The 122,465-nt window shown below is 39.2% G+C and overlaps 6 protein-coding genes, 4 long non-coding RNA genes and 1 other non-coding gene across 14 annotated transcripts; 7 read left to right on the top strand and 4 right to left on the bottom strand.

Moving 5' to 3' along the window:
- The first annotated feature begins 1,182 nt into the window (after positions 1-1,182).
- On the top strand, positions 1,183-6,181 carry LOC122661335. Its single transcript, XM_043856699.1, has 2 exons — positions 1,183-1,194; positions 5,391-6,181. The coding sequence occupies exon 2, from the start codon at positions 5,398-5,400 to the stop codon at positions 5,881-5,883; it is 486 nt and encodes a 161-aa protein (XP_043712634.1). The 5' UTR covers positions 1,183-1,194; positions 5,391-5,397; the 3' UTR covers positions 5,884-6,181.
- A 3,006-nt stretch (positions 6,182-9,187) lies between these two features.
- Positions 9,188-12,237, bottom strand: LOC122661330 (pentatricopeptide repeat-containing protein At5g04780, mitochondrial-like). The gene has a single exon (XM_043856690.1). It carries the CDS (start codon positions 12,163-12,165, stop codon positions 9,247-9,249), a length of 2,919 nt encoding a protein of 972 aa, XP_043712625.1. The 5' UTR covers positions 12,166-12,237; the 3' UTR covers positions 9,188-9,246.
- A 139-nt stretch (positions 12,238-12,376) lies between these two features.
- On the top strand, positions 12,377-33,450 carry LOC122661334. 2 transcript variants are annotated; one of them, XM_043856698.1, is made up of 5 exons: positions 12,377-12,381; positions 29,902-30,134; positions 30,387-31,027; positions 32,130-32,330; positions 33,310-33,450. In XM_043856698.1, the coding sequence occupies exons 2-5, from the start codon at positions 29,909-29,911 to the stop codon at positions 33,352-33,354; spliced, it is 1,113 nt and encodes a 370-aa protein (XP_043712633.1). In that variant the 5' UTR covers positions 12,377-12,381; positions 29,902-29,908; the 3' UTR covers positions 33,355-33,450. The 2 variants fall into 2 exon arrangements, with proteins under 2 accessions (XP_043712633.1, XP_043712632.1); XM_043856697.1 differs by lacking the exon at positions 12,377-12,381 and adding an exon at positions 20,456-20,460.
- On the top strand, positions 22,464-23,934 carry LOC122661333 (protein CUP-SHAPED COTYLEDON 3-like). Its single transcript, XM_043856696.1, has 3 exons — positions 22,464-22,705; positions 22,799-23,073; positions 23,233-23,934. Exons 1-3 carry the CDS (start codon positions 22,504-22,506, stop codon positions 23,923-23,925), a joined length of 1,170 nt encoding a protein of 389 aa, XP_043712631.1. The 5' UTR covers positions 22,464-22,503; the 3' UTR covers positions 23,926-23,934.
- LOC122661336 lies at positions 26,192-29,678 on the bottom strand. Its single transcript, XR_006332865.1, has 2 exons — positions 29,459-29,678; positions 26,192-26,467 (listed from the first exon to the last, which is right to left on the bottom strand). It is a non-coding gene; the product is annotated as an uncharacterized LOC122661336 (long non-coding RNA).
- On the top strand, positions 26,728-42,720 carry LOC122661340. Its single transcript, XR_006332868.1, has 3 exons — positions 26,728-26,738; positions 27,569-27,573; positions 42,588-42,720. It is a non-coding gene; the product is annotated as an uncharacterized LOC122661340 (long non-coding RNA).
- LOC122661337 lies at positions 32,378-65,778 on the bottom strand. Its single transcript, XR_006332866.1, has 5 exons — positions 65,766-65,778; positions 54,847-55,035; positions 53,687-53,693; positions 41,240-41,245; positions 32,378-32,391 (listed from the first exon to the last, which is right to left on the bottom strand). It is a non-coding gene; the product is annotated as an uncharacterized LOC122661337 (long non-coding RNA).
- On the bottom strand, positions 35,613-47,877 carry LOC122661332 (calcium-dependent protein kinase 26-like). 3 transcript variants are annotated; one of them, XM_043856692.1, is made up of 8 exons: positions 46,994-47,877; positions 46,339-46,482; positions 46,099-46,251; positions 45,746-45,861; positions 44,592-44,759; positions 42,643-42,867; positions 41,608-41,756; positions 35,613-35,901 (listed from the first exon to the last, which is right to left on the bottom strand). In XM_043856692.1, the coding sequence occupies exons 1-7, from the start codon at positions 47,739-47,741 to the stop codon at positions 41,634-41,636; spliced, it is 1,677 nt and encodes a 558-aa protein (XP_043712627.1). In that variant the 5' UTR covers positions 47,742-47,877; the 3' UTR covers positions 35,613-35,901; positions 41,608-41,633. The 3 variants fall into 3 exon arrangements, with proteins under 3 accessions (XP_043712627.1, XP_043712629.1, XP_043712630.1); XM_043856694.1 differs by having other exon boundaries at positions 35,613-35,873; positions 46,994-47,743; XM_043856695.1 differs by lacking the exon at positions 35,613-35,901 and adding an exon at positions 40,772-41,134.
- LOC122663469 lies at positions 54,858-55,013 on the top strand. The gene has a single exon (XR_006333140.1). It is a non-coding gene; the product is annotated as a U4 spliceosomal RNA (small nuclear RNA).
- On the top strand, positions 62,582-64,560 carry LOC122661339. The gene is made up of 2 exons (XR_006332867.1): positions 62,582-62,670; positions 64,463-64,560. It is a non-coding gene; the product is annotated as an uncharacterized LOC122661339 (long non-coding RNA).
- Positions 65,779-104,502: 38,724 nt separating the features above from the next.
- Positions 104,503-120,225, top strand: LOC122661054 (elongator complex protein 6-like). Its single transcript, XM_043856365.1, has 3 exons — positions 104,503-105,358; positions 110,423-110,427; positions 120,214-120,225. Exon 1 carries the CDS (start codon positions 104,543-104,545, stop codon positions 105,326-105,328), a length of 786 nt encoding a protein of 261 aa, XP_043712300.1. The 5' UTR covers positions 104,503-104,542; the 3' UTR covers positions 105,329-105,358; positions 110,423-110,427; positions 120,214-120,225.
- Positions 120,226-122,465: the final 2,240 nt, after the last annotated feature.

Here is a 122,465-nt window from a genome sequence, read left to right as displayed (position 1 = left end):
GTGATTTTTTAAATATGGATTCCTCCAAATGGATATGAACGTGGATCGAATACGAATTTACGACTATTCGTTATCTTTACTGTTTTATTGATGTGGGTTAGGAACTTAGGGTTGAGACCTGAGAGTTCAAAAACTACCACTTCTTCTACTCTTCAGTCTTTCATTTTCTTACATTTTTTTACTTTTGATTTATCTTGTATTTATTTTAATAGATATGTGATTTCATGTATCAGAGTAAATAAAACAATAGAAAATCTAGAAAATGAATCACATTATCTTAACTTATAAAATTATAAAAATAAGAAAACAAAATCCAATAAGATAACTTAATCGGATTGATGGACACAAAGATATATTTCAGATATTTTATTACCATCGAATTGCTAAACGAATCGAATATTAATCGATCGAATAGGGGGATTAACATATTCGTATCTGATTGGATTCTCTTAAACGGATACGAACGTGGATTGAATATGAATTTTCAAATATCCGTTGATATCCTTAACTGAACTAGAGTAGTAGAATGGTTTTTCACCTTGGGGGTGGCATTTTTCTAAACCCAACCGAATCATGTATGTTGTGTCATCCTCTCTCTCTCTCTCTCTCTCTGTGTGTCTGGCCGTCCCTGTCGATTGCTTCCCCCTTGTAAGGCGATATACTTGCAATCAATTAATCAAACACCGGAAAAGTTGGTGAATAACATGGGCTAAGGTGGAGGGTATAAAATATGCAAAGTTTTCCGTATCTTTTGGGGATGCATTCATAGAAAATTACATTAAATTTTTTTTTCCGGTAATAGATAATTATTTTAATTCGCTAACTATCTTTCGATGGGAACCATATACTCTCCCATATTTTTACTTTAGCAAATATGAACCCTTATAACTATTAAATATTAAATAAGATTAAATATACATCTTAATCTCGTGCGAAGTAGGAGTAAGACTCTGTACATTTGCCCCTAGTAGGAGCTTCCTTGGGCGTTGCACTGTGATGCTCTTTTTAAATATGCATTTTAAAGAAGTCCTGGCGGTTCCAACTCTAATTGCCCCTTATTGGTCTTTCGATTCTAAAAGCATTGGAAAGCCTGTCCTATCCCATTTAAGGCTTAATTTTCCCATGACGCTCCCTTAAAACCAAAACTACATGCCCCCCCTCCCCACCCGAAACAGGATTCAGATCTTCTTCTGCATGGCAGTGTGGGTGCCTCTCCAGCGTGCATCTGACGACTGGGCTGGCATGATGTGCACCTTGGCACACATCCTGGTGTGCATCATACCAGCCCAACCCTCTACCTCTATTTGTTAAGTTTTCCTTAAATATCTCTTCCTTAAACAATGTAGCATCACTTAAAAAGTATTCTAAATACTTCTATTTGTTAAGTTTTCCTTAAATATCTCTTCCTTAAACAATGTAGCATCACTGAAAAAGTATTCTAAATACTTCTATTTGATAAGTTTCCTTAAATATCTCTTCCTTAAACAATGTAGCATCACTTTCCAGAAGGTTGTGCTTGACGCATTGGTCAAATGCTCACTTGCTGAATGTTTGATCACGGGTTCAAGTCTTGGAAACAGTCTCTCTGAAAATAGAGGTAAAGCTGCGTACATTTGACCTTCCCCTTGCTCGAAACTACACACAAGCATCGGAATGATCCCTTTTACTCTTGGTTCAGGCTTCCCGAATTAATCTGTGCTTCACCCTTTCAGCTTTTCTACTGTGTCGGCAGCTGTAGTGTACCAATGGGGGTGTGGGTGTAGGTATGGATGTGGTTGTGAAGGAGAGAGACAGAGACCCAGCAATTTGGAGAAGATAAGACAATAAGCAACCCTTTATAATTCAGATCTCTTGCCTGGTCAATCTTTTTGAACCACAAAAGCTCTGAGCTTGGATTGCAACAGGTTCTTTGTGTTTAAGGTGCTTATAATAACTTCCCAGATCCCGGCTCTTACCTGTCTTATGTCTCTTGATGACACTCTTATTAATTAAAGTCTCAATACAAGAAACATGGCAAGCTACATGGACCTTACACAACCTGTATACGTACACAACTACATATACCTCTTGTAACACACCAAGTTTAACGTCGGAGTGGGGATTCCTTCTCATGCCCTTCCACATAACAAGATGTGAGATCGATCACACTAAAACTCTCTCCTCAGACAAAATGTGAAACTCACCCAAGTTAATCGAATCCGTCTTCTGTCCTCTCATTATTGGTGTGATTTTTCACTCTGGCATCATAGGAAATCTCTGCCCTAAAATATATATAGAGATTCTGTTTAATTCATACATGCACATTATGGGTTCATTTGTTAAGGTTTTCATTAACACGAGGAATTAATCTAGGACAATGAAGGATTTAATCACTTCAATTTCAATAATTTAGATACCTGTTATATAATTAATTAGGGAGAGGGTTCTCTCAAGGAAGGTAGCTTATGCACTCTCACATAGATTTTTTTTTTTATTTTCTCTTTCTTAAAAAATTAATAAAAAATCATGTGAAGAGGCATAGGCTACACCATTTGTTCCGAGACTTTTTTTCAATTAATTATGTTGGAGAGAATAAATATTGTAAGGGTTCAAGAACGCTAACTGGTCACGCTCTAGGCATGGCTCTGATGCTTAGACATAGTAACTGCGTAACCACCTTGAAAATGACCGCCTTACCCCCATAAAAAAGAGGAAATCCCATGAGAGAAGGTGGTTATGTGTCTAGGCGTTGGAGCCACACCTAGAGCACGACTGATTAACGTTCTTTTTCTCATATTGTAATAAGAAATTAATATGCCAAAAAAGTTGTTGAAATGTCAATAAATATTGCAGTGGATGGTAGATAGAGGGTCACGGTTAGAGGAAAAAGAATCTTCCATGATTTGTGAAGTAATCAGATGGAATACAAAATTTCAACCTCATTGCATGTACCATTTTTTCTTTTATTGATGACCAATTAGTTTAGCTGTCATTCGATATTATTTATTTAATTTATTTAAATTAAATAAATTTATACGTCCATTTTCACAAAACTTAGTACAAAATTCATTTTTAATGACTCACACTATAGGAAATACCTTATATTTATTAGAAGATAAAGTTGAACAATATTTCTACGCTTTGTATCTACACATGACAGTTTAGTTGACACCCAAATTTTGTTATGGGAGTATTTCTCATCTAGTGATAAATTGAATCATATTAACCTTTTCTCATTACATGGTTTTTTTTTTTTTTTTTTTTAAATTCCTTTATTTAGGCATGTAAACATAAAACATGTATACACTTACATTTTTTATTTTTATATTTTTTTTAAAGGGGCATTGTTCTCTGTGCCGCAGTGCAGGCTGCGCCCAGGCACATGGGGGTGGGCGCAATGACCACCATAACCCCTTGAGTGACAGTCCCATGTGCCTGGCGCAACCTACGCTGCGGCACAGAGAACATTTTCCCTACTTTAAAATATACTCGAGTAGAGTAATTACTCTCCACATATGCGTTAATATTGTCATCTGTTATAACTTATAACCAACCATGGTTTTAGTGCACAATATCGAAATGGGTATCGGTCAACCAAGAAACCAATAAGGTATTGGATCGGTATTGATAAGGATCAACCGTAACAAACAAATTTGCCTATAATTCTCCTTTTAAAATGGATTTCTTGATCATTTTACTCCTTATCCATACCATGTCATCGATACAGTATCAACACTATATCTAGATCAGACACTTGCAAAACCAGTACATATTTCTTGACACGCACCTCAAACCATGTAACCAACATGACAAGAAAACTTTCTTCAATTATTTCTCAAAAAGATAAAAATAAAATAAAATAAAAACAGACAATAGAAAAAGGATCGAGTTTCTGTTCACCTTTGGTAAAAAGAGAAACTCTTAATCCGTGGGATTTGACACTTAGATTTAGAGTTTAAAAAATCAAAATTGAGATCCGCTTCTGTGCAGGCCGATTCAAATTCAGATCGGGTTGCAATTGGTGAGGATCAGTGGAATCGGTCAAAATATGTCTTAACCCAAGCTTTTTGGAATGGAACCAACCGAGTCAGATGAAAAAAAAATCCTCTCCAATTCCCCAATGGTGTACTGCGGTGCAGTTCAGGTAGGACTGTAAACGGATTGGATTCGGTTCGGATAGTGCTATATCCGCATCTGCATCCGATTAGCTATCGAACGGATTTGGATAGTGGTAAACGGATACGGACATGGATACGGATCGGATATTTTATCCGTTTACATGTAGATATAGCTTTTCGGATAGCTATAGCCTATCCGTATCCGCATCCGTTTAGCTTTCGGACGGATTCGGATAGTGCTAAACGAATACGGACACTGATACAGAAATGGATTTCGAATATTCATTTACACCTTAAGGTGGAGAGGTTGACACTTGACATTCGCAACATCTAATGGTGTCAAGCTCGAGAAAGAAAAAAAAAAAACTGGGTCAATAAGCTCGGACCATTAGATGTAGCACCTGCCAAGTGTCGACCTCTCCACCCCAAACTGCACCACACTGCACCATTGGGGAATTAGAGAGGATTTAAATCCAAGTCAGATCAGCTAGAATTATGATTGACCACGACGATTCCAATACCGATTTTGAAACCCTGTTCAAAATGAAATGTAAAAGGATATTTTAGATCCGCGATAAAAAATGACAGACATCTCTATTCTAAGAATCCAATCATAATGTAAAATCACCATGAAGAGATTCTCATTCACCCTGGGTCAAGAAAATACTTTCTCCAAGAAAAAATTTATACGTGAAATGTATAATTACTGTCTACCAGGGGGCATTATTCATGGCTGCCACCATGAGTTTGTGTTTGTGAGTTATGTGCATTCCATTATTAAATAAGAAGAAGATGAGATGAGGTTATGTTGCAACTACTACTAATACGTGACAGTTTTAACAAACAATATGAATTCTTTTCATATATTTTAATAGACATGAAAATGTGAGAAGCAAGAACTGAAAATGGCCATCATATCTGTAGTTCTGTAAAACAAAGCTGTCCAGAAATTCTTGTAAAGGTAGAAAGATTATGTTACAACCTCACACAGATACAAACCCAAATTATAAAATTGAAAATTAGGGAAAATAAAAAATTTGTTCTAAAATGCTTCACAGCACAATGGCCATGGGTCCCGCTAAGTCCCCACCTCAACCCAGAAATCGAATAAAACAGCCTGTATTAGAGCTGTGAACACTACATCTCACCTCTTACCTCCTTTCTCCATCTTTCTTTCTTCCCTCTACAACACCAACCCCATCACATTTCACAACCACAAGAGTTGCAGGAGACCCAATCACTCTATCTTTTCTTCTTCTTCTTCTTCTGTGGAGTTCACAGAGGCATTTTAACAAACACCATGAGCTCAATTCTTGAGAGCTTTCAGAAGCGAAGCTTCTTTCCATCCAGACCCGTAAATGAAGACCTCCCTGTCTGTCAAAAGAGCCCAAAAGATCAAGGATTGCGTCGAAGGCTCTCGTCAATTTCCCTGAGAATCAACTCCATTCCATCCTCTGCTTCATCATTCAAGTTTCTTCCCAGATCCAAATCAATGTCAGCTATCGGTGAATCAGCTGGAGGATCTATAAGAAAATGGTGGGATTGGGGATGGGCTTGGATCCAATCAAGAAAACCTGTATTTGCTAAAGATCTAGAGATGAACGAAGAGGAAATCGCCATGCTTGGTAACCATAACAAGGGTAGCTGGAAACATGTGTTCTACAAGGTAAGATCTGAGTTCAGAAAGCTTATGGGTTCTGATAACGTTGGTTTACCTCAGACCCTCAGGTACGACTCTTACAGTTACTCTCAGAATTTCGATGATGGCAAGAAGACTCGAGGATAGTTAAAGCCACTCAAATCTGCACATTGGTGTCTTCTTTTTGACAAATTAAGATCAAGAAATAGGAGTTCTTCTGGTTTTGTTGAATTAGTATTTTTTGTGGGTGGGTTTAATTATTTGTTCAATCCATGGAGATTATTAATTTTTTTGGTTGGAACTTGGAAGTCAGTGAATTGGGTTTGGTGGCCATGAAAATGTAATATTGAGGAAGGTGAAGGTGGCGTGAAAGTTGGATCGTATGGGTCATAGGCTTCGAATTGCTCGGTTGTAAATTATCTATATTTTTGCATTTCTACATAATCAATCATTTGTGTAGTAAATAATAAATGTTGTGGTTCTTTAGTCTATTTTGAGATATTTTATCTTTAGTCTATGAACCACATTAAGGTGTTTTACAAGCCTTCCCCATTGTATTTGTGTTGGGTATTGGCTGGTTACCTCCTTTTTTTCTTTTGTTTATTTATTTATTTATCGGTAAGAGATCGCTCTCTGGTCGTGTAGCGCCTGCTTATGCGCGGGGTCAATTAGAGTATTTGTAAGAGTATTTGATTCAATGGGATTTTTTAGTTGATTGGGAGTTGATCGATAATTTTGCGTAGTAATATGTTTGGGGCGTAAGAATCATGCGACTGATTAATGTTCACGATACAATTTTTTTGAGCTTTCGATGATTTCCAAATTTTTTTAAGTGATGAAAACATAAAATGCTAAGGGGGAGCTTAATAGTTAAATTAAATTTTAGGAAGAAAGATCTACGTGCGTCGCTTCTATTGAAATCTTCTTCCACATGGTATTATATAACAAAAAATATATATTTATTAAGGAGAGAAAAAGGCTCTCGTATATAATGAGAGAGGGGAGGGAAAAAAACATATTATGAAAGAAAGTGCACACCGACCCATGTAGTTCATTTTCCTAAATTTTAATTGAAGGAAAAGGTCATTAAGGTGGTGGCGTAGGCTACGCCAGCACTCTCTCTCTACAAGTATATGAAATGCAAAAGGTGTAGGAAATCATTTCTTACAATAGCATAAGAATCCATTTTTCAAAAAAAAATAGGAAAAAATATAAGGACCCCCCCTCAACTATGGCCTGTTTTCATATACACTCCCTCATCTTTAAAACCTTTCAAATACACTCCCTCATCTATTGAAAGTAAGTAAATTAGTCTATCAAACTAACTGCAGTTAGTTTTAAACGTTAATACTCACCCAACCATTTTTTTAAGACCAAATTACCCAAATTAAAAATTTGATGATGAAAATACCCTTTAGGAGTAAATACTAAATACAAATCATGCCTTTTATTTCCCCTAGTCTGCCTTTAGGAGTCTCTATATTTCCCCCCCCCCCTTTTTTTTTCCATTCTTGTGATAGTAGTAGTAGTACAAGGAAAAAATTCTCCCGACTCCGAAGTCCCATGTCCGACTCTGAGCTGGATAAATGATTGAGTGTCACGCCCATGGTCATTGCACCACCGTTAGATTATAGTGAAATAGCCCGAGTTCTATTCGAGACTCGGATAAATGATCGAGTGCCGCACTCATTACACTGCACCATTGACGGATTACGATGAAATTGTTGTGCCAAGCTCGATCGACATCTGTCCCATCATCTGAAAGGTATCCAACAATCACGTGACGCTGACAAATCGGTCAGTGGGCTCAGCTTATCAGGCAAGTAAAGATCAGAAACAGACGGTTGTGTATAGCACTCTCGTTCTAGTATTTATCCCTAAAGGGTATTTTCAACTTCAAACTTTTAAATTGGGCAATTTGGTCCTAAAAAAAATGGTTGGGTGAGTATTAACGTTTAAAAACTAATGACAGTTAGTTTGATAGACTAATTTACTTACTTTCAATAGATGAGGGGGTGTGTTTGAAAGGTTTTAAAGATGAGGAGGTGTACATGAAAACAGGCCATAATTGAGGGGGTGTCCCTATATTTTTCCCATTAAAATAAATGGGAGAAAGAATGCTATTCGACCTATGTGTTGCAACATGTACCTGTGCTTAGACACAACATGACGCAAAATAACTGCCCCATCCCCATGGAAAGGCAGGGATGTGCAGTCACTTTGCATCCAATTGTGTTTGGGCGTAGGTACACGTCACAACATACAACCAAACGGCGTTCCTATTCCCAAAATAAATAAGGAGAAAAGATTTTCTGTCAGGCTGCAATGTTGCATTGCTCCTCTGCCAGTGTAGGGCCAATGAGAGTACACATTGTGACACGGGTACACAAAAGGAGAGATAGAATGGTCATTTTACTATCCATGTGAGAGGGCGTAGGGTCAGTGCGAGCAACATATAGTAATTATCTTGAGTGCGAGGCCTCACCGACCGAAGCTTAGGGGCTGAACGGTCCCTCTTCCTTATGGGTCCTAATCATTTAAAAAAGACAAAAAGAAAAATTAAAAAGCGCATCCTAATCATTAAAAATATGTCCGATCGTAATGCACCGACACCGTCATCGTCACCGTCACCGTCACCGACACTTACACCTCAAAATATGAGAAATTACAACCCACATGCAGCTAAACATTTGAGGTCGTCAAAGACTCAAAATTTCTTTCTTATGTTATAAAATTAAAAAGTAAATTACGTTGTAAGCCCATGACATTTTGAGTAATCGCGTTTGTAGTCCAACATTTCTTTCCACCACTGCTGTATTGACTATTGACTTTTTTCTATTGTGGCCAAAGGGACTGTAACAAAAATCAGACTAATCGGTTGATTTAGATCGGAATCGGTTTGGTATATTTCATCCAATTTTGGCCGATTCCGATCCCGGATTCCATTTTCTTAACCTTGTCTGTAGCTCCCACGATACGCATTCTGGTCAATTTGGATCGGAATCAGAATCGGTGGTCTATTTCGGTGTGAATTTCCGCAGTTGAAGTAGTACCTTAGAAGGAAGCCTAACTACCCTTTTCCATCATGAATCATGAATCATGAGTCATGACTGACCAACAAAGTAGCATTCCTTGACACTTTATCTATGACCTGCAACGTGCAGGATCCGAGGCAAAAATATTGTATGAGTTTTATGTGAAGAAGAAAGATATACAATTGCAAGCAAATGAGAAATTAAGTCACTAGTTAAGGATTTTTTTAAAACAATATGTGATTGGAGTTTATTTTTGTTGGTAAAGAGAAGTATATGGATATTGCAACTGAGGAAAAAATATTGAATCGTCTCAGCATTAACATTGTAAAGGATGCGCCCAGTGCATGAAGTTCCCGCCATTATGGGGTCTAGGGAGGGTCATAATGTACTCAGCCTTACCCCTGCTTCACAGAGAGGCTGTTTCCACACATAAATAGCCATTATATACAGATATGCCTCTTGCGAGTTACATAAACTACCACATATCTTTGCAGCTGCATTTCCCGTCTTTGAAGTGGTGGAAGTTGCAGGGATCCCTGATGACCAAGTTACGGCCAATAAAGGTTGACATGAACTTGCAAGCAGAATGACAATCTCCGCACATCCGGACACTCTTAACTACCCGTATCGACATTCCATGGGGTAATGAAATTAAGCCAAAAGCTAATGCTTTGATTTCAGAGTGATAAATTCCTGCTCCACATTCTCCCTCTTCTGAATTGTGCAGCAAGTGGTTTCTATCAGCTACATAACCCAATGTTTCCATCTTTTCTTCCAAATCTGCCAATTCGGTGCAGACTTCTTTCATTGGAATCTGATCTGAAGCAAACCCATAGATGGTGTTTCTAACTTCAATCCAACTAGAATTATCTCTAATGAAATTATTTTTGGTTTTAGCCTTCAAAGCATCTTTCCACTTTCCCAATGTTAGGAGAACTTGTTCTAGCAATAGATTGGCTGCAAAGTCACCAGGTTCAACTTCTAAAAGCTTTTCAATTGCATATTTTGCAACCTTCATATTTCCATTTATCCGGCAGGAAGAAAGAAGGGTCCTCCAAACTAAGGGCCTTGGTTTGAATGGAATGACCCCATCAATAAATTCCAAAGCTTCTTCATACATTCCAGCCCTCCCCAGAACTTCAACCATGCAGCAATAATGCTCCACTGATGGTTCAATCCCATAAATCTCATCCATCAAGATGAAGAAATGGAATGCTTTATCAACTAGACCCTTTTGGGCACAAGCTTTCAAGACACAGATAAATGTGGTTGAATCCGGTGACTTGTTCTTCCATCGCATCTGGGTAAACAGATCCAAAGCTTCCAATGGATGACCATGATCGACTTTTGCAGAGATGATGGATGTCCATGAGACAGAATTCTTCTCATGCATCTGGCTGAAAGCTGTGACTGAAGCAGCAATCTCACCACATCCAGAGTACATTGTGATGAGAGAATTGCTTGTTCTGGTGTCAGAATCAGAGATGAGGCCCCTTTTCATCAAATATGCTTGTGCCTGTGTTCCTACATTCAAGAGGACTGGGTTTGCACAAGAGCTCAGAACCTGACATGCATAAGTGGGGTCAAGATCCCCTTGAGTTCTTTGGATACTGAGTAGTATTTTGTGGATTGATTCATGGTCCTTGGCCCTAAAGCAGGCTTGAATCAAGAAACCCCAAGAGACATCCACAGGAATTAAAGTACAGAGCTTGAGCGCTTGTTGATGATGCCATACCTCTGAGTAAAGCTTAATGAGAGTATTCACTACTGACACATTAGATCCATAACCAGTTCTTAGTATCTTGCAGTGCAACTCTTTCCCTATTTTCACATCCATCAGATCTAAGCAAGCTAGAAGAACAGATGTATATGTGTATTCATTGGCTTTAGCTCCAGTAAGCTGCATTTCCCTGAAGAGTTTAAGAGCTTCTTGAAAATATCCATTCCAACGATACCCTGCGATAATTGCTGACCATGTAACTGTGCCAGGATCTTTTAGTCTCACAAACACCCTTTGAGCTGCCAGTATCATCCCACACTTAGAGTACATGTCAATTAACGAGCTGATGACATATGGGTCAGCTTTTAAATCAAGTTTTATGATATGGGAGTGGAACATTTGTCCAATTCGGTGGTCCGACTGTAAAGAACACCATTTCAAGATGCTTGCAATGATAAACTCGTCTAATCCCCCTTGTTTTATGTGTACTTTAAAGATCCTAGGAACAATTCCATCCATGTCATCTAAACCATTTAGATCAAAGCACTCAGTGTACATATTCAGAAGAGAACTGATCAAATAAAGGTCTGATTCAAAACCAGCTCTGAGTATATATCCATGAATCTCTCTGCCAAAATTCGAAGATTCTAAGCCAGTGATAGCTTGAAGCATGCTTGCCAATGTGAACTCATCACAGTTGGAAAGTTCATGCATCAAAGTTTGGAAAAGATTCAACACTTCATGGTTATGGGTATTATGAACATAGCCCGAGATTATTGTGTTCCAAGAAACCAAGTCTCTTGTTGGCATATTGTCAAATACTTGCCTTGACAAGTCCATATTCCCACAGCTTGCATAAAAATCTATTAGACTGTTATGCATAAACAGGGAAGAAGCAAAATCAATCTTAATGATAAAGCAATGGACCTGCATTCCAAAATCCAAGCAGCTCAACTTTGCACAAGCCCCAATAGCCATCGATAAAGCAAATGCATCCGGCTGGATTCCAGCCCGTATCATATCACAGAAGAGACTTAACCCTTCTTCATCAAGCCCATTCTGTGTATATCCACTTAGCATCGAGCTCCAAGACACCAAGTTAGGCCACAAAATACAGGAAAAGGCAAGTGAAGAATCTTGAAGAGATCCACAGCTAGCATACATGGTCACAAGTGCATTCTCCACAAATGAGTCCATAATGCCATCTGTTTTTAAAATCCGGCAATGGACTTGACGGCCGTAAATGAGATTTTTGGCTGCAGCACATGCACGCAAAACAGTGGCAAAAACAAAAGAATCTGGTTTTAACAACGTGTAACTTGCGTCTTGAATCATATTCTGGAAAATCATCAAAGTTTCGACTGCAGGCCCATGACGGGTATATCCTGAAATGAGGATGGTCCACGAGATCAGCGTTCTCTCGGGCATTTCATCGAACAGAGACTGTGCTTCGTTCATGAGGCCTGCGCCCACGTACAATTGGAGGCACATATTGAACAGGAGGAGGGTTGGCCTACCTGCAAGGTTTGCTTTCAGTCTCTTAACATGGTGGATTGTAACGCCGTATCTATTGTTTTGACGAAGAAGGCGAACGCGGTTGATTTGGTTGGTGGATGGGGGGAGGGAAGAGGATGAAAGTGAGGGCGGAGCTGCACAGGTTAATGTTGTTAACATTGGCGTAGCTGCTGAGCTTGAGCTTGACTTCCTTCTGAGTGCGGAACGACCAAGCCCAGAAGAACAACTGGAGATGGATGAGAAGAAGAGGAGCAAGTACTGCAAAGCACATTCAGGAACCTCTTTTTTTACTTCATTAGAGGTTCTCAATTTCAGAGATATGAAGGTGAAATGGAGATGATAAGGGAATCAGAGGCGATAGTAGGAGCAAGAATGGTCTCGTCCTTCCATCATGGATCATGGTGTTTCAAACGCTATCTGAAAGTTGTAAACACGGCCAAGCTTGCAGTCCTGAACCAGACTGGGTAAGCTCATGGGTCATGGCCAAAAAATGATTTAGGCCCAGCTTGAGCCGGGTCTGAAGTTCACAAAGTAAAACCAGCCCAATGAAGCACACATGGCCTCTGCTGTGCCGCAGGATGTGCATCGCTCATCCTACAGTACGACAAAGGATTTATATTATTGGTAATGTGGCTTGAACATGGGCCGAATGTAATAGTCGATTCTGGTTCCATTTGCAGCCTATTCGAATTAATCGATTTGTAATTGAGTTCTACGGTTCAGGCCAATGAGACCAATTCCAACCATGGAATTATATATTGATAATAAGGGTGTCAATCGGTTTGATTATTTGGTTTTGTTTTTGTTCGGTCAAAGTTATAAAATTTAGAAGGGGAATCAAAATCGAACTGATTTGAGAATAGGATGAATACATTTTCAAAACCAAAATTTGAATCGGTTTGATTTTATTTTTATTCGATTTCATATTAAGTTTACGTTTTATTTAGCATTCATAAATGGGAGAAAAATAACAATAAATTTATTATTATATTTTTCTCAAACCTGAGCAGAGAAAAAATTACAATAAATAGATGAAGATCGAATTTAGCTTAATTCCACTATTGACAAGAAAACTTCTCTCCTCGTTGAAATACAGTATCATTATTATGGATCAGAGATTTTAACGTCGTGATCTTCATCAACAATGGATTGCTCCCTTCAAGTGGAAGGATCTTGTAATAAGGGAAGGTCTTTCAAGGGAAACAAGGAGCTCATCTTGATCTTAGGATCATGGTTTTAGGAATTGGTATTGGATCGAGCCCTAACAAAAATCAGGGTCGGGCTAGGCTGGGCTGAGCCAGATAGAGTTGGACTTCGATTGAACTAAGAAGACTTAAGATTAGGATTTTAAAAAACCCGACCCAACCCAATCCTGTTTCACCCTTAATAGAAACCGAGATGCTACTGATACTAATAACCATGATTCCAAGTTTCCAACCGTCGGAATCCATGGAGATTGGAGACCAATTATGGTCTTAACCCACTAAAACCCTGGAATAATAGAAGCATCGATTTTTTAGGTAGGTGAGGTTTGAGTAGGAAAGAATATTTGGGTAGTCCGTTACAGTTGGCCATGGATCAAAATTATTGGCTTGCTTGCTTGCACTGGGGAAGCCTTTGATTTGATTTTGGAGAGAAAGAGAGATCAGAGAAGAGAAACTGGAACCCGGTACACGTTGGGATGCGTTTCGGAAACCAGACTACAAAGCCCAAAAGCCCCACCGGTACGTCCCTGCGCTTCATTAGCACAGTACGAGCTCCTGCCTCCTCCTATTCCTTCTAATGCCCTGTGGAGGGCTTAGGCTCCCTACACATCACCACCTAAGTTCAGAAGCAGATTGCGAAGGACCCTCGTCAGCAATTGCAGACCAGTCCCACCGTATACACAGAGAAAGAGAGACCCTTCAGCCAAGCGAGGTCTCTGTAGCGTGTGCTCGAGTGTGTCAGAGCCGTCTCGTCACCTCGAAGCGTAACCTTCACACGTGCGCCTCATCTTTTTCTTAACAATCCAACCCAACTACAATCACCCCCTCCCACACTAAGTAGGGTGTGTCAATTGGTTTTGATGTGGGAATGATGAACCCAAGACCAAACTAATAAGGAAAGTTCAGTTTTGAATCAATTTGGTATTAGATTCATATCGATTTGTTATTAGATCGGTTTTGGTTTTGGTTCGATTTGGATTCAGTTTAACATACATACATATACAAAATGAGGGAAATTTTTGGTTTTTTAAATAAATTTGTGTTGTTGTCAGTTTCATATCAGGGTATATTGGTTTGGTTTCAGTTTCGGTCTGAGTTTTGAGCTGTTTTCCAAAGCTAGTCCAATAAGGCCTTGTTTGGTTTGGTTCAAACCATTTGGTTCGGCTCAAGTCAATTTATGTAGTTCGATCCCAACTTTGATACACTACCCAACTGAATTCCTTCCACCAATATTGGAAAGACCATGATGAGGCAGAAGACCTAGATATATTTTGGATTGGGTTTGAAGCCCAAAGTTGTTGTGGCGTTGGGCCAATAGACACGTATCTGTATCTGCGTCTGTAGTTTGAATGGGCTTGATGCATACAAGGTGGGCCAAACATGAAGCCCTAAGCCCCTATAACAGAGTCAGCCCTGGTTTTCAAATAAGAGAACAACAGATGACCGGTTAAGCCAGGGATCAAAATTGGACAGTTTTGATTTTGACTTCCGGGAACAAACCGTAGAGGGTAGAATAAATTCCCCAAACTTTGGAAAACGTTTGGGCATACCTATCCTCAAATCAAATATTTGAATGCAACTCTTAAGGCTCAACATGTATTGTATTGGAAGGAAACATTAATTTTTCTACAAAACAGAGCAGCTGGATCAAGCATAAAAATGTTACACATGCATAGACCATAGAGCAGACAATCAATGGTCTAAATAATTGATTGCAGTTCGGTCCGATCCGGTCCAGTCCGGCCCGACCAATCATTTTCTAGTTTAGAGAAGGAGAGATAGAGGAGTGGAGACTGTTACATAATACAGAAGTTGTAAGACTAATTAGAGAATCAGTGATTGATGAATACCTGTAGTAGCACTACACTGTAGAGATATACGAACCAGGAACTGAGAACTCCAAGTAACAGAAACAAGCGCGAACAGAGTTGAGTCGTATCTGACAGATACTCTCCTTAAGGTTTTAGATGCCCCCACTTCTGCAATAGGGTTGACCTTGCACCTAGCCCGTAGTGAAGGATACCAAACGGCTTGGAATACCATTTTAGGAAGATGTATACCCAAACGAATACAGGTGACCTACATATAGGGAGCAAAAGGTTTTGCCCACACTCGGCTTGCGATTCAAAAGGACCGGTGAGTATTTTGGAACTCGAAAAGGGTGAGAGGGACCAGATCATGGTTTTTAGTGCATGGTATCGGATTGGGTATCGGTATACGATACCGATGTGGTATTGACACAGATAGATTGTATTAGACAAATTTACCCCTGTTTTATTCTTAAAAAAATGGGATGTTTTACTATTTTACCCATTGTCCATAGTGTTTCATAGATCTGGTATCGACCAGGTATTAGTATCCATCACTTTCAAAACCATTAAATATCGGCTGTACTAAGCGATCCGATACTGATAACTCAAATCATGGACCAGATGCCGAAACTGGACCATCCGGTACTCTCTCTCTCTCTCTGTCTCAGTCTCTCTCTCTCACTCTCAGATTATCACAACTAACTGACTAAGTAGCGAGAGGGCAGGTTGGAGTTATGGGGGAGTGTACGAATGGAAAAGGTGTTAATTAATTAATGGGATTTGGAGCAGCACGGCAATTGCAGTTCTATGATTGAATATCGAAATTTCCATTATTAATTAATGTAAGAATAATAGAATATAACACGTAACAACAGATCAGGAATGAATGAATGAATGAATGAATGAATGAATAGAGTGTGTAGGGCATGAATGGTACAGTACAGACGTACTGCCTGGCCCTGGCCTGAATATATAGTATAGGGGGGAGGGAAGGAGAGAGAAAGAAGCGATAATAACCGCAAGTGATGAGTGAAGAAGAGAGAAAGAATGAAATGAATGAGAGTTGGATAGAGAGAGAAAGAAGTTAGCTTTAGTGGAGGTGATCAGGTCCGTCTCTATCACTAGGTCTGACGACGTTGCTTCCACACACGTACCTGACGTATCTCTCTCTCTCTCTCTCTCTCTCTCGGGCGTACCCCCAACGAAGATCGAATTTTTTTCGTGTACGTTCCATGACCGGTGCGGTTCCCTAATTCCTCTCACAAGAGGAGGGTGGACCCCACCTGGGCAGACTGTTCGACCAGGTGTCCCGGTGGGCCTCCCTCCCCTCTTGCGAGAGAAGCTAGGGAATCGCACCGGTCAGGAACCGTAGATGATAATTGTCCACGAAGATGATGGAGGATTTCCATTGCTGAAAATGGATCAGGTGAGCGGCCGTGTGTGCCAGGTCGTCCTTCAGAGCTCTGGATCCAAATCGTCTCCAATCTCTAATGAGGAGACAGAGCCAAATCTCATGGTTTGAGGTATCTGCATGGTATCTATACGTACCGGTTTTGCAAGTAATCGATCTTGATACTGTGTTGATATCATTTCATATCGGTGATATGATATGGACAAGGGTAAATTGGTCAAAAAAACCCATTTCTACAGGAGATTCAGGGGTAAATCTGTTTGATCGATTTGTTCCGATATCGTAGCGATATCATATCGATTTTGCAAGTGACTGATATCCAATCCAATAACATGCACTAAATCCATGCGCCCCAATGAGGCATCCAACGATTGGACTGGTCGCCTAACACACATCCAAGTGCACGCCCAACCAGTCCAGCCGTTGGATGCTCATTGAGCACTCATTGGGCGAGCTCCTCATTGGAGAGTATTCAGATCCTTCCACTCCTCTTCTCATTCTAATTTCCTTCCATTACCGCTCTTAATTTACTTGTGGGCAAGAATTCTCTATGGAGACTGTGGCCCCAGCATGTGCACAAGGTCTATGGGAGAATGCATGAAGGCATAAACAGGGCGGTCATTACCTCCATTCATGGGTTGGGACGATCATTTCGCCCCCTTCTATGTCTAACTCTAGCACACACTCTCCCACAAAAAACTTTCTTCATTTTTCTTAATCATAGTTGACGGTGATTGCTGTCACCATACCGTAGCTTTGAACCAATGGTTTTATCTGTCACCTGTTACCTAATCCAAATTTTAGTAACCCACTAGTAAATGAAACATTTCACAAAAAAAAAGGGGGTTTTCAATCTGGCAGCATAGCTTATGTGCCACTATGAATAATTATCACCTCCAATTTGTGGGCACCCCAATTCCTCCAATTCCTCTAATAGGGGGGAGTGGACCCCACCTTGGACAGTGTTTTTAGGCAAGGGATAGGGTGGTCATTTCCACCCCCATGTGAGGAATTGAAGGGGGTAGTGAATTGGAGGGGATAATAATTCATGCCAGTATGGGGGTCAATAGCACATGCACGCATTCATAGAGGCGGAGTGGTCATTTTGTCTCTCTTTGTGTCTGCATGTAGACACCATGCTGCCATTAGGGTTCTTTCCCCTAAAAAATTAAAAGAAAAATCCCCATGCCAATAGTGTGGGGGTGCTTTCCTACGTCTCGTCACAGTCTGATGATGTGAAGCTTGCGCTGACATTGTCTTTCCTTCCTTACTATGTGAGTCTCTTATTAAAGAAAACATTCTCGCAACATGATTGATGTGGCATGGGAGATCCCCACGCCCCAAACAATCTCAACATGGGGAACACTCTTAAATTACAAAAACAAGTAAACAATGAGTCTTAGTTACACCTTCCTAATGGTAGAAATCGAGACAAAACCTTGAGTTGATACTGACTCATACTAAGTTTCGACCTGGTTTTAACCATATTTTGCACACTTCAGTAGTTTCAACCAATTTCGATCAAAAAATACTGAGTTTCGAATACCCAATTTCAACCAGTTTTGACCTGCCAATATAACATATGGTGTTTATTAGCCTAGAAAATACTGAAAGTTTTGATCGAATTTCATTCGAAACCTGAGAAATCTCAGTTTCGAGCAGAATCAAAACTGAAACTTGAAACCAAAATTTAGAACCTTACTTGAAGGTACTAGTAAAACAAAGCATGGGCTGTAGGACTAGCTGGATTCCTACATCTCCCACTCACTGTTTTGTTTCATCGATACTTTCAGGTGACTAGAGAGAACCGCACCACTCCCTACTTGGATTCATTAGTTTTTGGGTCCAATCTGATTGTACAATGCCCATGTGTCCAAATCATTTGACAAAACGATCAAAAGTTGGGTTGCAAATGGATAGGGTACAGTTAAGGACCCCTATGTGGTAACCCTACAGGAAACAATTATCTAGTGTATAAACGGGTAAGGAAATGAGATCTTAATGGGTATTTTAGAAAATACTAAAACCTAGGAAGGTATTATGAACCCAAAAGGGAAGTGAATTATTCCATTTCTTTGGCTGGTAGCCTTGTAGCGAAGGAACATTCCTCCTACAAGTGTAACAGCAAAATTTTTTTAGGGTTTTCGTTCAACAATGAAGGAAAACTTTCACTAACATTTTAGGGGCGCTGGTCTCTGTGCCGCAGTGCACGCTGCGCCTAGGCACAGTGACCACCCTGCCCCCTTGAGTGGCAGGAACATGTGCCTGGGTGCAGCCTACGTTGCGGCACAGAGAACATTCTCCCAATATTTTATTAGGAGTTCTCTTTGGGGGAGTGTACTGTCCACGTTCAGACACAAAAATGGCAAAATGACCGCCCGGGCCCATAAAAGGTGAAAACCTTGCCTAGCTAGCTCCCTAGCTTGATGCCAACGCACGTGCTCTCAATTGCTCCTGTACACGCACAGGGACCACACTCCCACATAGAGAACTTCGACCCCTTTTGTAAAACAAATAGGAGAACACACACACACGCACACATGGATAAAATAAATCTTAGAAAATATCCAACTACCAACACAATAACTCACTAGTTCGATTCCTCTACACGTACATGTGAGAGGCAATCACCTGTCCTATTTTTATCATTTACAAGGAGAAGAGAGGTATTTATGAAAACAAAATAAACATATGATTGACTCTGAGATGTACGTTCACCTACACGAAGATGATCCATGTACATAACCTATGTGGTGAAATAATCATGAATTGTAAATAAAACCCTTAAATAAGAGGAATTGAGTATTTCCATTCTTACTTTGCTGATTTCAGACAAAAGACTTTATTTCATTGCAAGAAACTTTTTGCAAATGAGATCTTGCAGCAGAACCAGTAGAACTAGGAAGAAAGTGGAAATATTGATCTCTGAAACATAGGCCATGCATGGAAAGATCCTTTAATGGTGATTTTGTTTTTCTTTCTTGTCTTCCTTCCCACTTTTACCTTCATGAATACTCAGATTTCTCAACTAAATCCAAACTGCAAAAATCTCATACAAAATTAAGTATTGGCAAAAGGGTCATGATGACCCAAAGTAGGGACAGACTGTCACCATATATATCTATAACTATCACAATTGCTAGATTACACCAGTACGACAGATCCACAGCTGAAATTGGCAAATTTTTTTCTTTTTCTTTTTGATGAAAATAAAAGATTACTAGAACACTTAAGGAGTTTGTCCACTTTGCCAAATCAAATGACTCCAAGTGTGTGCAAATTCCATCATGTCAAGAGGACAATATAAGCCTATAATTCAGGATATTATTAGTAGGGAAGAGGGTAGCTGAATGCCTATTCAGTAGCAATAGGTTACACGGGCATGGCAGATTTTTTCTCTATTTTTTTTTGTTTTTTGGGTAGAAAATCAAATCATTCATATGCAGGTGTCACGAAAGAATTAGGCCAGACTGTCGTGCACGTCTTTTATATATGACAACATATTTGGTGATTAAATTTTAAACTCAAATAAGATCAACCAATTCCCTCATCCATATGTATCATTTATATTTAAATGGACTCTTAAGATAGTGGAAAAAACCACGGTCGATGCTTGATTAAAAATTAAAATAGAAAGAAAAATAAGCATAATGTTTGACAGTTGAAAATACATGAGAAAAATCTTACAAAAGGTGGATCATGTGTACGGTTTTAGATATTAGTATCGGATTGACTATATCGGTTGATTCATATTAGTATCAATCGTGACCTGTATCAATACATGACCGATATGCACATCCATTTTATTTCTATTTTTTTTCCTGAAAATATAATGTTTTGACCCTGTATCAGCCCAATATGGCCTGATAGGGCTGATACATATCAGTATTGATATCCTGTTGATCGATACCATTGTCGATTACATGAACTACTATTCGTACTAGTCACATCTAACCCAAAAGTTTTATCTTGATGGTGGAGAGACCCTTCTAGGGTTCTAAGCACATCACATGTGACCTATTAAATTGTTGGGATTGGTCACAGTGACAATATCCAACCCAAAAGCTTAAGCATCATGGTGGATGGATCCGACTACAGGTCATAAGTCCAGCAGTTCTATCTTGATGGTGGAGAAGCCCTTCTAGGGTTATAAGCACATCACATGTGACCTATCAAACCGTTTGGATTGGTCACAGTGACGATATCCAACCCAAAAACTTAAGCTTCATGGTGGATGGATCCGACTACGGGTCATAAGTCCAGCAGTTCTATCTTGATGGTGGAGAAGCCCTTCTAGGGTTATAAGCACATCACATGTGCCCTATCAAACCGTGTGGATTGGTCACAATGACGATATCCGACCCAAAAGCTTAAGCTTCATGGTAGATGGATCCGACTACGGGTCATAAGTCCAGCAGGTCTATCTTGATGGTGGAGAAGCCCTTCTAGGGTTATAAGCACATCACATGTGACCTATCAAACCATTTTGGATTGGTAATAGTGACGATATCCAACCCAAAAGCTTAAGCCTCATGGTGGAAAGACTCGACTAGGGGTCATAAGTCTAGTTGTCGCACACTACTCTCATTACATTATCTCTTCGATCAGTCGTTTTAATATCATTTGATTTAGTCCAACCCACAAGTTCGAGCTTCAAGAGAATACAAGTTTTCCAGAGAACATAAGTCAACACACTATCTAATCGATATAAGATTATGTTACGTGCAAGATAATCTAACAAAGAAGAGAAACAAATAATAGGGAGAGAGAGAGGTGAGAGAGATACTAGAGAAAGATCATAGTGGAAGATAAGAGAGAGAGGTTTTGGAGCTTTACAACTAGATGTCTTGGCACAATTTTAAGGCCGCTGGTCGTCTTCTCAAGATAAACTTAAGAGATAACTTAAGATTTCAACCATTATTTTCTATTACGTTGGCTTTCTTTAAATAAGTAGTACAATCTAATTGAACAACATTTACTCGACAACTCCTAATAACTTCTTCCATCACCACCTTAACTATCTTGACTCCTAATAACTCCTTAACTACTTACATAATCCTACCTACAACTTCAAATATCTCATGCACATAACAGATTAGATCTCCTGTTCTTGGCCATGAAATTGTACAAACTCTATCATGACAGTTTGACACATGATCCTCCATGTATCTAAATTAAAACTGGTGTCTTGTGTAACCTACCTGTAACTGAACTAACAAAACAAGAAAAATTGGGGTCCAGAGTCTCCAGACCCACCATGGTACACTTGTTTATTCTGAATTCTGAAAAAGTTCATCCCAACATGCTCACACACGCACGCATAAATCTCTGCAACCGACTTCCCATTTTCTCCCACCTTTTTTTCTCTTTCCCAATTTTCACCTCTTTCTTGTTTCCCTGTTTTGGACACATTTCCCAGCTATGCATTTTTGTAGGCCCCCTTTGTAGCATTTAATGAACCCAGATCTCCCTACTCCTACCCTTCTTTTGTCTTTCCTTCAATCCCCCTTACCCATCTTCGGTTTCAGTGTTTCATAGTTTTTCCTAAGGGCGTTAGATGGCCCGATTTTGCTTAAATGGTTCGATTCGATTTAAAGTCTTTAAATTTGAAATCATAATTGAAACATTTATTAAATGATTTCATGATTTTGGTTCTAATCAGTTTGGTTTGACTACGATGAAAGGTTTATGTTTGATTTTAGCACATTTATATACATTTAAGAGTGTTAAACAGTCTATAGTCTGGATGGATTTAAACTATTAGATTAAACGGCCTTAATTTTAAAAATAATTGAACCATTTATAAAACAATTTCACAGTTTCGATTTAAACAGTTCCATTCGATTTCGAAAAAGGATTCGGTTTGATTTTGACACCCTTGCCCATTTATTAAACAATTTTACAATTCCTTAGCTTCTCCTCCTACACTCATCGTATATTTATAGAGCTGCAATACCCAGCCATTCCCCCCCCCCTCCACACACACCCAAACTTCTTATTCATTACTGATCATTCTCTCTTTGTCTCTGTCTCTCTCTCTCTTTATCTCTCATGTAATATCACTGTTGTGATGTTGGCCATGGAAGAGATTCTGTGCGAAGTGCATGCAGAGGATACAAATGAACAAGGTTTGCCTCCTGGTTTTAGGTTTCATCCAACAGATGAGGAGCTTATAACATTCTATCTAGCTTCAAAGGTCTTCAATGGGAGCTTTTGTGGTGTAGAGATAGCAGAGGTAGATCTTAACAGATGTGAGCCCTGGGAGCTTCCAGGTATGAATTAAATGACTCAAGTGATCATCATAATGAAATGGAAATCAAACTCTTTCTTCTTTTCCTTTTCTTCATTATCTGTCTTTCTCTCAGATGTGGCTAAGATGGGGGAAAGGGAATGGTACTTCTTCAGCCTTAGAGACAGAAAGTACCCAACTGGGTTGAGAACTAACAGAGCAACTGAGGCTGGTTATTGGAAGGCTACAGGCAAAGACAAGGAGGTTTACAGTGCTTCCACTGGAGCCCTTCTGGGTATGAAGAAAACTCTTGTTTTCTACAAGGGCAGAGCTCCCCGGGGTGAAAAGACCAAGTGGGTCATGCACGAATATCGCCTCGATGGTGACTTCTCTTGTCGTCACACTTCTAAGGTAAATCCTATACCCCATACCCACTCTCTCTCTCTCTCTGTCTGTCTGAAGGATGAGTTGACTTGTTTTGTTATTTTTCTTGATGGGTTATTTAATTTTCAATTTTTTGGATGATTCTCTTGTCTCTTCTTCTGCTTCTTCAATGCTAAGTTGTTGCAGGAAGAATGGGTGATTTGCAGAATATTTAACAAAACAGGACAGAAGAAGAACCCATTTCTTCAGGCTCACAGATACCTTTTAGAAGCTGCTGCTGCTGCTGCTGCTGCTTCTACTTCATCTCACTCAACTGCATTGCCTCAGCTGGTAGAATATCAATCTCAATCCCAAATGAAAATTCTCCAAAACCCATGTGAAGTTAGTAACCTCAAACACTTAAAAAACCCAATTGGGTCTTATCCACAACTTTTAGCCATGAATGGCATGGAGTCATCTTTTTCACCCACCACCACCACCACCACCACCATAAACTCTATCAACAACAACAACCCATCACATCCAGAGTCAAATATCATCAAATCACTGATCTCACACTCACATCAACAAGAGTGGACAGTGAAGGAAACTACTGTTCCCAAACAGTGCAAAACAGAGTCTTACCATTCCCATTTTCAACCACTGAGTACTGGTCCCAACTTTCACTCTGGGCAAGGGTGGTGGGATGGTGGTAAGATTCATCAAGTTGAAGGGAAGTTGAGTAGTTCATCAACCTCATCATCTTGTCAAAACCAAAACCCTCTGTTTTTGGAGATGATGGGGAGTGGGGTTTTGGGGTTCACAGAAACTGTTCATGAGATGTCTACTTCATCAGTTGCTTTCAACAGGGCTAGCTTTCAGATGATGCTAGATCATTAGATGTCATTGGATCATTGATGCAATGCCTTTCCTTCTTTCCACTGATCTATCTGGCCAATAGGAATAGAATATTTATATGTATTTGGTTTCCATGTATTATTATCTTCTAGTGTCAATGTATGTAAATGTGGAACTATGGTTATCCATCAATGTAATGCAATTTGGGAGATTTCCTGAAGTTATTGTGGAAAGATTGCTTTGGATTTTGGTCTCAGAATGGGTTTTGGAGGATATGGACTTGGATATTCGAAACTGAGGGGGGAGGGGGTGAGAGTGATGGGAGGGAGGGAGAGAGAGGGAAAGGATGGGACATTGAAGGATGGGATTTGGGAGTATTATCATTTGACGTCACCTCATTTATGATTGATGATACGCGTCTCTACATGCCTATGCTCTGAGCTGCTGTGCATGTGCGTGCGAAAAGTACCGCCTTGCCCCCGCTTGGGTAGGACGCTCGGGCAGGGGCAAGGCGGTACTTTCCACCGCCTTATGTGTGGGACACACGGAAGTACAACCCGCTTTGAAAGTAGACGAGTAGGATCTATGCTCCCAGTCCCAGGCGGCCAAGGCCATTTATGATTTGGTTATGTGAAATATAAGAAGAAAACTAATGCGGCTATTACATCATTCATCATCTTCATCCGGCATACATGATACATGTAATATAATAGTACATGAAGGAGTTCAAGTTTGGCGAGATGCCTTAGTCTTGAAGGGCGGGTCAAGGTTGGAAGTTTTTTATCCTAAGTCAGAGTCGGTTTGGTCCAAGGTTGAGTCTTTGGGTTGAGACCGACCTTGTCTTCTTCTTCTTCTTCTTCTTGGTGTGGCCCAATCCCTGCATCTTCCTTCGTCCTTCCTTGAAAGAGTTGGACCAAAAATTTATATTTCCTCCTCCATCTATGCCATACATAATGTTGGAGGCTGAGATGGATAAGGAACTAAATCTTGGGTGTGCACTATCTAGCGGCATTTAATTTCAATTTCAAATATTCCTATTGAATTCTAATATGATATTTCATAGCCTATGATTATACATATTTCTATTCCCAAGGGTGGGCATGAGGTGCGTAGATCTTTTAGCAGAAGGTTGAGTGTCAATATTTTTTTATATATAATTGGTGAATATTTTATTTAAGTTAGCAAATTTTAATCAACCAACCAATCTGGCAGCTTAGCTAATTTAAAAGGCCTAGATCAGTACTCTCATGCCTAAGGTTGTTCACTATCAAGGCCTATAAGGTATAGTCTACCCCGGCCTTGAGGGCGGGTCAGGGTTGGCTATTTCTGTCCCCAAGTCAAGGCTAGAGACCAACTAAGGGAACTTAAGGTTACATTGAGGTTTTAAAAAGTCCGGCCCAACCAATGATCAGAGGTGTCAAATTCCAGCCCGGATCATCGAAGCCCATAGAAAAACCAAACCAAACACACAACTAAAACCGAAGACTGACTATGGTGATTTAGAGATTCCATTGGTGAGAGATGATTCTCTGGGTTGGGTCATGGTGAAATTTATACGCTGTATTTGGGACAAAAAGGCCAGTTGTCCATCAAATAACCCCTGAAGGATGTTCGCATCATAAGTGCACTTTAAACTCTCAAAATCAACCACACCAATGATAAAAACTGAGCTCTTAAAATTTGAAAGCTGGATTGCTAGTTTTGAGATATTGCTTTAAGATCCACCAACAACACTACAAGAGAGATGATCAACAATTAACACTATAAAAAACTGTTGAACACTTCTGCAACGACGGACTTCAAAACCGACAATGGAAACCAGAACTCTGGCCACCAATCCTGATCCAATCAAGCCCGATCAATATCCATTGGCATTGGCATTGGCAAGGAGCCAAGGATCGATGACTGGCAATACTGAACCTTGAAACCATGTTCATGAGAAATAAGGACAGTTTTAGAGCAAACTGCTCCTAAACAGAAAACAGAGGTCGCAATGGACTAAAATTACTGTTTCATTCGAACCCGATCCTGACCAGCCTTAACCTGCAAATCATTAAAGAATCCACAATATCAATACATCCTCGTGTACCATTTACCATATCCTCAGGTGATTAGTGAGGAGCTCCAAGCCCCAACTCGGGTAACACATTTTCCATCACCATAGATTGCATAAGACACAAGAATTTGAGTAACACAAGAAATGACTTTTTTGGCAACACAATTCCAACACTGAGATTGAAGATACACTGCACAAGATTTCACTAGATCGTTAATAAAAAGCAAAGAACTCTAATGTGATTCCATATTCTGAATGGCAGCAAGATTCACATTTCTTGTCTATCTCAAATTCTTGATGGGTTAGATCTAGACCATCTTGCACTTGTTCATGATGCAGTAACAGAACAAACTATCCATTTATTCAATGAAAAATTCAAGTCCAGGTATTAAAGACTATACTGGAATCTATCCATGAACATTTGGGTTAAACAAAAAAATGTATTTAAGGAGAAGAATTATTGCAAGCCCCAGCAATCTTGTAGACCTCCACATGTTCAGCACACACATCATGATGGTTGAATTTTTTCTGTATTAGAAAAGTGTTCATTAGGTGCAACAGTAATAACTATATGGGATGCAGAGACATTAGTTATGGAAAAGAAAATTTACAAAAAGAAGGGGGGGGGGGGGGGCTGCAACTTGAATTTGCAATATCACCACTACAAACTGACAACCATCAGAACAAAATAACAATGGCAGCTGTCTAATGTAGATAGAAAAGGAATGCCACAAAGATGATATGATATCATTCCCCAGAAGAAAAAGATGTTTGACCAACAGGATTGTATTTTCAAGGGGTTCAATTTTTTACAATGACCCACCCATTGTTTTAAAACCAGGAAACTCAACTACCTCGGTGGCCAGCTGATTTGAGTAACTCAGTGATCCGGCCTAGTTAACCAGTGAGTCCGTACGAAAATAATTTTAATTATAAAATAGAAAAAATAGAAAAGAAAAAAATGCAGAAAATAAGGGGGGAAAAAAAAAAGAGAAAATCCAAGAAAAATGGATAGACAAAGAATAATCGTAAATCACCTCTGGAAAACAATTTTGCACAATATTAACAATATTCTAAAGCATACAAATTGAAACATATTTAACAAATAAACCATACACACTTTAAATATCAAACCACAAACACAAACAACGTCCATAGTTTCATACATAACCTGATAGAAATAAAAATAGCAAGTTTTTGATGGAGATTAAAGAGGCTAAAGTCCCTCAACTACTTAAGTAGGCTGCAACTGTGATTTCAGAGAACTGAGATGAGAGGATCCACAGAGGCAGAGTTCCAGAGATGAGAGGACAAAAGAAAGAATGGGTTGGGCTGTTTGGCTTTAAGACTAAATGATTAATCAGGATAGATATTTAAGTATATGACAGATTTAACCTTGAATTGAGTTGACTCGGGCAATCCCAAAGTAAATTGACCAATACCTTTCCTATACAGAAAGCTTGGTCACCGAGTTGGAAAATCTAGTGTTAAAGTGACCTTGTTAGAGGAGTGATACCACCAGGAAATTGGCCGATCCAGAGTTACTCAGCAGATTCCCTGGCGTTGAAACACATAAGAAAAGAACTCTTGAATGGAAATGGAAAGGATATGTAACTACAGTTCCTTCAGAAATGGTTAAGATCTTTAGTGCAGGATGAAGGGGTTGATCCATATCATCTTGACTTGGTTCTACTTCCTCTTTTTTTTTTAACAATGCCATATCGGGTTCTCTTATCCGTATTGATAGAACATACTGAGCAAAATGAATTGGATAGCCAAGTTTTAAATAGTGGACCCACCGAGCAAAGGACGTGTCAATTACGTTATTATTTACAAAATAATTAAGCAGAGCATCACCAGCACATTTCTGCCTGCTCAATATGTCCACAGACAGGAAAATACTAATCATGGCAAAGTTGAAATACGAAATTCAGGTAGTCTGTAGAGCAATTCCTTCACTTGAATCAAAGAAAGAGCTAGGTACATGACAAGGTTCTGAACAGGCAAGCACATAATTAATTATAATCAAGTTCCTAAATTCAGGACTTACAAATCATAAGTACTAACAAATTAACTTCAAAGATATGCAATAATTACAGTCTATAGATTGGCAGTTTCACCAATTGGTATGCAAGGCCAAATGATGGTCCAATGAACGATTCAACCCTAAATTCATAGCCATAATCCATTTCCAAAACCCCAGTCCAAGTCTCTTGCTAATTCCACAGCCAACATCCCACATGTCATCCAACAGTGTCACAAAACCTGCAGAGGATGCGCACCCTCCCATAGAGGCAGACGACACCTTTTACATGGTTTCAACCAAATGACCAGCTCCAATGACAATGATTATAAGTGTGAATGAAAACCCATCTGTATATAAGGAGATGGGACTGCGTAAAACAGATTTTACTATTATGAACAAAATTTATTGCAGATGAAGCCGCAGCATTTTTCATGGGCCTTGAATGGATTATTCCATATCAAGCCAATCAAAGGACTTAGAGATCCGATCCATTTTCAAACAAGAAGTCTTGTTTCCCAAATTCCCCCCCCCCCCCTCTCCCACCAAATGAACCGACTGCAATGGCAAGGTATCATTAGAAGTCCAAAAAAAATAAGAGTTTTCTACACATAAGAAGGGGATGAGAGTCTGTAATACAGGTTTTGAGATTTCAAACAAAGTGTATTTCGGAAGAATGTGTGGCTTCTTTTATGGGATAAGTGATTCTTAGACCTCGAAAGGTGGATTCCATCTCAAGTCCATCATAAGATTGAAAAGATCAAATCTAAATTAAGGGAGGCCTTGTACCAAAATTGTTCTCCCCTTGGAGATGAAAGAAACAAAACATGTGTTCTAGCTTCACATCCTCATGCATCTACATCCCCTAGCTCCTTCAGCCTCATCCACATCCACAGAGTGAAGATATCTCAAGCATGTACAAAATTATAGATGTTAGTAAAGCTATCAGCACCTCGGTCAACTTCTCTAATCTATAATTTGTGTCTGATCACTTTTCATTTCGGTCTTATGATCATCAAACGATCGCACCCAAAAGTTTGACTCACCAAAAGTTTATCTACAGCCAGAAAAATTCATCTAGTCAGACAAATTCTAACTAGGTTGTAATAAACCAAATATCTAGAATTTCTGGAGTATCAAATTCATGGAGGAATCTAGCTACCCTAAGTTTCTTAATTGTGTGTCACAAGGAAATGTGCATCGGATCAGTCTTCGAGTTCTACAACAGTTAAAACTTTGTCAGCAGCTACTTCCGGAATCTATTCTGCTCAGGTAAGAATCTAATCAACCTAGAGATCCATTACATGTTTCGTTTCGACAACCCAAAATATGATAAATTTCCAGTCGTTTTGCAATCCAACATCCAGAATTCCAGATTAATATCAACAAAAATTGAAATTACAAAACTCATTGGAAGAATTGCGAATACCTAAAATAGCAATAAACGACCCACCAGCGCTACCCGATCCAAAATCAAGAAAAGCAAAGGATCTAACCTTTGAAAGAGAAGAAGTTCTATTTGGAAGCAGAATCGTTCTTCTTGTTAGGGTCCTGCGGCGGGGAGAAGATCAAAGCAGCCGCCATGGCCCCTGGAAGAATTCCATATCTTGCCAGCAATGCTAGCTTCGCCACCAATGGCTCTCCTCTCATAAACGCCATTAGAAAAAAGCTTGGCAATCCCTCTCGCGAGTCTCGAGTTTCAGACAATGGATATTCTTCTCGCAGAAGCTCCGCCAGGTGCTCGAGCTCGTCTTCGTATTTAAAGGTAGAACATTTTTAGTGGACCGATATACCCCCAATTCCTTGCTGAATTGACCAACAAATCCATAACTGTGCAAGTGTGAGTTAAAACTCTTTTAACTCTTAAGAGCCACAAACCTCACGAGCTTGACTTGCTTTCTGCAACACTAGCCATTGGTAAATTTGGAAAACAAGGGAGGAAATTAATGGCGTTTTCTGCAAATATTCTCCTTCAGAACAAAACCCTAATTCCTCTGGATTTCCAAGTTTTGAAGCTTCGCAACCCTAAATTCATCATCAATTCTGCAATTTTCTCTCCGCAGCTTCATCTTCGTCTTCAGACCAAGAAACGAATTTTGGCCTCTGCATCCACGTCAAACGTTGCCAGTGACTTCCAAGTTCAGGAAAATAAATCGGCTACAATCAGCAGTAGTAAATTTCTCTCCCGACATATCAATTGCTCCTTTAGAACATAATTTCTTCATTTCAGTTGGGTAGCTCCTGAATTTAATCGAATTAAGTATCTCTGTTTTCACATATATCTGAGAACGATAAGGGAGATTATCTTGGAGTTTGAGGTAAAAAAATGTGCAATTTCTTACAAAACTCGTTCTTGGCTTAAGTTCAGGTTTTTCTGATTTTCCTGTTCTTTCTTTTTTTTCTTCCTTCTCTGTTATTTTATAGACTGGGAAGTTTTTGCTGGAAATGTATCTGGTGAATGGGATGGTCACGGGGCAGACTTCACTAGTGAAGGAAAACCAATAGAACTTCCTGAATCTGTGGTACCTGAAGCTTTTAGGGAATGGGAAGTTCAGGTGTTTGATTGGCAGACACAGTGTCCTACACTCGCAAACTCAGAAGAACGCATTCTTGCGTACAATTTGATTAAGCTACTTCCAACTGTAGGCTGTGAAGCTGATGCAGCAACTCGGTATAGCATTGATGAGAGGAATATAGGGGGCACAGATAACCAGGTTTCTGGTTTTGCCTATCACCCAAGTGGATGTTATGTAGCTCTATGGCCCTTGGAAGATCATGGTTCTTACAGATTGTTGGAATTGGAGCATTGCTTGGTTGATCCTCGAAATAGGGAATCACGTGTGAGGATAATTCAGGTTGTACGTACAGACAATACAGGGTCATCGTTGCAAAACATCAGGGTCTTCAGTGAACAATGGTATGGACCTTTCAGAAATGGGGAACAACTCGGTGGATGTGCTCTTCGTGATTCTGGGTTTGCTTCTACAGAAGCACTGAAAATCTCGGAAGTTGGTGGTGTATGGGAGGGTTCTGTTGCTGTCGCCAGCTTCCTAGCAGCTCAGATGGTAAGTTTCCAGCTTCTTTCTGGTTCTCCATTTTGAGTCTTCCTGATATATTATCCTGAATCCTGGATATTTTGAAAACCCTTGGTGTTACAATGACTTTCCATAATTACTTCTTGCTTATGATCTACTATGTACAGAAATTCAATAGTGATCTCCTTAGCATTTCAATGTTTTCAGTTATGTTTACACTTCTTGCTTTGTCTGCGTTTCGCTGAATGCCATTCCAATTTTTATAATTTTCCAACTCAACTCTTCTAGACTTCTGTACTGCATAGGCTACATATGAAGCTAAGGGATATTTTATTTTTGTTAAACCTTAAATTTTTTGATTTATTCTACTGATGCATGGGAAATCTGATCTGCGACTGTTAGAAACTAAGAGGGGTGTTGTCTTTTGAGCCCTGGTCTGCTGGACAAACCCCCAGCTAATTCCAACTTATCAATTTCATTCCATACCCTTTATGAATTTTATTACTTAGAAATTATCAATTTAGATAAGGATGGAATAATTTTGCGAAATAGCACTCTCTCTCTTATGATGTAACTGAAGATATGGCCTTAGATGGAGTATTATGGTTGAAACAATCAGTCATGTGGTTGATTAGGGTTAGTTCAATTGAGTCAGAGAGAGATGCTTTTCACGTAACTGAAGATATGGCCCTATATAGAGTATATTGGTGGAATAGTAGGCATCCGGCTGGCATAACTTTGTTGAGTTGAGCCAGAGACATAGAGAGAGCTCGTAGAGATCATCTAGTCCAAGTTTTTCAAATAGTGCCTGATGTGAATGTTTCTAGTCCAAGTTTTTCATATAGTGCATGATGTGAATATTTCTACCTTCTTTCATTTGTAGCTCTCAGCAGCCAGCAAATTGGTGCGAGTGTAAACCTTTTGGGGTGCCTTCTCTGCATGTCTTGGTCCCTTAATGAGATTTTTCCTCTGTTGCTTGATTTTTACATCTAGTTTCTTCTCTTTAATAATGATTGAGGAACTCAGTATAAAGTGCTCCTTCCCCACCCCTTTTTACCCACTAAGAATAATCTGATGATTTTCAATGAATTTTGATGTTAGACTGTAATTGTAACTGGATTTGATCCTCCAGAATATTTTCCAAGAACTTGTAGCTGACAAGCCACAAAAGTCGGTAAGAGATCCACAAGGTCTAATATTGCTTCCAAAGCAATTGTGGTGTTCACTTAAAGAAAGAGAAAATGGTGATATTTATGGAGAAGTGGGATGGTTGTTAGATACTGGGATCTCTATCACATCGAAATGTGTTGTCTCAAACGACAGGAAGTTGAAGGCAAGTTCTTATCCATGCATCTTACACTGCTCTTGATTAGCCTATTGTGGATTACAAATTTCTGATTCTGGCTTCTTAAGCACTATTTTAAGAGTTTGACAGTATCTTAAAGGACTAACATCCTTACATTAGTACATGTGGGCCACTCGGCCAACGTCACCAACCATTTAATGAGTTCCATGTTAGTGATTTTCAACCTAATACAGAGTTCATGAGGTTGGTCAGGTCCACATGGTACAATCCCTTTCCAATAAACCTTTCTTTTCTGCACTTTAAATCTCAGCTGAAACATGAACTACAAAAAGACATGTTAAAGTCATTGTAGCATAAGATCCTTAAATGTGAACCATACACACCATGGTCTTCTTTCCAATATTCTTTGTGCTGCTGGATTCATCATTTGCTTTCTAATTTCCTGCGGTAGCAGTGTTATGTGGATGTTAGTCTGTCCATATGAGTTGAATTCCTCCTTTGATGTGTTTTTCTTTTAAACTTCCCAAAAACTTTGACCTGATAGATAATTCAAGAACTCCCATAGCTTTATAGAACTCGTTTCTTTGTCCACCTACCAATATTATGCCTAAGTGATTCTCTTGGTCATTTCTATATCACCATATGCAAATTATATGTAAACCTTAGAAGTTAGTTGAATATGATACAGTGCTGCATCTGCATTGTTTCAACTTTCAACAGTGTTCTGCTCTAATAAAGAATAGGCACAACAAACCACCATTTCACATTTGTGAAGTGACAAAAGGAACACAATTATCACAGAGATCTTTAACTGTTTTGGTAACTAGAGAACTTGGTGTCAAGACTAATTGATTTACTCAAAAAGAACTGTCAATTAGGTATTTTTAACTCCTTGCTTTGTAAGATAAATAGTTTTTAAGTTTTATCCATGAAAAAACTGCATGTATCTACTACGTTTCAGATGATAGCTGACTTCTCTTGACACTATTGTGTTTCACTTCCGCAGGAGATAGCAATAGCAAATGAAACCACAGTTTCGGAGAAGAAATAGCTGTTAGCTTCAAATTCATTTCAGTACACTCCCACTTGAAGCCTTCAACTCTCTGTTAATAATTTATCAGTTTAAAGAAAAGATAATTTGTTGATGGTTCATTTTATCATGCTCAATGGAAAATATTAACATGTATGTATTAACATAAAATTGTATCCCACTGACAGGGCTTTGAGTTAGAAAGGTAGCCATGGTGGTATGTTGTTGTATGGTTTCTGATGTTAGTTTTCCTCCATCCTAACATATATTATACATCTCATACTGGATAATCTGCTGCAGTTTGATCATTTGCATCCAAGTCTTTATAACAAGTATCAAACATTTGCTTCAGATGGATTAAGTGAAGCTACCTTGAACTTACAGTGCAAGAATTCTATGTATATCCCACCCATTAAACTGTTCAGGATGGTAATAACAAGTAAATGGTGTCACCACCCACCATCTTTCTTTTTTGTTAGTTGCATGGACTAGTCCTATGCCTAGTCAGTTTGGATCTAGATTTGGTTTAGGTTGGCATTTTCATACTTGAACTTTGGTGGATTGAAGGTGTCAGCTAGCTCAGCCAGTAAAGTTCCTGGTATATTGTCACTAGGACCTGCGATCAGAATCATCAGATACCACCTTCACCTCCCTCTTTGCTCACAATACTGTGTTTGTGCTAACTCACATTGTAGTGCTTATACCTTGTAGAATAGGAAACAATCTCTGCTCATGCGCCGATACGGGCGAACCACATTAAGCCAAGCATGGTTTGATGATGATCGAGTTGGGTCAAGGATAAATTGCCAAACGACCGGAGGGAATGGAGAGAGTTTAGCTGGGAAAAATTGATGTTCAATAGGCAGTTGACAGTCTGTGTATTAGCATGCATCCCTTTGTATGTCCATGCACGTCTACGGTGATCTGATCACTACTGTGTACTCCAATGGATTTAGATTTTAAAGATTTATTTTTTCACCCCCTTTTTTTCTAGTGTAGGATGTGAAAATTTGCAAATTTTATTTGGGCTCAAACTCGACATGTGAGCATGGACCTATGGATTTACTAATCCACCAATTCTCTTTTCTTTTTTGGGGTAATAAAAATGGTAAAAGTACATCACTTAGGGTGAAGAGAGAATTTCGTCATCTATCATGATTTGATGCTATAATAGTGATTCTCTATCAACAACTCTCACCTCCTATTGTGGAAGGCCCAAAATACCCTTCCTCAGAGGGTCAAATCCCATGGATTAAGAGATTCTTTTTTCACCATAAGTGAAGAAAACTTGATCCATAAAAAATAAAATTAAAATCCAAAATGGGTGTTTATAAAATGGGTCAAGGGAACCATATTATATCTTCCGCTGTGAAGGCAGATGAGTATAGATGCTTATTAAGTAGTAGCTCAAAACAGAACAAGGTATTTCTCTGACTCAAAATTGTGAGAGCTGGGTTATCTTTCTTGTCTCAAGAGGGATTAATACCGTAGGGATTGGTTAAAACCCCATATATTAACAACTACTATCTGGGTTATCTTTCTTGTCTCAGCCGGCAGGATGTTTGATCGCAGGTCCTAGTGACAACACACCGGATTGGGCAAACCGATTCTGGCCCAATTCATCCTATTCCTCTACCAATTTGTCAAACCATTTTCCCATCATTCTGGTGGCAATGCTGTTCATCCGGAAGTATCAAAAGCCATACTGAAAAGGAACAAGCTGAGAACCTGAGAAGGAAGAAAAACAAAGGAGAGACGTGTTCATATGGTAATGTCAGAACAGTAAAATGTCATCAAACAACAGAAATCAGAGGGATTTTCTGCTGGAGATTTTAGTTGAGACGGCCTCAATGTTTTGTCAGGGTTCACATTGCAAACAAGGTTTGAATGATGAGGAAATCAGTTCTGCTTTGACCATCTTCAACCTGGTCTAAGCCCCTTTTCTGAAGAAAATGTTTTCAAGGATTAATCAAACAAAGAATGGAACTGGAGAACTTGGCTCTTCGACTCGTTCCACATCTATATAGTGTTTAAACTTTATGGCCATGATTGTACTGCTGGAAGGAAATTATAGACGGGTTAACCACTAGTAATCAGGGTTGAGCTTGATATATCCAGGCTGAACCTTTTGTTCAGTTTCCTATCCATGGCCTAGTGCTGCAAGCCTGCATCAGATATCTCTGCCCATCCTTCCATGAGCATTTCCGAAATTTCTGAGCAGGCGATTCATATTGCAGGTATCCAACTAGCCGCAAGGTTCTGTGCAAAAACAGGAAGTTGGCGAACAAAACTAGTGATCTTCAATAACAGAGCCACTTAACATTCAATAAAATTATTAGAACATCCCCTTCACCCAACCTGGAATTTAAAAGGAAAAAAAATAATTTACGTGGCCACAAACAGGCATAGCTAGCTAACCACCGAACCTTCATTGCCGGTAGTTTTTCTTACATGCCCAAAGGTTTCAGAGCAGTGGAAGAACCGAAATTGCATTACAAAAACATCATATATATTCATCTCTTCTGGCCTTGCTGTACAACCTGCCAACAATTCCCAGCTTTAGCATCCCTGCCAACAAGTCCCAGCTTTAGAACATATGAAAGCAATAGTAGAATTTAAAGTTTGATGACAAAATAAGATGTGAAAGGCAGATCTTGCAAAAAAGAAAGTAACTAACTAAAGGGAAATCTTTCAAAATAACAATATTGGAAAAAGAACAAAAATCGGAAGCTTCACAAGGACTGTGAACAGGCAAAATCTTTTTTACATCTTAGCACAAGATACAGTCTGATTCACAGGCAAGAACCACGGGACGACAAATTTTCTTATACAAGTAAGAATGGCTACAAAACAGAGTATGGTGTTATAAACTCTATATACCAGCTGAAAAGGTCCTACAAGATAATAGCAAACAAGTTCAATTCAGCAACAAGAAAACCATCATCTCTGCTTGTAAGGGTATCCATCCCACCTAAAGCGGCTAAGTCAGATAAGATAGAAGATACTATGTCCACCTGCCTTCAGAAGTGGCATTAAAGGATGACCTTATGTTCACTGGCCCTCACGAAGAGCACTAACATACATCTGATGGTGGGAGAGAAATGGGAGAATTATCAATTCTTTTTTACTTTCAAGGGATCTCCATGCCTACAACCATGTCTACCGGCTAAAGTCTAAAGTTGATTTTACAAAGACTAATTGTGGGAATAGATCAACAGTGGCAGCTTCAATAAAAATAAAATACTGTTAGTACCGCTTATGACAACAGACTCTCAGAGGCCCACCACCACATTTTGCTTTTTCCGCGCAACCAAAACATCAATAAAGGGAAAACCAAAAGAAGAGAACAAGAGGGGAGGAGAAAACTATAGTTCATACATAATTATAGGCATCCTGATTCCTCATCTTGTGGTCGGCTGAAGAATGCAAGAAAAGAATGGAGAGATATCCAAGAGTTCTTATCATCACAACTCCTTTTTCTTTTTTGGTGAAAATCATAACTCCTTCCCAGACTAGGAATCCGAGCATCTGTCCTCTCCCTCCCCCAAAATTCTTTCACTACAAACTTGACCAGCTGTGAGACTGAAAAACGAACTAGCCAAGAGGTCTTTTCTCACACCACCAGTCAGTCCAAAACCCAATTCCCATGGTGACTTTGAATGTCCACCAAGCCATTAAACCCAACTGTAAGTTTCCAAGGTAGCCTTCAGCAGTTCTCACACCACAGCTGCCTTGAGCATCACAGCACTCAACCAAATGGCCTACAGCAATGAACCATCCTTTGGAAAACACCAACCCCACTTCCCTACAGTTCAATTTAGCCTTCCAGTGCACAAAACAGTAGTACTTTGTGTCTTTGAGAATTCCTTTCAAGTAACTCCCAGCTGGTCAGGCATCAATTCTGCAATGCGGAGAGGTACATGAAATAGATCGGGCCAATTTAGAGATAAGGGTCCTCCTTCCACCTTTGCAAAAATATTTACCCTTCCAAGCAGCAACATCTTTACCATCCTATCAAGACTTCTCCCAACAGTGATTCAATGATAACCCAACAGGAGCGCCAATACGTAGAAACAAAATGCAGCCTACATCCCAACATCCAGGCAAGCCTGTCCAAATTCAGCCTTGCTCTAATACCATGTTACAACTACTTATCCTAAAATCTAGAACTGTTAGGAAGGGCACACAACAATGTATATCAACATCCACCTTCACATGAAGACCCACACACGTGGCTCTACAGATGACACTAACACATGGCACCAAGGTTACATGGTGCAGGGGCAAAACACCACCCCCGGCACCTACCAGGGATCGAACACCGGACCTAGCTCTGATACCATGTTATAACTTGTAACCGCTTACCCCAAAATCTAAAGCTATTAGGAAAGGCACACAGCAATGCATATAACACCCTCCCTGGCACGTGCAGGCCCACACACACACAAAGCTCTGCACATGACAGCAACACGTGGCACCGAGAGTACAGGGTGTTGGGTCACGACATGCTCCCTTGCACCTACTTAGGATCTAACACCCAATCTCATAGCTCTGATACCATTTTATAACCGCTTTCAAAAGCTTGAGCTCTTAGAAAGGGCACACAACAATATATATCAAAAACAAACACCCAGGCCTGATACCTCAAGAATTCCAAAAGATGTAATAGAATGCGCTTCCAACTGAAACCACAAGAGAATCCATTAAAGTGCAAACCTTAATCCAATTCATTTTATTTGATTCCAAAGTCCATTCTCCAAAATAATTAAACAAGAAAATCCCAATTTACATAATCGAATGCCTACTCTATGTCTAGCTTCAACCTTAGTTGCGGTTCTGAATTCCTAAACTCACCAATTGATTACTGCATTTTTTATCCAGTCAATACAATTCCTTATTGCTATTGTATTGTTCTAAATCTCACAATCCAGGAATCAGAATCCGGTGAAACTTTGCAGACTTGTTTTGCCAGTTAAACTAGCCGATCTGATGAATTTTTATGCTGTTCTACCCTGATCTGCTGAAGCTAACTAATTGTCTCTGTTTCTATCTTATAGTTCCTCAACTGAATTTCCCTGGATCAAGTTTAGTCTTCATTAATGGTTTCTGGTCAAGGGTTGTTATTAACCTACGATTTTCTGTTTCTCCAAAAGATGGTTCTCATGGGAGGGGAAGGCTTCTAGAACTCCATAGGTTTGTCAAGTATAGACATGGCTCAAACCACATATTTTGGCTACCCAGTCACAGTATTGCATACACCTCCAAAAAAAAAAATGGTGTTTCCATGTCTTATACACATCCAAATCAACACTGGATTTGGTGAAAAGTTTCTCGCTTGTTTGACTTAAATGAAAATCCAGCAGACATTAAATGTTTCATACTATTTCTTCATGGCAAACAATTATTTATGCTCTTCCGTAGACAGATATGAATGGTAGAACACACAAAATATCTCAGAGTTTAACAATTAGAATTATGTCAGTGAGTCTCCAAATCCACATGTTCGCAACTTTGCATAATACCAGGCAAGGTTCTAAATCTCATTTTCGAGGCCAGTTTCGACCCTGGCCAAAACCAAGATTTCCCAGGTTTCGACCAAAACCTGGTATTTTCTGGGCAAAACTCGACATATCATGGGCTGGTTGAAACCGGTCGAAACTTGGTATTTTTTTGGTTGAAACTACTGATATGTGCAAAATATGGTCGAAACCATGTTAAAACTGGTTGAAACTTGGTAATATCGATTCAAGGCTTCGTCTCGGTCTCTGTCGAAACTGCAACCGAGTTTAAGAACTATGTTACCAGGACTGACTCTCCACCACGTCAAATCCCTGTTCCTGTTTCATAATCCATACGACACAGTGGATCCAATACTTGTTCTTTAAATTTGAAGAACTGACCATACTTTAATATGGTTATAGATAAGTGATAAAATAAATATACGTGTGCTGCAACTGAAATTTTCTCTAACTGAAAACGTAGTCTTTGTTTGACATTCTAATTTTAAAATATATTTGTCATATATAATAGTATTTAAGAGTTGTCTCAAACTCATGAAGTAGAAGGGTTGAGCTTCTTACACAATATTGTGAAAAGTAAGAGCCTATTATAAACATTCTAGAAAGACAATGCTGAGAGGTCCCATCCGCTTATCATTAATCATGAATCAATTAAGGAATTTGGTTTTTGCAAACCAGCAAGCAATTTGGCTAGGTCCCAAGAAAATAAGGTATATAAAGGCTCAATCACCAAATTTCTTTTCGATTTTATTTTCCATTGGCGGAAGTTTTCCTTCACTGTAGAAAAAGAAGAATTCCTTCTTCACTGATGAAGTGACCCCATGATTGGACTCCTGAACCATCATTACACTCCCCCAACCTATTGACGAAGTCGAAACTACCCTCCCCTTTGGCAATCTGATGGTACTGATGCCCATGGTTAAGGGAAACTCGGTCCTTTTAAGTTTTGGGCTCACAATCCTATTGAATAGATTTCTTGTAACATCATGTTCCTTCTACAAGCTTTGCTTATATTATTTCTGTTTTAATCGGATTTACCAATTATTTTTCATATAATTATATGGCTGTGACCTCTGCCATTACTTATGGAGGTTGACATGCTGAAACTTAGGAACCTCGTCCCAACTTGTGGAAGGCAAGCCTCTTACCCGGGCAACACTCCTAACCACCCATTATGGATCTTTTCTGGGCTATCCTCTTTCCTCTTACTTTTATTTTCCATTTCTCACTTCTCTCATCTCTTTTCTTCATTTTTATTCTCCATTCCTCAAACTTTGATTTCCCTTCGTGAGGACCTCAGTTTTTCCCTACTTTGTTTTCGAAGGATCCTTGTAGCCAACCCCAATTAGCTGGGATAAGGCTGAGTTGTTGTTGTTGTTGTAATCACACTATTCTAATGTTTCAACATGATGAAAATTTCTGTCCATAATTCCAATTTCACGTCTATACAAATTCAAAAAAAAAAATAAAAGAATTGGTTTCTTCTGAATAAAAATAATTGTTTATTCCAATAAAAATATGCTTCTTTAGTCGTATTCCAATAAAAATATGCTTCTTAGTCTTGTCATAAAACTATTAGTTTTTATACTGAATGACAAGAAGGCTGATATACACTCTGAGGCAGCAGCTAATTCAGGTAGCTCTTCACCCTCCTCCCAAGAACTATTTGTACACGTATTTGTATCTGAAAGTAAATTTTCTTGACCTTCACCCATTATGTGAATTCCGTAGACACACACCACCCTCAATCCAAGATATCTACTGGCCTTTGACCATTTACACTGGGTTTCATACCCTAAATTTCTAGATTTATTTCCTGAAGAAAATGGTAAAATAAAAAATTTCCAACTTATTTTATATCTTTCACATTAATGCATGGCTACTTCCGCAGTACCCTATGTTATAAGATTCTCATATGATACTTATACTTTCATAATATGTTTATTATTCCAGATGATCTCCTCATTATATTATGAGCTATCAGTATACAATAAAGATTTTCCATCATTTCATGAAATGCCATTCTTGTGAGTATGTTACGTAGGTTCACAGAATTCAAAAAAAAAAAAAGAAAAAGAAATTTGACCCCTCTTTAAATACATTTTCAGAGATACACTATTTTTCAATCTCCCAAAATATCAAAACATAACTAAAGACAAAATCCTTTCTAACTCTCTGCAAGGAGCCAAGGACATGGGACCTCCACTCGAAAAACAGTCCACAGTATCTCTTAAGGAAAAAATCAAACCAACCAGCAATATAAACGCCTTAATATCATATAACTGCAAAAAAACCAAGAAAGTAAGATTGGTGAACTTGGAAAAAAAAAATCCAAACTCCAAAGAGTAGGGAAAGGTTGCTAGCACCACAATCAATTTGTTATGCACATAGATCTCCTAAGTGAAACTGACAGACCACCTCAAATGTTTATCACGTGTACAAGTATGCTATAACTAGACCTCCCCTTCTGTTGTACTTGTTGGATACTTTACAGTTTACACCTCTATAGGCACAAATTATCTTCCATAACCAAAATTATTTGTTCTCTTATGCAAAACTAAGTACAAGTTTATGCCTCATACTTCTGTTCACAGTCTAAATTATGTAAGCCAACAAGGAAGTTTACAATTTGGTGCTTCAGCCCCATGTATATTACCCACTTTTGTCCTTTGAAGTTGAGAACAACAGTTCAGCATCTTTAAAAGAGGAGAACAGGGAGAAATAGACATTAAAAGGTACTGTATTCGAAAGATACCTGTACATGATGTGTATGGTTAGAAGTCAATGAGCTCCTGGTGCATCTCTGATGCTCATATTCAAACTGTTCCGCATGGTTCTTCTTCCGATTCCAGCATTACCTTTTTGCATCATAGCAACAAACTCACCATAGTCTATCCTACCATCCTGAAACATATATAAGCAACAATAGAATGATTGATCACAGGTTGACCCAAGCTAAAAGGAAACAATAACAGTACAAGGGGAAAAAAGAAGATAATGTCAAATAACAATTGCATATTTTAAGTTTAAATCACGAATAACCTATTATTTGACCTGACATCAGCACCTACAACCACCCACATAACATAACTACAACACATGGTGGACTTGCAAATACAGTCCAGAACACACATCATTCAAAAGTGGTTTGGAAATCCTGTGTGGATCCCAAATTCCCCAAAGAGACTCTTAACACAACCCCAATATACTGTGGGTTTGCTTAAGAATGTACAAACTACAAACTATAGTGTATTTTTCAGTTCAGATTTTCTCCTCCCCCTGTCCCTATTTGGAGATCCATTAAAGAGAGAGAAGAAAATTATCCCTTTTCATGGCCAAGAAGACTAGCAAAGAAAGCATGCTTTAGCAATATGTAAATAAGAACTGATTACAAGGTTCTGTTACAATCTGACATGGAGTAACTGCATTAGTCTAGTGTCTAGTCATGAATTAAGCAATAGCAACAAGTGAACCATCAGGTTGCATTAGCGAGCCTTGGTGCAACAGTTAAGTTGCGCTATTGCAACCATCTGGTTGCGAGTTCGAAACATGGAAACAGCCTCTCTGCAAAGCGGGGGACGGGGGTAAGGCTGCCTACCCTTGCCCCTCCCAGACCCTGCAGTAGCAGGAGTCTTGTGCATTGGGATGCTCTTTAACAAGTGAACCACTTGTTGGTCAGTGTTGATGATTGAGATACTTACAATCTTCTATAAACCATCCAGTGAAAACAAAAAGTAAACCGATTTCCTGAATAGAGACATTACTAGCTTTCAAAGTTCTCATCACTTACATTGTCTTGATCAACTTCTTTGATAATATCCTCAAGAAGAACATCAGTCATGCCATGTTCTGAGCAAGCTTGCTGGAGTTCATCAACTGTAATGTAACCACTTCCATCCTTGTCAAAGTATGAAAATGCCGCAATGAGATGTTCCTCACGTTCCAGTTTGTTAAGATGTACAGTTGCAGCAATGAATTCCCCATAGTCAATAGTCCCATTGTTGTCCACATCAGCCTGAGATAATCAAACTCTGTTATCTCAACAGAATCCAGTACAACAATCACATCCTAAGAACTATAACCTCATGAATCCAGAAATTTTATAGTGAAAAGAGGTAGAAACTCCCCAGGAATGTTACAGTGAAAAAAGGCAGAAACTCTCTCTCTCATAGAGAGAAAAGATGGCTAAACTCATCCTACTATTTAACCCTTTGCAAATATTTTATAATTTAATTCTCTATTCACATAATCATTCATCAAAAAACAATTAAAAGTTATAACAAGAAAAGTGGCTTAAAAGGATTAATATAGAAATTTAAGATTCAAAGAGACATACTGAAGTGGGGGAAGCAGAAGTGGCAAGAGACACAATCTGAAGCCACCATAGTATAAATTATAGAAACAAAGGGCCTGAATGACAACACTTCTGTTTCTGGGCTAAATTTCTATTCCAGAAATAGTTTTTTGTATTTCTGTTTCTGGGCCAAATTCTGGACAAAAAACATGTTTGGTAACACATAGTAATTTCTATTTCTGGCCAGAAAAGAAACAGAAACGCATATATTATGTGCAATAATTTCTGTTTCTAACTTTCTGGAACTTCTATAAATTTCAAAAATTTCATTGAATACCCAAAAATTTGGTGGTGGTGGCAGTGCTGGTAGTGGTCATGGTGACAATGGTGATGATGGTGGAGGCGGTGGAGGTGGTGGTGGTGACGGTGGTGCCGTGGTGGCGGAGATGGTGGAGGTGGTGGTGATGGTGGAGGTTGAAGTTGCATTGGAGGTGGTGTTTTAGTTTGAACTGGAAATTACTGCTTTGCCCATCAAATTATCCATGTGCTCATTAAAGAGCAACTCCCCCCTTATTTCTTCATTTTATTTCTGGGACAGAGAAGCTTCAAATTGGAGCTTCATTTTTTGTATTTCTCAGCAATTTTTTTTGTCCCAGTTCATTCCTAGGAACAAAAAAATGAACCGGTGTTAACGAACAAAAAAATGAACCAGTGTTAACAAGCGGTGAGCAGAAGCTGTTTAAAGACTCAACAAGAAGTCATTTAAAAGGCATTTTAGCAACAATACTAGCCCGCAGGAAATATTGGGTTCAAAGAATCTAAGTTTTTTACTCTGCCTTAACCTCATCAATGGTGCATACAAGGGTCCAAGATCAGCTGGACTCTTCCTAATCACCCAACTCATTGCATTATTTTGAATGGCCTCCTTATCTCAAAATTCATCAGACAGTAAATTCTTCACTTCCTTCATCCAATAGATGTATTCAATTATAAAATTTCCCTCATACAACTTATTCAGATTAGACTGTTTTAGTACACATATTTTCAAGTAACGAACAACATTGTCAGGAATAGACAAAGCAAGCCAAGGATAGTCAGGACTCAGGAGTGGTAGAAACACAAACAATTGCCCAAAACAATATCAGCATATGGGACGAACCAACAAAATTTATATATTTTTCAACTACATATAGTCCCCAAATTAAAATATTCTGATGCAAGTATGCAACAGGATTCATGTGTTATTTCATGGTTTTCAAAGACTACCTACTTCTGTTTCCTGTGAAGGAGAAGACTATCTACTTTTGCAAGCCTATCTCTCAATTCATGGAAACACACTAATGTCACCACAATAGAAAACAACAAAAAGTATTTCTCAACAATATTGAATCATAAACAACCTATACATTTTTTTTTCTTTTCCCAAGGGAAACAAATAATCTTACTGCATCCATAAGTTGACGGATCTCTGACTCCTTCATGGTAGAGCCATATCTTTTCAAACCAGCCTTTAGTTCATCAAATGTGATTGCACCACTGTTGTCAGTATCCATTGCCTTAAACATCTCTTTCAAGCCGGCAATTTCCTCCTCAGATAAGCTTTCAGCTATAACCTGAGAGAACAAAAAACAAAGCCATCAGAAAACCCAAGAGTAAGATTTAGTCCTCAAGACCCTGATTGTTTCGTTGAACAATTTTCCGTGCAATTGATAATTTTACATCCTACTATCTTTTTTCAATGTTAAAACAAAAAGTAAAAATCCTATTTTCCTTTTCCACCATTTTACATGGACACAAAAAGAGCCTAAAGAAAAACAACATAGTTTTGCGAGCAAAAATGAACAGTTAGGAAATGCACAGCGAACACCAAATGTGAAACAGAACCTCTCCGGTCTTCACTGACTCATCCAACAACCATAAAATAATAAAGGAAAGAAGAAATGCAAGCAGAATCAGTTCAAAAGAATTTTTTATGTGTCACTGCTTCAATTCATGAGAATGTTAAAACATAATCCTCTCTTTTGCTCCTCCTGTCATGCACACCCCCCCCCCCCAAACCTCCCTCCAAGCTCCTTGAGTTGTCATCACAAAGAAATGCACAGGCAAAAACCACCCCCACCCCCTCCAAAAAAAAAAAGAAGGAAAGAGGGTGGTTGGGAGGAAGCCATTCATTGAATAAGACTTGGAAATGATAATCTCGAAAATAATATTGAATGCAAAAATTTTCCTGTCTTAATGGTACTAAAATAGGAAAATTATGACAAATGATAATAATTTAGATTCAACAATGGCACTTCTCATTATTTCAGATGCAGGGAATGTTTAAGGCTTGTTGAGGTGCTCAAGAGGATGGCTTTCCTTATTTCCCAATCATGAATCCGGTATTCCATTTTCATATTAGTTCCTTAGAACCATCAAATCAGGTTTGAACATATCACCCAGACAACTAGAAAACATGATAAACAAAGTATTAGATGATAGTTGTCTCAACTCTCAACTAGGACCTCCAACATTGGTTAAAGCATTACAAGAGTGCATAAGTTGATCTACCTCAGTATGCATTCATGTTTTTGAATAGATAGTGTAGTATATTACTCACCCGTAAAGCCATCTTCTTTAACTTATTCATTGCAGAGAACTGTTTTAGGCGAGAAAGGACAGCAGCATCCAATGCTCTGTCAGGAGCAACTCCATTTTCGCATATCCAGGGATGACCTAAATATAGCATGAAAAAGAAAGTATATCAAAATGGTTTCCCACTTGAGCAAAATGAGGGGGTTTTTGTTCTTATTTTTTATTGTATTCTATTTTTTTCATATTATTATTGTGTCATTATTGTGTTATTATTATGTTATGAAAAGTTAATTGAATTGATGGGGGAAATAACAATCCCCATGGAAACACCAGAAAGTCTTCAAATGGACTAACAAAAGATGCTGTCTTATGTCTTACAAAGCACTTCATGAGCGGTCAAGCGATCACAAGGCCGAGAACAGAGCATCTTTTGGATGAGATCCTTAGCGCTGTCAGAGATTAGAGGCCATGGGTCTGATTCAAAGTCAATTTGCCCCTTCAACACTGCATCAAATATACCCTGCTGTGTTTCTGAATTCCAAACAAATAAAGTTTTCAGTATAAGATGCAGAATGAATCAGTAGCTCGTGCAGCATGAGTATATCAAATCCGATATACCTGCCCAAAAAGGTGGTACACCACTCAGCAATATATACAGTATCACTCCTGCCGTCCATACATCTGCTTCCGGCCCATAATGCTTGCAAAGTACCTCAGGAGCAACATAATATGGACTTCCAACCACATCAGTAAAGATTTGACCTATAGGATCATAATGCCATACAGTTAGAAAAGTGTCAACAATCCAAAACGTGGAAACTTCAGAATTAATTTTACGTGATCATAAAAACTAAGAAGGATTATATACTGATGAAAAGAATCAGACCTCGTCTGCGGTTGTTGTATCAAGTTTAGCATAAAAGTCAGGCTATTTAGCTCTAGAATACGTTCAGAGCCTCTCTTTTTTTCAACTGTCAAAAGGCTTGTGAGACAGAGCTCACAGCCTCAGTTAACATCATGATCACGGATTATACATTAAATATCTGTTGGTCATATGTTGTACAATCTATGCGATCCAACATATTTTTAGAAAGGCCATCATTTCTGAGGGAAGCTTTTCACGAAATTTCTTATGATTAGCTAAGTGGGCACCATCGACAATTTTCTTATCACAAGGTAAAATTTTTCGGGAGAATTTTCAGAGAAAATTAATAATTCTTTCTCAATAACGTATTGAACAAAAAGACAAACGACCCTCAGAAGATAGGTATACCTGGTTTGAAGAATACAGAGAGCCCAAAATCAATGGCTTTGAGTGAGAAATCATCGTCTTTGTTGACCAGCAAAAAGTTCTCTGGTTTCAAATCCCTGTGCATAACACCAAGGGAATGACATGCCTCGACAACACCCACGATGATCTTTGTCAACTCAGCTGCCTTCCTTTCACTGTAATGCCCTCTCTGAATGATGCGATCAAATAATTCACCCCCAGCACAGAGCTCCATCACGATATGCACATAGAGTTGATCTTCATAAGCTCCTTTAATGGTCACAATGTTCTTGTGACCAGAGAGATGATGCATTATCTGAATTTCTCTCCTGACATCTTCCACGTCTTCCCTTGAAATGAGCTTCCTCTTGGTGATAGATTTACAAGCGTATTCGTTACCGGTTGCAATCTCAGTGCACAAGTAAGTGGTACCGAATTGTCCTTGACCCAATTTACGACCCAACGTGTAAAGATCACGGATGTTAGCAGTCTGATGACCCAATACGTAATAAGCCTGGTTATCGATCCCTCGCCTCATGGCGTTGTCCTTTCCGGTTGGGCTGTTATTGTCTTTCTTGTGATTTTCTTTGGCGAATTCGTCAGTAATCACCTGCTGCGCGTTCAAACTGGTTGGTGAATGATCAGAGTTCGAATGCTCGGAAGTGTTTCGCCTAGAGATCGAGGTATCCACAGGCTGACTGTAGCCCTGAAAATATTTGCTCCCAAAAGATCCTCGGCATGTGTTTCCCATGAAACAACGACAAATCCCTTGGCTTCAAAGCCTTTCCCTCATTCAACCAAAACTCATTAACCAAAACTGACAAGTGGAAGATCGAAAGAAAACCCTAATATCAGAATTATATATGTTTATCTTTTCAAAACAATAGTAAAAAGAAAAATTAACAGAAATCCTCAAACTTACACAAAAGGTTCTGAAAATGATAATTGTAATCTCAGGTCGAACACAATTAAATGAATCAATTACAACTCGAAGAGCAATTAGCCCTTAGCTAACAATTTTCAAAAAAGTGAAAAAAAAAAAGTCGAATACTATTCAATGATGCAATGAACAGGAAAACAAGAATAAGAGAAAAAGAGAAAAATGAGGAAGATAGTTCTTCTTACCAGCTGAAATGAAGAAAGGGAATCGAATATACGATTTAAAGGTGGCGATTGCTGGAAAGGATCTTTCATGGCTGCTTCTTTATCACATTTGAAGAGAAGTTAAGTTTCCAAGAACTGATAGTTTTTTTCGTGTTATATTTTCTGGTATTTTTTTTTTTCAGTCTCTCAATCTCTCTCTCTGACGCGGTTTCGAAAGTTTTATTTTCACAGCGTTAAAAAAAGACCGTAAGAATCAAAAGTTACAGTTTCGGACACGCGGTCGCAGTGTCTCTTCGGAGGTTTGACCGTCTGAGAGGGGGAGAGATGATTTCGGTGGGGAAGGAAGGAGATGAAGGGATTTGACCGTTTTACGTTATGGCTAAGATTGAAAATTAAGATTTGCTTAAATTAAGTACTTTTTCTTTTAATTAAAGTTTAATCCATCGATTTTTGCGCGACACAGATCTAAATTTAGATAAATGTTTTCAGGTTCTATCCGGATCAGGTCAAGCCACCTCAGCATAGTTTCCGGGTTTCCGCTAAATTGAAAGATAATCTTAATTAAGGTTTTAATAAGTCTGTGGAGACCAGAGGAATTAATAGTGAAGGAAGTGTACTTTTAGGTCATTTAACACTTATTAATAACAATAGAGGAAGCTCGATATGAGCTGTGCATGTGATCTGTTCTGACACGCTTTGTGGATTTTTATTTTTTTTTACCGTAGGGATACGAAACAAACAAAACCATACCTTTTGGCCTTTTTAGGATCCCCACAATGGTGGGACCAATGCAATTTAATGCTCTGTGTCAGATGATTCGCAACTCACCTTGGACAGGGGTTGTTGGCTAATTTGGATTACAGGTGTTAATCGGAGTGGTTTTTGGTTTAAATTGTTTGATTCGATTCAATATATGTTGTCGATAGAAATTGAAACTAAATCGATTATTAATTGGTTTCCAAGTTCCCATTAATTGGCTTCATGGGGACAAGATCACTGCCATGTTACGTGGCCACTGTACAATAGCGAGGTCCAATGAGAATGCATATAGGGGTATCAACAGGGATGGGATTTTTTCATTTCAAGGGGCAAGGTAGTCATTTTGTGCAATCCTGTGTTTGGGTGCAGGCAACACATAACTTGGCATAGATTTTTTCCCTTAGTTTCAGTTTGTAAGAGGTTATGTCATATTGTTTGTTATCGAGTTGTTTGGTCACGTAACCCTTCACCTGCGTGCGGCCAATGACAATGCATGTAAGGGCATCAATATTGATGGAATTTTTTCTATTTCACAGGAGGCGGCAATTATAATTTCATGCACTCTTGTGTCTAAGTGCTAGGACCATACGATCGAGTAGTGTTCTTTCACATTTTGTTATTTAGTTCATAATCTATTTGATAATTTAGTTTACTTGATTTATTTGAATTATCATTTATTTGTTCTATTCAATTTTTTTGATAGGTATTATTTTGTAGGGAGAATGTTCTCTATGCCGCAACGCAGGCTGCACCCAATCACATAGGCCTGCCACTTAGGGGGCAGGGTGATCATTACGCTCACCCTCATGTGCCTGAGCGCAACCTGCACTGCAGCACAGAGAACAACACCCTATTTTGTATAGTGACTATGAATTTGTTAGTCGGTCTATCAATTCCGGTTTAAATGATTCAATTCGATGTCAATTAAACGGTTTGGATATGAAATAAACACCCTTAAGTTGGTTGTTGACCATGGATCCTTGACTGGTTCGATATGGGGACCGCATAGAGATCGAACGAGGATAATGCTCCACATGATCTGATTCTTATGGACCCCACGTTATGAGAACTACCAATTAGAATTGAGATGCGGAAAGACAGAAATGTGTCAACGTGGAGAGGTGATTCTTCCTTTATGCTTAAAATAACTTGGTGGGCCCCAATTTTCTTGCGAGAGCATAGGAATCGAATCTAAAGCCCATTATAGTGTTGACTTGTGTCATTTGCGACGCATCTTATGATCAAGGGAAGGGACCATGTCTACCACAAAAAAAAAAAAAAAAAAAAAAAAGAGGGAAGGGACTATACTTCTACCAAATTTTTTTATTTATAGCGCGTGGCAAGGAAAAGTCTCCCTTGGCATACTACAATTTTTTAATTGTTTCTAGTATCCCAATGTCTAATTGGATATTCCAAGATCTGCCCTATATTTTGAATGTGCAGTCATGAGACTAGACTTGTTGCTTGTTTTGAAGTTGACGATTCATAATTTGGTAGTGGAATCAGATAGTGCAGATTTAAAGGATTTAATTAAATATGTCGGATATCTTTCTAATCTACCGTTGGAAATTTTACCACTTATGCAAGACATTTGGAGCTTTCTTTCACATTTTCATTCTGTTATTGTTATATATGTTGTGCGATCTACAAACTTTTCAACGCATTTGTTACCTGCTTTTGAAATTTCTTTATATGATTCATCTCTTTGTAAATGGGTGGGTATGCCCCCTACTTTCTTTGGGATGTACTTGAATTTGATTGTTGGTATATTTCTAATGCATAACTTTCCTTTTGACCCAAAAAAAAAAAATGATTGATTGGATATAATTTAGATTTAGATTTAGATTTAGATACCGATTTCAGAATGATTTTATGAAATGACTAATAAATAAATTTTTAGTTAAAATTTTGAAATTGTTTTGATGGTATCACTATGAAATATTTCAAGAATAAGAAATATATTTAGTGGTTTAATTTTTTAAAATAAATTCTTTATATTTCTTTGAGATAGGGTGGTGGTGGCAGTGGCAAAGATGGCAGACAGACAGCAGTGGGGTTGGGAGGATAGCAATGACAATGGTGGCAATGGCGGTGGTGATGGCGGCAAAATAGAGTGATTTTGTTATCATTTCTTTTTAAATATGTCCAATGACACATTTGCCCATGTTATTAACAAAAGCTCATTAAAGTAGAGTGCATGATAGACATGAATTTGATTTCAATCTCAATATTGAAACATGTCTTCATTATTTTCAGATGAAATTGTTTTCAATTTCTCAAAACGGTGTTGCTAACTCCCTGACTCGGAAGGCCTTGTCTTGTGCGTGCGAGACTACTTGGCCACATTTCACCCCTTGGTTATCTAAAGCTTGTATTTTGAATACCTTGCGTTGGTCACGCTTCAATAAATAAATTTGTTCCTTATCAAAAAAACCAAAAAATATATTACCCCAATTTCATAGTTCTAAGTATCGGTATCGTATCAGGCGATACGTACCGGTGTGGCTAGTCACTGTTACCAATATCGTATCGGTAGCACGGTACGGACAAGGGGTAAAATGGTAAAAAAAAAACTCATTTTTTAAGGAAATTCAAGGGTAATTTTAACCGATCCAAGCCGATACCGTATCGATTTTACGTGTTGCTGGTACCCATTCCGATACCGTACACCAAAACCATGCCCAATTTGGATCCTCTACTGCCCATCCTGTGTCGTGCTGCACAAACACGATGAGGAGCGCAATGACCGCCTTACCCCCACTTAGGTAGGAGTAAGGCAGACATTGCGCGCCTCGCCATGTCTGCGCAGCATGACAGGATGGGCAGCTCGGCAGTAGAGGATCTGGATCCTGCCTTACCTATCCGTAAACTGTTGGATGCACAGTAATTAGGCTTGATTTGGTATGACTTCTATTTCAATTCATGGAGTGATTTCTATTTCAAAAATTATTTGGTTTGATTTTTGTACCTTATTTTAGTGAAATAGAAATCAAATGAATGAGCTATTTTAGAATTTCACTATTGTGTTTTTAATGAGCACATGATTAATTTGATAGGCCCAAAATAGTAATTTCATGTAAAAACCACCCTTCTTCTCCTAATGGTCTCACCACCACTACCATACCACTAGCACTCCGCCACCACTTCCACCCCGCTGCTGCCACCACCACCACCACCACTTCCATGCCACCGCTCCACAACTACCCCGCTACCACCACCCCCACAGCAGGAAAGATGCAAGAAGGGGGTTGTGGGAGATCATAGTGGGGGTGGCATGAGGATTTTTGAGAGGTACCAATGGTTAATTTTAAAATTTTAAAATTTTAAAATAATAAATAAATTAAAAACAGAGGACTGAAAGTTTGTACATTTAGGGGAAGCAAAAAAACGTTCTGCACAAAGAGTAATTAAACTGAGGCCTGCAAGATAACATTTCTATTTCGAGTCATGTTTGTATTTCAGAAATAACTTTTGATGTTTTTGTTTTTTGATAATTATATATATAAATATATTCTTTTGTTTTTAGGAACAAAAAAATATATAGAAACACAAAAAACAAGAAGTATTGTCTTGCCAGGCCTGAGTAGTTACAATTTGGCTTTATATTTCTCATGACGTCAGCTTAAAATCGAAATTGAATACCCCTTTATAAAATATCTTAAATATCCATTTTATTTGACGGTTTTTCTTAAATAAGATAAGAAAAATAGTTTTCTGTCCGAAAGTGTGACCTACACTAGCACTCTCCTGTGTGTATTTCTTTCCTCCTCAAAACGAGGGGGCAGAGGTGTTTTTTAAGGGTGAAATGTTGTTGCTACACTTGTAGCGGGAATAAGGCTGGCAACCAAGGTAATGTGATCTTAAAAGGTAATTTAAAAAATACTTAAACTCAGGAGGGTATTTGTGAACCCAAAGGGGAAGTGAATTATTCTATTCCGTTGGCTGCCAACCTTGTAACAGGAATATTCCCACTACAAGTGTAACAACAAAATTTTTTTCGTTTCTTTATATGGGAACGAGAAAGATAGACTACTGAGAATACTAACATAGACCACACTCTTGGATAGAGTTCTTGTTCTCAGAAGATAAATATCCCAAAACACGAGGTATTTCTCTCCCTATATGAAAATGACATATTAATTTTTTTTTTTCGGTAAGTTCAGTGACACTAATTAACTCTTGAAATTATGGTGGATCTTGTGTATAACCTCGCCAGTCATTTCTAATTTTCTATCGTGGCTTTTTTTTTTGTGGTTTTACTTTTACCTTTATTTAATAGAACAAAATACCGTCGCTGTTTGATGAACCCATCATCTTACTTGGAGTTGGAGAGGCATGACGCGGTATGTCTTGTGGATTTAATAGCCTCTGGCTCACATCATCATCTAACGTCACGATAGGACATCAGTCTCTCATCATAGTGGTCTCTCCATCTTGTAATGTAATGGTAGAAACGTCTACCTCAAAATTGGTAATGGCAATAAGGCCCACTTCTAAAAAGAGATGATCCTGGATTGTTATCCTTTCACGTGTGTTGGACCACACTTGAGAATTCAACCGTAAAAACATGGGTAATAGTGTCTTTTTATTCTCTTAATTTTTAAGTGTTGGGTGAACGATTGGATTCTCAAGTGTAGTTCATTGGGCAGTGCACCGCACTTGAGAGGATAAATTTTCGACGATCTACCTCAAAATTGGTAATGGTAATAAGGCGCACTTCTGGTTTGATCATTGGATCCCATCGATCCCTGGTTAGTTTATCCCCTTTAATTTTGTTCGTGCCCAATCCATCTCTTGTGTTAGTGACTCTGTCTCTCGTCTATCTTGGAATACCAGTAGCCTTCTGACCTTGTTACTGCCTTCATTTGTTGATGCAATTTAAAAAATTTCTATCTCTAGTCAAGAGGATCAATGGATATGCTCCATATATAAGAATGATTTGTTCTCCACTCAAGTTGCTGTTAAATTCATTCGGTCTCCATCTCCGTCATGCCCATCTTTTCTATATGGTGGTGATTTTTTTGGAAGTTAAATATCCACTCGAAATTTAAAATATTATTTTGGTGTGTTTTAAATGCAAGACTACCAAACAAAGCTACTCTCTCTAAATGGATCCCGATCGACCCTACTTGTCTTTTGTGTGGTTCTAATGACGAAGCCATTTGACATCTTCTAAGACATACGGTCTACCTCAAAATTGGAAATGGTAATTAATAAGGTACTAACCCTGACCATGATATTACGCATACTCTTACAAACTTAGCGTCTAAGGCTATTTTGAACAAATGTAATTTTGTGCAATATGGATAATATATGGTCGTTTGAGGGGGCAGAATTGTTTAATCAAACTTGATATGAACATTTTGTATTGGTATCAGTCAATATCAATATGCATACTAATATAATGAACTAAATCTTTCTCTAAGCTCCAATTCTTTTTTTTTTTTGGGGAGGGGGGGGGGGGTGTAAAGCTCTAAGCTCCAATTCATAAAATCATACAAAAAGATTTCCTCAATTATATATAAAGGGTTTTTACACAAAAATGTCTCACTCGCCTGCACTTAGGCTGCGTTTGGAATGCATTCTATTCTAAGTTGATTTTGCGTTCGCAAGTGATAAAAATAATTAATTTTATTATTCAAGAATGTATACCAAACACAGCCTTAATCTATATTTAATAATACTCCCTTACCTTAAAATTGTGTTTTTATGAAGTGTAATTGAAATTCCATGGAATAGATCCGGGCGTGCACCTTCACTCGAGTCTTTAGGAGCTACATTCACCTTTCCTTAATTTAGTAACACAATGTTGGTGTCTAAAAACCACAAGGAGAAGACAGAAGAGAGGGTTTCACTTTAGTGAAAGTATTAATATCCTGTTGGCCAAAAGAGTTAATTAGTTGAACATTTAAGGAACATTAGCTTAGTCCCACATCGAATGCAGAGCAGATGAGATGGAAGGAAGGTGGGCTACAAAAGGATTGAGTGGTGACAGTGTAAAGGCATCTTTGCGCTTGGGGCAATGACGCAGCTAGTGAGGTAATAACCGAGGCGCGTCAATTGCTGGTTGAAAACTATTTCCAAACCCCCTCCTCGGCCTGGGTTTCGCCCACGGCCGTCGAGAATTTCTGGAAAGGCTCCCTTTAACTAGGGCAAGGCCTTACAATTCTTTAGTTTGAAATCTTAAAAAACTGGATTCAAGTTATATTAGGGGTAGCCTTCCCTTCATATTGGAGTCAAGAGTCCCAACTTAGGGGATTGCTCTCAATATTAGTTGTCAGAATCATCTGGTTGATATTTTTACTGTTTTGTTGATTAGGATTAGACTGTTTTGTTGATTAGGATTAGACCAATGCACTTATGCTACCTTCACTCAAAGGAAAGCACTTCCAAAGAAGCAAGGGATGAAGAGAAGGCGAGAAGGCAGGCTTTAGCCCGAAATCGGTTCACTAAGCTAGCTTAACTCTTGAACTGCTTGAACTAGAGGAGTTGGAAGTGGGATGAGCGAATAAAACCCCTAACTACAAAAGAAAGGTTATTTGAGTTGAGACTTAAAGTTCAGCAACTACCTTTTCTTCTACGGTTCTTAGTCTTTGATTTTCTTATCTTTTGTACTTTTAATTTATCTTGTATTTATTTCAAGAGATATGTGATTCCATGTATCTCAATGCATAAAACAATATATAAAAACCAATAGAAAATCTAGAAAAAGAATCACATTATCTTAACTTAAAAAATTATAAAAATAAAAAAACTTATCTAATAAACAGACACAAAGATATATTTCAGACATTTTATTACCGTCGGATTGCTAAATGAATCGAATAATAATCAGTCGGATAGGGAGATTATCATATTCGTATCCGATTAATTTTCGTACAGATTCAAATCTCCTAAACAGATACAAACGCGGATCGAATACGGATTTTCGAATATCCGTTGACATCCTTAAGTAAGGATCTTAGTTTTTTACCGTTTTAAACATGTTTTGCCAAGTGAAAAAAACATTTCTATTTTAAACACGTTTAAAATATGTTCCTGTTTTTTAGACCCTGGACTTGTTAAACAATGGTTTACTTAACCGATCATATCTCTCTTCCGAACTTTCATTGACTTGATTCATTCACCGACGTAAAGATGCCTCGAAGGGCTACGTTTCTCATGATATCACCTTCAACTCAAGGTCAATGCACGGACCTCGAAATTGAGCTACAAATTGATGCATTTACTCAAAAGAGTTCAAAAGTTAATTTTGGATGTTACAGTTGTTTTGAATATTAGAAGCATGTATTTCAAATATAAATTCCTCAAATTTTAATAGAATAGTGCCATTTTTTGGTTTTGTTTCTTTGAAATATAAATATTTAAAACCTGTATCGTCTATTTTCCATTTTTTATCGTTCTTTGACCGTCCAATTGTAATTTTTTACCATTTAAAACCCAAACCGTTAGACTCCATTTTTTGCCGTTCCTATTTTTACTAACTATGGTAAGGATTGTCTTAAAAAAAGTGTGAAAGGCTTTTCTCCATCCGGGTGGCAGGCATTTATGCTCTTTCGACGCCTTGCATTAAACTTTTGCCAAAAAAAATTCAATATAATTTTACAATGATTTACTAAAAGTTTAATTTCGTTGAAAGGATTTGTGTTATCTTAGGATAGCAAAAAGAATAAAATTATAAATTATTTGAAATTTGGGCTGGTATCAGTTCTTATGAGGTTATATTGGTTTAGGTTCAATATTGGTTTATTATCAGGTTATATCAATTTGGGTTCGATTTTCTAAGGTCGGATCGGTGTCTATCCATTTTGGTGCGGTCCAATTTGGGTTTGGTTTCACAAAACACAATACGAAGCCGATTTAATAAGCGTTATTTTGGTTTCGTTTCGTGTTGGTTCAAGCTAGGGTTTGACACTCCTAAAGAGAAAGAATCTTATCTAAAACAGTATAGAACCAGATCTACACATGGGTTCGGCTTAGCAACGACCATGATTCTAGGTATTGGTATTGTATCGGTTGTACAACTAATAGCAATATCGATGGAGTCCGATACCAATATGGATCGGGTGAATCAAGCAAGTGGTTGGGTTTTGAAATTACACTTGCTTCCAATCAATCTTATCAATACCGTATAAATATGGGCCAAAACTAATACAAACATCAATTCCAATACCTATAACCTTGGTAGCAGCTAAGTGCTACATCCAATAGCGTGTGGGGTGCTCTAGACCACAAGAAAAACCCTGATCCAAAGATTTAGTTCATGGCATTGGCAACGGTATCGATTATTGGTGAGATCGTAATCGATACCAATACGTATCGATCGTATCCTGCCAATAAAGAATCAAAACAGTATTTTTGAAACAAAAAAAAATGAATGTCCATATTGTATTGGCGGATGTGTGTCGAGATCATGTATCATTATTGATCATGGTTGATACCTTAAAACCTTGATTTTTTTTTTTTTGGAAATCACTCAAACCACATGTTAGTCCTAAAAGGTTAATTGTTATGTGCCTAATGGAGTCCACTCTAGTGTATGGGCACTAGATTGGATCAGTCTAGTATGAGATAGGTTAAAAGGTTTGATTTAACACATTCTATCAGCTTTGGAGTTTTTGGCATATCGGTCAAGTATCTAACATTTGGTATCAGAGCTGGACACCACGTCACAGATTCGAATCACGGAAATGACTACCTGGAGTAGAGTGAAGCCGTCAAGAAAAGGCTACTTACCGCTAGGCAAAAACCCTGGAGTAGAGTGGAGTCACTTGGAAAGGGCTACCTACTGCCAGAGAAAACTGTCTACTACCAAAGTGAAAGCTGTCTAGAGTAGGGTTGCAACAGGGTTGGATTGGGTCGGGCTTTATAGAACCCTAGCCCAACCTTGAGTCCCCGTAGTTGGGCCCAAGCCTGACCCGACCCTATCTCAGGGCCTTAAAAATCCAACCTGACCCACCCTTAGGGTCGGGCCGAGCTGACCTTGATTGGCCTTGATCATGGGGAGGGGGAAGGAAATGCATGGACTGAAATGGGCTGGGGAAAAATGATCAATTTTAAGTAAAATAACACTATAATAAAATGTATTATATCACTTATTATCTTCATATATTATATATTATATAACAAAATGTGGGTGATGTTTAAAGTTTATATAATATATATAAAACAGGGTCGGGCCAAGCTGGGTTTAGCCTGAGGCCTCAACCCTGGCCCAACCCGACCCTGACTCAGGGCCATAAATTTTCAGCCCTGACCCGCCCTAATGGCCAAATATTTCAGCCCAAACCCTGTTCGGGCTCAGGGCGGGCCAAGGTGGGTTCGGGTCGACAGGACCAAACTTGCACTCCTAGTGTCGTGTGAGAGTCGCCAAGGACGATGGTTGTGGAAGCGTGGTGGTCTGTTATGTTCTTAATAGGGCCCACTCTAGTGTATGGGTATTAGGTTGGGTCAGCCTAGTATGGAATAGGTTAAATGGCTTAATTTAACGCATTCCATCAGCTTCAGAGCTTTTGATGTATCGATGAAGTACCTAACATTTAACCAATTTTTGGAATCGCAAATGACGAATATACAACCTAAAACGGTGATTTGATTTGTTTTTTTTTAGGGGAAATTACATGATTAGCTATTTTTGGGTTTTCATTTACAAAACTTTCCACCCTATGTTTGAGTTAACAAAAATAGACAAAAACAAGTTAAGATGTACAAAACTAGACAAAATAGTGGCCCTCCCTCCCACACTTACTTTTTTAGCCATTTTTACCCCTGTCAGTGCCTTCTCGCCTAGGCATCCTTCGTTCCCTGCAACCCCACCCTGGTCCCAACCACCGCCATTCTCTGCTACCCCAAGTAGTAGAGGGGAAAAAAAGAGATTTTTTCAGAGGGGAACTGCAGAGGAAGGAAGGAGAGTCACTCTTTTATTTAGTTTTGTAAAACTAAACTTATTTTTGCCTATTTTTATTAACTCAAACATAGGATGGACAGTTTTGTAAATGAAAACCCAAAAGTAGCTAATCATGTAATTTTTTTTTTTTTTTTTTTTATGACTATAACAGAATAAAAACGAATTAACAAAATTTTGAATATGAAAACAACACTACAAACAAATGTCATGGCCAGTGAAACTCCTTCTTGTTCAATCAATTCACCATTTGTACTACCAAAAAAATAAAAATCAATTCACCATTTGCTTCTGACATCTAAAGTCCAAGAAATCATTCTGAAGGTCAACAAATGCCACCCTAATCAGTTACACATCAGATGGTTTAGATTATTTGATGAAGAACACTTGGGCAAATCAGCATTGGCAAATCAGCAATTGCTATCTATCCAATTGTAGTCTTGTAGGTCCAATATGAAGCTAAGCAATGGTCTACTGTCTACGGAAATAAGTTGGACTTGTTTTATAATTATAGGGTAATTTACACATACCACCCCTGAGGTTTGACGAAAGAATGATTTTACCCTCCAGTTTTGGAAAATTCTGCGTACCCCCTGAGGTTTGCAAACGGTAACAAATAAACCCATTCCGTTAGTTCATGACTAACTGCGTTAAAATTTAGATTTGAATTGACGGAATTGTCCTTGCAAAAAAAGAAAAAAAAAACCCCGCAACTCATTTTGGGGAAGATTGGGGAAGATGAGTTGCAGGTTTTATGCAGAAACCAATTCCAATCTCTTCGATCACTTCTCCTCGAAATCGAATTTGTAGAAGAAGATGGATTATTAGGGATTGTAGCCATTTGATCAAGCTGATCGGCTTTCCGACAACAAGCAATAAACAAAGACATCAACGAAATTCCATCCCCCAAAGCGTGATGGATTCTCAATACACAACACTTTCGTTCCCTTACCAAGAGTTGCTCTTGAATACCAAGAGTGCGAAGGTGAGATAGGAAGCAGCAGATATCAAATCAAGGATCGCCATTGTCATTAAGCTGTTTCAAGAGTAGCAATTGATCATGATCCTTGATGTAGATCTGAAGAGCTTCCCGCGGGAGATTGAAGAGAAGAAGACGCCAGCCTAAAAAAGAATTCTAGCGTTCCCTACAAAACCTGCAACTCATCTTCTCCAACTCTTTTTCTCTGTCTCTCTGCAATACAATCGTTTTTTTCTCTTTTAGGGTTTACTTCCTTTCTTCTCCATTTGTAATCTGTTTCTTTCGATGACTGTGCCGTAAGTCACGCAGCCTAATAATCCATGACAAATGTGTGTATAATCCACTCCTTATTAATTAATCTAAACATATAAGTATTTTTGGGGAAGGAATCACCGACATCTCATGGAAATGGAAAAAAATTGATATCCTAATATGTTATTTCTTCATTACCATTCGGTAATTGATATCCTAATCTGATGACTCTTCCATTGAATCCGCTGTTCCTGTGGGAGCAAGTGAAGATTTAGGGTTTTTTGACGATTTGAAATCCTTATCCTAGGGTTTTGTAACCTTTGTTTTTTTGTGAGAATGATTTTGAGAAGGAAACATGGCATCAATAGATGAGGAAGAGAGGGAGAAGATAGAGCAACACCTCGCGTCCCTCACGAAGCAGTGTATGAACACATAACTAGACGCTGATTACATTCGTATTATGATTTTGCCTGACTTCTTTCCTAATTTCTGGGTTAGATGGATGGCACTGGATCCTAGAAACTATAGGCAACTGGTAGATACAATTGTGGAGATTGCAAACAAAGTTGGTGCTGGTGATATAATAGGAAGATTATTTGAGGATCTTAAAGATGAGAGTGAACCATATAGGCGGATGGTGATGGAGACAATTGGGAAAGTCCTTACGAATTTGGGTGCTTCTGATATTAATGATGGTTTGGAAGAGGAACTTATGGATGCATGGAAGCTTATATGCTTTACAAGAGCAGACCAATGATGACGATAACGTTATGCTCAATGGGTTTGAGGCAGTGGTCAAGGCTCTTGGGATTAGAGTGAAACCCATCTTCCCAAATCGATTCGGTGGAGATGAGTTGCAGGTATTTTTTTTTCTTTTTTTGTAAGGACAATTTCGTCAGTTCAAATCTAAATTTTAACGCAGTTAGTCATGAACTGACGGAATAGGCTTATTTGTTACCGTTTGCAAACCTCAGGGGTGGTATATGTAAATTACCCTATAATTTTTTGATTTGTTATTATTTTGATATGAGGATAATTTGGTAATTCGAGTATAAACTGCAAAAAGAAAAGGAAAGAGTTCCCCATCCACGCCAGCGATCTGTGTGAACCCCTTGCAGTTAAATATTGACACTCCGATTGTAAGCCATTTTGGTGATCCTCAGCCGTCGATGTTGCTCCCTTAGGCAGTTCTCCTTCTTGTTCCGAAACCCCCCTTTTTAAATCCATTCTGACTTTCGACGTCTTCTCCACCAGAACTGTTCTCTCTGTCGTCTCTGTTTCTGCCTCCCTCCCTCTCAGTCCCTCTATCTTCTGTCTATGTAATTATAGTTGTAGAGTTGTAGTTTGTTGTTTGGTGAGTCTTGTTTGTAACTCCCATGGTTACAGAAGAAGTGAATAAGCCTTCTCCACTCCACTGTTGCTGCTGCTAGTTCTATTTGTGTTGGAGCTATTCTTTTGCTGTTAATGAGACTTGGATAGAAATTTTCGGTCTTTGATCTAGTCCTGCTGGTTTTTGATTTGGAGGCAACGCCGGTTATCATGGTGATGATATAATGGAACCGAGTTTCCTGCTGCGGAGGATTTGTTTTTTGCTTGGTTAACCGAGATATTGAAGCTCCAATTAAGCAAATGAGAGTTAAGTTGTGAGACTGTAACGTTGTATAATGTTTGGAATAGTAGCCAAACCAGCTTGGGTGGTGTCGGGAATGGGTGTAGTAGTTCAAGGGAAGGGTGTAGTGGTAAGAAGTCTTGGATTTTTATCTCTTGGTTCTCATCCCCAGTTGGCAGCGCCTCATTCCCTCTCACTCATCACCTCACAGCTGCTATTGCTTCAGCTCTTGCTACGGCGATGACGATGAAGGAGACAACCAAAATGTTGTTGACAACGGTTAAGGTTCTCTTCTTGCTTCCGTTCTCAAACCATGCAAACGGTGATCAAACGGCATCAATTCACATAAAATTATTAGTTCAAAACCAACAAATGATTACAATGGAGAAAATCCTTTGAATCATTTGTGAATCAAATCCACTTGAATGCACAACAAGTGAACTGATGGGCTATATTGATCTATCTATATTTCAGTCTATAGGTTTATGCATGAGAACGAAGAGCAGCAGTTTTTAAAACTCTTCATTTCTGCTATTTTTAATTGGTTTTTTGGGTGGTGAAATCTTTCTCTTTTGGACAGAAGAAATCTTTCAGCCTAACCCCAAGGGGCAGCGCAGTTGGCAAGGGAGGAAGCCTAAGGAAGCTGAAGATCCTGAGTTCAACTCCGCCTCCCCCCTTGGGGCCACCTACCTGAGAGAAAACTCCCTGGTGAACATGGAGGCCCCAATATCTCTCAGTTCCTATGTGTTGCGGGGTCGAAAAAACTTTCAGCCTGGCTCTATTTATGTTGTTCCAATCCTTGCCTGTCTCTGCATTGGAATGTTGTCATTGGTAGACTGCCACAATATTCTACTAGTTAAATGCCTAAATATGTTCTTATAGCACCTATGGTGTTGTTGGTCATGGTGGACTAATGGAAATTGCACCTGTACAGCTTTCACCTGTGGTGCCTTTTTTTTTCCTTATAGACTTGGAGGCAGGATTTACGTTAAGAGAAAGAAGAAGGTAGGCCCAGCCATCAAAAAGCCATCTCCAGCTTATATATCCTGTGGTGCAGAGACAAATGGAACGAGGTAAACAGGGGGAAGAAATAGCTTAACATATTTAGCAATTTCCTGCTTGATTTCTCTTGAATTTGTTCTAACGGAGATGTTGATATTGTTGGCCAAACAACGGTCCAGGGATCAAACCATGGTTCCCTAGGGAGACCAAGATATTTATCTTTAGGGTTTTGCACGCCCTGGGTTAGCCCATGGTGTCTCATGGGTGCCCCATTTTAATTTTAGAGTTTCCCATGGTCGCCCATGGGAACCCTGGTGCATCCCTATTAGGGTTTCTCCTTCCCTATTGCATTCCATAAAATTAATTATCACAATAGGGACGGAGAAATTCGTCTCTAGTCCATCACATGGCAAGAGGGATCTATCCCATACTCGAATGCGCAGCGAAAATTAATCGATCGAGTTTCTTTCGCATCCCATAAATATTAATAATCAATGAACAGAAGGAATTAATAAAGAACTGCTAACCTGGTGAGCCTCAAGTGTTGCTCCTCCAATAGACAGTGGTTCTTCCTCCAATGAGCGCTCCAAGCAAACAATCTGAACCTCCAATGGTGCTACCAAGGTTCTACACGTCAATCCCAGATGCCCTCAAACTCCTCAGCACAGATCTAGGGTTTCACAAACCCTAACTCTCAAACACAGGTGAGAGAAGCAAGAAGAAGAAGAGAGATCACAAGAGGGAGAGAGAGAAACCAAAAACACAGGAGAGAGAGTGTCTGATCCAAAAACGTGGAGAGCTTCTCTTCTGTGTTTTTTTTGGTCTCCTATTTATAATAATAGGGTTTAATTAAATCCTAGATAGATTTAATAGAGCCCTAGTGAGAGTCGACTCTCTCTCTCTCTCGATCTGGCGATTCTGTTTAAACTCAAAGTGCTATACAGGTGAAGAAGCAGAATCTAATAGGAAAGTATTAATTAGATTATTTATTTAATGGATAATTACAATTAGCACCAAATCCATTAATTAAATAAAGAGCCAATTAAATTAGCAAATTCCAAATAACTCCCTATATGATAACAATTTATCATATACAACCCCCCTACTAATCAACACCATCATTATGGAATCTAGGGCATGTACACATGTCTTGCCAAACCCCAATCCATAGTACATGTCCATATAAGAGCGATGTGCATCCGATCGGGTCCCGAAAACTCGATATAACACTTTATTTGAAATAACTATAAATAATGTATCATTTTATGTAAAATAAATTTTGCAAAACCATTTCCAAAACGATGCTGGATCCAGTTCGATCCGACCATGCCACGCAGACAGTCTCTATCTTGGTGTTTCCCAATCGGGCAGTGGTGACCGTGTTGGATAACTCCTTCACTCACAAAGTGTTCACGCATTCCCAGAACACCGACTTTGACTTGCTTGAGTCTCGCATTGATGAACCAAAGAATGCGATCACACTTTGCGTGCAGTGAGGTTCCCTCAGTGCAGGTGTCGGTGACACATGTCTATCCCTTCCTACATCGGCGATAATACATGAGGGAATTGACAAAGTAGATTCTTCGCGAATGCACACATCAAACATGTGAGCACTCGCATTCGTACCCTGACATCACATGTCTAGGTATACCCAATGCGACGACCATATGATAAGGGTGCCCAGCCCAAACCCTAGTCGTGACTACCATTGTAAGTATAACTTACAGACACATAATGCTCAAAAAGTTTATATCGCATGTGACAATATTAAACTAAAATGTATAAATGTTCAATACAAAGGTGAACCGGACTGAACCGAACCAAACCGGGTTTGATGGACACACACTTGTCCAACAGATATAGGTAAAGAAAGAGAACCCACAAGCAGAGTTCAAAGAAACCTCAAATATATTGGGATTGAAATGGAAGAACCTCAGCCCAGAAGAGAAGACGCCATATGAAGCTTCTTGATGAAGAACAGAAGCCGAAGACAGCAATGGAGTTGCTTGAACAGACGTGCTGCCCTGCTTCAAGATAATATTAATGTTTTGGAGGTCTTTGACTAGCCCATCTTGTGAGATTCATTTTTTCTGGATCACTTCCATTCCTTCACTGACCTCATTACCATCGTTAATGTTTGGCAGATTGCCAAGCTTGCAGGAGAGGAATGGAAGAACATGACAGAAGAACAGCATGGACCATAATGAAGAGGTTCATTTCATCCTTGAAATCGATTTGCCATGATTTGTTTTAACCACTTTCTTATCCTTGATAGATGGTTTATTTAAAAGGGTAAATTACACGTCACCGCTTGGTTCAAATCACCCCCTGGTTTTTTAAAATACTCATCCTTCTCCCTCTATAGTAATAGTGTTACTCTGTTGTTAGTTATTGGTGTGAAAGGACTATTTTACCCTTGTACTAAAACATTAGAATGAAATTTATAATACTAACCTTCCTTCATCTTCAAGGGTAGTTTAGGGATTTAAATTCATTTAACTGGCTGACATCATCACTCAACATCATAAAATTAATGGTAGGGACTAATTTGTTATATTGGGGTCTAATATAGGGAGTGATTTAAGTATTTTCAAAAACTAGGGGGTGATTAGAGTTTCGTTTGAAAGCAAAAGGGTGACGTGTAATTTATCCTATTTAAAATTTATGAATCGACAAATAGCCAAAAAGCAGAAGGAAGGGTATCCGAGGGAAATGGAGATATACAAACTAAAAAAGGATGAGGAAGCTGCAAGCCTTCATAAGGAAGAGGAGGAGCAGATGAAAATTCAGAAACAGCAGGCCTTGCAATTGCACAAACAAGAAAGAGAATGCAGAAAATATAATCAAGGTTTATTTTATCAGTCTATTCATGTATGAGAAAATTTGTTCATGAAGAATCACCGCTGACCAATTTTTTGGTCTTTATTAACAGAAAACAAAAGAGAACTGCTTGAAGAAGAAGAAGAAGAAGAAGAAGAAGCAGAAGGAAGAGCAGATTTCAGACCGCAAAAGGCCATAGAAGCCAGCATCTTCATTCTTTCTTTTCAGGTACTTTTCTTTTTTAATTACTTTGACAGAGGTCAATTTAATCTTTAAGTATATGACTTGTTACTTTCATTTGAGGTGTTCTTGTTTTGTGGCCACAACAAAGAAATGAGGAAGGAACTTCTGCTGGAAAGACCAAGCATCAGCTACTCCACTCTTAATGTTCTGATTTCAGTAAAATGGAAGGTATAGAGTCAGGATACAGATATGATTGGATATGGTTTCTTTCCAAGCTATACATTCTGCATTTTTCATTGATTAATGTGGATTGTGTAACACAAGAGCTGAATGAAACGGATAAACAGCTTTGGAATGTTAAAATGCAAGCGTCAGCTTGAACAAACAAGCATTGGTGATACAACCCTTTTCCATTCTATTTGAAAGTGCCACATAGAGATTTAGTGAGTTTGATTTTTCCTTTTCGTCGAGATGGATGGTAATTTTTGAAGAAAGATTAACATTGAGGATGAGTAACTTAAATTATTCCCTGCTTGGTGGAGAAGAAGCGAACAAAGGTACGCTTGCTTGTTGTCTTGTTCTCTGCCGCGAATTGGGATCGCTCGCCAGCAAGGTCAAATTGGAGCAACATTGTATGAGAACATATTACCCATCTTTAGGGGCATGGGGCGGAACAACCTCTCCATCTACTTACTGCAGCCCAGGCTTATTTAACGTTGTTAATCAAATCATTTAACCTTGAATGATCCACATTGGCAATCATTGACCACAAACTTGCAAAATGTATAGTACCTCTAATAGACTAGTATACTATAAATTATATTTTTCTACCTTGCAATGCGCATGTTGAGGTTGAAGCTATCAATTGAAGATATCCAGCAAATTCACAATTTTATTTACTCTAATCTCCTACTCCCGTTAACTATCATAATTAAGTTTTGCATTGAACCACAACTTTATTCACCGCCTTAAATTTGATTGCATTCTACAAAGATAAATTGTTGGGGTGTTCTTTTCCATCTCTCTCTCTCTCTCTCTCTCTCTCTCTTGTTAAGAAAACAACTCCCAGAAGTGAAGATTTGTAGAAGAAAACGAGAAACAGAGAAAGCACACAACACTAGAGATTTATGTGGTCCACCCCCAAGATGGGAAGCTACATCCACGGTCGAGCAATAGAACAGATTTCACTATCTTTTGGAAATGTTACAAAACGTCTCATACAACATTCTCAAAGATAAGAACATTATATATAGAAGCCCTAACCCGAAGAAGTACAAAAATACCCTTGGACCTAGAAATTGCCAAACCAGACAGGGTCGGACCAAAACTTAATATATATCCCAAAATATACCGTTTCGAAAATCTCGACGAGCCCAACACAACACCCAGCCCTTGGCAGGGATGTACGTCATTTTTCGGCAATCCGAGATTGTTTCAAGGCCGAAATGGTCCTCCGAAGATCTCAATCGCATATTCTGGACCAAAATCAGGCTTCACCAATAACATCTCCCTCTCTCTCTCTCTCTCTCACACACACACACACACACACACATATTCTTGTCCAAACTATACTTTTAGGTCAACAGACAATTGATGGGAAAATGTGTGGTCTGGTGGTTCAAACCAAGAAAATTGAATTAAACTCTCCTTATTGTACGAAGTGTCCAAAATAACCACCGAATGTTGATTTCTATTCCTCTAATGTACTTAAACTATTGTCATCTATCACACGAGCAAAATTATTTCCCAATGTTTATGGAAATAAAACGTCATAGCAACGAATCAGAGATATGTTGGAGGAATAAAGCTTGATCTCATTTTCTTCCCCTACGAAATTAATCTCCCTATTTCTTCCTTATTTTGCTATTACTCTTTTTTCATAAAAAATTGCACATTGCTTCTATTGTAGATTCAAGTTTGGTAAGAGGTCTGTTGGTCATGCCACAGTTTTAATTGCTTGTTGTAGATCCTAGTTCTCAATGCTCTTTTGTATGAAGTAAATATTCCATTTTCCGGTATCCCTTTTGTTACAAAGCAAAGACTCCAATTTTCTAAGGCTAATAATGGAGGATTTGCATTACTTGATTTCTTCTACCCAAAAAAAAAAAAAAAAACATTACTTGATTTCTTAGTCGGCCATTGGGAAGCCATTGGTAACTAAATGTTTTGGGTCAATCATTAAACTATTCCACTTAATGGAAACATCTTTGTGTCTGTATTTTTTAAATCCCATCATAATACCCCCCATGAAATCAATATGGAGTAGTTTTTTCTTTTCAATTAAGTATATGTAGTCTATGAATGTTGGTTGTTGATGTAAATTCTCAGTTTAGGGCATACCTAGTACACGAGCCTCCCACTAGAGTAGGTTATAGGAGGGTCATAATGTAAACAGCCTTATCTCTGTTTTGTGAAAATATTTTTTTCTGACTCGAATTTACAACCACTGGATCGTAATGTAGCAACCTTATCATTGCACCAAGGTCTCCACCAAAAGAAGGTGGGGATTTGAGGAGCTAGAGATCCAACTTTGATTGGGTCCTTAAATCCGCTCTTAAATTCTGTGGCATTGCATCAAATATGATAACTCCAGGACAAAAAATTTGTTCTTCACAGCCAGGGGGAACTGAAATCAAGATTTGAAGAGCTTCACCGGTCATTTTATTAATTGCCCTGTGTTAATTTGTTCCCCAATTTTTAAGTAAGGAGTAAAAAGAAAAGGTTTTCAAAATAATTAGATATCTTAAAAAGTTGTCATTATCTTAGGCACTTTTTGATTAAACACATGAATTAATTGTTGACTAATGTGGTCTAATATGTCACATCAGTTACGAGTTGCTTTCGTGGTAGTTAGTGATGGTGGTTATCCAACTTCAGGATAACTCCTCTTGATGGTAGAGAAGTTTAAGTAAAATACCAACAAAGGGAGTTCTAGTCTCATTAGGTAAAACACTCAAACCATCTATTTGTGTGAATAATGAGAGATTGATACAGATTAGAAGATAATTCTCTTGAATGGACATTGCCTAATCAATAAGACCATCACCGAAAGAAGACGTCACCAAAATTGGACAGCAACATCTGAAGATATGATGTTAGGACCCAAGGTAGACCATTCTCCTTTATTTATTTCCATTGCCATAATGGAGAAACTACGTTTAGGTCCACATTATTTTTTTTTTGGGTAGAAAAGGTCCACATTATCGACGTCAAAAGATTTCTCACTTTTAGCTTTATTGGCTAGTTGGTGAGCAATCTCTACATTTGATCCAAAGATTTAGTTCATGGCACCAGCACTGGTAGATGATATTGGTACCAGACCAATATAGAATCAAAGCAATATTTTTTAACTAAAATATTGATGTCCCTCAAGTATCCATGTCAGTCATGACTGATACCACTATAAATTGACTGATACGATTGATATAATATTGATAATCGATACCGATATCGTTACCAATACCAATACTAATACTAATACTTAAAACCGTGATCTGTCTTTTATAAATGTCACGACGAGTGAAACTCCTCCTTGTTAGTTAAGTCAGTTCACCACTTGCTTGTGGTATTTAAAACCCAAGAAATCAATCTGAAGGTCAACAATTGTCACTTAATCAGTGGCAAATCAGACGGTTTAAATAATCTGATGAAGAAAACTTGGAGCAAGACTGGTTCTTTCCTAAATAGGACTGACTATTGGGTCCTGCAGTATCAGAGGGGGGGCAGTGCACATCCGGCGGCACAGCAGAGGCCATGTATGTCATGTGTGCCACCTGACCTCTGTTGTGCCGTCGGATGTGCACGGCTGCCCCGCCGGTACTACTGAGGATCCTGGTCCGTCTGCAATCTTACTGCCTACGGAAATAAGTTCGACTTTGTTTTTCAAATTTTTTTTGATTTGTTTATTTTGAAAATGAGGGATAATTTTGGTAATTCGTGTATAAGAGGAAGTTATAAGAAGAGGTTTCCAATCCACGTCAGCGATCCGTGTGAACCTCCTACGGTTAAATATGGACAATTCGATTGTAAGCCATTTTGGCGATCCCCATTTCCCCAGCCGTCGATGTTATCCCCAAACTCCCTTTGTTTATATCAGACCATCCCCATCTTCCGCAGAAGGCCAGAACTGTTCTCTCTCATAGTCTCTGGTCTCGGTCTCCTCTCTCTCTATCCTTCTACTTTTGTTGTATACTTGTAGTTAGTTGTCTCGGGATTCTTATTTCTCACTTCCATGGCTACAGAAGAGAAGAGGTGAATAAGCCTCATTCACTAAACCTAGTTTTGTTGTTGATGTGATTTGGGGCGAGAAATTTCCCTTGGTTCTGTCACTGGTGGGCTGTATGCAGAAGTCTTTCGTTATCACACCGATAATATATTGCAACTTCTCTTGAAATGGTGTACTGTTTGGAAGAGAAGAGCACTAAACCTAATTTTGTTGTTAGATGTGATTTGGGGCGAGAAATTTCCCTTGGTTTTATTACTGGTGGGTCTGTATGCAGAAGTCTTTGGTTATCACACCGATAATATTGTGCAACTTCTCTTGAAATGGTGTACTGTTTGGAATTGTTTGGCTTGGGTGATGTCGGGAATTTTAGGCTATTGGGAATTGAAATACAATAAAATTGTCTTTCTGAGAATTTGGGGAGGAAGGAGGCAGAAGGATGAACAAAAAGGGGTTTGGAATCTTTTTGGAACCTATGACTTTGAGATCTCCTTCAAACAAAAAACAAAATGTAGTTGAGAGTATGATTTGGTTTTTCTGAAGTAAAAACTTGAGAAAAAACTCCTATATTTTTCATAATGGATTTGTGTAAGATTTGACCCTTGGGGTTTTCTGCTTAAAAATTCTTGGTATTTATTGAGTGATTGATTTATTGTATTTTATTTCTCTTATTTGTTTGGTAATTTAATATTGAATTATTAATATTTTTCAATTCACACTAGACAAGTGGATTGGATAATCCCTATAGATTCAGTTGTGACCAGAGATTCAAGCCCATTAATGACTTTGTTTAACATCTTGTTTGAACCACAACTACAATGTAACACAGAAGAAGATTTACATGGCGGTTAGATCAGATACTTACACGGCAAAGAACAAAAGATTGGAGATTATAACATTGTACAACAGAGGCTTTGAGGGATAAGGGCATATCAGAATGATAGTGAAACGAATTCATTCACTATCCATAGTGCTGTGAAAAAAAAAAACACATTTCTTAAGTGTATATAAAATGAAATGGAAAAAAAAAAAGCCAATCAAACCTTATATTATATGCAGCAATTTTTAATTTTGAATATCTCAGAGATGTTAACCTCTTTATTAGATAGGTATATCAATAGGTTGCAATGAAGTGAAAATAGTAGTATATGCTTTTCAACCCCTTGGTTTTTCTCCTTTTATGTGCAAGCTACTAATGGTTTCTCTCTCTAAATAAGAATGGTATTATAATGATGTGTGATGTGCAATGTAGTTTCTTTTATTACTAGTATAGCATGTGTGGCCATTGTGCAACCACAAACAGGTAGGGGTGAAATGATCGCCCCACCCGCTAACTGAGCACCTTGCCCGGCCGTGGAGGATCCAAATTGATTGTGAGGAGAGAGAGAGATCCTGAGAATTGAGGTGGGATCAAAGCACCAAAGAGGATGCGAATTTGTTTATACTTTTAAAGAGTATGTGAGATTGTTGGGGAGAGAACAAATTAGGACTTCAATTTCAAATGGTAATCCAAAATTGATTTTGGGAATGGACATAGAACACTCATATCTGATGGTTTTCCCTTGGGTTTCACCTGAGATAAGTTCTGATTCCAATGGACAGATCTCAAATTGTGTAGTTTTCGTACTGGGGTTAGAAAACTTGAAATCTTTTCTGGAAATAAAAATTGATAGCAAGGATTTTTAAGGGCATAAATAGTGAGCTAATAGTTATTTGATTTAGTTAGAAAGCAGGGATATGGGAACAAAAACAGATATCAGATTCTTAAAATCTGATCCAGAAAAGCCAGAATTGAAGAAGTAGCGTCGAAATAGGCTCTTGGAAAAGGGAGAATGTTCTCTGTGCCGCAGCACAGTCTATGCCTAGGCACATGAGCAGGCTGTGCAGGGGGCAAGATGGTCATTGCGCCAACCCCCATGTGTCTAGGCGTAGGCTGCGCTGCGGCACAGAGAGCAGTGCCCCCCTGGAAAATTAACTTTAGGAAACAGGACTTAAATCAGAAACTGTTAAACAGATTCAGCAAACAATTTGATATAGAAATAAAGCAGATTATTTGGGAGTTGAAGCATTAAACAGGATTCAAATTAAAACTGAAACTAAAAATTTAAGTAAGATATTGGAATTGCGGGATTTGAATTAGAAGTTCTGACCTGAAATAAGACTAGAAGAGGGAAAATTATGGACAATGGAAAACGATTACTCAATAACTTAGGCTTATCCCAGCTAAATAGGGTCTGCTAAATGGATCCTTGCTCTTCAATCGGTTTTACAGCAACCGATCTCAGATCCGATACCTTGAACTTATTAAACCATGACCATATGAATGATACCATTATCCAAACCCTTATTAGTGTAGAGTGCAGAGTCCTTCACTGGCATCGTCAAAAACCTTTCCCCTTAAAAGTAATTTTACAATGATTTACCATTTCTCTTACAAACTTTTCAAGTACACAAATGACAAGATTTTACCTTCCATGAAAGAAAGAGAAAAAAAACGTCTTATACTAAGAAGGTTCTTGATGCAACGGTAAATGTTGCTCTATTGTGACCAAGTAGTGGTCATGGGTTCGAGTCTGGAAACAGTCTCTCTACGAAAAAACAAGGGTAAGGCTGTAAAATAAAACTACAAATTATTTAACACAATATCAATAAGGAATTCCTATGAATGAGATTAAAAATTCCCAATCCGAACATTAGGATTTCACCCCATGGATGTCTCTGTTGTAAAGATTCCAATTCGAGCGTTAAGATTTACCAATATGGATCAGGCGAATCTAGCAAAAAATGGTTCAGTTTTGAAATCAGGCCTATCACCAAATACAAACTGATAAAAGACAATTCAAGCAATTGGTTTGGTCACTAAGTTGTTTGGATTTGGACCTTGTTGACATCATCAGATGGGATACGGAGACCTTTGTCCCATGGACCCGCTAGCAACTTCCACATTTGCCCTGATCAAAATTTTGTTTGAAAGGAGGATTTTCTAGAAGGGTTAGTGTAGGAAGGGATGTGGACGACTGCATCAATGAGGGTTCACTTGGTTAGAATACGAGAGTGTAAGTGTGTGGATCTCACTTCTTCTTATGTGAGAAGGGTATATTGAAATATGCACAAGGGCAACATATTAGAAAAGTTTTTCTGATTGATGGACTACAGATGGGAAATCATGGTCTGGTGCTCCAAGTCACGGAAATAGAAAACTCCCTCTATTAGAAGAATTGTTTGAAATACCCTTTTATGTTGATTTCTATTCCTCCTGTGTCCCTAAACTACAATGGTCTGTCAAACAAGCAAAACCTTTCCCTATATGTATTTTAGAAAATAGATGAAGGGTTTGATGCCCGATCGCATGGCCCTTGCACCAATGCCAGGCCATGAGGGGGCGTGCAAGGGGATCCAACAAGAGGGGCACAATGGCCATTGCAACCCATTGTGTGTGGGTGCAAGGGAACGCGACCAAGCAGCATTCTTGTCCCCTAGGAATTAAAATTCCATAACACAAAGTTTAACTCCACATAGTGACACCATAAGATTTCTCCTTTTTACCCTTATTGGCTAGTCGGTGAGCAATCTCTGCATCTTATCCAAGGATTTAGTTCATAATATCGGCATCGGTATTGATCATTCAGTGAGGCATCCAATGGCGGGGCTGCTCACAGTGTGCCAAGATGCATGCCGAGGTAGGGGCTAGGCATGCATCCCGGTGTGTTGTGAGCAACCCCGTCGATGGATGCCTCACTGGCACTCCCCAGATGGGGTCCAGATGGGGTGCGTTAAAAAGTTTTCAATATCTAACAACAGTGAAGATAATTGACTCCGTATCCCATCTCTTGTTGGTCAATTAATTCACCATTTGCTTCATTGCTTGTGATATCTAAAGCCCACGAAATTTTACAAAAAAAAAAAAGCCCATGAAATTAATCTCCATGTCAACAGCTAGCCAGTTAGGGGTATAAATTTGGCGTTGTTAGCCCGAACCGGCCCAAGCCCATCTTGAGTCCGAACAGGGCTGAGTTGGATTTTTCAACCCTAAGGGCGGGTTAGGGTTGAGATTTTCAGGCCCTGGGTCAAGGTTGGATTGGGCTAGGATTGAGGCCTAGGGCTAAGCCCAGCCCGGCCAGACCCTAGGTTAGGTTATGGTTTACAAATTATTGTTTACATTTTACAATTTTTATTTAGTATCTAATTATCTATTGGTTTACCAAAAAAAGGTTAATTATCTACTGAACAAAAATATTTATAATTTTAAGATTAGACTATGTTTTTTTTTAACCCAAAGATAAGTGTAATAGAAAGACAAACCAATACTCAATCACATGTATCAATCACATGTATCATATAGAATGACGTAAATGGCAAAAAGCAGGGCAAGTCAAGGCCAACTAGGCCGAGCAAAATAAGGGTCAATCAGGGCCAATCTAGCCCAGCTCGGCTGAGCCCGACAAGGGTGGGTCTAGGTTGAGATATCTCAGCCCGACGTAGGGTTGGGTTAGACTTGGGTTGAGCTAAGAGGACTCAGGGTTGGCCTAAGGTTTAAAAAACCCACTCAACCCGACCCTATTTCTCCTATCAATAACTATCACCCTGATGAGTGGCTGAAGAGACGGTTTAGATCATTTGATGAAGAACACTTGGCAAATGCATTTATCTATGCAATTGACAATAGTAGACATGGTTTGAGGAATCAGTACCGTATCGTCCGTATTGAGCGATATGTATCAATTTTGCAAGTGATCGATCCCAATATCGTACCAGTACCGTATCAATGACATTGTATAATAAACAAGGAATAAAATGGTCAAAAAAACCCATTTTAAAGAAGAATTAAGGACAAATTTCGCCGATACAACCAATACCAATTCAATATCGTATTGATTTCCAAACTGATCGATACCCGTTGGATACCTTGCACTAAAACCATGTTTGAAGGTCCAATGTTTTTTTTTGATAAAATTGAAGGTCCAATGTGAAGCAAGACGGCTCTAGTGCTCTAGTCTTCTGCGGACGGAAACAAGTTGATTTTGTTTTTCAGTTTTTTTGCCTTGTGTATTGATTACTTGGAAAACGACAGATAATTTGGTAATTCAAGTTTAAAAAGATATTAGAAGAAGAGAGTTTCCCATCCACGTCAGCGATCTGTGTGACCCCTTACCATTAAATATAGACGCTCCATCGTATGCCAATTTGGCGATCCCAGCCGTCGATGTTTCTCTTATGCACCATTCTGCTCTCTATGATTTCCCAAAACCTCCCTTTTTAAATCCCATGAGAGTGACTGAGACTCTCCTCAAGCCTATTCTTTCTCTCTCTAGTCTCCGTTACGATCTTCGTCTCTTTTTCTCTTTATCTCTGTTTATCGATCTTTTGTTAACGTAGTTATAATTGTGGATTTGAAGTTAGGTTTTGCGGGTTTTATTTGTAACTTTGAAGTAAGCCGCCTCCAATCTTTTTGTTGCTACCGAAATTCTCGTGTACTTTGAAGAGGAATCATCCGAGTTTTCGTCTACTTTTTTTAGGAGGGCAAATGCGAGCTTTAAATTACTGAGACAATAGGGTCGCGACATTATCCATACCGTATTGACTGAAACTTTGCCTGGATCTGGCGAAAAATCAGCATCACATCCATCTGGACAACTTTAATGGGTGTTCTGGGCTCTTACAAGTCTGGCTTCTCGAATGATCCATTATACAGAGCGGCAAGCACTTGAAGATTATCAATGTATTTTGAACTGGATGCAACGCTTGCAGGGCACTACTAGCAACAGAATCAGTTAGAAGGTTCATTGGTGCCCAGTAGAGCGTCTGATCCTAAAAAGTCCAGGCTACAAGTATGTAGATGACTGACGCACACCAACTTTTACATGCCTACACGTTTCCTTCGACAATTTGGTTTACCCTATCACAACGCAGAAGATATCGTGATCATCTATCTTGAGACGCTGACGAAACAGTTGGTGCAAACTTTTACTACTTTATGGAACATTACCAGCCTCTAAAAGAGCTGGGGCAATGTTTAGACTTCACTCCTTGTAATCCAGTATTCATTTGTTTTTGAACTGTAATTAGATTCATTGAATGAAGATGTTTTTCAAATTTCCCAAAAAATGTGTATTGGGAAATTGAAACAGAAGTTCTTTGAATTAAAAAAATCCAGATTCTTACCAATGACCAGGGTTAAGAATTCCTAAACAATCCCATAGAAAAAACAAAAGTAGGGAATAAATAACAGAGGCTATACTTGCAACCATAGAAAATGAGAGCTGTGTTGCCAATGAAGATTGAAATTTAGAATTGTAGGGTTTGGGTGATGTCGGGAATTTTTTATTGTTTCAACTATAAAGAATTTTTTGTTTCTAGAGTTTGTTTGTTTTGCTAGAAGTACGAAGTTGAGTTCCACCTCTTGATATGGAAGTTCAACTAGGAATATCCTAATTGATGAAGATAGTAGTAGTCTGTTTTTCTTTTTCTTTTTTTTAATGTTTTGTTTTGATTTTTTTTCTGTCGTTATTTTCAGATCTGAATGCGTATATTATCGCACGAGTTTTTTATGGTATTCTAGACTTCTAGTGATCTATCATTGAAACAAATCCACCGTTACACTCAAGTCAGTCTCCACAACCGACGAGACCAGCCAACAGATGAATCAATTGTCTATGATGCTTTCTAGAAATCTGAAATATAAATTCTTTGACAAAATTTAATTATGTGAAGTAGAGAAGCCAACTATCTATATATGGTTTTCAACTATTAGATAAAGATCTTAAAGATCAGAATTGGGCCTTTATAAAATAGGAAGTCATGATTTGAAACATTCTAAAATTCTGGGAGTTTATGAACTCTAAGATGGTGGAGAACCGTCTTCTATGGGTGGAGGGAAACTTAGTTTTATAATTATTGAAAATAAAGTTTTCTGTGAAGGGAATGTATAGCCCATATTCAAACACAAAGGGGGGCGTGAAATGACCGCCTTACGTATTTTATTTTTTTACCTCTATCTGTCCCTAAACCTTTCTCTCAGAATCAGGAAGAAAAAAAAATGTAAATAAAAAAATAATAATAAATATATATATATATATATAGAAGAAGAAGAAGAAGAAGAGAGAAAAAGAGAGAGAGAGAGAGATGTGTACCTAATGGCAGAGTGATTCTTTTAAAATGAATCTACAAAACTATCACTCTACTTCAACTCAATAAAAATATTTACAAGAGTAAATAAAATGATAGTGAATTGAGTTCATTCACAATCCATAGTGCTGTGGGAAACAAAAAACACTTAGCTGTGAGGTTAATCATCAAATATATATAAATTGGAACAGAAAATATTAATCAAGTCTTAATAATTTTATATACAGAAGTTTTTAATTTAGAATGTCTTAGTGAAAATAGTAGTATATATATGTCTTCAATCCATTACTTGTATTGGGTATAATACTTGATCTTGGAGATGTTAACCTCTTTATTCGATGAGTATATCAATAGTTGCAGTGAAGTGAAAATAATAGTATATGCTTTGAATCCCTTTAGTTTTCCTTTTTATTAAGGCAGTGTTTGATATGCATTCTTGAAATGTATTTTGAATCGTTATCCCTTCCAATTCCTCCAAATCCTCACATGGGGACGAAAATGATCACCCTACCCCTTGCCTGAAAACACTGCCTAAGGTGGGGTCCTCTCTCCCCTATTAGAGGAACTAGAGAAATTGAAGGTGCCCGCGAATTGGGGCTAATAATTATTAAATATATTCTAGGTGGATTTCACATTCTCTTAGGCAATAAAAACAACTATTTTTATTAGAGTCAAGAATCAAACATTACTCATCCAATCCACCCTATGTTCCAAAAGTGGAACAAAAATCCATAAAAATTGAAGACATATCCGAATCGTTTGAGTTAAAGAATAGATCAGGATTTTCATCTCTTATTTACTGAGATCCAGAACAAAACCAATTGGGACATATTTATTACCATTTTGAAACAATTTATTGAAAAATTCAAGTTTCAATCCGAGCGTTAGGATCTATCATCCGATCAGTGGCTGAAGAGACGGTTTAGATGATTTGATGGAGAACACTTGGCAAATGTATTTATCTATGCAATTGGCAATTGTAGGCATGGTTTGAGGTATCAGTATTGTGTATCATCCGTATTGGGTGATACATAGGAATGTAAACGGATCGGATTCGACTCGGATAGTGCTATATCCACATCTGCATCCGATTAACTTTCGAACGAATTCGAAGAGTGCTAAATGGATACAGATCGGATATTTTATCTGTTTACATGTAAATATAGCTTTTCGGATAGCTATAGCCTATCCGTATCCGCATCCGTTTAGCTTTCGGATGGATGCAGATAATGCTAAATGGATACAAAAACGGATTTCGGCTATTCTTTTACACCCCTAGTGATACGTATTGATTTGTAAGTGATCGATCCCAATATCATGTCAATATCGAATGAATGACATGATATAGACAAGGGATAAAATGGTCAAAAAATCCATTTTAACGAAGAATTAAGGGCAAATTTGGCTGATATGACCGATACCAATTCAATATGGTATTGGTTTCCGGATTGATCGATACCTGTTCCTGTTTGGACTTCGGATACCGTGCACTAAAACTGATGAGTCATAGATCTCCCAACCAACCAGAGGTCACCACGTGGATGTGCCGAGACCGAGGCCCTGGGCCGAGCCGAGCCCGTCTAAGGCCGGGCCGAACCGTTCACCCGAAAGGAAGCAGCTCTTCATTTCTGACCTGGCCAAGCACATAGGCCGAACACTCAATCCACCTAGGACCGGGCCGAGCACGCGGTGCCACGCCTAGTTCAAAGCAAGGAAATGATCTCCCCAACACGACCAAGTTCCATGGCCGAGGCTCAGGCTTGCCGGGCCCTGAGCCGAGCCCGTACGGGTCGGCCCAAGACCAAGCGCTGAGGTGCCAAGCGCCGAGCACTAAAGCCACGACCATCCGAGGCTGAGCACCCAGGCCACGGCCGCCCGTGGCCGAGCACCCGGGCCATGACAGTCCGAGGCCGAGCACCTAGTCACGGCCGTCCCAGGCTGAGCACCTAGGTCACGGCCGTCCCAGGCCGAGCACCCAGGCCGAGCCCTCCTCCACAGAAGCTACCACAACGCCCCACCGGAGATCACGGTGCCACGTCAGTACCACTCGAGAATCACGGGATAAGAATCCAGCCACGATCTCATCGCGATACCAAATCGCACTTCCACTAGGACTCTTACCTTAACGAGAGTCCAACTCCGAAAATAACTCCTCACTGAGCTCCGCGCGGAAGAGCCTTACCAAAGAAGGACTCTTACCATATGAGGACTCCTCCAGACCACCTCATCTCATCCTATAAATACCCAGGTATGGAGCTCACATGCTCATTTCACTTTTTACTAACTGTTACACTGTTGCACTGGAGACCTGACTTGAGCGTCGGAGAGTCCTAGGCCGGAGCCACACCGACTCTCTTGCGCTTACTCGATTTTTGTAGGCTCATCCGTGGGCGAACCGGACAGCAGAGATTTTCACATGCAACAAAAACCATGTTTGTAGGTCCAATGTGAAGCTAGACGGCTCTTTCTCAAATGGTTCTTCGTCAAATGGAATACTGGCTCTACTGCTCTACTCTTCTGCAAGTACGTCGATTTTGTTTTTCAATTTTTTTGACTGTGTGTATTGTTTACTTTGAAAATGAGGGATAATTTTTTTGGTAATTCATGTATAAAAAGATAGGGAAAAAGATATTAGAAGAGGTGAGTCCATCCACGCCAGCGAACTGTGTGAATCCTTACCGTTAAATGTAGACGCTCCGATTTTATGCCAATTTGGCGATCTCAGCCGTCGATGTTTCTCTCATACACCATTCTCCTCTCGATGTTTTCCCAAAACCTCCCTTTTTAAATCCCTTGAGAGTGACTGAGACTCTCGTCAAGCGTATTCTTTCTCTAGTCTCCGTCTGGATCTTCGTCTCTTATCTCTTTTATCTGTTCATGTAGTTAAAGTTGTGGTTTTGTAGTTAGGTTTCTGCGGAGCCTCCTCCAATCTTTTTGTTGTTGGCCCTAACGAGATTTGGGCGAGAAATTCTCGTATCTGTGCAACCTCTTCACATAATTCCTCTTTTTAAGTGTTTTTTTCGTGTTATTTTGGTTTAGTGAACCAAGAAAATAAGAACTGTTTTCAGGCACTATGTTTGTAATTACAGTGAAAAAGGGGCTTGGGTGGTGTCCTGAAATGGTGGTGTTTTTACAGTATATCTGGAATCTTTATGGTTTTTTTATCTATAAATAGAATTGGGTAATGAAAGAACTTATTAGAAAAAAGAGACAATTATTATCACTACCTACACTTGGTCTATATTTACTTACTAAAATTGCTTTTAAATTTTTACATGTCCTTCTACCCTCATGTAGTAAACTGGCGACTGGGATTCAAAGTAAAGAACTGCTAGAAGGGAACCTGTGATCTTCATTCTTCCTACCGGTATGAATGAACCCTACTGGTTCTACCTTCTCTACGTTTATTTTCTGAATCTGCCATAGTCTTGAGAATTTTACTAGGTGGCCATGTTTATCCAGCTTCCTCTTCCTTAGGTTCTTCAAAGCTAGTTTCAAGGCTGGGGTTCAAAGACCCACTTGTTGTCCAGTCGAAGGGCAAAGCCTTCTTTTAATTTCTCATTCGAATTCCTTCCAAGGCTAAGTGAAAATCTTGTTCTTCCATTTCTTGATTGGTAAGAACTGTATCTGCATATTTCTTGGTTTCTTTTTGTTGAACCATGTTTGTGAGATGCATCTGCAAAGATTGGTATTCTTTCATAATTTGTGGGTATTAATCCCTCTTCAGATTTTCGCTGAAGAACTACTTGTGACCTTGAGAATGAGAAAAAAGAAAGGTTTATCAGTGATTTAAATCTCTTTCGACCAATATATTTGGAACCCATTACATAATTTTTGGTTTGCTGAATGGGTTACTTTCATTTTATTGTTTTGGTTGCAGATTTGTGATGGGTTGGATAGATCTCCTTCTCTGTTAAAAGCTAGATTAGAGCAATAAGCCGACAAACTTCATTGGTTGAGGAAGTCATCTTCTTCGCTGAAGAGAAATTTTGATCAGCTGGACTGATTGACTGATCGCTCAACTGCGTAACCAATCACCAATCACCAATCAACACTCAATCTTTGTCTCATCTCTGTTATTAACCCTTCCCTTCTGTATTTTTTTCACCCCCAAACATTTTCAAACAACTATTATCCCCTCTAATGCATACTAGCCACTAAATAACCCATCATTACATTTCTGTACTAGTGGGGGTTAGTTGTGACAGTATGTCGTTGTCATAAATTTTTTAAGATTAAAATACCCTTTTGGATAGTAATTGTTAAAAAAAAAAAAAACCTCATCAGTGTCTTTCTCTTCCTCCTTCTCCTTCTTCTTTTTCCTTTGCAACCCTAAATTATGGCTACCATCAAACCAAAATAAAAAACCTTGGATGGAATGAAACCACACTACGAGGAGGAACTGAAGAGAATTCAAGAGAATAAAACCTAACATGAGTACCACTAACATAATTATTACTCCCACCAACAACACCAGCACCACCTGCAACACAGATGATCGACCTGCAAAGCCAGCAATGGGAGCAAAGCTACCGGCGACTGCTCAGGAACAAAGGGAAGAACAAATCGAACAAAGGGGATGGGGGATTTAATTACAAACCATTACATGAAGAATAAATGAAAAGATTAATAAAATAAAAATAAAACCAGATACAAGTTCTCCAACGTAATCTGTAGCAACACCAACGTTGATTTTTCTGACTGTGCTAGGTGTGATCGAAGATGGAGCATTTGCAGAATCCTTCACCAAAAATCACAATCGAACGTGATGAACCAAGACTAGAATTCGGTTATAGACGATGGGAGCTGGGATTTCGGTTGAGGAAAAGAAGAAAAGAAATAGAAGAGGAATAAGGAAATAGGTTATTCCAAAGAAGAAGTTTACAAATGGGGTAGGAACGGTGGTTTCAGACGTGACAACGGCACTGTCACGACTAACTCCCACCGTTACGGAAATGTAATGGTGGGAGTCAGTTAATGGTTAGTATGCATGAGAGGGGGTAACAGTTGTTTGAAAATTTTTAAGGGGTAATAGTAGATAGTAAAGATTTTGGGATAATAATTGTAAAATTCCCTCTCTTTTTTTAATTTTTTTTAATTTTTTTCTATTTGATGGTGCCATTGATTGGGTCTTGGCTCGTTTAACTTCATTGTTTCAGACTTCTTTTTTCTCTTTTTTCAGTTTAGTTTTTCAATTTTGCTCCCTACCGAATCCAATATTGGACAGAATTGTGAGAAATTTTGTACATGAAATCATGAAAAAGTTAGCTTTCAATCTTGAATAGATGAATGAGAGAGATTTGGAATTGAAAGGAATAGCTTTGGCGTGATTGTCTTTCTTTGCTTTTCTTCATATTCTCCTCAAATGAGGAGTTTGACTCCTGTTAAAGCTGCAAAAACTGCCCTGCCGTTTGCAAACCCCCCACCCCCAAGTTATCAAGGTTTTGCTTCTCTTTGGGGCTGCCGGGTAGGGAGCATGGGCGGAGGCAAGGTGAAGGTGGATGAGGTCTGGGTTGGGGAAGGAGGAAAAGAGGAGGGGGAGGGGCAGGGCTGCCAAGAAAAAAGAGGAGAAAAAGGAAAGAGAGAATCGATTAACATGTAAACAGGAGGGGTAATTTAGCCAATTAAAATCATGAGGGTATAAGGAGATGTAAAAGTTTAAAAGCAGGGTAGTATCTGAAAAGAAGTTTAAAGTAGGATAGTATTACTAAATATAGGCTAAATGTAGGGTAGTGATAGTAATTGGCTAATTGCCCCTTATAAAAATAAATAAAGAAATTTTTTTTTTTCTTACTTTGAATTCCCTATTTCGATGAAAAAGAGAAGAGAGTGAAATGGAGGTGGTTCTAAAGCAGTTGGACCAGATCGCATATGAAAGGGTAGCAGTTATTTTTTCTTTTAATTCGTAAAGCTTCATGGAAGCTATTAAAAAGTTTGAGTCTTATAAAAGATATTAGGTGAAGTTGGATGGAATTGTGGCAACAATCTGGATGATGAGGATCAAGATACTAGATCCACCTTCTTGAGACTCCCAGGTAGTTTTTAATTGGATTTTTAACTAATTAGGGCAATGGAGTGAACTGCAGTATAGAGTTGAGCGTAATGTATTCAAGGGATTTGACATGAAAAATAACCATCAAATGCTTGAGGATACGATCTAAGAATTTTTTTTAAAATCAACAAAATTAAACTTATCTAATATGCATATTCGAAGAGACTTAGACTAACACTAACATATTTTGACTGCAAATATAGATACAAATAGGCTACATTCATATTCAAGTGGTTTACCAAGTAGTTTCTAAGACAAAATATGATGAATTTTCACCCCAAATAATACATAATAACTGAAAAATCAGCATTTATCTCTTCTATACTTTTAATAAACAGACCTATCATGAAGAAAAAAAAAGTTGGATCAATAATAATTCTTACCAAAAAAGTTTTGGTCTTAATTAACGGTCCTTGAGGCGTTTAAGTTTGCTAATAATGGAGGATTTGCTTCCACTTGATCGGCCATTGGAAAGCCATTGGTAATTAAATGTTTTGGGTCAATGATTAAACTATTCCACTTGATGAAACATCTGACTTTGTGTCTATATTTTTTACAACTCATTATAATAACTCCCTTGAAATCAATATGGAGTAGTTTTTTCAAATCGGGTGTGTGTTGTGTATATCCGTCATTCCACGATCCTAAAAGTCGATTAACTTTTTGGGATTGGTATGTGGCTTGTGTGATTGCACTTTTATCCAAAAAAAGATAAAGGGGTGTTTGGGTTTAGTCACATCGAGTGTGTGGTTTGTGTGATTACACTTTCATCAAAAAAAAATATGGAGTAGTTTTTTCTTTTCACTTAGGGTTTTCTTTAAATGCCCCCCTCAAATTGTCCACACCTTTGAACTGTTAGTAATTTCAAATGCATCCCTATTTTCCAAACTTTGTAACACTTCAGTCAAGTCTGTTAGTTTGGAAAGTTAGAAGTTAGTTTCAAAAAATCTAATGGGACCAAAATACCCTTATGATAAAAAATCCACAAAAATTAAAGAGTAAAATGACCAAATTGCCCTCATCTTCCCCAAATATTTTAGGGTCTGAAACTGAAAATCTAAAACATAAAATCATCCCAAAAAAGGAAAATTATTCCTAAGGTTTTAAGGTTTAACCTTTTTTTTCTTAAAACCGTCAATGGGCATGGCCAAGTTTTTTCTACTTTCTCTTTTCATCTATAGAGGAGCAGAGAGGGTCTGTTGAGCAAGGTGAAAGCAGACCTGAGACATTGGTGATCGCACTGCAACACCCTGCCAGCAGATTCTCCCTTGGCACCTCTCAATCATTCGATCTCGACACAAGGCATGTTTGGCCTTCCTCTATACATCCCAAGTCGATCAGTGTCCCTACCAGAACGACTCCCACATCGATCGTCGATGCTATCAGCATAAATCCTCTGGTGAAATTTCTACCAGATGTCACATCGTACGCTTTGAACGATTGGATTAAAAGTAAGGGAAGCAGTTTTCTATACGGGACTATGGCTTACACCAACACTCCCATGTATTTATCTCTCTCCTCTTTAAAACAAGAAGATAGAGATGTCTTTTCATATGGGGGAGGGGAGAGAGACTCATGGGATTGTTGGCGTATACCACATTCCCGGACAGAGATCTTTTTTCAGATTTACTTACTTCTGAAATAAAAATCAGAAAACAGAAAATCTGTAATTAAATCAAATCTGGATGTCAGATCACCCCAAAACTTAAATCGAGTTTTATTTTAGTTCACTTAATCAACAGCCTCAAAATATGATTCAGACCTAATGGCAGGGTTTAGAGTGATTAGAAATTTTTAAATCTGAAATAGGATACTTGCACGAAATTTGAGAATTTTCATTTCAGCAGGTCAAGACCTTAGATCAGGGAAATACCCCGGTCGAAGGTCAATCGCAGGATACCCTTTAAGTCCCCAAAGTCTCAAGCCCAACTGACAACAGTTTAGCAAGAACAAATTGTAGGAATATGACAATAGGTTGAGTAATTTCCCCCTCTTTTTTTTGGATGATTTTATGTTTTAGATTTTCAGTTTCAAACCTAAACGATTTGGGGAAGATGAGGCCAATTTGGTCACTTTACTCTTTAATTTTGGTGAGTTTTTACCATAAGGGCATTTTGGTCATTAAATTCTCTAAAACTAACATCTACCATCTAAGACTAACGGATTGGACTAAAGTGTTACAAAGTTTAGAAAATAAGGGTGCATTTGAAATTAGTGAAAATTCAGGGATGCATTTGTACGTTTGGACAATTTGAGGGGGACATTTGAAAAAAAACGCTTACAATTAAGGAGATGTAGTCCATGAATGTTTGTTGTTGATGCAAATTCTCGGTTTATGGCGTATATACACGAAGCTCCCGCAACTACAAGGTTTAGGAGGGTCATAATGTAGGCAGTCTTACCTCCATTTTGTGGAAATGTTGTTTTCTAACTCGAACCCACAACCATTGAATCGTAATGTAACAACCTTATCATTGCACCAAGGTCCCCACTAAGGGTGTCAATTGGGCAGTTTTGTTTGGATTCGATTTGTTTTGTTCGGTTTCGGTGTGAGTTTCAGGGAAACGAAACAAACCAATAAGGACTTTTTCGATTTCGGTTTGGTCTAGTTTGGTTTATGCTATTGTTTCAATTTGATTTGGTTCAGTTTGAGAACCGGTTATAGATTGGTTTTGGATAGGGATTACACAGTTTTTAAGGGTTCAGAGGTCAGTTTTAATGCTCAATTCGGGTTCGGTTGGGCCAATTGGTGGCCCTCGATTTAATCTGACCGAACTGAAACCTAATGGTGCTCTAACCTACAAATCGATAAAGTCTCGGTTTGATTTGATTTGGTCGGGCCAATTCAGACCGATTTACCCAGTTCAATTTAGGTTTTGACACCCTTTATTCCCCACCAAAAGAAGGTGGGGATTTGAGGAGCCAGAGACCCAATTTTGATTGGCTCCTGAAATCCACTCTTAAATTCTATGCGGCATTGCATCAAATATGATAAATCCAGTGGAAAACTTGTTCTTCACAGCCAAGGGGAACTGAAATCAAGATTTGAGGAGCTTCTCCGGTCAATTTATAATAGGTGGAAAAAATTGTAATTCGCAGCTATAGATCCAATAAGATCGGCTGCACTTGAGGAGCTTCTCTAGTTACTTTTATTATATATGGGCATTGCTTGCTTTGTAGCACTTTGTATATATTTCAAGTTTCTATTGTACTCAATGAAAAGGAAGTCGAATCAAAGAGCAAATCCAAGAGAAAATAAATGGAGAAATGTCAACTGGAGTAAGATGAACAAAGGAATGGATCCAAGAGAATGGGAAATACACAACATTTATATTATATTTAATTAATTAGTTTTGTTTAAGGTATAATTAGATGAATTTGTTAACAACTTTAATCCCACATTGGATACGAAAGGGGAGAAATAGAAGAAAGGTGGGTTGAAGACAGAATAAAAGGATCTTTGTGCTTGGGGCACATATACTGCACTGTTTACAAAATTGGAATCGGCTGACTCATCTTGATTCCGGCTGATTCTAAGGTAGAGAATGATCCGATCCTGATTCCATGTTTTGAATCCTTGCTAAGCTGCCTTTAATGGTAAACTGTTATGCATACATTTAAAGTCAGGAGAAACCCTTGTGATAATTGATTTGAAAAGCAAGGACTTATTTTGGGACTCAAGAGTCAAGTCAAATCCTATGAGCCAGCTCTTGATGCTTGCAATGACTACTACACCCCTATGATCCTTGTATTTTCACTTGATTGTTTCAGATTTGTCTAGTTATTTTATCTAAGTGCAAACGTATTTAGGAAATTTAAGTTAAGGATGGTCTCAATGATACTTCTATAGGTGTATATAGAAATATGACTTTCTTGTAATTGTCCTTTGTTTTATTCCCAAATTTTTAAGTAAGGAGTAAAAAGAAAAGGTTTTCAAAATAGGGAAAAAGATCTCTACCTGGTGTTGTTTCCTACGTCCACTCATAGGGCGCTCCCATGCCTCTGCCCCAGGATAGATACCCAGGCACTTATGTAGAGACCATGCGACCAAGTAGAGATCTCTTGCCATACAAACACCAATAACGAAACCTATAACCTTGGTAGTGGCTAGGAGCTATGGGCCTATGGCGAATAATGTGTAGGGGAAGGGAAAGTAAGTGACACCTGCATTCTACAAGCAAGGCCATGAGACAAAGTGTCTGAGTTTGATTTTTCTTTTTCGTTGAGATTGATTGTAATTTTTGAAGAATGATTAAACATTGAGGATGAGTAACTTGAATCAAATCATTTAACCTTGAATGATTCACATTGGCGACCATTGATGTATAGTACCTCTAATATTTTTCTGCCTTGTAATGCGCATATTGAGGCTAAAGCTATCAATTGAAGATGTTGATTACACTAATCTCCTACTCCCGTTAATTATCAATAATTAAGTTTTGCACTCTATAGAGATAAATTGTTGGGGTGTTCCCCTCTCTCTCTCTCTCTCCACACGCATATTCTTGTCCACATTATATTTTTAGGTCGACGGACAAAAGATGAGACAATGTGTGGTCAGGTGGTTCAAATCACGAAAATAGAATAAAATTCTCCTTATTGTACAAAGTGTCCAAAATAACCACAAAATGTTGATTTCTATCCCTCCAATGTTCTTAAACTAGTGTCATCTATCACACTAGCAAAATCATTTCCCTATATGTTTATGAAAAGTAACACAAAGTTTAGGTCCACATTAGTGATGTCAAAAGATTTCTCCCTTTTAGTTTGATTGACTAGTTTGTGAGAACTGATCGAAGGATTTAACTTTACCCTCCCCCTTCCCACCCTAGAAGGAAAAAAAAGGAAAATAAAAGATCCAATGATTTAATTCATGGCATCCGCATCAATATTGATATCAATAAATGATACATACGATCATATCATCCCAATACGAAATCAAAACAATATATTTTTTTTAACCAAAAAAATGATGTTTGTCAAGTATCAGTGCCAGTCATGGCTTATACCAATATAAATTGGGTGATACAACTGATATAGTATTGATAATCGATACGAATATTAATACCTAAAACCGTGATCAAATCTGTCTTTTTTATTTTATTTTATTTTATTTTTTGATGACTAAAGGAAAATGAAAATGCACTATAATTTATAAAGGTTTCAATATCAAACAACATTACAAATAAATGTCATCGTGAATGAAACTCCTCCTTGTTGGTTAATTAATTCACCATTTGCTTGTGATATGTAAAACCCATGAAATCAATCTGAAGGTCCACAACTGTCACTTAATCAGTGGCAGATCAGACGGTTTAGATCATTTGATGAATAAAATTTGGGCAAATGCATACCTATGCAATTGTAGGTCCAATATAAAGCAAGACTGGTTCTTCCCTAAATAGTGTTGTTTGAGGTATCGATATCATATTATCCATATCAAGCGATACATATTAGTTTTACAAATGATCGATCCTGATATTGTATCGGTGACACAATACTGACAAAGGGTAAAATGATCAAAAATAAAAAAAAATTTAAAGGAGAATCAGAGGCATATTTACCTAATATGATTGATCCATGCCGACACCGATTTCCAGGTTGACCGATACCTGTGCATTAAAACCATGCTAAACAAGGCTACTGGGTGTCTGGGTCTACTCACTTTGTTTTTCAAAATTTTTTTTTTTTTTAATTTATTTATTTTGAAAAAGAGGGATAATTTTGGTATTTGGAGAAAAGTTAAAAAAGATGTTCCCAATCCACGCCAGCAATCCGTGTGAACCTCTCAACGTTAAATATGGACAGTCCGATTGTTAGCCATTTTAGCGATCCTCAGCCGTCGATATTATCCCCAACTTCATTCGTGAGTTCCGTGGTCTTCACCAGAAGGCCAGAACGGTAGAACAGTTTTCTCTCTGGTCTCCATCGCCTGTCTCTCTTTTTCACCATCCATCTATGTTTTGTTCATGTAGTTATAAAATTTGTAGAGTTGTAGTTAATTTCCTGGGGATTCTAATCTTTAACTTCTATAGCTACGAAAGTGGTGAATAAGCTTCATTCACTTAACTATTGATGCTAGTTGCTCCTAGTTTTGTTATTAAATGTGATTTGGGGTGAGAAATTTCCCTTCTTGGATCTAGTCCCATAGGATGGAGAAGTCTTTGGTCATCATGCCGATAAAATAGTGAAACCTTGACATAATCCCTCTTAAGTTTACTGGTGAGAATGAGTTCTTTTCTTGTTTTGTGAACCTAGATTTTGAAGCTGTGACCAAGAAGATGAGAGCTGTGTTGCAAGGTAGAAATTTGGAATTGTAGGGCATGGGTGATGTCGGGAATTGAAGATATCTACGTCTAAATTGGTTTGTGAAGTTAGTTTTTAATTTTTTTTTTCTATAATTTTTTATTTTTTATTTTTAATATTTTTGAAGGGTAAAACTGTTTGTAACCAACCCAATTACAATACATTGTTGTAACCGAACTTATTTGCCCTCTAGGATGACTCTTATCTACCTTTTAAGATGGGGTGCTCTTTGTAAATTCGCTCTCATCCTTCCTCTCCTCTCTCCTTCGACCCTTTTTCTCCGGTTCCATCTCGACCTCTCCTGCCCCCTCCCAACATGATGAAATGCATTCTCTGCATTGAACGAATAGAAGGAATCTAATATTGGAGCCCGATTCCTGTGAGAGAACAAAGAATTGCGTCGATCATCTCTGCTGTTTTGATCATCTTCTTCAGCAACAATTTTTTTAACAGAAAATGCTCTGTATTTTGTTCCAAAAAGAAATCCTCCACTAATTAGTTTCAAAATCCATCTCGATTCTATCTCGGTGACGACAGAGTGCTTGTATGAGAACTTTCCAGCGTTGTTTCTGAAAATAAGAAAAGAAAGAACACTCGAACCAGACAAGAGGAGATTGAGGGGCAAATCAAAGGCTTCGAAATAGAAAACGAGAGTTGAACGGAGAACTAAGATTGAGAGCCACGATTAAATGTCCATATCAAGTGATTCTTTAACAAAGACAATGGTTGTTTCTGCAATGGTTCTCTAAGAGCAGCAATCGTTTGCACCACGATGTCATTCTACCGTCCAAACTCCCTGCTTTATCACCGCCCCCACTTGGGGGTGCAAGTTTGGCCCTGTTGGCCCAAACCCGTTTTGGCCCGCCCTGAGTCCGAACAGGGTTTGGGTTGAGATATTTGACCCTGAGGGCGGATTAGGGCTGGAAATTTCTGACTCTGAGTCAGGGTCGAATCGGGTTGGTTCGGGTTAGGGTTGAGGTTTCAGGCTAAACTTGGCCCGATCCGACCCGACCCTGATTTAAGTTATACTATAAAATATATATTGATATAATATATACATTATAAACTTTAAATGCCACCTACATTTTTTTATATAATGTATTATATATAAGGACAATAAGTGATATAATACTTTTTATTTTAGTGTTATTTTATGTAAATTTGATAATATTCTTCCCGGCCCATTCCAGCCCATGCATTTCTTTCCCCTTCCCCATGATCAAGGCCAATCAGGGTCAGCCCGGCCTGACCTTGAAGGCAGATCAAGGTTGGATTTTTCTGGTCCTGAGTCAGGGTCGGGTCGGGTCTGGGCCCAGCTAAGGGGACTTAGGGTTGGGCTAGAATTCTTTAAAGCCCGGCCCAACCCAACCATGTTGCAGCCCTACCCTACCATCACCACCCCACCTCCGATCCTTCCCTCTTTTGCGCGATTTCATTGCCAAATTCTCAAAACTCAGAATTTTCACAACAGCAGTCACAGATCATCTTTAGTTGTACCGCCCTTCATCGTTGCATTGTCTGTCATCATCATCTACTCGTTAGTTAAAATTCTACAGTGCCAATTAGCAATCTCTCCTCTTCTTTCGTATTTGATGACTATTTCTCTGTTTCAGATTCGAGGAATTAAATGGTGAGCGACGACGGTAAGAAAGAATTATTGGAAAGTTACGATCTCGACCCCAACGAGTTCGTAATACCACCATCTTCATCTACAAAGGTTTACACTCAGATTTTTAATGCTTTCGTATTTCTTCCTTTTTAATTCTCTGTATCTTCTATATGATTCTTACGTTTTTTGTGTTTCAGAAACTTGGTTATGTAGGAGAAGATGGGAAGTTGAGAGGAAGAAATCCAAGACCGAATACAATCTCTTCCCTGATGAAATTAATGCTGCTTCTATCGAACACTCTCTCCATTTCCTCAATTTCATGAAAATCTGACCCCATCTATCCACTTTCTGGTGAGCTCTCTCGTTATCTCCTCTACCTACATTACCTTCCTAGATGCCCCGATGACAACCCCTGTCGTGTCTCTTCCACCAGCGGTGATCTTGGTGTGGTAGTCAATGATGCCCTCTTCTGTTGGACGGTTGGACTACACCATATCTCCAACTCCTTGTCCCTTTCGGCTCCGGCTCCCATCCTGTTGCTCTCTTCCTCTCATATGTTGTGAAATTACAAAATCAGACATTTTATTTTGATGCCACATCATTATATAAGGGGTAAAAAAGTTTGGTTACAAATTCTGTTTGTAACCTGCTAACGCACCTTTTTTTAAAAGAGGGTTTTTCAATCAAGCTAAAGTAAGACTAGAGTTGTAGGAAGGATTGGGAAATTTTATTCTCTCTGACAGTTTGAAATAGAAGACCATTTTTGTCAAGGAGAAATATGAGTTTTATCAAAACAGGAGGGTTTGAGGGAAGAAGGCAGTTATACCGTTTAAGTTGGGTTATCCTATGACTTGCATATTCGTGCACAACAAGTAGAATGTATCTGTGGATTATTGATATAAATATCAGTTTTGTGAGTTAGAAATGGAAAATGTCTGGGATGCTATTAGATGTGGATCAGATGTGGTATAACCATGTACATCTTGTCTTGTGTGTATGTGTTTTTTTTTTTCTCTTTGCATTTTCCTCTAAAAATCACTATTCTGGGTGTTGTTTTCTTTACATCAATAACATTATTGGATACATTGGCTTTATTAGACGATTATCTAGTTCAATTCTTGTTTTCAACTCTATAATATCTATCTTTATTAGTATGCAAAGAATGGTTGACAAAATCATCGTTCTGGTTGAATGAATGACATTTCTATTAATTTATTTGTTGGTGTTTTGCCCATGATTCTTTTTGCCTTTTCAGGGGTAGTGTTGGTCTTTTTACGTTGGACTGTGTCTGAGAGTGTACCACATCGGTTAGTGTTTTTTCTTCCAAACTGAATATACCGGATAATGTTCTTTCTCCCAAATTGAATATTGCAACAATGATATCGGGCCCAATATTTGTGCTCCATGCTGAATTGAAGATTCCACCTAAAAACCATCAGCTCCTAAAGATTTTGTTGTGTGCATGTCGTCTCTGCATAGTTACAAGATGGAAATTAGTACGTGTTTCTTTATATAATCTTAAGAGGAATATATTTGACTGCCGTTCTAGTCCTATTCCAAGAGGTAAAGCATTCACTAAGCATAGATAGTTTCGAAACCACTTGAAATGAAGCCGAACTAGATTAGATCATGGAGTAGTAGACCAAGAGTTTAAATCAATCTCAGGTAAGCTATTGAAGCACTCGAGCAAAATTACTCGAGAAACCGATATGGCATTGGCATGGATCGGCCGTATTTGGAAAAATTGCCCTTGATCTTCCTTTAAAAAAAGGTTTTGATAATTTTACCCTTTGTTTGCACCGTATCATTGATATGATTTCTGCATAGTATTTGGATCGGCCACTGGCCAGACTGTTATGTATCGCCCGATATTATGTTCTTGTTATCATGTAATGACGCACATGAGTGAATGCACCTCAACCATGAAGCTGGCAAGATTATCGAGGCACTTCATTCACTAATTAAGAGTATCAAGCCCAAATCAATTAGAATTCAAGAAATTTGAAGAAAAAAAAAAAATCAATTACCCGTAGATATCAAGAGACTCACTACACTAAAGACTCTTAGAGCTCCATCCGGCCAAACATGAGATAAGCAAGACCATCTAATTAAAGGTGTAGAGTTGAGCCCTCGGGCTGAGCCCGGCCCCGCCCCTCCCAGTCCGACCCTAGTTTAAGTTATACTATAAAATATATATTGATATATTATATTTATTATAAACTTTAAATGTCACATATATTTTATTATATAATATATTATATATAAAGATAACAAGTGAAAATATATATTTTATTATAGTGGTTATATTATGTAAAATTTATAATTTTCTCTCCGACCCAGCCCAACTCACTCCAGTCCATGCATCTCTTCCTTCCCCCACTCCATGATTAGGGCCAATCAGGGACCTTGAGAGAGGGTTAGGGTTGGATTTTCCAGACCCTGAATTAGGGTCGGGTCGGGCTGACCCTAATGGCTTTGATAAAAAAATGGAGAAAGAAGAGCTGCAAGAACTACATTGAGTTGGGTTGGATTGAAGAGAAAATTATTAACTTTACATAAAATAACAGTATAATAAAATATAGGGAAGTAGTTCTCTATCCGGGAGTGTGGCCTACACCAACACTCCCATGTGTCTATCTCTCTCCTCCTCAAAACAAGGGGGTAGAGATGTCTTTTCACATGGGGAGGAGAGAGATAGACTCATGGGAGTGCCAGTGCCGCTCCCGGATAGAAAACTTTTTCCCTAAAATATATTATCAATTATTATTTTCATATATAATATAAAGAAGCAGTTTTCTGAATGGGAGTGTGGGCCGTGTGGCCTACGCCAACACTCCCATGTGTCTATCTCTCTCCTCCTTAAAATAAAGGGATTGAGATGTCTTTTCAAATGGGGAAGAGGGAGATAGACTCATGGGAATTCTAGTGTGGCAAAATTACAAAAAACCCATTGTAATTTGAAAATTTTACATCGATCCCCCTCAAAATTACATTCACCTCTCCTTTGGAGGGGGTAGGCATAATTTTGAGGGGGACCGGTGTAATTTTTCAAACTACAGAGTTAATAAACATAATTTTCCCAAGTTTATAATAAATGTAATATATCAATATATATTTTATATATAACTTAAAACAGGGTCGGGTTGGGCCGGGCCAAGCTCAACTCGAGGGCCCAACCCTAGCCCTTCCCGACACTTACTCAGGGCCAAAAATTTCCAGCCCTGACCTACCCTCAGGGCGAGGTATCTCGGCCCAGGCCATGTTTGAGCTTAGGGCAGGCCAAGGAGGGTTCGGGCCGACATGGCCAAACTTGCACCCCTACTCGTATCTCAACTTTAGTTAGTAAGTTCATGTATTATATGTGTATTTGAACATTTTATTGAAAAAAAACGTATTTTCCATATAGATTAATAAAAGGGTAAAGTATACGTACCCCCCTAGAATGCACCCAATATTCCTCGTACCCCCCTAACCGGCTCAATATTCCGCGTACCACCCCTCAATGTTCCACGTACCACCCCTGCTTTGCACCCCAAATGCCACATAGGTCCAATCCGTTAAATACAACCATTAGATGACAATATTTTGACCATTTTACCCTTTGCTTCATTTTCTTAAATCTGAAAAGACTTAAATACCCTCACTTATTTGTTGCCCAAAACTAATTGAAAATGACCAATTTACCCTTTGTTTTATTTTCATAAATGAAAAGACCTAATTGCCCTCACTTATGTATTACCCTAACCTAATTTGAAAAGATTATTTTACCCCTAAATATTTATTCCTAAAAACCCCAAAATGCCCTCATCTTCCCCAAATCATCATCTTCTTTTACATACCCACCACCACCGCCACCACCCACCATTGGCTTTGGGTTCTAAGACAAATGCGAGGTAAATTCTCTGAAACAAATCAATTTCCGTACAGGTTTCTCTTATCAACCAATTCGATGAAACCCTAACCCAATGATGAAACTTATATACTTAAAATTCAACTTTTCTGAACTAATCTTGATGTCCAATGCAAGAAAACAACTAAAAAGATAATGATTGATCAAGAGAAGAAAACAAAAAATTGCGAGTTGCGATGACTCTTTCACAAAATGGAAAGATTTGGAAGTTCTGTTACCAGATAAAACTAGAGTTTCTAATACTTCCATCTCTGGTATTTAGTGGAAGGCTCTGCTCCTCTCTCTCTCTCTCTCTCTCTCTCTCTCTTTCTCTCTCTCTCCTCCTAACCTCTCTACTTCCCTTTATTCAAAGACCAAACTCCAAAAGTGAGAAAGGGAAACAATGTGAAAAAGAGAAATTGAAATTGGAAGAAAAACAGAGTAAAGAGAAGAATTTGTTTCCTACTGTGACACTGAGAATTTGTTTACAGGTGTAACAGATTAGTATTGTTACTTTAGAAGATATTGTGTTGGTTGTAGACTGAAAATTAAGTTAAATGCATTGACAAGGAAAGAACTAAGCGAACAGAGGCTGTGCTACTTTGTTGTATCTACAAATAAAAAAAGATTTCTGGAATGGTGGGTGGTGGTGGTGGTGGGTATGTAAAAGAAGATGATGATTTGGGGAAGATGAAGGCATTTTGGGGTTTTTAGGAACAAATATTTAGGGGTAAAATAATCTTTTCAAATTAAGTTAGGGTAATACATAAGTGAGGGCAATTAGGTCTTTTCATTTATGAAAATAAAACAAAAGGTAAATTGGTAATTTTTAATTAGTTTTGGGCAACAAATAAGTGAGGGTATTTAAGTCTTTTTAGATTTAAGAAAATGAAGCAAAGGGTAAAATGGTCAAAATATTGTCATCTAACGGTGGTATTTAACGGATTGGACCTATGTGGCATTTGGGGTGTAAAGCAGGGGTGGTACGTGAAATATTGAGCCGCTTAGGGGGTACTCGGAATATTGGGTGCTTTCTAGGGGGTTACGTGTACTTTATCCTTAATAAAACGGGTAAAAATTGCGTTAAGGGACCGTATTCTGTATTATATTCGTATAAATCCAATAATATATAATACTTTTTACTTTAGGATTAGTTAATGTAATTATTGTTATTATTTTTTTTTGGTAAACAATAATGTAATTATTAAAAAAAAATCGAAACTAAAAAAACCAAAACCTCGCCCTTAACCCTTTCCTATTCGTCTCATCTTCTGTCTTTGAACCCTAGCCGACGCCCGACGGTGATACCCCTGCCCCATTGCTCAACGCCATCTCCGTCTCCGTTCACGGTGGCGGCCACAGGGTTGCCAGCGGGGTGATTGCAGGTCCAAATCCTCGCCCTTCACGCCTTTACCCCTACCATAACTGCCGCGGCTGTCGCCCCTTTTCTTCTTCTCTGTTGTGGTTTAACGGCCGCCGGCGACTCCATTCTACCTGCAATCTGTTCCTTTTCTTCTCCGCCTCTGACTTTCCATTCGGCCAGGCGGCTGCCTCCCCTTCTTCGTCTCTGCCGAGAGTCTCCACTCTCCATTCTTCTTCTCTGTTGCGGTATAAAGACGGCTGGCGACTCTCCACTCTACGTGCACTTCAAAATTTGCTGCAAGCCTGCGTACAGCATATAAAAAGTTCGGCCATCATCCCTCTGTAAGTTTTTTTCTCTCCCTTCTGTCTCTCTGTAAGTTTTTTTTTTTCTCCATATGAAATGTCTATTATTACATTCAGTTTGAATGGAATTCCTTGGCTTTTTCTTATAATGGTGAGGTTGATTTCCAGCACTTCATTTTGATTTATGAACCCACCACTTCCTTACTCTCTCTCTGTTCCTTACTTTGTGCTTGTGGGAGCAGTGGCTGGAATTAGTTGGTGGATCCAGAGGTTGCATACAAGCAAAACATGTCAATTTTTGGTCCAAATGAAGTTCTCTATGACTTATGGTGAAGATTAATTTTGTTGAAAACAAAACCAAATTTATAACATTGAGAATTCAAAGAAAAATAATACAATAAAAGATGGGTCATATGATGGACTTAGCCCTCATTTTCACTTTTTTTTTTTTTAATGTTTGATGAGATACTGTTATTTATATTTTGATATGCTAAATGATAATCTTATGAGATGTAACAGGGGATATTATATTGTGTTTATTTTAGTTGTGAGGTTTCTTTTTTATAAAATCATTGTCTATGTGCTGTTATTTTGTTTATTAGGTGGTGAATGTCTGTTACATAATGAGTATATGCCCGTATTTTCGCTTATAGAGCAGTCGTATTAAACATGTATCGTAGTATTGTTGTATTATTTTCGTATGCATTTTATTACATCAGATTTTTGAAAAGTATTATTGTCGTCTAGTTTGTTTAATTGCCGTACGCATTCATACCCTGATACCCGTTCAATTGCTGTTCCCGAACTTACTAACTAACATCTCAACGTTGGATTGGAACGCCTGAAGTACATTACGTCCACCAAATGCAGCCAGAGTTGGGGAGGAAGCGAAAACGGGGTTTGGAAGGGATTGTTTCAATTTCCAAGTTCAAAGTTCCAACTTCCAACACGATACATATTCAATGCTATACGTATAATAGCTGTATTGAACAAGTATATAGTAAAAGATATATGTATGAGTTGAGTATTGAAATCAACGGTCTTGATTTTTTGATTCCATATAAAGAGATGAGATTGCTCCAGACCACCAAATCCCTTAGTTGGTTGGCAGTATCGTCGGGGAGACTTCTGTGTGGGGGGGAGTGTGGACCCTGCACATGCGCGGGGCCAATGGGAGTATGTGTAGAAGCATCATTAGGGTGCAAAGTTTTAGAATGTGGAATTAAAGACGGAATCGGACAATGGCGATTCCGATCCGGATCGAAACCGGCCGGAATCAGACTTCAAGAACCCTAGAATCAGTCCACAGATTCAAAAACAGGAAAATTTCTAGGTTTTCAAGTGTGAATTGTCTGTGTCGGATCGATCGAAAGCGGGATTGAATGATTCTTGATGCCTGACTGAATTGCAGTATGAACTTTCTTTGCCTACTTAATAGGAGCTCAAGTAGTAAGTAAAGCGGCTTATATGGTCCACAAAAGATGCATTGGTTCGATTGAAACTCATCAAGTTGATGCAACGGTTGGGAGTGGCTTACCACTTTAAGGACGAGATCAAAGAGTCCTTTGATCTGGATTGGAAGGCAACTATGATCTCTGTATTGCTGCCTTAAAGTTTCGACTTTTACGGTAACATTTTTGTCAATTAATACCAATACACCAAAATATGAATATTATCAGGCCTAGATTGGGCCACTTATAATGCTTTATAGGACCTCTCAAGAAACTTTTATTTTTTTTGAGCTTGTAATATTTTATTTAAAAGGGATAAAGATTTGCACAATGCCAGCCCAAAAATGAAATGTGAGGGGGTGATATGTCATAAATGCCCCTCCCCCTCATTCGACCAAACCTACACTCGAGCAATGTGGGGAACCCTCTCCCATTTTAAATTAGAAAGCTTTAGCACCTATACATTGTGCCAAAGCAAACAACACAAGACAACTAAAGTCGAATGTGCTCCAAAGTCAGATAGCCTTTTTTACATCCATGTATACACATTCACATATATATGATCGAAGAAAGTAATTTGATTTAACTATTCATATTCATAGGTGAATTGAGTATTATAGAAGGTATCAAAAATGTACAACAACTCTGCCTTATCCCAACTGAATGGGGTTTGCTACATGGATCCTTACAAAGAGCAAAAATAAATAATAAGAATAAAAGGTATCATAAGTGTGCTTTATTAGTAAGAGTGTGCTTTAATTTATTGTTTGTTTGTATTCAGACACTGTTATTACTCTCTCTCTCTCCTCATGATCTTCTCCTCATGTATAACTATATATATATATAATTATAATTATAAGGGAAAATGTCCCAGAAACAGTGGGGGGGCTAAGTGACCAGCCCCCCCCCCCCCCCACCACCACCATGAATGACAGAAATCCTACCAGCGAGATGTTAGTGAGCGCACTCTCATTGGATGCCGCCCTCGCATGGCCCCTACTCTCCCCCACTGAGAATGCTCCCCCTAATTACAATTATATATAATATAAGTAGAGATCTCTACTTGGTCGCATGGTCTCTACACAAGCATCTGGGCCAAAGAGAGAGCACGCCAGGGTATCTACCTAGGGAGAAGAGGGGTCATTTCACGGTGGCACGGTGCCCTGTGAGAGAGCGTAGGAAACACCACCAAGTAGAGATCTTTTACCCATAAAATAAATATAATTCTATTCAGCCAAACCCAAAAAAAAATAAAAAAAAATAATACAAAACAAAACAAAAAAAAAGGTTAAAACTTACCTGGGGTTTTCAGTGTTCAGCCATAGTACAGTGCCAAAGTCCTACCCTAAATCTGAAAAATCCCTAATCGCTAAAGGTCCTTCACTCGGTCTCCTTACTCCTACTATCCTTCTACCTTCATTGACGGCCGCCGAAGAGAAACTCAGCAACATATTCAATTCAACCTTCAAGCCTTCATCTTCAAGGTAACCTCTCTCTCTCTTTCAACCATAATTGCAATGTGAGGAAGGTGAATATGTGACAAAGATGTTTGTCGTCTGTTTTTAGTTGAGTTTTGCCCTCATGAGCTCTTCCAATTAACGGTTCAAACTCTCCCATCCCTTTCCCCTGCTTTGATTCTTCATCCCTTAACTTGTTTCTTTGGTTATTGCTTTAATGTAGACGAGTTACTTCTCTTCCTTCGAAGTTTTGTTACAAAATTGTTTCTTAACTAAATTTCTTTGTATGAGATCCCGTAACTTGGTGCTCTTGTGCTTTGATTTGGTAACTGTAAACCCTGCTGTGGTCCTTGATCAAAGTTCTTTTATTTGAAAAACTTGGTTACATTATGTTCCATTCGTTGAATATCAAAGATTTTTTTTTTGGGGAGGGGGGGAGGGGGTTCCACAATATCTTGGAGCTGTCAAAAATGTGTTTCTGTTTTTGATTATATGATACGACTACTGAGATAACCAAGTAAAATCTCTGAAGAATGGTATTACTAATATGTAAGTTGCAGTACAATTCACTACGTCGAGGGTAGGAAACCCCAAGAACAGGGGAGATAGAAGCTAAAATGTCTCTCTGCCTTCCCACACTGAACCTCTCTACTCTTAATAGTCAATCAGTTTACAATCAACAAACTCTTAACTGATTAGAACAACTAACTGTAACTAACTCCAACTGATTGTCAATGACTGTTACACAAAGTCTTCTAGAATTATCGGTCTGCACTTCCTCCTACTGCTCCGACATTCAGAGCTTTCAGCAGCTTCTGCTTCATTGCTCATATCAATACCACCCCCGTTGGAAAGAACCTTGTCCTCAAGGTTCAAGTGTGGATAGAGCTGACGCAAAGTAGAGGCATCGACCCAAGTAGCATCTTCAAGCGGCAAGCCATCCCATTGAATCAAAGCCTGGGGTATCCACTGACCCTGCTGTCGCTGCTGTCTATAGTTGAGGACAGCCAATGGGCGAGGCACATCAGCGGAGTCGGCAGCAAGCAATGGAATTGGAACAGTTTGCTCCCCAGGTGAGCCAACACACTTTTTGAGAACGGAAACATTGAACACAGGGTGGATCCATGAAGTATCTAGTAATGCCAAGCGATACGCCACTGGTCCAATACATTCTAAGACTTGAAAAGTGCCAAAAAATTGACAGCTCAGTTTCTGATGAAAACGCAAAGCGACCAATTGTTGGCGATACGGCTGTAATTTGACAAACACCCAATCGCCCACAGCATACTGCCTATCCACTCGGTGTTTATCAGCCTGGAATTTCATACGGGCCTCTGCGCGGAGCAAATTCGAACCACAGCCGCATTAGAAGAAGAACCACCAATGTACCTGGCCAACACAGTTGGAGGACGGCTATACATGGCCTGAAACGGTGTCATCCCTGCAGCAGAACGGAACGAGGTATTGTACCAGAATTCGGCCCACGGTAGGTACTTAACCCAGTGCTTAGGTTCAGCAAAAACAAAGCTTCGAAGTTAGTTCTCCAAACATCTATTGAGGACTTCTGACTGATCATCGGATTGTGGATGGTAGGCACTGTTCATAGTCAATCCCGTCCCCTGTAGGCGGAAAAATTCTCTCCAAAATGAGCTGACAAAAAGAGGGTCTCGATCACTAACAATGATACGTGGAATTCCATGTAATTTGGTGATGTATGAGACAAACAGAGCAGCAACCATGGCACTTGTGAAGTGACAGGAAAGAGCACAAAAATTTGCGTACTTTGTGAGTCGATCCACCACCACCATGACTGCCGATTTGACGTTGGAAATGGGTAGGCCGGTGATAAAGCCCATGGCGAAAACCTCCCAAACCTGGTCCGAAATCAGAAGTGTTTGAAGGACGCCGGCAAGAGAGGTGTTAACAGCCTTAATCTGTTGGCAAACCAAACAATGAGCTATGAAATGCTTAAGCTGCTGCCGCATTCCCTACCAAAAGAAGTTTGCTGCCAACCAAGCATACATGCGAAGGAACCCAGCATGGCCACCCAACGCTGTGGAGTGATACTCTTCCATGAATTTGGTACAAAGAGGCGATCGTAGGGCACTATAAGGCGCTGCCTAAAATAGAGAAGTCCATCCCGAAACGTATAATCAGGCAAGTGAGAAGGATCAGCGACCAACTGTTGACAGAGAAGCTGAAGTTCCTGGTTGTCTTGTTGCTTGGAGTGGAATTGTGAAAGGAAATCAAATACAGGTGCAGAAATAGCCAAGAACTGAGGTGAAACCCGAGAAAGAGCGTCGGCGACGACATTCTCCTTACTTGGACGATACGAAATCTCAAATACATACCCCAAGAGCTTGGACTCCTCGACCTGATGGAATCTGGTACCTTCAGCCATGGCAGGAGGATCAATGAAAACACCAAATGATACGTCTACTGAGATAACCAAGTAAAATCTCTAAAGAATGGTATTACTAATATGTAAGTTGCAGTACAATTCACTACTTCGAGGGTAGGAACCTCCAAGAACAGGGGAGCTAGAATCATAGAAGCTAAAATGTCTCTCTGCCTTCCCACACTGAACCTCTCTACTCTTCATAGTCAATCGGTTAACAACCAACAAACTCTTAACTGATTAGAACAACTAACTGTAACTAACTCCAACTGACTGACAATGATTGTTACACAAAGGTGACGGTTACAAGAATGGCAGGGAAGTTAACAGTACCCGATGACATTCAGGGATGGATGTAGACCCATCGGGTGGGTCCCTTCAATGGTTTGAAAAATCACAATGTGACAAAAGAATCAATTAAAAGGGATCCCCTAATTTCAATTAGAAATTTGTTGGGTCCTTCAGGGACTGTCTCTAAAATTGCGAATTTTTATTCATCTTATTACTCTTTAATAACTCATAATCAGATTTTGGTAAATAAATATTTGCTATTTGACAATTTAAAACATACATTCCAAGTATTGAAATATTATTTAATGGATGAAAATGGAAAAATTTATACTTCCGATCCATGGATTGACATCATTTTGAATTCATTTAATTTGAATTGGTATTTTCTCCATCACTAGAATCATCGGTCTGCCCTTCCTCCTACTGCTCTGACGTACAGAGCTTTCAGTAGCTTTTGCTTCATTGCTCGTATCATTATGTCTTAATTAACACAAGTTCACTTCTTTCAGTTTGTTGTCTGAACTCTGAACCCTAATTGATGACGAGTTCATGCATCACTATGAGCCAACCTATTGATTGTGTCCCAGTGGTGAAAAGGTGTTCTGAACTTCGTGCGCCACTATCATGGCCTTTAGGCTCGGTTTTATGTGTACTGCACATGTTCGTCTACCATCCATTCCATATTTTGCATGTTCCTTCTTTGACATGGTTGGATTACCATGCATTGAAACTAGGAGATGAATAGGTACAAAGCGCTATCACTATATACTATTAAGACTTGATAATTAAACTGCACCATAATTACTTTCTACCATTACCTTGTAAAATGCAGTTGTGCTATGTGATATCTTGCTTGTATCCTTAATTGAATAAAACTTGTACTTGTCAGGGAAAAGGTTCTATGATCATCTCAAGGGTTAGGGAACTTGATGTGTTTAATTAGTTACTTAATTTGTCATTGAGTATTTATGGTTTTCAGGGCCATTCAGGGTCGGGCCGTGCTATGGTAAACCCTGACAGGGCCGGGCCTGGGTTGAGGGTTTTTTAGGCCCCGGCAGGGCTGTGGACCAGGCTGGACTTGAATCGAGTTTAAGACCCCTAGGATTGGGATCACTTGGGCAGTTGGGCTAGGGTTTAGGGCAAGACCAGCCCTTTGACACCCCTATTAGTCTCTCTCTGTTCATATTCTGTTCATCTAGGTATGGTTGTAGACCTTTAATTAGTTGTCTGGTGGGCCTTATGTAAAAACTTCCATGGCTACGGAACGGAAGATGTGAATAAGCTTCCTTCACTGCACTATTGCTGCTAGTTCTGCTGGGGCTGTTCTTTTACTGCTAACACAACCTCTCGACATAATCCCTCTTAAGCTTCTTGCCGAGGAGGAGTTGTTTTTTGTCTGGTGAACTCAGGTTTTGAAGCTCCAATCAAGAAAGCCATTGGGGTTGAAATGTGTTTGGAATTGTGGCCAAATGGAGACTTGGGTGGTGTCGGGAAGGGTGAACGTTGGAGCCATTTGAATGTCTTGCATGCTGGAACTCGAGTGACTCGGGTCTTTTCTTTTTACAACCAGTTATAAAATGTACATAATTTCTCTATGACTTATTATTTCAATCTTTATATTTAATTAGTTGGGTGCCATAATTATTAGGAGCAGTTCTTCATGAGGGGTCAATCATATACTTATAAGGAAGATATCAATAAAAAATTGTGGATTATGTTATATGCAAAAGTTTCTTACTTTTTTTAAAAAAAATCATTGATGTGGAGTTATATTGTATAATTGATCTTGGAAATGGCAATCTATTTATTAGATTGGTTTATCAATAGGTCATGTCAAATGTTGTAGCAAAGTAAAAATAGGCTTCAATCCTTTATTTGTATTGCACATTTGATTTTGGAGATTTTAGTCTTTTCATTAGATAGGTATATCAATAGGTTGTAGTGAAGTGAAAATAGTAATATATGTCTTCAAACCCCTTGGTTTTCCGCCTTGTACATTTCTTTTATATCAGAAGTGAAATGATGAATATTTCCAGTTTTGTAGCATATTTTGCAAGTTTGGCTTTGAAGGATAGGGGCATAAGAAATATGATTGTAATTTTTATTTCTATGCCTTGTAGTCTTCTCTTTCTTTCTCATCTCCATTTCTTCATGGAGTCAATTGACACTTGAAGTCAACTTCTTTTGTAATTCCTTTGCTATCTTCAATAACATCTTCACTTTTGTACTTTTGTAATTGAACATGTTCTTAGCTTATCATTCTTAAATTGAGGTGTAATAGGAACAAAATCACTGGGTTTCAGGAAGGCGAGTTGAGTGGAAAACTGGTCTCCCACTTATGTGATAAAGCTTAGACACATCATCTTCATTTTTTGTCCTCGCCAAAAACTGTAGCCCTCTCTCTCAATTCTCAACTGCCAGCGGATTTGAGCTGTTTCCAATTTCAAATCTTTCAACCAGCGTTGAAGAAGAGACATGGATCACTCTTTGAATGTGCTCGATGAAGCCCTAAGATTCAACAATGCAACTGTGGATTTACATACTGGGAGAGTCGTACTCATTGAGGACTGCGTTGAGACCAGTGGAGCGTTCGTTCTTCACCAGTTGATAAAACGTTCCCTATCTCCCAACAGCTATGGTGTAGTGCTCTTTGTCGCTTTTGCACAACCCTTTTCTCACTACGAGCGTATCTTAAGAAAGCTTAGCTGCAACTTAGTCACTCACAGGGATAATGGTAGATTCTTTTTCTTTGACATGCCTAAGCTGCATCATCCAAATGCAGATGTAGGAAACAGTGATCAAGATCGAGTGGTTGATTTGTATGGGAAAATCCAAAAAGCTTTGGAAGTTGTTAGTATCTCGCCTGAATACAAGAACAGCTGCATTACCATTATGATTGATGATATATCTCTTATGGAGGTAGCTGCTAATGGCACTTCAAATAATGTCGTAGACTTTCTGCATTACTGTCACACCTTAACCTCAGAACTTGGTTGCTCACTAGTAATACTTAATCATGAGGACATCTATTCAGACATGATGGGCCCTACACTTATTTTACAGATGGAATATCTTGCTGATGTTGTGATAAAGGCAGAGCCTTTGGTTACTGGTTTAGCGCCTGATGTGCATGGACAGTTGACTGTTATTAACAAGAGAATTATTGATGAGCAGGGGAGTTTGAGGAACAGAGTATGTAATTTCCACTTCAACATCAAGGAAAATAATGTTGAGTACTTCTATCCAGGGAGTCGATCCTGAGAAGGCTTGAAGCCATAGATTCCTGCTCCTTTTATATATTGAATTCTGTTTGTTGGCAAAAAAAATTTTGTTTTTTGTGAGGTGCAACAGTTTCTCTCAAATCTCTTTAGATAGGATAGTGTCTGAATGTACATTGTAGTCCGAACCAACCCATTAGGAACTGGAACTAGTCCATTGAATAGTTTATTGGTCTGGTTCTAGATCTATCAACCGATTAGGAACCGGAACAAACTCACATTCTAACCCTATATCTATGCAATTAGAGGCCCAAAACGTAGCAAGACGGTTCTTCTCCCAAATGGGACTACTGGGTCTACTACTGCCTACGGAAATAGTTGGACTTTGTTTTTCAATTTTTTGATTTGTTTATTTTGGAAAATGAGGGAAATTTTTTTGATTTGTTTCTCTCTCGATGTTCTCCCTAAAGTATATTCCTACGCTTTGTTCTCCAATATACACTGTTTTTAAGATGAAATTTTTTATATCAATTCTTAAATTTTAATTTGATATCAATTTTTAAATTTGATTGGATTGGATTGGATAGGTGCCAAAATTATTTAGAAGAAATAGAAAATATCTACTGAAGACTTATCTATTATGTTAGGGAAAAATTTGTTTGAAACTTGCGTGTTTACATAGCCAGTGTTTATTTATTCAATTACTCTAAACTATATTTTCTGCTTTGATTTGCAGCATTTTTTCAGAATAATAAACAGAGTAGAACGGATTGGATGTTGCCCAATAAAAAAGTTGTAGAAATATATTCATCCAAAAAAATAACTCATTCTCATTCTTCCTTCTCCTCATTTTAACAATGTAGTGGTTGGTATCCATTTTCATAGGACATCCACTTTCACCAGACATCATTTACGGTTCCAATTTGATTCTATTCCCCAATTAATTTTGATGGTGAATTGCGATTAAGTCTTTGGTTGCTGAACCCCCATTCTATTCTTCAGGAATGCTCTTAAGATATTTGCAGATACAAAGGGATTAGGAAATAATTGAATGGTTTTAACAGTCCGTATGTGTGGCGTCGGTGGCTAATCACTACATTGTGGCCTTAATGGAGTTTCAGGCTTTGGTAGTGTTGACTGTTTAGATGCGAGGAGTTGGAGTTACTGTGACAGATGGACACTTTAGTAGTCGATAACAGCTGTTGGGTTTGGGTTATCTCTTATGGGAAGGGAGACAACAACGTAAAGTTCAGGGTTTTTGTTTTTTTGTTTTGTTTTGTTTTGTTTTGTTAGCCTAATTACTCTCTCTTCTCTGGATAAATCAAAATCCTTAAAATTAACCCTTCGGGTTCGAACCTGCATTGTGATTTCAACCCTACCTCTCTCCCCATCAAGATCCTTGTGATTTCATCTTTGTTCGTGCCGTTCAATCTGCTGAAGAATTACTTCTTCTATTGGACACAATTGATGCTCTGCTCACAGACCCACCTTCAAAATTACCAGTGAAGTTGATTGTGATTGATTCGATTGCGGCACTCTTACGTTCAGAATTCGAGAACACCCCGGTTGATCTCAAGCGAAGGTTGCCTCTGTTTTTTCAGGATTTCAGGGAAGTTGAAATCGCAGGCGAAAAGGTATTATACTTTAGGGGAAAAGTTCTCTGTCCGGGAGTGTGGCCTACGTCAGCACTCCCATGAGTCTATCTCTCACCTCCCCATGTGAAAAGACACCTCTGTCCCCTTGTTTTAAGGAAGAGAGAGATAGACACATGGGAGTGCTGATGTAGGCCACACTCCCGGACAGAAAACTGCTTCCTTTTTACTTTTTAACAAAATTTCTAGGGTTTTTGTGCTTACGAATCAGGTTGTCGATTTTATGGCATCTGATGGTGTTCATGGGCTGAGAGTTGGAAATATGAGGTGCAACTATGGCGGCAGCAATGGTCAAAGCCCTCTCCTTTGGTCGATTGAAGAAGACGGGACTCAACCCGCCATTTTGTTAATTGTTATGGGGTCTTTTTGTCCTTTAAATTGTTTTTGGTTAATGATTTTAGAAGACGGTAAAGTTGACATTTTACATAGTATTATTTAACACCATCTACTTAAGGGTATGATTGTATAATTTAAAAACACAGGGAGTCATTTTGTATTTAATACAAACTTTAGGGGACGGTAGCGTAATTTTTCCAAAAAAAACAGGTCTTTCTCTTGTTAGAGGATACCCTACACTTCACTTCCTGTCTTTCATTCTTTCTTTGATTCGTTGTAAAATATGGGTGAACTCTCAAACTTTATTCAAGGTCTGAAACCAACCATGCTTATGGTGTTGGCCAGAATTTGCTACTCAAACTAGAGGTGCAAGTTTGGCCCTGATAGCCCGAGCCCGTTTTGGCCTGCCTTGAGCCTAAACAGGGCATGGGTTGAGATACCTTGGTCCTGAGGACGGGTCAGAGTTGGAAATTTTTGACCCTGAGTCAGGGTCTGGTCAGGTTAAGGTTGAGCCCGGCCCGGCCCAACCCGACCTTGTCATCTTCTTTTCTTCCTCATCCTCTACTTCTTTTTCTTCTTCCCAGCTTGGCCAGTCCATGCAGATCTCCCTTTCCCCCATGATCAGGGCCAATCAAGGTCAGCCCGGCCCGACCCTCAGTGTTGGATTTTTTTGGCCCAGAGTCAGGGCCGGATCGGGCCTGGGCCCAACTAAGGGGACTGAGGGTTAACTCAAGCTGGTTTTAAATGACGGCCTGAACTTTCAAATTCTTGTAGTTTACCGGTAACTTGATCTCTTAGGTTATATTTGGAGGTCAAGAAAAGAAAAAGCATAATAAAATAAAATTAATGCCACAATGATTGATTTATATGTCTATCTCTCCCTTTAAACGCAAAATTTTTTTGGCAACCAAACATAGCCTTAGTTTTTTTTTTTTTTTCTCCTTATTTAATGGCTTGTGGCAACACTAGAATTGTCAAAAGTTAGATTGAACCAACTAAAACTAATATGAGCTTATGGGATCATGTTTCGGATTTTGGTTTTGTGACACCGAATCAAAATTGGACCGCATCAAACTGATCCTAGAAAATCAAACCGGAACCGAACCCAAACCAATATAACTCTTAAGAAACTGATACCATTTTAAAAGTCAATACAAAACATATATTTTTTCATATTAATGAAATATATTTGTATGGTAAATCGATATCAAACCGATTTTAAAAGAAATTGAAACCAACTGAACTAATAAGATAAACCAAAACCGAAATACCTTTATCGGATCATGAAACTGAACCAAAATCGATCCAAACTAACCAATTGACACCTCTAGGAACCACAAAGCTAAAACCAACACCATAAGCATTATAATTATAATAGGCTTAAGCCCGACACGTTTAATGATCGGATCGATACGGGCTTTAATTGGGCGGGCTCGATCAGGTCTACCGAACAATTGACACCTCTACAAATGCACATTCATGCAAGTGTAGGTCTATGCGAAGCAATGATCTTCTTTTTTTTTTGATGAAATATGCGAAGCAATTATTTACAACTACCGTAAGTAGGACTTGTGTTTCATTTTTTTGATTTGTTTATTTTGAAAATGAGGGATAATTTTGGTACTTCGTGTATAAAAGGCTAATAAAAAAATAGGGTTCCCATCACGCCAGCGATCTGTGTGAACCCCTTACTATTAAATATGGACCCTCCGATTGTTAGCCATTTTGGGGATCCCCAGCCATCGATGTTGCTTCCTTACGCAATTCTCCTTGTTCTCTCGATGTTAACCTAAAACCCCTTTTTTAAATCTTTCAAATTTTCCTCATCTTCTCCAAACTGTGCTCTCCAGTCTCTCTTTCTCTCCATCTATCTTGTGTTCATCCAGGTATAATTGTAAACGTTTTATTAGTGGGTTTACTAGAGGGAACCCACTCACACACGACAGCTGCCCTCCAGGGTTTCTCTTCTTCTATACTTCTTACTTCCCACGTTATTGTATTAGTTTCCTTTTCACGTTATTGTATTAGTTTCCTATTGCATGTCTATCTCTCCCATCTAATCCCTTTGTCATAGGGATCTCTTGTATTTGATTGTAATCTGCAATCGGGTATTTAAACCCCACTTAGTGTATTGAATAAACATAGTTCTCTCTCAATCTTACGTGTTTCTTTACATGGTATCAGAGCGTTTAATTTGAATACAAATTCTGCAATTTTTTTTCTTTCCTGGATCATTCTTCATCACTACCACCACCATGCCTGACGACATTGAATCCTCCACCACCGCTGCCCTTGTCGTTCCTTCATCTCCTTATCAACTTCATCACTCTGATAATCCTGGCACTCTCCTTGTGACGACCCCTCTCACTGGGGATAACTACCCTACCTGAAAACGTGCTATGCGCATGGCCCTATATGCCAAAAATAAGATGATGTTTGTGGATGGCTCCCTCCCCAAACCAGCAGCGCCACCCTTCGCGATTCAGCTTTGGGATCGCTGTAATTTCATGGTCTTGTCCTGGATCTTACATGTTCTTTCTCCGACGTTGGCCAACAGCGTTATCTATGCCGACAATGCCTCTTCAGTCTGGAAAGATCTCGAGGAACGCTTCTCTCGCACCAACGCTCCTCGTATATTTCACCTCAAGCGATCCATTGCTACCATTCAGCAGGGCTTGGATTCTCGATCTCACTGATTACTTCACACGGCTCAAGGTGTTGTGGAATGAATTGGCTTCCCATGCTGCACCTGTTACATGCTCCTGTGGTGCCACTCTTTCTTCTTCTTTAGACTCTCAAACAGACCGTGTTTACCAATTCATGATGGGTCTCTCAGATGGTTATGCGGCTCTCCGATCTTAGCTCCTTTCCATGGAGCCACTGCCGGATGTCAATCGCTGTTATCATCTCCTCCTTCAAGAGGAACAGCAGCGTGCTCTCACGCTTCCTTCCACGCCTGACACCGCAGCCATGGCTGCTTCTCCAGCCCTTCGTCCTCCTGCCACTCATGCTGGTCAGCCGCGCAAGCGCCCCTGGTGTGATCATTGCCAACGCCATGGTCATTGGCGCAACACATGTTATGTTCTCCATGGCTACCCCCCTGGTTCCCAACGCCCGGGTAGGCGTCCATCTTCGAATTCTGCTTCTGGGCGTGGTTTTGCCTCGCCTCAGGCTGCTGTCGCCACTGCCTCTCTGCCTGCCACGCCAGCGTCTCCAGTACAGCCAGCACCGCCCACCGCTCCTATCTCTGGGCTTTCAGCCGATCAGGTTCAGCAGCTATTGACACTTCTGCAGATCACTTCATCTACTTCCACTGCTCATCTTGCAGGTACTGCCGCCAACCTCTCCGTCTCAGGTACGTCTTCATCTTCATGGATACTTGACAGTGGGCCCCCCGATCATATGACCTGTGACCTCCCTGGTCTTTCCCACGCTCACCCTATTCAGGCCGCTCCCGTCCGCTTGCCTACTGGTGCCACCCTACCCATCACCCATCCTGGCTCCAAAGTTCTTAGCCCCCACATCACTTTAACGGATGTTTTACACGTTCCTGCTTTTCGCTTTAATTTGATTTCTATCAGTAAGGTAACTTCTTCTCTAAATTGATCTATCACTTTTTTTCCGTCTTTTTGTGTCTTGCAGGATCTGTCTGCGAAGAGGCTGATTGGGTTGGGCACGATGCGTGATGGCTTGTACTATTTTACCCCCCCTTCTCCTACCGCTTCTACAGTTGTGCGCTCTCCACCTTCTCCATTGTGGCATCTTCGCCTCGGCCATCCTTCTCCGGACCGTCTTTGCCATTTAATACCTTTACTTTCTCCTAAGCAACACTCTAATATTATTGTTTCCCCATCCCCTTGAGATATTTGTCATTTATCAAAACATACTCGTTTGCCTTTTTCTTTAAGTAAAGCACATAGCACTGAGCCATTTGCTCTTATTCATTGTGACATCTAGGGGGGTTACCCCACTGCGTCCCTATCTGGCGCCCATTATTTTTTGATCCTTGTTGATGACCATACCTGTGCTGTTTGGGTTTATCTCATGCGTCACAAATCGGACACTTATGCCATTTTCACGGCTTTTTATCATATGGTTTGCACCCAATTTAACTGCACCTCCTTGAAGTGGCTCGCGCCTTTCGCTTTCAGGCTCACCTTCCTCTCAAGTTTTGGGGCGATTGTGTCTTAACCGTGGCTTATTTAATAAATCGCATTCCCACCCCAAACCTTGAAGGGAAATCCCCACACGAGTTACTTTTTGGCCATGCCCCGTCTAATGCCCATCTCCGTGTGTTTGGCTGCTTATGTTATGCCCACAGGCACCCCCTTGGTCGTCACAAATTTGACCTCAGTGCTACGCGTTGTATTTTCCTTGGCTATCCCTTTGGTCAAAAGGGGTACCGTTTATATGATATGCATGCGTCCAAAATTTTTGTTTCACGCAACGTCACATTTTATGAGTCCCATTTTCCCTTTTCCACGGCTATTGCTGATCCCCTTACCCCTGTCCTCCCTCTCCCTTCCCCTGACATTGGTTTCCCCCCATTGGACGGCATTATTTCACCGCCCCCCCCCCTCTGGTTTCCTCCCCCCAGCCTTCGGTTTCCCCTCCCCCCTCCCCCTCCCCCCCGCGCCGCTCTCTTCGCGCACACACTTTACCTGTTTGTCTTCGCGACGACTATGTCTGCTCCTCTGTCACTGCATCGGGTCCCGTCCCTTCAACACCTTTAGCGACAAGTAACCCCCCTTACCCTATTCAACATTTTATTTCTTATGATAATCTTTCTCCCCCCCCCCCCATTTTTCATTTTTATCTCCTATTAGTTCTGATCATGAACCCACCACTTACATTGAGGCCTCTAAACACCCCCACTGGCGTCGTGCCATGGTTGATGAGATTAGTGCCCTAGAACGGAATAACACTTGGTCTTTGCAGTCTCTTCCTGCAGGTAAACGGTCAATTGGATGTAAGTGAGTCTATAAAGTCAAGCGTCATGCCGATGGCAGCATTGAGCGTTACAAGGCTCGCCTCGTTGCCAATGGATATACGCAACAGGAGGGCTTGGACTACACTGACACTTTGACCCCTGTTGCCAAATTAGCCATGGTTCGCACTCTTCTTGCCGTTGCCGCTATTCGTGGTTGGCATCTTCATCAGTTGGATGTCAACAACGCTTTTCTTCATGGTGAGCTTCAGGAGGATATCTATATGAAACTTCCTCCAGGTTATCCAAAGCAAGGGGACCATCGGTTCTGTAAACTCAGGAAGTCCTTATATGGCCTTAAGCAGGCCTCACGTAATTGGTTTGCCACCCTCTCCAAGGCCCTTTTAGCTGCTGGTTACACCCAATCTTCGGCTGATCATTCTCTCTTCACCAAGCGTACTGCCTCTAGTTTTATTGCCATCCTCATCTATGTTGATGACATTGTCGTGGCTGGGGATACTATCTCCATCATTCAAGACTTAGTTCCCTCTCTTGATCGGCTTTTTCACTTAAAGGATCTTGGGTGTCTCAAATACTTCCTTGGCATTGAGGTTGCACGCCGCCCATCCGGCATTTTCATCAGTCAACGCAAGTATACTTTGGACATACTTGCTTCTTCGGGTTTGCTTGCTACCAAGCCCGTTGATTTTCCCATGGAACATAATCTTTGTTTGGCTCCTGACACAGGCACTTTGCTCGATGATCCCTCACCTTATCGGCGTTTGATTGGGCGTTTGATCTATCTCACTATTACTTGCCCTGACATTGCTTATGCAGTTACAACGCTCAGTCAGTACATGCAGGCGCCTCGTCAGCCTCACTGGGACGCTGCCCTCCGGATCCTTCATTATCTCAAATCCGCACCTGGTACTGGGTTGTTCTTTTCTTCTAATAGTGCTCTCTAGCTCTCGGCTTATTGAGATTCGGATTGGGCCGCCTGTCCTGCTACCCACCGTTCTATCACCAGTTATATTACTTTCCTTGGTGGTAGTCCTCTCTCTTGGAAGTCCAAGAAGCAAAGCACCATCTCCCGGTCTTCGACGGAGGCTAAGTATCGTTCCATGGCTCATGCCACTTGTGAACTCGTCTGGTTACGCAGTATCCTTCATGATCTCGGTGTCTCATTCACTGGCCCCATCCGCCTCTTTTGTGACAGCCAAGCGGTTCTACACATCGCCGCAAATCTTGTGTACCATGAACGTACTAAACACATCGAGATTGATTGTCATGTTGTACGTGAGCGTATCCAGTCTGGCTGTCTCTCTACGGCCCACATTCCTTCTCGCATGCAGTTTGCAGATATCTTCACCAAGGCTTTGGGTCGTGACACTTTTCTTTTTCTAAGGTCCAAGTTGGGCATTCTCGATGTCCACGCTCCAACTTGAGGGGGAGTATTAGTGGGTTTACTGGGAACCCACTCACACACGACACCTGCCCTCCAGTGTTTCTCTTCTCCTATACTTCTTACTTCCCACATTATTGTATTAGTTTCCTTTTCACGTTATTGTATTAGTTTCCTATTGCATGTCTATCTCTCCCATCTAATCCCTTTATCATAGAGATCTCTTGTATTTGATTGTAATCTATAATCGGGTATTTAAACCCCACTTAGTGTATTGAATAAACATAGTTCTCTCTCAATCTTACGTGTTGCTTTACACGTTTGGTTAGTTATTTGGTGGGTCTTATGTGTAACTTCCATGGCGGGAGGTGAATTAGCCTCTTTCATTGCACTATTGCTACTGTTGGGGCATTTACTGTTAAAACACCTTTGTAGACACTGAATTTTGTCACCCCCCGGCGATGATGACAACAGGACATGGATAGACATCGGTATTTTTCTCAAGAAGGACTCTTATCCCTACATCTAAACCAAATCACCCTAACATCCCTAAAATGACTTATAAGACCCTTTTATCAAATGCTGAAGGAGGTACTGCTCACCCTTCCTGAAGAGTCAGAAGGGAGTCAAAAACCCAAAAAATAAGGAAAAATGGCACTGCGCTCCCACGGCGCCGTGGACTCTTCCCATGGCGTCGTGAACGCCTTCCCACGGCGTCGTGGACGCCTTCCCACCGCATCGTGGGTGCATTCCCATGGCACCGTGGGGATGTGTACCGGATTTCCACGGCGCCATGAGGGGGTGTGACATCAGCCTGCTGACGTCACCCACGGCGCCGTGGAGGACTTATCTAGCCAGGAGAGAGAGGGGACCCCTCCCTATAAATAGGAGGGTCTCCCCCCCTCATTTGTCAAGCTTTTCTCGGGTAAGGAGACCCTCCAGGGCTTGTTTTCTCCCCTTTTCGCCCTCTTTTCCTCCGTCTTTTCCTCGTGAGTATGTGAGTGAGTGGAGTTCTTCGACATGGGTAGATCCTTCGGTTACCCATCCAAGCATAGAGCGATTCCTCTATTGGGTATTGTTATCCTGTCAGTGTACGGATAACGAAAAAGCCCCTTTACAGTCGTTAATCTGTCTGTATACAGATAACAAGAATCTCTTATATAGCCGTTACTCTGCCCGAAGTCTGAGTGACAAAACTCATCTTGCATAGCCTCATTCTGTCCGACAAGAGAGAGAGAAGCCGATCGTCCGTCTCCACCTGAGCCGTGGGACATCACATATTTTGCCCTCGGTGCGCTTTCATTTATTTCTTGCATTTCGAGACAGGTATCTGTCTCTTTCCCTTTCATTATTTTTGGCATAATGTAGACAATTAAAGCAACTCGTTTAGTGTACATAATAAATGATTTTCTCTTCCTTTGTCAAGATTAGTGTATCATAATTTAGCCTTACATGCTAGTATAAGATATATTATCAAGGAAGAATATTCAAAAACCAGCATCTAGTAGAAAGACCGGTTTATCCGGGTGAGGTGGGTCCCTAACACCTTCCCACCCTTGTAACCTGACTACTTACCTTGAATCTCTGACCAGACCATATGGAATCAAGTAGCCCTTTCCGCTAACCCCGGATGGGGCTACACCCATTGGGTCCTAGGCCCTAATCCTAGGTGGTGACTCCATTTCTTTATAAAGCAGGATCCCAATCCCCATGATGATATATCGGAATGATATGCCGTTATTCATCGAAGCCAATCACTGTCGCCATACGGCTGAGGAACCCTCGTCCCGAGGACCACGGTACTTACAACCTTCAACCTCAATCTCTTTTAAGCTTCCTAGAATATTGGTTTTTGTCTTGGTAACCTGGATTTTAAAGCTCAAATAAAAAAACCATTGTAGCTAAATAAATGGGGGCTTGGGTGGTGTCGGGAATAGTGAAAGAAGTTCGTTCTACTTCATTGTTTTGGGTATTAACCCTAATTGGCAAGGTAAGAAATTGTTCTACATTGCATGTTTGATTTTTCAGTTTATGGAAATCAAATATATTTCCAAAATGGCTCAACTACATCAGAATGGAATAGGAACAATATGTGCAAAGAACAAGTCGATTATGCCTCTTTCAGTGCATTCAAGAAAGAGTCTACTGAGGAGAAGCAGTCTACTGTATAGTGAAGCTTCTTACTGAGTAATCTACTAGTCATACTATTTAGAAAGCTGTAGTTCATATTTGTTTTGAGGAAGAATGTTCTTTGTGCGGGGCGCAGGTTGCGCCCAGACACATGGGGTGGGTGCAATGATCACCCTGGCCCCCTAAGTGGCAGGCCCATGTGTCTGAACGCAGCATGCGCCGCGGCACAGAGACCATGAGCCCTTTTTTTTATTCAGTAGGAAGAATGGCAAAAAGTTAAACCATTTTCGTTGTGTTAATGACTCTCTCTCTCTTTGTGTCAAGTTATGGACTACATCATGGCCTTTATCTACATTATTTGTCCATTAGTTTTAGTTTGGTGCTTGTGCACAGAGCTTGTCATGGGAGTTGGTGTTGGCATAATCTTGCCACGTTGCTTAGGTCGAGGGGTCACAAGGTCATTGCTCCTGACCTTGAGAAGCAAATCCATGACTTTAGTGACTTGAACATGATTACCAGAGATTAAAGAAATTGTCATTCCTTTCCTTTCACGCTTTACCATAAAAAAAGCTAGCACTTTTAGGACCCATCATCATAATTAAGGGAAGATGCCAGGGGTTCTCTGCTTTCTCTTCCTCAGTTTCAATTTAAATTTAGCCATTGGATCTATTTTGTACCATCTAAGGGTGTAATGGAGCAAAATGGAGCGTATCAGTAATGGAGCAGATAAAAATCCTGAATCCCCACAATGAGATAATCGTAGGTTTCGGGCTTCAACATAAGTATTCTAAAAGGAAAAATAAAATAAATCCTATAGCAACTCTAAACATAGCCGTGGGTAACAAGTGTTTGATTTTTCAGTTTATTGAAATCAAATACATCCCAAAACGATGGACTAGGTAAGAATAGTTCATCGAGAAAAATTTTTCATTTGTTGTACTCCATCGTAATTGGCAAGGTAAAAATAGTTCATTGAAAAAAAATACTCTCATTTGTTCTACATTGAAATTGAATGCCATTTTGTTCGAGAAAATATGTAAAGTGGGTTGATTCTTCCAAGGCATGTCAGAACTGGAGAGCAGCTTGCAGATGTATTTACTAAGGGTAATGGGAGGATTGAGTATATTTGTAAGAAGCTGGCCATGATTGATATATATGCTCCAGTTTGAGGGGGAATGTTAAAATGTATGTTGTGGCCTTGTGGGCCCAAAACAGAGTCTCGCGAGATTAGCGCCTGGGTCTAATCCCAAGACTCCCTTTAGGCTCCATTGTGAGGGCAATCTTGTCTGTTTCCTTTTCCCTAATCCCTAATCCCTATATGTTGAATCATCCTTCTCCTTTAGTGAATACGATTGATTTTTGGGTTGCGTTTGGTAACGCTTATGTTCCAGAACAGGTGTTTTTTACCTTAATCATTTTTTTCTGTTTCTGTGTTGGAAACATGTATCTGGGTGTTTTTTTTTTATAAAACAACAACAAAGTGAAGTTTAATCACACAAACCACACACTAGCCCCAAAAGGTTAACCGACTTTTGGAACCATAAACTGCTCCCTATATACATGTATCTGGGTTTTAAAATGGTGTTTGGTAAACTTGTTCCAAAAACGTTTTTAGAATATAAAAAAAAACACACACACATTTCCGTTTGGTAAAACCTATTCTGAAACATTTTTTACCAAATTAATGAATTATTACAGAAATGTCATCACTTGACTATACTTACTTAAAATTAAGATGAAAACATCTACAATGATCATGTATATATGACTATCCAAAAAAGATCTTGCTGGATTCGAATCACCATTCCCTTAAAACATGCTTGAGACATGCTCATGTTCCAAGTACTCTACCAATTCGAGCTAAAGACCCAACAAGTACAGTTTGAAGTTTACAAATAACCTAATTCTTGTTATTCATTGCATTCAATTTACTTCTAAAACTACATCTTAAGGAGACCATGGTTTTCTTTACAATCATAAATGAACATCTCTGCATGTTGTGTTCGGTGTGTGAGAGTGTGTGTGTGTATGGGCAGCAAGGGGTGGAGGTGAATGCTCGGGTGTGTGAGTGTTTGTAGGGGTAACAAGGGGTGGGTGTAAATTTATGAGTGTTAACTTCCCCACCTATTAGGCATTAACTTCAGGTGCCATCGAACTCCAGCACCACAATCAATATACAAACGCCCAACACAATTCACAGATTCTCCAAGAAAAGAGAATCCGAACCTTGTGGGCATAGAGAATCACTCTAGACCCACGCACTTGTTTGAAACCATAAATCATTTTATCTCGAATCAGTCTGATATGGGCAGTGACTGATGCGGTACCCAATATGGCACTTCCGTGATATAAATTCCTGATATAAAGTGAAAAGGGTTCAAAGTTATTAAGAAATAAAAAAAAAAAAAACAGACTGAAGTCGTGTATATAGTGGGAGTAAAAGGAAGGAGGAAAAAACAGACTAAAGCCCTCTATATAGATCCTCTATGGCACGCTGCCTGTAGCGGTCTGAGTGGCACAGACTAAGTCGTGTGCGCAAAGACCGCCTTACCCCTGCTCGAACTCCTTGGCTGAATAGGGGTAAGGCGGTCATTGCACTCACGGCTCAGTCTGCACCGCATAGACCGCTACGGGCAGCTGCGCCGTAGACAATCTGAATTGGCTATGAATTGTCTATACAATGGGAGTAAAAGGAGGGAGGAAAGGACCAAAAAATATAGATGGACAACAAAAGGGTAGGCTAGGTCAATAAAGACTGTCCGACCAAGAGGAAGTCCTACCTCTTCAAGTCGATCTGTATAAGTCCATTCAATAAGTGATTGGTGATTAAGAAGCAAATATAGCAAAAATCAAAGGAGAGCACCACATTACACATGTTAGAAGCATGGAATCAATTTAACTTTAGTTTGTTTGTTCCCAATGTGGAGAACAAATATAGTCTAGCTCATCCCAAACTGATTGGTATCATATAAAACAATCATGTTTATGGGGGTCAACTTTTATTTTTCTCTTTTTGTTCACTCAAGTTAGGACTGAACCAATTTTGATAGATTGGCTATTCTGAGTTAGAACAGTTGTAGGAGTTGAGTCTTTCCTAAGGACATTGTAGGGTGTGATGACTGATATGGTAATGGTTAAAAGGGCAAGTTTCTGTGGCAGCTCACTCTTCATACAGTCTGGGCAAGTTTCTCTTTTTGTTCACTCAAGTTGAGTATTTCACTCACACATCCGAGTACTCACCCTCACCCCTTGCTGCCCTACAAACACTCACACACTCACCCCCACCCCTTGCTGCCCCTATACACACTCACACACCCTTGCTGCCCCGACACACATTGACACACTCATAAATTTACACCCACATTTTGCTGCACCTACGAACACTCACACTCTCACCCCTACCCTTTGCTGCCCCTATACACAGTCACACACTCACCCACCCCTTGCCCAGTTTAATCCTATTGTTGATTCCTTGGTGGTTCACGTGCGAGTTTCAGTAAATGTAACAACTTCTCCATACACTAAAAATTACTGAATGCTAACAGCAGATGCCATCAAGTGACTAATAACTATACTAATATGTTAGAACTATCAATAAAACCAGATAGTTGGCCATTCTGTCCTAATACAACCATGTACACACATAAATGGAGGACTCAAGCATGTGTGGGGCGTTTATATGCGATAAATCACAATGTGAGCTGAGATTTATATTAACTTTAGAGCCTAATGTGGGCATTAATAACAATAGAATCTTCAAAGTACTGCAGAAATAGTTGATAGAAACATGAAGAAACAGGACAAAAACCAAAAACCTATTAGATAAGACAGAGAAAGGAGAAAGGGATCCATGTCAAAGCATGAGCTAATGTTAAAACAAATCAATCAGAAATGAGCAATTATTGAGGAATGAATCGATCTTGAAATGCAGTATAAACCCCCACCCCTTGCTGCCCCTACACACACTCAAACACTCACCCCTATCCCTTGCTGCCCCTACACACACACACACACACACACACCTCCACCCCTTGCTGCCCCTACAAATACTCACACACCCACACTCAAACACTCACCCCCACCCCTTGCTGCCCCTACACACACACACACACACTCACCCACCCCTTGTTGCCCCTACAAACACTCATACACCCACACACACCCCCACCCCTTGCTGCCCTACATACTCACACACTCACAGGTCTGAATAAAAACAAGCAAAAACAACCAGACACCCAAATGTTCTTCCATTTTTTTTTCAATTTCACATAACAACCATAGAACCAGATCGGAAGACAAAAAAAATTCAAACAAAAGAGGAAGGAAAGGTACGGTTCTTCCATTTCTGTTCAATTTCTTCCATTAAACAACCAGAGAACCAGATCTTTTTTCCAAAAACTTCCATTAACATTACACACAAAAAAAAAAAAGAAAAAAAAAGCAGAGAACTAGATTTAAATAACAAAAAGCAAAAAAGAAAGAAAGATGATTTTTCTGTATAGTTATTCCAATTTTTTACAATTCTTCCATTACATTTTACAAAACTACCAAAGAACCAGATCGGAAGACAAAAAAATCAAATAACATAGGATTTTTTTAAATGAATATGAGGAAGCAAAGAGGGGTTTAACCGATGGAGCTTGGATCGGTGTGTGAGAGGTCAAAAGTGGAGAGTCGACCTTCGATCGGTGGGGAAAAGCCTTTCAATGTCTTGGAGTCTTAGGGTTTCTGTAAAAATTAGAGTACAATGCTATAATCGCAAACAAAAAATTTAACAGAAGAAGAAGAAGAGAAGAAGCTGCGCAAAGGAAGAAAGAGAAGAAAATAACAGAAGAAGCTGGATAGAGGAAAAAGACGAAGAAGATAACAAACAAAGAAGATCTGATGAGCAGAGGTTACCTGAGTTCAATGGAGCTTTGTTCTACCCACTCGCTTCGGTTTCGGTTAGGAAGAATGGCATGAAGCAATGAGCAATGAGGTAGCTTGGGCGATGAGGGACAGACTCTCCCAGCAAAACTAGGGTTTTGTTGGAGAAGACCCTCACAGATCTCCTTGTTGGAGAAGACGATGTCGCAAGCAAGAGTGGTCTCTGGAGCTTAGGGTGTCTTCAAGAATTATCGGGCACACATTTGCAATTTTTCCTTCTTTTGTTTCATTTGAAACATTTTAAAATTGAAGAAAAAAGGAAAACCTTGTTTCGTAAATAGGTGTTTTAATTATTTTTTCTACCTGATTTGTTTCAGGGGCACATAAAAATAGACCGGTGACCCAAACGCTTTATTCCGTTTTTCCCATTCGTTCTACTTCATTGTTTTGGGTATCTACAGTGTAACCCTAATGGGCAAGGTAAGAATAGTTCATCGAGAAAAATTTCTCATTCGTTGTACTCCATCGTTTTGGGTATCTATTGTGTAACCCTAATAGGCATTGTAAGAATAGTTCATCGGGAAAAATTTCTCATTCGTTGTATTCCATCGTTTTGGGTGTCTATTTTGTAACCCTAATTGGCAAGGTAAGAATAGTTCATTGAGAAAAAATATTCATTTGTTGTACATTGAAATTGAATGTCATTTTGTTCGAGAAAAGATGCAGAGTGGGTTGATTGTTCCAAGGCATGTCAGAACTTGGGAGCAACTCGCAGATGTGTTTACTAAGGCTACTTTTGGTAACGGTCTTAATAAAGAACATCCGTTCTTGGTTAGGAACGTTCTTTTGCATTTTTAGTTTGGAACGACGTTTTGTGTATGGATATGGCCATTTGGTAACGGTCTCAAGAATGTGTTTAGTACGAAAATGATGTTTGGTAAAACCTATTCTTCCAAATTGCAATTTTATTACAATAATGCCTTCATCATCTAAGAAGGTGAAAAGTTGAAGATTTTCTGATCTTATTGAAATACTCCATCATTCCCAATGTTCATTTCTCCATTAGCTTGAAAATAGCTAGTGTCAGCTTATCAATCGAGGCTTCTAAGGAGTTCAGCAAAAATCTAAGAACACCAAACCCTCAAAATCTATTAAATTCCATGAATTATGAAAAAGCATGATTGGACCATATTCTTTAGAGAATTGCCCTAGAGAGTGTGAGGCAGCTTATCAAGTTGGTGCAACTTTCCTATGATGGGACGTTTAAGAGGGCCAGGAGGAAGGTTGGTTCTCCTCACTTGTTTACTCTTTAGAATGAGAAGCAATGGAAGGAGAGCTCGAAGGGGAATAGCCATAGTGGCATGGTGCAAAGAGCAGCCATAATGTGGTTTTCTACTTCAATCACCATCAGTTGCTTGATTCAAGACTAGCATGCATGTACCCCTTATATAGAAAGCTTTTGCCTCTTAAAAAATCGATTATTAACTTATTAAGTACAAAAAAAGAAGGCTGCCCCTTTCTATCTATCTGCCCACCTCACGAGGCAGAGGTTGTATTTTGACTGGCTATTGAAAGAAAAATATCAAACCCAACTCAACTCATTGAGGATACCCACGTGTGTGATTGGAATTCTTGCTGTGCAAGTCACATGTAGTATCTAGTCACCGTTTGTTTGTACTGCAAGAACCAAGAAGAAGTCTTGAATCCGTCTGCTAAGTCATCTTGCGTGGTGTCCAAGTTGTGTATATCCGCACTTTCATTGAAGAAAAAAAATCTTGCTGTGTGCACTAAATGTGTGGATTTAGGCCTGATTTGGTATGATTTCTATTTCAATTTTAAGGGGTGATTTCTATTTCTAAAATTGTTT

This window comes from Telopea speciosissima, chromosome 5 (genome assembly GCF_018873765.1).
Source record: "Telopea speciosissima isolate NSW1024214 ecotype Mountain lineage chromosome 5, Tspe_v1, whole genome shotgun sequence".
Taxonomy (NCBI): Eukaryota; Viridiplantae; Streptophyta; class Magnoliopsida; order Proteales; family Proteaceae; genus Telopea; species Telopea speciosissima.
This window is presented reverse-complemented; position numbering and strand designations above follow the sequence as displayed.

Coding starts and splice junctions, on each gene's coding strand:
- LOC122661330 (XM_043856690.1), bottom strand. CDS start 12,165: ATGTTAACAACATTAACCTGTGCAGCTCCGCCCTCACTTTCATCCTCT.
- LOC122661335 (XM_043856699.1), top strand. CDS start 5,398: ATGAGCTCAATTCTTGAGAGCTTTCAGAAGCGAAGCTTCTTTCCATCC.
- LOC122661332 (XM_043856692.1), bottom strand. CDS start 47,741: ATGGGAAACACATGCCGAGGATCTTTTGGGAGCAAATATTTTCAGGGC. Junction 45,862..46,098: donor GACCGCTCATGAAGTGCTTT/GTAAGACATAAG, acceptor TGCTATATTTAG/GTCATCCCTGGATATGCGAA. Junction 42,868..44,591: donor TCCGTCAACTTATGGATGCA/GTAAGATTATTT, acceptor TGATTATCTCAG/GCTGATGTGGACAACAATGG.
- LOC122661334 (XM_043856698.1), top strand. CDS start 29,909: ATGGCGTTTTCTGCAAATATTCTCCTTCAGAACAAAACCCTAATTCCT. Junction 30,135..30,386: donor ATCGGCTACAATCAGCAGTA/GTAAATTTCTCT, acceptor GTTATTTTATAG/ACTGGGAAGTTTTTGCTGGA. Junction 32,331..33,309: donor CAAACGACAGGAAGTTGAAG/GCAAGTTCTTAT, acceptor TCACTTCCGCAG/GAGATAGCAATAGCAAATGA.
- LOC122661333 (XM_043856696.1), top strand. CDS start 22,504: ATGTTGGCCATGGAAGAGATTCTGTGCGAAGTGCATGCAGAGGATACA. Junction 22,706..22,798: donor TGAGCCCTGGGAGCTTCCAG/GTATGAATTAAA, acceptor TCTTTCTCTCAG/ATGTGGCTAAGATGGGGGAA. Junction 23,074..23,232: donor CTTGTCGTCACACTTCTAAG/GTAAATCCTATA, acceptor AAGTTGTTGCAG/GAAGAATGGGTGATTTGCAG.
- LOC122661054 (XM_043856365.1), top strand. CDS start 104,543: ATGGATCACTCTTTGAATGTGCTCGATGAAGCCCTAAGATTCAACAAT.